This window comes from Gastrolobium bilobum, unplaced genomic scaffold, assembly GCF_033153095.1.
Source record: "Gastrolobium bilobum isolate Gb01-03AN ecotype WA unplaced genomic scaffold, APGP_CSIRO_Gbil_v1 utg5396, whole genome shotgun sequence".
Classification (NCBI taxonomy): Eukaryota; Viridiplantae; Streptophyta; class Magnoliopsida; order Fabales; family Fabaceae; genus Gastrolobium; species Gastrolobium bilobum.
The window spans coordinates 59,873-204,051 of NW_026897307.1; the positions used below are offsets into that span (position 1 = coordinate 59,873).

The 144,179-nt window shown below is 33.7% G+C and overlaps 10 protein-coding genes and 1 pseudogene across 12 annotated transcripts; 4 read left to right on the forward strand and 7 right to left on the reverse strand.

Annotated features, from left to right (window-relative positions):
• Window positions 1–376: 376 nt before the first annotated feature.
• LOC133305846 (uncharacterized) lies at window positions 377–2,251 on the reverse strand. The gene is made up of 2 exons (XM_061506088.1): window positions 2,011–2,251; window positions 377–655 (listed from the first exon to the last, which is right to left on the reverse strand). The coding sequence occupies exons 1-2, from the start codon at window positions 2,176–2,178 to the stop codon at window positions 608–610; spliced, it is 216 nt and encodes a 71-aa protein (XP_061362072.1). The 5' UTR covers window positions 2,179–2,251; the 3' UTR covers window positions 377–607.
• A 2,613-nt stretch (window positions 2,252–4,864) lies between these two features.
• LOC133305842 (methyl-CpG-binding domain-containing protein 2) lies at window positions 4,865–8,951 on the forward strand. 2 transcript variants are annotated; one of them, XM_061506086.1, is made up of 5 exons: window positions 4,865–5,023; window positions 6,997–7,608; window positions 7,783–7,836; window positions 7,996–8,153; window positions 8,485–8,951. In XM_061506086.1, exons 2-5 carry the CDS (start codon window positions 7,022–7,024, stop codon window positions 8,640–8,642), a joined length of 957 nt encoding a protein of 318 aa, XP_061362070.1. In that variant the 5' UTR covers window positions 4,865–5,023; window positions 6,997–7,021; the 3' UTR covers window positions 8,643–8,951. The 2 variants fall into 2 exon arrangements, with proteins under 2 accessions (XP_061362070.1, XP_061362069.1); XM_061506085.1 differs by lacking the exon at window positions 4,865–5,023 and adding an exon at window positions 6,221–6,536.
• Window positions 8,952–40,256: 31,305 nt separating this feature from the next.
• On the forward strand, window positions 40,257–47,312 carry LOC133305828 (auxin response factor 19-like). The gene is made up of 14 exons (XM_061506069.1): window positions 40,257–40,575; window positions 40,723–40,832; window positions 40,943–41,041; window positions 41,162–41,218; window positions 41,346–41,501; window positions 41,573–41,657; window positions 41,781–41,871; window positions 42,046–42,210; window positions 42,379–42,501; window positions 42,802–42,877; window positions 43,494–43,629; window positions 43,850–45,708; window positions 45,836–46,026; window positions 46,605–47,312. The coding sequence occupies exons 1-14, from the start codon at window positions 40,518–40,520 to the stop codon at window positions 46,738–46,740; spliced, it is 3,342 nt and encodes a 1,113-aa protein (XP_061362053.1). The 5' UTR covers window positions 40,257–40,517; the 3' UTR covers window positions 46,741–47,312.
• Window positions 47,313–49,301: 1,989 nt separating this feature from the next.
• Window positions 49,302–53,255, reverse strand: LOC133305844 (U-box domain-containing protein 52-like; annotated as a pseudogene).
• Window positions 53,256–56,775: 3,520 nt separating this feature from the next.
• On the reverse strand, window positions 56,776–60,130 carry LOC133305832 (pollen receptor-like kinase 2). The gene is made up of 3 exons (XM_061506073.1): window positions 59,461–60,130; window positions 58,295–58,897; window positions 56,776–57,383 (listed from the first exon to the last, which is right to left on the reverse strand). The coding sequence occupies exons 1-3, from the start codon at window positions 60,128–60,130 to the stop codon at window positions 56,776–56,778; spliced, it is 1,881 nt and encodes a 626-aa protein (XP_061362057.1).
• Window positions 60,131–61,225: 1,095 nt separating this feature from the next.
• LOC133305845 (protein APEM9) lies at window positions 61,226–66,172 on the reverse strand. The gene is made up of 7 exons (XM_061506087.1): window positions 66,090–66,172; window positions 65,897–65,993; window positions 65,608–65,754; window positions 65,447–65,524; window positions 64,837–65,119; window positions 63,116–63,471; window positions 61,226–61,720 (listed from the first exon to the last, which is right to left on the reverse strand). The coding sequence occupies exons 2-7, from the start codon at window positions 65,953–65,955 to the stop codon at window positions 61,591–61,593; spliced, it is 1,053 nt and encodes a 350-aa protein (XP_061362071.1). The 5' UTR covers window positions 65,956–65,993; window positions 66,090–66,172; the 3' UTR covers window positions 61,226–61,590.
• Window positions 66,173–78,091: 11,919 nt separating this feature from the next.
• LOC133305841 (uncharacterized) lies at window positions 78,092–87,498 on the forward strand. Of its 2 annotated transcripts, XM_061506083.1 has the most exons (18): window positions 78,092–78,290; window positions 78,477–78,504; window positions 78,592–78,692; window positions 78,768–78,971; window positions 79,053–79,296; window positions 79,952–80,127; window positions 80,773–80,855; window positions 81,913–81,985; window positions 82,608–82,673; window positions 83,332–83,374; window positions 84,021–84,160; window positions 84,417–84,629; window positions 84,708–84,792; window positions 84,957–85,251; window positions 85,973–86,231; window positions 86,377–86,599; window positions 86,730–86,944; window positions 87,065–87,498. In XM_061506083.1, the coding sequence occupies exons 1-18, from the start codon at window positions 78,165–78,167 to the stop codon at window positions 87,212–87,214; spliced, it is 2,724 nt and encodes a 907-aa protein (XP_061362067.1). In that variant the 5' UTR covers window positions 78,092–78,164; the 3' UTR covers window positions 87,215–87,498. The 2 variants fall into 2 exon arrangements, with proteins under 2 accessions (XP_061362067.1, XP_061362068.1); XM_061506084.1 differs by lacking the exons at window positions 78,092–78,290; window positions 78,477–78,504; window positions 78,592–78,692 and having other exon boundaries at window positions 78,775–78,899; window positions 78,997–79,296.
• Window positions 87,499–87,682: 184 nt separating this feature from the next.
• Window positions 87,683–102,928, reverse strand: LOC133305833 (cycloartenol synthase 2-like). The gene is made up of 17 exons (XM_061506074.1): window positions 102,728–102,928; window positions 102,127–102,312; window positions 100,229–100,318; window positions 96,915–97,109; window positions 96,422–96,506; window positions 93,329–93,495; window positions 92,472–92,777; window positions 91,555–91,677; window positions 91,349–91,471; window positions 90,346–90,444; window positions 90,120–90,176; window positions 90,000–90,046; window positions 89,770–89,913; window positions 88,764–88,941; window positions 88,545–88,625; window positions 88,344–88,427; window positions 87,683–87,820 (listed from the first exon to the last, which is right to left on the reverse strand). Exons 1-17 carry the CDS (start codon window positions 102,926–102,928, stop codon window positions 87,683–87,685), a joined length of 2,304 nt encoding a protein of 767 aa, XP_061362058.1.
• A 10,656-nt stretch (window positions 102,929–113,584) lies between these two features.
• LOC133305834 (uncharacterized) lies at window positions 113,585–114,605 on the reverse strand. The gene is made up of 2 exons (XM_061506075.1): window positions 114,261–114,605; window positions 113,585–114,190 (listed from the first exon to the last, which is right to left on the reverse strand). The coding sequence occupies exons 1-2, from the start codon at window positions 114,603–114,605 to the stop codon at window positions 113,585–113,587; spliced, it is 951 nt and encodes a 316-aa protein (XP_061362059.1).
• A 249-nt stretch (window positions 114,606–114,854) lies between these two features.
• Window positions 114,855–116,256, reverse strand: LOC133305836 (protein ANTAGONIST OF LIKE HETEROCHROMATIN PROTEIN 1-like). The gene is made up of 3 exons (XM_061506076.1): window positions 115,726–116,256; window positions 115,396–115,621; window positions 114,855–115,306 (listed from the first exon to the last, which is right to left on the reverse strand). The coding sequence occupies exons 1-3, from the start codon at window positions 116,254–116,256 to the stop codon at window positions 114,855–114,857; spliced, it is 1,209 nt and encodes a 402-aa protein (XP_061362060.1).
• An 8,254-nt stretch (window positions 116,257–124,510) lies between these two features.
• On the forward strand, window positions 124,511–138,500 carry LOC133305829 (cycloartenol synthase). Its single transcript, XM_061506070.1, has 19 exons — window positions 124,511–124,598; window positions 124,693–124,893; window positions 125,615–125,800; window positions 126,011–126,100; window positions 126,174–126,368; window positions 126,450–126,534; window positions 132,477–132,643; window positions 133,450–133,638; window positions 133,970–134,083; window positions 134,320–134,442; window positions 134,520–134,642; window positions 134,712–134,810; window positions 135,376–135,432; window positions 136,177–136,223; window positions 136,337–136,480; window positions 136,678–136,855; window positions 137,636–137,716; window positions 137,933–138,016; window positions 138,148–138,500. The coding sequence occupies exons 2-19, from the start codon at window positions 124,696–124,698 to the stop codon at window positions 138,259–138,261; spliced, it is 2,274 nt and encodes a 757-aa protein (XP_061362054.1). The 5' UTR covers window positions 124,511–124,598; window positions 124,693–124,695; the 3' UTR covers window positions 138,262–138,500.
• Window positions 138,501–144,179: the final 5,679 nt, after the last annotated feature.

The following is a 144,179-nucleotide window of genomic DNA, read 5'->3' on the forward strand; positions in this document are numbered from 1 at the left end:
CATTCTTCAGTAAGAAGTTGAACGAAGCCAAGAGGAAATATTCTACTTATAACAAGGAATTTTATGCAATAGTTCGAAGCTTGAAGCTTTGGTGACACTCTTCTGCACAATGAATTTGTTTTCCAACATACACAAATTAACAAGTCTAAGAAATTAGTCCCTTGAAAGACTCCAAGACTAACGAGTCGTTGGCTATAATAATAATGAAATGGCATTCAATCCGTGGCCCTCTTATATAGGCAAAAAAATAAGGAACACAGCACATTCTAGTCAGTTACACAATGTATATAGTTATCAATGTTATGTGATGCATTATTCATTTCATGGTTAATTAGAGGTATTTTCATGGTCAGGATATCTGATAATATTTTCTCATACTCATACTTTGTTTTTTTTGACAAATATTATTAATTTTGAACAACCGTACATGTTAACAACATAACAGGAACCTCAATGAAGAGTGAAGACATCCAAATACGGAGTGATTTGATAGGTCTACAGTATTTTACCAAACAACCCCTTGAGAGTTAATAAAGAACATGTTGTAGCCTCATATTAAGGTCTAAGTTTTATAACCCCCAATTATTACAAATCATCTTCCATACTCTCACATGAACTTCCTGTACGGTCGACCATTATCTTCATCTTGCATATGCTGTGACCATAAAAAAGAAATGAAATGGTTAAGTGCAAAGAAAAGCATTCATATGTTGACGGAAGAAAGTGGGAAAATAAAAGTTTATGAGAAAGATACCACGTCGTCTATGCCCTAAAATTAAAAATATATTACGACTGAAAGATGGCACATAATCAAACTGAGACCAAAGTAATTTAGGAACAGACAAAGCAGACCAAGCATGAAGCCATTCAGGAAGGTCAAATTTGGAACAGTTCAGTAACATTTGGTATGATAAATAATGTGTGAGGACACAAAATTTGAATTTAGCATTTAGCACTACTGATAGCAAGGTTTGTAAACTACTTATCAGCCATCCATGATCCATGATCCATGATCCATCTCAAACTCTAACATCACAATTTAGATATTGCAACAGATAATTCAAATAAGCATATAAAATTACTATCCGCATCTACAAACATGCATGCTCACTATTTTATAGATAGGAATACAAATATTAACTTTTTAAAAAATTGGAAATCTAACTTTAATGAAAGTCATATTATCATAGAAAAAAGGAAGAAAATTAATCCAAACCAATGCATTCACAATCCTCATCCAAGCACTCCATCACAGGTAGGAGCTCGTACATTATATAGAAGCCCAATCCTCATAATGCAACGTCATGGTGCAAATTCAAGGTCGAGATTTGTAAATCCCACTCATCCTATACCTAAAGCTATAATTAAAGCCCTACATTCTCAAGACCAGGTGAGTAGATCAATTACTATTTGCAAATAGCTAGAATCAAATAATTACCTCAACTTTACAAAAATGCATCCAAAATTTTGCCAGTAAGAAAGAATAATCTAAGGATGCAGAGTTCACCAACATTGAGTAATGACATAAAAGGGAAACATGTCAGGTCAACAACAGTATTCGATTGCACAAATACTTGCATGAGGGTATCTTCAAGTAGTAACAGAACAACAGGTTATAAGTTATAAGCAAGGGGAAAGCTGAAAATTGTTTTCTCAATCTCTCACTTTCTATCTATATAGACAAATTATTCACATTCTAATGCAAGATTTACATCCAAAGGAAGCATTGGTTTTGAAATCGTTTGTTAACGGAATTGTCTGATTAAGATTATCTATCAACACAATTGGAAGTTGAAAGTTTTGCTGTGTGAAATTCGAAGAAAATAATCATGAGGCGTTGGGGAAAGGGGAATGGGTGGGATATACAAATACCCTAAAAATGAAAATAGGGGTATTTGGGAGGAATGAAATAGCAATAGCAATTAGCAATTAGCAATTAGCAATTAGCAATAGCAATAGCATGATGGAATTGGATGTAAAAGAGAAAAGGAAAACAAAAGAAAAACTTACGAATTCTCTGACGATGCCTTTGTAGATGATGATGGGAACAGCGATACCGAAGAAGCCAACAATGGCGAGGTTGCGGCGAGTCCATCGGAAATTCAACTCAAGATTCTCTCTGGCAGTACCCCAATCCTCTATGAACTTGTTCTTGTTTGCTTCCATTCCTCCCCCCATCTTCGATTCGATTCAATCTTTCTCCGCCTGCTTTGCTGTGTGTTCTTCTGCTCTCACACTCTCACACACACTCACTTTTTCTTCTATTCCCATTTCCCACCCCACTTAGTTCTATAAATGGGCCTAGCCCACTCCATCTCCTCACCCAATCATCCAAGTTGGGCCATAACACTCTTTCTTTCCCTTTCCTTTTTCTTTTTTTCATTTTTTCTTCCTATTTCTACCTTTTCCTTCTCTTCTCTTCTCTTCTCACACACTTGCATATTCGTAGTACTTTTTTTTTTTTCATCCTAATTTTACGGAAGAAAGAAAATATAAAAAACTAATAAATATTTATTAAAACACATAATTATTTCAATTAAAATAATGGAAAAAGGTTATACTCACAATCTATTTTCGTTTACAACTTCTTACAACTATATCTTAACCGTTGATTTTCGTCAATCTACGGTTAAGATTTTCGCAAATTAAAATTATTATTAATTATTAATTCACAATAAATGACAACCGTTGATTGACGGAAATCAACGGTTAAGATATGATTGTAAGAGTTTGTAAACTATTTAGATTGTAAATATAACCCTCCCTGTTATCAAAAAAATATATATATATATATAACCCCTCCCTAAAATAATATAAAATTGTCCTATAAAATAATAAATGTGTTTTCCCATGAGATTTTATCCCACCCAAGTAAAAATATACTATTAATCAAATTTTTAAAGTCACACATCTAATTGGTTCTTAAATTCATAATTAGTTTAAGGATTTAATATTTCTCATATTTTAGAAAATAAATTTATCTCTTATACACACATAAAAGTATATGAAACTCATAAAAAAAATTTCTCTTCTCTTTATATGGGTCTAGCATATTTTTATATGTCTATAAGAGATTAGGGGTGTTCATCAACCGATCCAAACCGATTCAAACCGTGGTGACCGAACCAAAAAACCGATAATCGAATAAATCAAAAACTGAAACCGAAAAAAAATCGTAAATTTTAATTGGATTGGATCGGTTTTCGGATTAATTGATAAAAATCGATCTAATATATTAATTCTCCTCTACCTACTTGGGCATTTTCCCAATCATAATCCAAAATTTTCTAAACCTAAGACCCATTAACCTATCAACTAGACCCAAGAAAAAACCTAGTCACATCTCATCAACAAAATTTTATCTATGTAGAGCTTCATATCTCATTGCTTAAAAAAAATTATATTATCGTTTACTGATGTTTTTGTATTTCAAACAAAAAATTACAAAGTTAATATATACAAAAGATATTATTTGCACAATAATTATGAAACAAATTTTAAGATTTTTAAAAAATTGAAAACTAATCCAATGCAAACCGAAAAAAATTGGATTGGATCAGATCGAATTTGAAAAAAATCTAAACCGAATGAATGATTATATGATCAAACCAAAAAAATTGGATCGAATAATTTTTGCTTGCAAAACTGATCCAATTCAGATTATGAATACCTCTATAAGAGATGAATTTATATACTAAGAAACATTAAACCTTAGTTTAAATACACTACGACACTTGGCCTTTAACACAAACAATCATCATTCTATCTTCGGAGGTTAGCAACAGCTACCTATGTTTTTAGGGCATGCAGCCCCGCAAATAAAAAACCAAGAATGTGTCCAGCTTTACGCCTACATTGGGACCCACTTTTATTTGTATCCGGTAAGTGCGGAACTATTTTTTTCAGTTGTGCAGTGTTTTTGCATGATTTTAATTAAAGATCAAATTAATTTGATTATTTAATTAATTTGATTATTTAATTAATTTAGTTATGTATCTAATTAATTTAACTATTATTTCCTATCACATGACTTGATGGTGAAACTATTAAAAAACAAAAAGTTGTGAGGATGTGTCTTTCCACTTACTTAAAGAGTTAAACAGATAGAGGACAAAATATTTTTTTCTATCCAACCATTGAGTTATTTAAATACAATGTTTATTGTTATCAAAAAAAAAAAAAAAAAAAATACAATGTTTATGGTTTACCAAAAAAAAATACAATGTTTATGATTATAATTAATGGAGAAAAATATTCTCTATTTGTAACAATAACTGTATGTATTTCTTAAGTTGTGCATATAAAAATTATTTTAACATGTTAAATAATTTTATGGACAAAATTTTTATATAATTTTTACTTTTTCATATAATTTATTTATAATTTAGAATTATATATTAATTATATTTAGATAAAAAAAAATTAAAAAATAAACTTTATGTATGTAAATCGATCATTAATACTTAAAGCTACTTTACATATAACTTAATAATTAATAGTTAGTATTATTAATAGTGTTATTAAATATGTGTCAAAGAAATTTATTTATTTTTGGAAAGAATTTCTTAAGATAATTTTATGTATATTTATATAGATATGGATATTGTTAAAGGGTTTTATAAGAGTTATGTCGTAGGAAAAGTGATTGTGTAATGTTATAGAGATTCGTTTTGCGTGCCTTAATTTTTTGTTTATTTTTTTGTTTTAAAAAATATGAGCCCCACAAAATATTGTGAGTTTAAAAAAGTTTGTTGTGTTAGGTTAAAGGATAAAACGAAAACCAATTGTTAAATGTATATTGTTAACTGTATCGATAAAATAAAACGGAGCAACTTACCAAAAACAAAAAACAAAAAACAAAGAAAAGAGGAATTACAGGCTCATTGGTTCGCAAATGTTTGTTCATTCTCTTTGTTGCTGAGGAGATCAAATCAAACTGTGTCTTGTCTCTGCCACACAACCTACACGTGTTCGCTTTTACTCTTCACAGGATCCTCCATTCACAAGTTGGTCGTATCCATTTGTATGTTTTTCCTTAATGATAATGATAATTTTTCTGTGGATCTCGTTTTGCGTTTTGTGTTTTTCGGTTCATACATTTGTTTTCTGGAACAATGCTTGGGAGACAGAGTTTAAATGACTCAGATTTAAAAAATTAATAATAACAAATATTTATTTAAATTTTACTTTCTAGGTTTAACCTATGTTTTGAAATGAGGCTCTGCAATTTCATTTGCGTCTGATTTACCTCGTGATATATAACTCTTTACATTTGTTATAATCTTTGTGGTACTTGTTGTATAGAAATAGAATTCACCATTATCCCAATACTTATTTGTTATTTACTTTCAAACTGATATTACCTTTAGTATAATCTGCCTCTTTCCCCTTCATTTGATGATCTATAAATACTTTTCCTTTTTTGAAATGCCATGGTTTGATGTATATTTGTACTTCCCCTTCTATGATTTTTTTCAACCGCTAACAAAGTTTATTGCGTAAGGGACTGGCCTTATACTGTCTGTAATTTAATTGGAAGTAGTAGACAACTTTTCCACTTGTTTTTGCATACGAATACTAATTAGGTGTGTGTCTAAATCCTTGAGACTTGAGATTTATTTCTTTGGAAGAGTCTTTAAACTGTGCTAAAACTGTTCCTTCATGAAAGGTCATGGGTTCGAATCCAGGAAACAATCTTTTTATAATTATGCAAGGGTAAGGTTGTGTACAAGGATTTCCTCCACCCCACACTCGCTAATCAGGTTTAACTAGGAGCGATTTTTTTTTTTTTTAAGTCTTTAAACCATTTAAGGCCTGTTTTATTTTTAAAGTAATACAAACTTGGACTCTCAGCTTGGAAAAATTATAGACCAATCATGAGCCGTGCTCTTTTGGTATACCCTACCTGGTACCTGTGCTAAATCATTGTCCTTAGTCCTTACCCATCAGCATTCCAAGTTCACATATTTGTATTTTGTTGCCATGGCCATACAGCCAAGACAAACGTATGGTTGAGCTTTGTTTGGTTGAAACTAGGTCATTAAGTTGTTGCTATGCGTTAAAGGGAATGTCGCAATGACATCAAATATCTGACATCTGTCCATGACTGTGAGTTTTGAAAACAGTTAGTGGCCTTTTAGAATTAAAGGGTAAAACTTGAACCAAACCAGAAGTTAGTTATTTTCTTATGTCCTTTATCAATGTTATTCCTGAGCAGTGGGCTTTATGATGTTCATTTTTAATTTAGTTACATGCTTGGTCCCTTTGCGCTTTGAGCTGGGTATGAAAAAAGGACAAACTCTAATGCTCAAAGGCTCTCAGATTTTGTGAGGGTAGGGGGGATAAGGGTTGGTTGTACACGGTCTTACCCGTACAACATTACAAAGAAGTTTTTTCCTATACTTGAGCATGTGACTATTTTGTCAAAAAAAAAAACTGTCTTACCACTGCTCCAAGGCTTGCTTAGCTGGATATGAATCAAATAAGGGGGAAAAAAAAAAGTGAATCCGGATCCTTCTCTCCTGGGTTTTAAGATTGTACGGATTTCTGCCCTCTTTCTCTTCAAATTAAACCGGCATACTGAAAGGATTAAAATAGATATTCCAAAACAGTATTTGAATTTTGTTTAGTTTTTCTTTGTCACATGGAATCCTGTTTGAAATCAGGACTAGCTTTTAGATTGTTTTAAAGTTTGCCACCTTGTTTGCAATGGTCAAAATGGGCCAACTAAGCTATGTTTTAAACTATTCATCCTCCTTCTATTAGAGTCACGAATGTTGTACATATGTATGAACGTACACGAGAATTGCATAGCACTTAAGGGGATTAATATAGTAGTCTCAAGAAACATGACCGTTAGAATACCCTTCCTGTATTGAATTTATTCAAGAATAGTCTTTTGCCTGATTAAGAAGTTCATAAGGCTTCTCCTATAGCAACATTAAGATTTGAATTTTTTTTTTTTAAATTCCTTGAATAGTTTTTTAAATATATCAGGTGCTAGACTTCTAGAAGAAATCAGATGGATCGTGGTAAAGCTTCCCTTACCCCTGAGAATGAAATCAAGGACCTAACAGGTTCGAGTTTTCCCAGCTACAAACATAACAGTCTTCTGGATCCCGTAGAAGTTTCTTCTTCATCTTCATCTTCATCTTCAGATGATGAAAATGACCTGTCTAATGATGGCGTATCTAATCAATTAGTCCTTTATGACCCTTTGGCAAATGCAAACAACACAATCGAACTTGTCCCTGATCCTCTTCAGTGTGAACCTCTATTGCTTCCGAGAAGCAGACTTGCTAGTTCATCTCCTAGAGTTTTACCATCAGTTGGTGCTTTCACTGTTCAATGTGCATCCTGCTTTAAATGGAGGTTGATTCCAACAAAGGAAAAATATGAAGAAATACGTGAACATATCCTTGAACAGCCTTTTGTTTGTCAAAAAGCTCTTGAGTGGCGACCTGATGTATCTTGTGATGATCCAGAGGATATTTCTCAGGATGACAGCAAGATTTGGGCTATTGATAAGCCAAGCATTGCACAGCCTCCGGCTGGATGGCAGCGACTGCTACGGATCAGAGGTGAAGGAAGCACAAAGTTTGCAGATATGTATGCATGCGTTATTGATCATTCTTTTTTATGTTATTGGAATAGAAACACCCTTGTGCATGACACAATACTGCTCCCCATGCATTAATGATTTTTTTGTGCTATGAAGTTTACTCATGCAAATTCTAAAGTCAATCTTCAATTCATCTTTATTCTGACTTTTTAATATCTTAGATACTATGTAGCACCATCAGGCAAGGTACTGCGCTCAATGGTAGAGATCCAGAAGTATGTTCCTGCTGCTTCCGCTATACTATCTTTGCAATGTGACCTTCAAAGTTACCTTGCCTTTTTCTGATTTATTGTCACTACTACTGTTATTAATAATAATAAACATTGGCCTTCGATATTTCATATAATTTGCTCTTGGTGCCTCTTTGTTTTTAGGTTCTTGATGGATCATCCAGAGTATATGACTGATGAGGTAACTCTTTCACGGTTCTCATTTCAAATACCAAAGCCACTGCAAAAAAACTATGTGAGGAAGCGCCCTGCTAGACTTACAACTTCATATGAAGGCAGTGGACCTGTTGAATTCGAGCAAGGTACATATAATTTATAACAAATTATACATAGGGAATCAAATGCAAGGTTCTAAACTTGATGCTCCAGAATTGTTATGGATAAAAATTTTAGGATGGTAAAGTATAATTTATCCTTCAAAATAGTCACGTAGAGCTAGGTGTATAAATTTGTCCAATACTTTCCATATACTTTTTACCCTTACACACACTTTCTTGTTTCTATTTTATGTGAAAGACATTAACTTCTCAAATGGTTTAGAAAGCAGCAAAAAAATATCGGTCAATCTAGCACCCTCTTTTTGAATAAACATCTGAGTACTAAGGATTTTAGTGCATTGTTATAATTATGCAGTGAGTCCTCTAGCATGGGCTGGTCCAGAAGACTGTGCTAATTCACAAGGAAGACCAGAGCTTCCTGCTCCATACATGGGATCCCATGTTTTTGACCCTATCAATCATCCTGCAAAGAAGCAAGCAACTCAGAGCTCCTTCCAAAAAGATGATCAGTAGTATGAAGATTATCCTGATTAAATCTCTAAATATCCTTTTGGTTAGTCACCTCCTATATTTGTGTTGCTTTTGGGTAGATCATTGCATCTTCCTGTGTTGCATTGCAAATAGAGAAAGATTATCCTTTTGGATAAGAGAAGCAAAGTGTTGAAAATGAACTGCTACAGAAGATGAAAGATATAGCTTTTGGTAGGGCAATTATTTTGAGGTGTAATATGAGAATGCCAAATCATGCTGCGAAAGCAATGTAAAGAAGGTATTGTGATATTAGTTTCGATTGAAAAGTAATCGATTTTTATGTTGTATTTTTGGCCCAGTTGTCCTAGTTATTCAAGTCTGCTAGAATTAGTTAAGTCAGAAGATCAATATATTGGTATTCCTAATAAAATTGTATGCTATATCAGTGGAATTTTCTGCGTTTAAACTATGAAAATAAGCTTTCTAACCCAATAGGGGGCCTGCCCTGAGAGCACATCTATATGCCCTAATTCACAGTTAAAAGTAATATTCTAATCTGAAAAATATGGTGTGATTCAGGAAGAGGGTTATTCGTTTATAAGTAGACGGTGTTTGTATATAACTCAGTTAAAAGTGATAATCTAATTCGAAAAATATGGTGATTCAGCGAGAGGGTTATTTGTTAATAAGTAAAGCTTTCTGTACATATTTTTCACCCACAACAAGGAGCTGTATCCTAGAAATCATGCCATTCACGATTCCTAGTGGTGTTTGGTTTGTTTGTGTTGTTGTAAATAGTGTCATAGAAAGTCTTACGTTGTGTATATGTCTTTGTATTTCTTATTTGGTTTAATATATAAATGAAATCTCCTTCGTGTAGTTGACATAAGGATTACAATGAATACCTCTTGTATCTTGATAATTAACATGGTATCAGAGCTTAAGAGTTCGATCATCATCGCCCTCCACTTTTTGGTGGAATTAATTAAAAAAGCACAAAAAAGGTAAACCAAAAATTAGGTCTGTGTAATATCCACACTTCAAGCTCAAAGGGCTCTTGTGTGAGGGGGTGTGTCAGAGATTAATATAAATCAGTAAAAAAACCCTTACCCAACACCTTAAGGTTTTTGGTTGAAGTGGTTCTTTACATTTTTTGGAAATATTTCATCGGTTTATCGCTTCCCGACTAGTTCGATTCGGGAAAGATTGAGAATTAAGGCTTTAAACCCTCTTGGTATGGGGAGGATCATGGTGTTTGGTTTTTAAATTGTGGTGTTATGCCAATTTAAGATAGTAAACCTTATTTTGGTGTCATGACACTGGTACAGCTTAATTGGGTCACTCTTGGACAAAAATAAGCCTTATAAGGGCCACAAGGCCCAAAACATGTTGCTCTGTGTTTTGGTAGAGTAGTTCGTTTACATTTACTAGCCACGGATGGCAGATGCATAGATGAGCAAAATTACTTGTAGATTAGATAGTAAACCTTATTTTGGGATCCCTTTCTGGATCAGTTAATGGGAACTTGGAAGAGTCAAGTGTTCAATTTCTTCAAGGAGTTTCCCAGCCTGTCTTTGTGGTTGTGCCATTGTGGGATCCAAATACAATGAACTCTTTGTGGTTGTGGGATCCAAATACAACAATTCCATTGTCCTAATCATACATACCATGTGCCCTCTATTTAATGCCCTTTGGCTTATCTCCTCCCATAGGATTAGGATATGCCATTTGCATATTGTAGGGAGGAGCTTTTAATAAAGAAATTAATTTGGTAGATACCAAATAATCATTTAAAGTATTTTTTTTTCACGTGAATTTAAAATAGTTGTTTAATTTTAAATAAATTGAATAATTATTTTAAGTAATTATCTTATCCTAATTGATATTGTTATTCTTATTATTTTAGTATATAGAAGTTCATATTCTAGATATTGTCAATCTCTTGAAGCGCACTTGTTTTTACTTTTTATCCTCTATCATATCATATTATCCTTGCTACTTTGCTAGTGCATTTTGATTGACAGGCTTAATATCATATTCATATTATCTTCTCCTCTTCAATTCCTGTGCTATTGATTAAGTAACAAACACGCAAATGCCGACTTCCGAATATCCCTTTGCATTGCAATGGCATAGGATTCTCATTCTCTTTTCGTAAAAGTAACTATAACATTATAGGGAGTGGATCCTCTCGTGTAATTAACGTAACCATGTCATGTGAGGCAATCATAATTATATATGAGTGAGTTAATGGTAATAAGGGAGGAGAGGAAAAAAAATAAAAGGATAGGAAGTTATACAATCATCACCGTTGATTTAATTATTAATGATTAAGATTCTCCCACATGACATGATCATGTTAAATTACACATGAGAGGATTCATTTCCAACCTTATATCCTTCAAAGTTTTCAAGAATGTTAATTTTAATAGTCTAGATGGTAAACGTAATCTATAAAGTGTAATTGTATTTTACAGAAAGAGGATAAACAAACTAAAGTGTTTTTTAATTAGAATATCCTTCCGTATTCTAACTCTTGTTTAAATCACATGTTTGAGTTTTCAAGAAACAGTAAATAAAATAAGGGTACGGTGTTTGTCATTCTAAATGATATAAGTTATATCATTTTAAAAGAGAGATAGACACAAGAAATAAAAATCATGGGAGAGAAAGTGAGTGGTTTTTTGTAATTTAGTTTTAAATAAAAAAAAATATTTTTTTGTGTTTATCTCTCTCTTAAAATGACATAACTTTACGTTATTTAAAATGACAAACATTTTTCTTATAAAATAGATGTTTGAAATATTTTCTATTATACATAATACAAAATATCATTCCAGATTAAATCGAGATAATATGTTTTTTTTAATATATTAGTTTCGTCAAATATTATTTTGTTCAATTTCACGTTGAAAAACTATAATTTAGAAAATTATATTCAAAAAGTTAGTTTAAGAACATTAGACACTTAATAATATTCAAAGATGTATTCAAATATATATATATATATATATATATATATATATATATATATATATATATATTCAAAGATTGCACGATGATGAGAGGTTTGAATAATTTTTTTTTTTTATAAATTATTTAAACTCTCACCGCTTTTTGTAAAATTCTCGACCTTTTCTTATCTGTAGCACTCATCCTTTATTTAAAATAAAAAAATTAAAAAAACGATGAAAACGATGAAAACGGTACATCATAGTCATAGATCAGTCTAAAAGTGAGAAAAAGAAAATGATGAAAACGATTAAACCTATCTAACAAATGTGGTCGAATGGATGATAGAGGAAAGTCCACGGCGAATGAAACTTGGGCGTTTCAAATTGTGGTGAGTTTGCAAGATTTCAATAATTTATACGAGAAAAATTATATTTATAAATTATATTATATATTAGAGATAGTATATTCTAACACATAATATATTATCTCTAGCTAGTACATAGTATAATTTGTTAGAATTTATAAAAAAAATATTTATAAATATAACTCTTCTCATTGACACATTTCTCAAATTGGGATCAATTTCATATTTATGCAAATTTCTTTTCTTATTTAGATTATGGAAATAACATTTCTGCTTTTAAAACAGAGAAATTGTAAAGAGAGAACAAAGATTAATGAGAGAAAAATGGGATGGTGCCCACTTCATTTTTGTCTCTAGAGAAATTATCTCATTAAAAGCAGAGATATTCTTCCCTTATATTATAGGGATATCGATAAACCTAGCTTGCTCTGGAAGGTAATTAGCATCATGAAATAAAAAAGAATATATTCACTTATTATATTTATTGTTTTGGTAAGCAAAAAGAGGTGCAACACCAGGACTCTTCCCAAAATGTCACTCATTCTAGTACTACTCTCGTCCTAACACGCTCACTTATTATATTAAATAATAAATATGATAGCTTATATAATCATTTTCGTAATTAAATTTATTAACTAAAATATTAAAATCATATTGATTGTGTAAGAAATTGTACACAAGAATTATGTCAGAATTACACGGAATAAATATTTTTCTCTGTTATGTTTTAAATGCAATTTTTTATGTTTTTGTTAAAAAATATTGGTTGAAAAAGTACTCTTTTATAATATTTTATGAGCAAAATAATTAGATTATAATTTTTTACACATGGGATTTGGTGTGTTAAAAAATAAGTTCAAGATATATTTTTATATACAACTATATCTTTATCTGAAAGTAAAAAATCATAAACTTTAATGGTAATAAGAGAATAGAGAAAAAAATATTAAAATAAGAAGTTATAAAATTATTACTGTTAATTTGTTCATTAACGATTAAAATCTCTCCACAAGACATGATCATATTAAAAAATAAAGAAATGATCCATTTTCTTACTTCATTCTTTTTTATTCTCGCACCAAACTCTTTATTGGTCTCAATTGTTGGTAAAAATGAGAACACAAAAGTTTGAACTTTAATCAAATTCCTCCTTACTAATTTAGTAACTTCTCTTGGCTATAATATCTAATGCAATGCGCTTTCAATTCGAAATTTGAAAATTTATAAGCATAAGTTAATAAAAAAACATTACGTGCACTTAAAAATATAAAACAATTATTATAACGAAATAAGAAAATTTAAAAATATATTTATACATTTTTGTAATGAAAAATTAAGAAGATAATTTAAGCTACTTTATTTCAAGTTCAAAATATTGTACCGAAATTGCTACCAATGAGAATCGAATTTTAGCCTTTTTAAAACTATATGTACTAGCTCAACTAATAAACATTGGAGTGTGTGGAGTATATATATATATATATATATATGAGGTAGGATCCTTTGACACCGGTGTCAAATTTTAATTTTGACACCTCATCTAAGAGCTGTTAGATCAAAAAATATCAACGACTCTGATTTGCAAGCATGTGACACCATTGATCTTTTTTTATCTAACGGCTCTCATATGATATGTCAAAATTGAAATTTGACACCGATGTCAAAAGATCCTACCTCTATATATATATGCAAAATTATTTCTGCAGCCATGCATGGCTGCACATATAATAAGCCAGAATATGGTTTCTAATTCTAAAATACGATTATGTATCTGGCAATTTTTTTAAAAAAAAAAAACAATAGACCCACTTTTTATATCAGCTGCAGATAGCAGCTCTTTAAGGCAGCTAGAAGTGTCCTTATATATATGGGAAAATTTCAAAAAACCCCTTACAAGTTTCTTCAAAATCACTTAACTGTTAGTATATGAATGTCCTAGAGACAATCTTTTGATTAGATTAGGACATATGTGTACCTTTTATATTGTCGCAAATAAATCATAAGCATTCTTTATCCTGTTTCATATTTTGTCTCGATATCATTGTCAATATATTATATGAGTAACTAGATAAACCCTTTGGAATAGAATATGTATCTCTTGAGTATCTGTGATGAGATTATGATCATGAGGATTCAAGGATACCAGATGTCTATTCCTAAATTTTATGTTCCTAGTCTAGAGACACTGAGAATGGGGATCAGTGATCTCGGGTAAGACTAGCATGACTTATCTACTTGTATTCAGATACAAGGTAAAGACCTTATGAACTAAAGATATAGAGATATCTTAGCTAAAGTCGTGGGTGGACCTATAAGGGTATAGCTCGCACTGAACAGACCCACAAAGAGACTCTATGAGGAAATCTCACAAATAGTATCATTAGAGCAGCCTCTTATTATTTAGGTATGTCTTTCCTTAGACCAGAAGTTTTCACCTAAACTGTGTTCTAGAAAGCATGTTTTGATTGTATACCTCGTTTGTCTGAAACATGAAGATACATAGGTATATCTTTGGGCATGTCCTGAAAGAACACAAACCTAGGGTGATAAGCTGAAGGAATTCGTCAAATCTCTGTGAGGGATTAGGTTATCTGTAAACCGGAGAAATCGGGATGACATTTACGGGACTCGGAAATCTATGCATAGTAAAAGAGATCATGATATGATCTGCCTTTAGAGTCAGTAAATTAAAGATTCCCTATTTCGAATTAAAACTTACCCTAAACTGCAAGGGTTGATACATCTCCTCACCCTAGGTTTAATGAGAAGGTAACCGAGACGAAAGGAAATACATACGGTAACCAAATTCATTTAATAGGACGATCATGTCATTAACATAACTAGCTCTGGGGCAACAAAGCATTGCTAGTGCTCTATGTTGTCATTAAATGGGTTGTGGTCTTGTTGGGCCCAAGCCCATTTATGTCAGTGGCTATGTTGGGCCCAATGGGTCACACACTGATACCTTATTGTCTTGACATTATAACATTAAAGGTTTTGGGCCTAATAATAGTTTTTAGCCCAAGAAGAAGTTTGGAAGCCTACCTAAGAAAGAAGGAGGCGCATGGATGGTGATAATAGGCTTGGATAGTCCAAGACATTATTAATTAGGGATAGGATATTGTGACACCCAAGTTATGTTACACCCATGTGACACCCAGTCAATTTCACCGTTAGATCGCTTATGTTGATCCAACGGTTGTATTTATTTCCATCTTTGTATGGTCATGATTTCCCAAATTTAATATTTTATATTTATTTCTACATTTGTATGGTTATGATTTCCCATATTTAATGCTTTCACTTTAAATTTGGGAAATCATGACCATACAAAGATGGAAATAAATATAACCGTTGGATCAACATAAGCGATCTAACGGTGAGATTGACTGGGTGTCACATGGGTGTAACATAACTTGGGTGTCACAATATCCTATCCCTATTAATTAATTTAAATAGTTAAATTAATTATCTAATATTTAATTTCATAATTTAAATTTTGAATTTAAATATTTGAATTTAAATATTTGAATTTGAATTGACTATAGTAGTTTTGTTTCATAACAAAAGGAGAAGATAAGAGTTAGATTTGAATTTGAATTCAATTAGCATCTTATCATAATCATGTCCTTGATTTTAGGAGAGGATTTTATAGCTGAATGGGGCGCTGAAATAGGCAACCATATGATGGTTGTTAGACCAATAAATTGACTTGGTTGTCAGCCTTATTTCGCTCTAAAATTACCCTTAATAGAAAAAAGAAAAACATAATTTCAACATAGTTTTAGACGAACTCACTGAATGTTTTCTTTAAGGTAGCCTTGTTAGAATTAGTAATTATTAAAATTGTTTCCTGCAAATCTCATTGCTATTAAACACTGCACTCACAATTGTTGGTGTCGTTGTTCAAATAAAATGATTAAAGAAGCATCATCTCAGCAGGTTTAGATCTTCCCTTTTCTGTTATAAGCTTTTCTGCTATTATATGACCAACAAATTTGACTTTATAAATTTATTCAAAGCCGCATTTTATTTTGCTTGCACAGCAACTGAAAAACTTTACGTTATGTGCTTCATATATGCCTTGTTTTTCTCTTAATCATATGATATTACCAAGCAAACATGCAGAAGGTGCTATTTCGTTGTTTTCTGTGTCGTTGAGAGTAGAGGGAGAATTCAATCGTTGATTTACATTCATGTCTTGCTTATGTGAGTTTGTCTAAAACTGTGTTGGTGAGAAAATTATGTTTTTCTTTTTTTTATTAAGGGTAATTTTGGCCCCTTTTAACAAATTTAACTCTGTTAACAAAATTTTGGATGAAAAATCAAATCGGAGGGGTAAGTGATAAAGAAAAAAAAAATTGAAAACAAAAGAAATTTTAAGTAAAGGGGTAAATGATTAAAAATTTCAGAGAGGGGGTTAAGTGATTTTGAGGAAACTTGGAAGAGGGGTTTTTGAAGTTTTTCCTATATATATATATAGAGGAAGGATATTGTGACAACCAAGTTGTGTTACTACGAAGTGACTACCAATCAATCTCACCGTTATATCGATTATGTTGATCCAACGATTATATTTATTTACATCTTTGTATGGTCATGATTCCCTATATTTAAAGTGAAAGCATTAAATATGGGAAATCATAACCATACAAAGGTGAAAATAAATATAAAAGTATTAAATTTGGGGAATCATGACCATACAAAGATGGAAATAAATATAACCGTTGGATCAATATACTCGATCTAACGGTAAGATTGATTGGTATTCACTTGGTAGTAACACAACTTGGTTGTCACAATATCCTTCCCCATATATATATAGAGAAATTATACTCTTATGTTACATGAGATTCATTTCTCATGTTACACTCACATAAAAAGATGTATCTTTCTTTTTCTTCTTTTTTTAAAATTAGTGAGCCCCACTTTATTTATCTCACAACATAAGATAGTTTCTCTCATACTACATAAGAGAAGTAAAACCCATATATATGGGTTATATTTTTATCATTTTACATGAGAAAAATAATTTTCTTATACACATAAAAGAAAGGTGAGTCTCACTACTCTTTTTTTTCTCTCATCTTACTTGTGGTTTCCACTTGTAATTTTATTTTTATAATATAAGGTAACTATTTTCTTACAATATAATAAAAGTATTTTCATATATATATATATATATATATATATATATATATATAAAGGGGTTTATATTCATCATGCAACATGATACAATCACTTTTCCTACACACAACATTTTGTGGGTCTCGCATTTTTTGAAGCAAAAAAGAAAAAGAAAAAACTAAGGCACGAAAAGTGAATCTCTATAACATGACCCAATCATTTTTTCTACAACATAACTTTTATTAAACCATATATATATATATATATATATATATATATATATATATAGATATATATAGGGTTTATCATCTATCATTTAACATGACCACAAAAAGTTTCCTATACACACAACATTTTGTGGGGCTCACAGCAAAAAAAAATAAAAAAAAATTTGGCACGCAAAACGAACCTCTATAACATAACACAATCACTTTTCTTACAACATAACTCTTATAAAATTTATATATATATATATATATATATATATATATATATATATATATGGGGAAAACTAATATTATGTAACAAGATATAAAATAATTTACCTACTCACACATTGGTTTCCACACCAGCATTTTTTATTTTTTGTTTTTATTATATGTATGGGACCCACATGATTTTTATTTGAGTAGAAAAAATGCTTTAAATTATGTTACGTGATGGTAGGTTTACCCTATATATATAGGTTGAAAGCATTGTTTACTCTACTAATTCTATAGTAAATAAAGTAACCCCACGTGTATAGGGCCCAAAACCATAAAACACGACAAGGTGAGAGTCAAACTCTATTAAATAAAATATTCAGGCGTAACTGCATGCGTTCTCAGCGACAGTTAATATCAAATAAATGTTGTCCTATATATTTTCATCATGTTCCTATTTCCCATAGGGATTAGGGAATATATGACGCATTGTGTATTGTTGTGTATTGAATGTCAAGGGAAGACATTTGTCATGATTAAATAACTTTAATGCATTCTTTTCTCCAAATGCGGTATTTACCAACCCCCACCACACAAAAAAAAAGTGATATATTTCTGTAAATTAAAATATATAGAGTAATAAAATATTTCTTTAGTTTTACTTGGCTTGGCCAATACGAACCTCGTAAGTAAGCAAACTTCCCTTTGTCTGTCTCTAAATCTTCTTTTTGAATTGAGATCCTCTAAATTTCCTTGTCTGTCTTATCCTCTGATTTAATTTAATGAAGTTTCAATTTTCATTTTAGAAAGAACAAGGTATCTGAATACTTATTCTCTGCTATTATTTTATAAATTTTGAGCTTCATAAAAAATGAATCAATGTCGATCCATAAAAAATAAAATATGTCAAGAGTGATTTATATATATTTTGAATGTGTTATATTTTGTTGAGCTAAATGTCACGACTATTGGTGTTGGTGCAGGCTTATAATTTATTTATAAGGAGAAGTTAAATATGTTTATATCTGTACATGTCAAGCTGCTTCTTCATTCATCCGTAATGGTAAAAACTATACTTATATGTACCCAAAAAAAAAAAAAAAAACTCGACTTATTCAAAGCCACAATTTAATTTGAAAATTGTAGATGAAGACTTAGTCTTTCAAAAAGATGATTAAATATAATGATGATTTGACAAGGATCTTATATTCATATATAACATCTATGAAGCATCGACACTTCAAAATTCCTGACGTGTCGTGTCCGACACTTTCGGACATTCACCGACACTCCGACACTTCCCGACACTCCAATACTCATTGCAAATTGCAAAGACTCAAAAAATATTCAAAGGTTACGTTACGTTGCATTTTGAGTTTCAACTATTAGATTCGTTAGATTATGATTATTATTTTATTGAGTTTAATATAAATATTTGGGATATCTTATGTTTCTTTACAAAATTGATGGGTATTATAAGTTTAGCTTTATTTTTTTTGTTAAATTATTGAATATTAAATATATTATACACTACGTAAATTAAAAATATTATATACGTGTCGAAATTTAACATTTTTTAAAATTAACGTGTCGAAATGTCATATCGTGTCGTATCTCGTGTCCCATATCAGTGTTGGTGCGACATAGTATAACATCTCTAAAGGTCCCTCTTATTAACTTTTGAATGAATGTAATTAGAAGGGACAAGGAAAGTCTCGAATTGCAGCAACATGAGTTCATACTCCTTTAAATCTTTGTCATATTCATATTAAATTAAATAAAAAAAAATAGCAGCTGATTATACATAGGGAGAGTAATACATTAATATTCAAAAGAGCAAACGTCATCTGCATTTTGGACACGGGAAATCAGGAAACAAATATATATATATATATATATATATATATATATATATATATATATATATATAAATAATATTCCGCAGATAGAACTATTTATTTGCATTGAGATTTTAACTGTTGACATGCAGTGACGGATCCATTGATTTAATTAAGCATATATATAACTTTATTCCACCTAAACCATGTTTCCATCGAGGCATAGCCATGAATGAAGCAATGAGCAATGTCTAGGATTTGCTGACTACCAAAACTCTAAATTATTTTGTGATGGGGTGTCATTGTTATTGTAAGTATATAAGCCTGATGAGTTTACTTAACCTTAAATTATAACTATACTAATCGGTTAAGGTTAAGTCACAATATTATCTAATACTAAAATAAATAGCTTATCTTTGACTAAAAAAAAAAAGTTAATTAACCCAAGTACATATAAGTCAACTTCAATACTTTTTAACCGCAATTACATATATAAATGTTAGGAAAATATTTTCTCATGTCACTTTTTAGTATATTTTGCTATTTTATTTTGTTATCTTCTGTTAAGATTGCTTTCTGTTAGGATAGTGCTTAGTGGTGCCTATTCTATTCGGTTATTTTATTTTTGCACATGTGGTGCTGGTTTGTTAGTGTTAGCTGTCACACATGCCATTCTGTTACGGCATTTTTCTCCTTGTATAAATTCAGCATTGTACACCTGATCTTTTTCTGATTTTGATTGAATGAATATTCAGTTTTGTAAAGTGATCTTGTTCTGCTAATATGGTATCAGATGTATACCTTTAGCCCTCGCCTCCTACCATGGCTCGTGGCACCAATACTAACCGTTCCACCACTGCTGACTCTTCTGGTTCTTCAGCAACCATGGACGATAGCTCCAGCCCTTATTTTCTGCAGAGCGGTGATCATCCCGGTCTTATTTTAGTCTCCCATACACTTTCTGGATCCAACTTCAACTCTTGGCGTCGGGCTATGCTTCTTGCTTTGACTGCCAAGAATAAACTTTGTTTTGTTGATGGATCTGTTCTTCGACCACCGACTTCAGATCTTCTTTTTGCGTCTTGGCTTCGCTGTAATTCCATGGTCATCTCATGGATCTTGAATTCTGTTTCGAAGGAGATCGCAGATAGTCTTCTTTATTTTTCCAATGCATACGAAGTGTGGAATGATTTGCAAACTCGTTTTTCTGAGGCTAATGGACCGCGGATTTTCCAGCTAAAGCAACAAATCTCGTCTCTATGTCAGGGTTCTTTGGATGTCAATGGCTACTACACCAAGCTTAAGTCTCTGTGGGATGAACTTCACGACTATCTTCCTCTTCCTTCCTGTACATGTGGTGCTCTCCGCACGATCCAAACACAGCGCGAACAGGATCATGTTTTGCAATTCTTGATTGGACTCAATGATTCGTTTTCATCAGCCCGTGCTCAACTTTTGTTGGTGGAACCTCTTCCCTCGCTTGCTAAGGTTTTTTCTCTGATTCTTCAAGAAGAGAGACAACGACAAATTTCTGTTTCTCTCCCTGCTTCTGCTGTTCCAGAAACGCCTTCCTTTCATTCCCTTACCTCTAATTCTTCCTTCCCATCCATGGCTGCCACCACCCAACGCCGTTCACGCCCTGTTTGTACCTATTGTAATATTCCGGGTCATACCCGTGACAAGTGTTTTAAAATCCACGGATACCCACCCGGTTATAAACCCAAACCCATCAGGCCCAATTTTTCCCAAAATACACCTCAGGCCCACTCCTTCCATTCCGTGACTCACCCTCAATCTCCATCTCATTTCCCTAAACCTAATTCCACCGCCGATTCTCCTCTAGCCTTTACCCCCACACAATACAATCAATTGTTGACGCTCATTCAACAGAGTTCTGCGCCGGCGTCCACTTCTTCAGCTCCGTCCGTTACCACGACTACTCCTTCTGTTGCTAGTCTCAGTGGTATGTCTCCTCGTTCTCTTCCAAGTTCTTGCTGGGTTCTTGATACAGGTGCTACGCACCATGTTTGTATTTCCTCTGATCTTCTTGTTGCTTCCGTTCCTTCTAATTCTATGGTTGTTTTTCCTAATGGTTCTTCTGATTTTGTTTCCACTGTTGGTTCGGTGTCTATTTCCGATTCTTTTCTCTTGTTAAATGTTCTATGTGTTCCATCTTTTATGTTTAATCTTCTCTCTGTTAGTGCCTTAACCCGTGACTCTCCTCTTCTTGCTAATTTTTGTTCTTCCCATTGTCTTATTCAGGACCGTGCTTCAGCAACGACGATTGGGATTGCTAGAAGACACGGGGATCTTTATGTGCTTGATAGTCACAACCTTTTTCCCCCTGTAAACATTCCCCCACCCCTTTGTTTTTCTTTTAAGGTTCGTGATCCAGTTCTCTGGCATTCACGTTTAGGGCACTTATCTATTTCAGTTTTAAATTCAATGAAAAATACTTTGGGATTTACTGATAATTTGCAAGTTTCGCATCATTGTTCTATTTGTCCTCTTGCCAAACAGAAACGCCTTCCATTTATTTTAAACCCCAAATTATCTGATTCTCCCTTTGACCTTATACACTGTGATATTTGGGGTCCTTTTCACACCCCTTCTGTAGAGGGATCTCGTTACTTTTTGACCATAGTGGATGACTCAACTAGGTTCACATGGGTTTACTTTTTACGTGCTAAATCTGACTTTTCTGTTGTCTTTCCTTCATTTTACACCTTAATTCGGACTCAATACAATTTTTCCATTAAATCAGTTCGTTGTGATAATGCTCCTGAGTTCAATTTATCTCATTTTTTTGTTTCTAATGGAATTCAAGTTTTCCATTCTTGTGTTGACAGACCCCAGCAGAACTCTGTTGTTGAGCGAAAACATCAGCACTTGCTCAATGTGGCCCGAGCATTACATTTTCAGTCTCATATTCCCTTGGCTTACTGGCAGGATTGTGTTTCAACTGCTGTATATTTGATAAACAGAACCCCTTCCCCTCTTTTATCTTCTAAGTCTCCTTTTGAACTGCTTTGTCACAAACCACCTGCCTATGCTCATTTGCGCATTTTTGGTTGCCTCTGTTACAGCTCCACACTACCTAAAAACCGACATAAATTTTCCCCAAGAGCTCTTCCCGCTGTTTTTCTTGGTTACCCTTCTGGTTATAAAGGGTACAAGCTTCTTGACCTGCAGAGTAACCGTACCTTCATTTCACGAGATGTTGTTTTTTATGAGGACAATTTCCCCTTTTCCTTTCACAACTCATCATCCACATCACAACCTGACCTTTATTTTTTACCTTCACAACCTCCTGATACTGCTAATCCTTCTTCAGAGCGTCCAAAACGTGCCTCTAACCCACCCTCTCACCTTAAAGACTACATCTGTTCCTCTTCAACTATTCACCCCCTTACAAATTCATTATCTTACCATAAAGTGTCTTCTTCTCATTTGGGCTTCATCAATTCCATTTCATCTCATTATGAACCTTCCACTTTTACAGAAGCTTCACAATTACCTGAATGGCAGAACGCAATGGCTGCAGAAATATCTGCTCTTGAGATAAACAGAACTTGGTCAATTGTTTCTCTTCCTCCTGGCAAGAATGCGGTTGGATGTCGTTGGGTTTATAAAGTTAAATATCATTCAGATGGTTCTCTTGAGCGTTACAAAGCTCGCTTGGTCGCTAAAGGATTCAATCAACAGGAGGGTGTTGATTTTCTAGATACTTTCTCTCCAGTGGCCAAACTAACCACTGTCAGAACTCTTCTTGCCCTTGCTGCTATCAACCATTGGACTCTTGTACAGCTGGATGTTAATAATGCATTCCTTCATGGGGAATTACATGAGGAAGTATATATGCATCTCCCTCCAGGATATTCAATTCAGTCTGCCTCTCTTCCTCCCAATGCAGTATGTCGTCTACACAAGTCCCTTTATGGCCTTCGACAAGCTTCAAGACAGTGGTTTGCAAAATTTTCTGATACTTTGTTTCAGCTTGGTTTCATACAATCTGCTTCAGATAATTCTCTTTTTATTCGTTCTAGTACTGCCTGCCTTGTTGTTATATTGGTTTATGTTGATGACATAATAGTTGCTTCTAACAATCCTCATGAAGTGCAGCTTATCTCTTATCAATTACACAACAAATTCAAGTTGAAAAATCTTGGCTGTTTGAAATATTTTCTTGGCCTTGAAGTTGCCAGAAGCTCCAAAGGCATTTCGGTTTGTCAGCATCACTATGCTCTTGAGATACTCAAAGATTCTGGTCAACTGGGTTGTAAAACTCGCACTTCCCCCATGGATGTTGGACTTCGTTTAACCTCCACAGATGGTGATCTTATTTCTGATCCAACCATGTATCGACGCCTCATTGGACGGCTCCTTTATCTCACCATTACGCGGCCGGATCTTTGTTATGCTGTTACTCATCTCAGTCAATTCATGACTTCTCCAAGAATTCCTCACCTTCAGGCTGCTTACAGGCTTCTTGGATATGTTAAACATACCATAGGTCAAGGTCTTTTCTTTCCCACTACATCTTCTATTCAATTAAATGCCTTTTGTGATTCTGATTGGGCCACATGCCCTGAAACCCGCCGATCAATTTCTGGATACTGTGTTTTTCTTGGTGACTCACTTATATCATGGAAGTCAAAAAAGCAACAAACGGTTTCCCGTTCTTCAACCGAGGCAGAATATCGGTCAATGGCTAATGTCACTTGTGAATTACTTTGGTTATTTTCTCTTCTCAAAGATTTTAAAGTTTTGCATCCAAGTCCTGCACACCTCTTCTGTGATAACCAATCTGCCCTTCATTTAGCAGCAAATCCTGTGTTCCATGAACGCACAAAACACATTGAGATAGATTGTCATCTCATTCGTGAGCATATTCTCAAAGGGCATGTGAAGACTTTCCCTGTTCCTTCATCCAAACAGCTTGCTGATATCTTCACTAAGCCACTACTGCCTTCAAAGTTCTCTGTTCTGGTCTCCAAGATGGGTTTTTTAAATATTTACTCTCCATCTTGAGGGGGGCTTTTAGTATATTTTGCTATTTTATTTTGTTATCTTCTGTTAAGATTGCTTTCTGTTAGGATAGTGCTTAGTGGTGCCTATTCTATTCGGTTATTTTATTTTTGCACATGTGGTGCTGGTTTGTTAGTGTTAGCTGTCACACATGCCATTCTGTTACGGCATTTTTCTCCTTGTATAAATTCAGCATTGTACACCTGATCTTTTTCTGATTTTGATTGAATGAATATTCAGTTTTGTAAAGTGATCTTGTTCTGCTAATATCACTTATACATCAATTTATGTACTTTATTTTTAATTTTATTTTTTTAACAGTGAGATCCACCTACTATTTGTGTTTATAGAAAAATTTCTCCTCTCATCTAAAAGGAAAAAAATAAATCCCATAAATGTATTAGATAGTAAATTGACTCAATGGTAAAATCAACATTAACAAAAGGTTTTATAAGAGAGTAATTTCTCTAGTAGGTCATCCCAAACCTCATTGAGACAAGTGTATACACGTGTATTTCTCAAATTTCTAATATATGCACTCCACATTACTAAAAAAAATAGGGAAGGTTATATTTATAAATTTTTTATTTACAAATTCTTATAAATTACACTATGTCTTATCAGTAAGACACTCTTAAGTGAAGTCTTACTGATCAGATATAATATAATTTATAAGTTTGTAAAAAAAAAATTTATCAATATAACTTTTCTAAAAAAAATATAATCACACCACGAATGACGTGTATACACCTAATTAGATGGAATTTTCTGGATAAAACAAGAAAGAAACAAGTGGAAATAAGAATAAAAAAAAATTGTAGCTCAGTTGACAACTGAATAGAGTAAAGAGAGAATCTTGATTCAATTTTCATTAAATACATATTTGGAGATTGACAAAAAAATGTAATTGTAACTAAGTCCTGACTTAAAATTAATTTCATAATCCGTTAAAAAAATTAAAGATTATAGAAATATAAGATGACAATTTATCTTAAAAAAATAATTATGGTTGATATAAAAAAAAATACAAAACGATAACACTTACGATCCAGCGTTAATTCACATGTAATCTCTTTCCAAATTCCAATATGATAGGATAGGAGACTACGAGTATACCATCAGACCAAGCTAGAACTGATCTTGTGTATATATGAAAATAAGGCACAGCGTATATATGAATCTGATTCCTGCTTTGAAAACCGCTGAATGATGTGAAGGAAATGGGATCAAATGTCTCCGTCTCAGGTGTTGTAGAGTTCCACTTTACTGTCATTCTCATTGTTATTTACTTTGAGTAAATACTCTTTTGGTTGTTTTTTTATATGTTTTAAATTTTTTTTTTGATCTTCAGCAAATTTTACGATACCCGTTTTAGTCCCTAGCAAATAAAAAGGCTATTCGTAATCGTGGTCATTCACAAATTCAAAAAAATCCATATTAGTCCCTCAAAATGACTAAAATGGATCCACTTTGAATTTCTTATAGACCACGAATAGCCCTTTTATTTGCTAGAAACTAAAGCGGGTATCGTAAAATTTGCTGAAGACCAAAAAATGTATTTACTCTTTATGTAAACACTGGAATTTTTTTTAAATATTATAAATTAAATAAGAATATATAAAAAAATAAATTTTGGAACATATTTATGAAATATAACAACTCGACACGTTCAAAATGGAGCACAACCAATCGTATCTAAGGGTGCGTTTGGTTTACAGATTCTTGGAGAAAGATGGGGAAATAAAAGCAAGGCATCTAACTTGCTCAAGTTTGGTTGGACTATTTTTCTTACTATGCCAGCTAAATCAGTTGTGTAGATAACCAAAAAGCATAGACTTCCAACACCATTTAGCCCGAGAAAGTTACCCCATGGCCGAGTGGTATTCTGGAAAAGCAGCCTGATTTGGTCACTGTTCAGACTAACAAAAGACCAGCCCACCCTCATTGTTTACAAAAGGGTACGATGCCCACATTGTTTAATTTAATAAAAGAAGGTTATTTTCCACTGAGTTCCCCATCTATATTTTATCATTAGCCAAACGTAGACTTTACAAAAGTTACCTAATTTTTCTACTAAAATATTTTTCAACCAAACAACTATTTTTACATTTTCCCACCAAACTCATTTTCCACCCATTTCCCCACTAATCACATTTGCCTATGATTCATAAAAATTTCTCCCCAACCAAACGCTCTCTAAGAGGGTGTGATGGAGGCTGGGTCGCTTCCATTTTGGGCACGACTCACCCGATAATGATATGTGACACAAAAAATTTATCAGTTTTACCATAAAATTTTTGAAGCCATAACATTTGATTGAGTGTCTGAATCAGGTGATTTTTTTATTTCACGTAACTTTTTGAGATAATATGGTCAATAAAAATTTCCGAAAAATAATTCCTTGTCCGTCGTTTGGCATATTTCCAAAAAATATATAATTTAATATTTTGCGATAGTGTACAAAATTTGGAAAACATGCCAAATGGTTAAGAAAGTATTTTTGGACAAAAATTTTGATCAATTCCCTTCGCATATTTGTCAGCGTGTAGATATCAAAAAATCATGTGAAAATAAAAAAAATTAATTTGAATACTCGAGTCAAAAATTATGGTCTTTGAAAGTCTTACAATAAAACTATTAGAAATTTTGTGTCATGTGTCATCACTAAGTGAGTCGCGCTCAAAATAGGGTGTGACCCAGGCCCCTATCACTCCCTCTTTTATGCACAACCGGTTGCGCACCATTTTAAGCACGATTGGTTGCTATACATTTATAAATAAATTCTAAAATATTACCATTTTCGTATTGTAATATTTATAGTGTGTTGTACTGTATTTAGGCTTTGAATTATATTATGTTAAAATTCCAATAAAAATACTATAAATATTGGAATATATCTTCATTTATAGTTAATCTTTCTATATTGAATATTAATATGCGCGTTTCCGCTCCAACCTTTTCACTTTTCTTTTCCTTCCGATTGGGAAGTTCAGACTTCAGAAGAAGATATAGGTTTTTTTTTTTTTTTTTTTTTTTTTTTTTTTTTATAATAGAAGATACAGGCTTTTATTGTTATTAATGGATGGGCAGGTAATAACATATCAGGGAATTTAATTTTTTATTTGTATAATTTAATATTATAATTTAATATTAAATTATAGTAAATAAATATTTAAATATTTTTAAATTATACTATTTTGATTTTAAATATATAAAATCAAATGGGTTTGCTTATGTGTGTAATCTTTGTATCCTTACAATCCTTTTATCATCGTTAGATTAATAAATTAACCGTCTCAAATATAATAATTTAAAAAAAAAAACATATCTCTAGATTTTGCTTCTCTTTCATTTTTCTCAACAAATTACACTTCTTGTTTTTCTTTCTTCCAGCCATTGATTAAGGAAATAAGGATGAAAATGGATTATCATATGTGTTAGTCAACAAGATTATGTAATACGCGAGTATCTTAATTATTTATGGACAAATCAATGGTGATAAAAAATAAAAAATAAAAAATAAAAATAGAAAGTGACGATTATTTTCATCACCATTAATTTATCCATGAATCATTAGAAGGATATGTTATACTTACTATCATTTTTACTTACTATCAATTTTATTATTGTTGGATCAAAATCAAATTAACGATTCTCGTTTGATGTTATTTTGTAACTATTTGAATCACCATTAACTCAGTGATCCGATTAATCAAAATCCTACAACTAATGAATAGTGAGAAAAAATAAATAAAAAATAACTTTTTATCTTACAATGAAAAAATCACATGAGATGTAGAGCACCAAAGTTTTTCCCTATTAGAAAAACCAATATTTTTCCTAAATATTAATTATTAAAAACTTTTTATTATAATAATACCAAGTCACCTGTTTCATGGATCCGCGTGGCCATATTTGAATGGTTAGATGAATGGCGTGGTGCGCAGTGCCGTACCGTGGGGAAAGTGCTACTCCGTTAAACGAGGCACAATTTCGGCAACTTTACGGTGCACGCTCACCGGCCCCTCTTTCTATTCCTTCCCACATCTTAATTATAATAAAATAATTCATTATTTACCAAAAATATATATTTTATATTTTATATTTTTCTTTTGAAACTTAATATTATTGTCTTAGTAAATAATATCACCACATCTGAATCTCAGGCACACATACCTATACACGTTAAATCAAATCTGTTTCATTCGAAAACATGTTTATTTTAAGAAAAAAAATGTGTATCATTTTAAAAGATTTAAAGTTGTGTTATTTTAAGTAAAAAAAGAGATAGATAAAGAGAGACAGAATAGACCAAAAAAAATAAATGTGTGAATCTCACATTTTTGTGAGAGTAAAATGACGTAGATTATGTCATTTAAGAAGACAAACAATTTTTTCTTTTAAGATTTATGAAAATGTAAAAGAGTGGAGCCCATAAAATACGTAATTTTTCCCGATTATAACTCATAACACATATTTGGGAGTAGGTTCTTTTAGTAAAATAATTTTTTTAAAAAAAAATATTAAATTTTCTTTTGATTCACTTAAAATCAAACTCAACTTATAAATGTTTCTTTCTCAGAAGTGTTTAAAAAATTTCCTAAAAAAAATAGACAATGGGAGATGCTACATTAGCGTTTTACAGGCCACATCACACGCCAAAAATTCTTATGTACAAGAAGAAAACAAAAATTCTCAAAGTGAATATATATTTTCTAACTTGTGTGAATTCGATCATGATTCATGATGAGACCTACATGGCTACATATATACATATATATACTAGGGAAAACATTTTTTCGTGGAGAAAATTTTTCTCATATTAGTAAATCATAATATAAATGGGACCTACAAAATAGTAAAAAAAAAAATTTAAAATAAGACTCACTTATGCTATGAGTCACTATATATACTGAGAGCCACCCACGTACATGAACGGTTGATATTTGACATGGAGGAAGAAAATTATTCCTCTCGGGGTATGGAAAAATACTTGGAATTGAGACGACATGCAGACAAATGAAACTTGATGGTCAAACTTGGGACCTACAACTAACCTCTCCAGGGAACACGGCCCTTGGAAATGGGGTCCTTTTTTCTTTCCTTGATGTAAGATAACTGAATCAACACCATTTCAATCAACGATGCACATCTAACCAAATTAATTAGCATTTCGGACAAAAAACAATTGTATTATCAGATAGCATTATTGTTGCCGCAACAATATATGTTAAAAAAGGAGTTATAAAAAAAGAAAATATAGGCATGTTTGATTGTGATTTTTTTGTTCTTAAAATTATTTTGAAGAATAGTTAAGAAAATTGTTACTTTTTTTTTTATAATAAAAATAAAAATTAAAACAGAAAACAAAAATAACTCAGACATATCTTCTAAATTTGATTCTAAAAATAAAAAAATAGTTACAGTTTTAAAAACTTTTTTTATAAAAAAGACCTTACAAACTAATATTTCTTCTTCTTCTAAAAACTAAAAAAATTATTTTTAAAAGGAAAAAATGTATGTTATTTTAAAGGACGTAAAGTTGTGTTTAGGGATGTTAACGGGTCTAGTCGAGCTGAGCTTTGGTCTTAAAAGGCTAAGCCCGTATTTAGATGTCTCAGTCTGACCAAGCTTGTTACCTGTTATGGATATAATTATCGGCTTGTAACCTAACTTATTTACAAAAAATAAAAGCCTGATTTAGCCTGTTAGGAGTGTTAGCCTATTTTAAAAAAATAAGACAACAAAAATTTATCTCAACAGAACATACAATCAACAACATTACTAATTTCATAAATATTCATAAATTCAATGTATATCAAAACAACATAATATAGAATTAAATCATTCAAAAAGTATTTTTAACCAATAAAATGGGTGAAAGGAATTGAAGAGAAAGACAGAGAAAACTATTACAAGAAGTATAAAAAATATAAAATATGTTTACCAAAAAAAAAATATATAAAATATAAATAAAAATTAATATACTAGGCCAGCCTGAAAGGCTCTAAGGCCGAGCTTTTAAATTTGAATCTGATGCCTTTTTACTAAATGAGTTTTTATACAAGTTCAAGCTTGGTTCCAACAACCAATTTTAGATATGTAAGTTCAGGCCTTCACGAACCGAGCCAAAGGCCCCTGGTTCATTTATCACCCCTAGTTGTGTCATTTTAAGTGAGAGAAATAGATAAATCATGGGAAGAGAGAGTGGACAAAAAAAATAAAGGTGTAGGTCTTATTTCTTTATGAGAGTTAAATGACACAAATTGTGTCATTAAAAGGACAAACATTTTTTTCCTTTTTTAAAACAATAATCAAACATAGCAATAATCCCCTTAAAATGTTTGAAATGAAGGCTAATAATGATTATAAATAAGATTTGAATAATTACTTAATATAGTTACTTAATAAGATTGGAAGTAAATAAGTTATTTAATTAGTATCAGTATATAAATTGTCTAATCTTTGCTTATAAATATTACTAACTTTTTTTTTGTATTTCCTCGTCCGTCTAAAATTGTCTAGGAACTTCGGCTCTGTTTGATTTTTGTTTTAGAAAACAGTTTTTTAGTTTTCAGAACAAAAAAATTTAAAAACTCGTTGGTATTATCTATTTTGTAAAAAATGTTTTGAAAACTATAACTGTTTTTTTTTTTTAAATCAAATTTAGAGAACATGTCTGAGTTGTTTTTGTTTTTTGTTTTGGTTTTTAACTTTCAAAAAGAAAAAAATATAGAAAACAACTGTTTCCATAACTATTTTACAAAACAGTTTTAAAAACAAAAAAATCAAAACACAATCAAACAGACCTTTCGTTTTCGTAGTACACAAAATTATTTAAAGAAATTTAATTAGCTAAGTTGGAAAATAAATCATTTGCACTTTCAAAAAAAAAAAAAAACAGTTCATTTTATACTTTAGTATCTTTATTTTAATTTTATTTATTTAACTAGATGAGGTAAGGAAGAACTTTCTAGATTATTGATAAAATAAAGGATTATATTTGTCTCTAGGTACACAAATTCTCTCTCCTGCCCGCACAATACAAGGTATAGGGCTCAGTGAACCCCCGCACCTTTTTTTTTTTTGGTAAAGAACCCCCGCACCTTTTAATATGTGGACAGAGACTAAAAAAAAAAGCATTTACTTAGACAAATGATTAATTGATTGTCAAATCAGATAAAACAAAGCATATGATTTCTACCAAAAAAAGGGAAAAAAAATTAAAAATGTTATTTGATTATTTATTAAGCGGCACATGCTTGAAAAAAATATCATTTCTTAAATTATAAACTGAATAATAAAATTCATAAATTAAATAATTAAGATATGCAACTTTAGTATATCATTTTTAGTTTTCAATTATAACAATTTATAAATATATTACATAAAAATGAATTTATTAATTTATTAATTTCATGTTGTTGAAGACATCTTGTCTTATGTCAGAGAAATAAGTATGTGGGTCCCTTTATTTTTATTTTTTTTATAAAAAATATATCCCACATATTTATACACAAAATAATATGTCTCCAACAACATGAAAAAATATTTTTTCTATAATAAAATCTGAAAAAGAAAAATACAATAAACCCTTTTTTTGTTAAAATACAATACGCCCTTTTATACAGGTAAATTAAAGTAAACCCCTCCTCATTTCCTCAATGATGTAATTAGTAATTACTATTAGTAATTACTTTGTATGCCTTTTTTTGTGTACGATCCTTAAATTTATTTCATCGCTGTTATTTTGATATTAATTCCTCGTCGATGATGACATTTTGTTTGCCAATATCACATCATTTGACATCTTTAACTGAAATTTAATGATATTCTGATAGCACAAAAAATAGTTTTAGAAGCAAATTACGCGGTTGGGACAGGATTTGAGGGAAGAAAGCATTATGTTTCTATGTCGTTTTTTGTCCGTTGCTGTTACGAAATTTAGGTCATTTCTTTCAACGCTACTTCTTAGTTCTTACGCACATACCTCTTTCCCTTAAGAAGAGTAATTACTTCCAAAAGTTTTTAAGAAGTTATAAATTGGAAAAAAAGGTAATATAATTGATTTTACATATTTTATCTACCCTTTTATGATTAATTGTTCAGAATATGCTCCTCCGATTGAACATGAAATGCAGTAAAAAAAAAAAAAAAATCATGTACGGGAGTCACCGAAAATTGATAAATGATAATCCTTTAACCAACAACAGAAAAAACCAAAGGGAAAACATGACTTTAAGTTACTACTAATAATAAGGATGACTTGTAAAAAAGTCATGAATTTAAACTTGAATTCAGAGTAAATGGAACTAATTAAGCATCAACCAATCATGTGCCTAAAGAAAAGGCAATGCAGTAGATGACCAATCAAATTGAGCGTCTAATTTAGCGTTCACTCTGGTTGATTATCTGAACCAATATTGTAAAACTCGAGTTTCTACGTAGAAACGGAAAAGGGTGGTAGAAACGTAAAACGTAGAAACGACACAAAATGTAAAGTTTTTATCACCTAAGGTCAAGATACAAAATTATATATATGCAAGTAAAAAAAATATCACATAATGAACATGTGTGTTGAGTCATTTATATATCTAAAAAGAAAAATTATTTTTCATAACCAAGTATCAAAATTATAAACAGTGATAATTAACAAGTAATGGATAATCAATCTGCTCTAACTGCTTTATACACTGTGGAGATTTTGGATCATCGCTCATCAGGATATAATTCCACTTCTTTCAATGCACACAATGATCCAAAAACACAATACGATTCTTATAGCATAACTTATAATAAAATTGCAGCTTTATAAAAAACATATATCCAAACAAAAAGATATTAAGATACTGTAAATATGATTTGGGGAAAATGAAAATTAGGTTTTTTTAATTTTTTTTGTAAATATTTTTTTATTAAACTTTTAATTTTAAGTAAAAACGGTAAAAACGTTAAAAACGTAAGTTTTCACCATTTTTATGTTTTTACGCGGCGTTTCTACTAAATTTTATGAAGGACCGTTTTTACTTGAGTTTTAACATGGACCACTCTAGTAAAAACGTAAAAACATTTTTACGTTTTTATACTAGTTTTTGACAATAATGATCTGAACTCTATTTCTAGTGTTTTTTCTTATGCATTTCCTATTTTCGGCACTTTTTTTTTTTTCAACCTCAATAGTTCATTAACAAAATTTCCATGATCTCTCATCTAGCCAAAAAAAAAAAAATTCAATTATCTTTCTTTGAAAAAAAGAAAGAAAGAAAAGAAAACACGAAGGGCATATAAAATAGGGAGATATACGGACCTATAGAGGTTTGACCATATTTCCGTGTGCAAGAGTGCAAGACACGAAATGCATACAAAATGAAGCAAAATTTATGCGCACGGGACCCACTCACTGATTTTGTCCACCGCAACATATATATTTACTTAAAAGAAATAATTAAGGGTTTGCATAACAATAATATTTTTTCTCTTGCCCTTATTATGAAAATAATTTTTTATTTATTTATGTGTTTAGAAATAATTTAAAAAAATATTTAATAACATAATTTTATTTTTATTGAAAGAAAATATGTATTGAATTTGATAATACATTTTACCATCTATACACTTAATAAATACTGTGACAACAAAATAAAAAAGCAAAAAAAAATATTTCTCATTTCTGTAAATTTATGTTCTTAAGCGCAATCAGTTTATTCTGTGGAATACAAAAAAGTTTATTAACTAATATTTTTAACATTTTTGTTTCTGAGACTAAAAAATATTTTCAAGAACTTTATCATGCACATTCTTAATTTTGTTTAATTTCTATTATTACTTACTTATTCCCAGTCTATTTTTTTTCGTTTAGAATTATATTCTATGAATTAAAAACATTAGTGAATAAAGTCAGTTATAATTAAAAATAATTGAATTCAACTTAATTTTTATAAAAATAGTATTATCAAATTATTAATTTTTTATTACTATTTTCTTTCTTAATTTTTTATTCTGAATTACTCACAAATCCAAGTTTTTTTAAATCACAAAAATACTATTGAAAAAATGAACAATTTTAGGAATACTGGTCAAAAGTATTTGATATTTAGATTTGCTTATGGAGCTAGACTTTTGAAGGTTGGTTTGGTAGATGGATAAATTTTAAATTCCCAGAAAACTCATATTGGAATCTTAGTTATCTATGTTTGGTACAAGAATTTTTAAATTTTTCTAAAAAAAATAAGATTATTGGAAATTAAAATTGTGAATAAGAATAGCATGAAATAATACTACCACGTGGGTGGTATTCTTGGATTCTAAACTAGTTGAAATTTTTTTTATATATTTATAGGACATAAATAACTCTGCTTTAATATTTTCATGACTAAAATATTCTCTCTTGTTAAAGCCCTAGCCGTGATATTTTGTTTCACAAAATCATGGGTACGTTCCTCTTTTTCATTTCACGACACCTTTAGGTTCTTCTTTGCTTCATGTTGCTTCGCTCCAGTGACCTCAACACCACAATCGTCCGGTTTTGACATTGAATTGACAACCACGATCTCTACTTCACGCCGCTTCCCTTTCATGTTTGCGTTTTGAGAAAGAAATTAGTTTGAGAACAGTAGTCAATTTTATTTGGAAAATTTGGGTTTGATCTCCAACGCCATGTTCTGACCATTTTATAACATATTAGAATTTTTTTTCAAAAATTCATCAAATGTTTGTTTTGTAAAATAAACTCATATTTTTAGGAATCATTTACAATCAATCAAATATAGAATCTCTAAAATTTAAGCCAACGTTCATAAAAATATTATTTTTGTAACATTTACGAGAAAAGGGCATATGAAATGAGAAATGTACTTTTCCAGCATATGATCTCATGAACAATCAAATTTATCCTCTACCTAAGATCGAGTTGAGCACCCATATTTGTCTGGTTGCTCATGATGCTTTGCTCACTAATCAAACAAGCACAGAAACAGTCCCTGACTTTCTTCGTGATTGTCTCTAACCTTTGGATAAGCGTACTTAGTCACACGAATATATATATATATATATATGGGCAGGATATTCTTACACCGGTGTAAGAGTTAGAAATCTTACACTTAATCTTGACCATTGATCCACTTGTATTCAATGGCTCACATTACTAAAAAAAATTAGCCGTTAAATATAAATAGAATCAACGGATAAGATTGAGAGTGTAACTTACACTGGTGTAAAATGATCCTGACCCTATATATATATATATATATATATATATATATATATATATATATATATATACGGGTTTGGTGTTTGTCATTTTAAATGACATAAGTTATGTCATTTTAGGAGAGAGATATACACAGAAAAACGAAAATCATGGGAGAGAAAGTGAGAGGTTTTTTTTAATTTAAAATTTAAATTTTCTGTGTCTGTATCTCTCTTAAAATGTCATAACTTTCTGTCATTTAAAATGACAAACATTTTTTCATATATATATATATATATATATATATGTTCGAATGAGTTCTTCGCTGCAAGTTGTGTTGAATTGTTGGGGCCTTTTGACCTTGGTAGTGTTGTTTTTGTAATGTATGACCGGAATAATTTGTGGGTCAAAAATTTTGCCAATATAATGCATAACAACGCGATTGGAGAACTGACGTTTAAGGACGTGATAGAAAGCATACCGCGTCCTGTACAATTTTTTTGGCACGATCATCAGAGCTCCTAAGACGTGATACCTTACCTACCACGTCCAGTACAAGCCTGTCAGTGCTTTTAAGACATGATACCTTACCTTCCGCGTCCTGTGCAAAATCATATGTATAAGTTTAGGGTTTACCGTATTTCTGAAGAATCAAGATTTATAAGTTTTTATCTGATTCACGACAAAAAGAGAGGTTAACATTTATTACTTTTTCTTTTGTTTATTATTCTCTTTCAAAAAATATTTGTCTTTCTAAAGTATAAAATATGTGTTATTTTAAGTAAAATAGTAGTATTTTATTTAATATTTAAATTTAAAAACTCTATCAATAAACTTTCACTCTCACACACCATGGTTTTTTATTGTGTAATTATTTCTCTCACTATATATAAAATATAATAATTTTAGTTAAAATAACCCAATATTATATATATTTTTTAAAATAAATATTTTTTCCATTCTGTTCAGCCTTCAAGATATTTATAGGTAAGTATTGGATAGTTAACAATTTTATATTTATTTTGACGTATTAAAATGAAACTTAATTTGTAAAAAGTAATTAAATTTTTCAAAAGATAATATATATTTCTTAATTTATTTTTTGAATTTATTGTTAATTAATTATGCATATATTGTTTACAATTTAAATTTTCTTAATTTATATTTTTTAAAAATTTTCTTAAATTAATTATGCATATTCCATTATAATTTTAAAATTTTCAAAAAATATTTTAATTTATATTTTACCTAAATTATATAAGCGTCTATTTTTATTTAATTATAAAATAGGCAAATAACACCCCTTTAATCATATTCTGTTTTTGGTACAATTAGACTACAAGAAATATAAATATTCAAAAGTAATATTAATTCGATATACAGGATGCAAGACTTTTCTTCTTATTATTCTATATGGGATTTGTTTTCTCTTTTGACATGAGATAAACTCATTTTTCTACACTTACATATTGAGTGGTGGGATCTATTGATATTTTTTTTTTCTTCTATTCTCTCTCCTCTTTCCCATATATGTAACTGTAGGTAAATAAGTTTTTTTGGATATTTATTTGGATCATGTTAAATGAGATAAACAATTCTCGTTGTATATATCTTAAAAGCGAAGAAGGAACGATTCAATGTATCATGTTTTGCACAGGACGCGACAGGTAAGGTATCATGTCTTAAGAGCACTGACAGGCCTGTACTGGACGTGGTAGGTAAGGTATCACGTCCGTGTCAAAAAAATTGTACAGGACGCGGTATGCTTTTTATCACGTCCTTAAACGTCAGTTCTCCAACCGCGTTGTTATGCATTATATTGGCAAAACTTTTGACCCACAAATTATTCCGGTCATGCATTACAAAAACAACACTACCTTGAAAAGGCCAATTGTTGGACATGTAACTTTCCAGGAGGATGGATAGAAACTTTGGGTTGTTTGTAGAAATCCAATCTTTTTGACGCTGCGGTAGTCGTATTTTAGCAATGCATGAATTTCTTTATATTTTTGGGATAGAATCTACAAAAGGTGACTTGGTTATGCAAATAGTATATTTGGTTAAGAATATCCTAATTCAATTCTTTTTATCTTATTTATGTATTAATTAATTATATATTAATATTTAGATAAATAATAAATATATTTGAAATTAGCTAAAAAATAAAATTGACTTTTATTGAGAATATAGTTATTGAACATAATAATATAATTTAGTAATAACATAAAATCGGTTATATCTGTTAATAATTTAAATTTTAATATAAATAATAGAACTATATCACAAATAAATAGGAAATGATATTTTTTCAGATGTAATTTTTTTTATTTATAAAAAAGCTAGACACAGTCACACAGACTACTCACTACAGTTATTACTAAACAAAAACAATAGAAGATGAATGACTTAAAGGGTAACATTGAATTGCTCTTAAAATTGGGCATGGTTACAACTTACAAGTATTATTTTTTTCAACAACACAACAGCATATAATGAATATATTTATAAAAACAAAATGCGATAATTTCTAATTAACAAATGAATAAGGTTTTGTAAGCAAAATAATTATATGACTTGTATAGTTCATTTTTTTAAATTGTCAATTATTTATGACCTATAAAATAATATTTGAGTGATACTTAAGTTATTTTTAAAGATTCGTATCTGAAATATTATTTACTCTACATAAATAATTAATATTCTTAAAGTATAAAGTGGTTTATCAACTACGATAAGCACAAAGATGGGCTTCTTCGGAGAGATAGTAGTCTTCTTTAAAACACACATTTATTGAAATAACATAATCAATGAATAAACAAATAAATAAATGAACTGGCTGTTTCGCGGCCATGTGCGGGCAAGCTCATTTGTCATCAACCCAATAATAGAAAGCCACATGAAATTCCCTTCCTTTTCTCGTTGCAATGACCAATTCATCCTTTTCATGATTTCTTTATGTGAGTACGTAGCAACGGCAATTATGAATTCTTCCTAAAAGAGCAATTAAGCTAATAGTAATAAATAAATTCCATTTTACTCTTTTCCATCTAGCCATAATGTCAGTTACTGTAGAAAACATAACTTAGCAACAGAGGGGCAAAATTGATAGATAATTGGGTCATTTAAACATGCTGATAGAGGATTTGATCTTTGATCGTGTGTATAATTTATTTTTTTGTTAAGAGACTATACCCATAATTGCGTGATTTCTCTGTCTCGAAGTAATTAATCCTTGATTTTCCGCTACAAATATCATTAGAACAATTTAAAAAAAAAAAAACATAACTTTTATAATGACAAGTTTCTTTGTTAAATATATAATATAATATATGTATGCATAGGATCCTTGCAATCTTGTCATAATGATTTACAAAAGAGGGGGTTTCGTATTCGCAATAAATGACTAAAACTATTTCATAGAAATTCTTTTTTACTGTTTTAAATCCTTGTGATTTTAATGACACAATTCACCATGAAGTATCGATCAAGAATGAATCTGACTAATCTAATTTAAAATAGTATCTTTTCACCCTTCTTACGAATTGAGTTTTTAACTTACTATTTTTTGGACGGATGAAATCATAAGATTTAATTGAGTCGTCATCACACCAATAACTCTCAGAGATATAACATGAGATATTTATTTATATTACACTTATGTATGATCAGCGAATTATATAATTTATCGGTGGTTAGTAAATAGTTTAAATAGACATGATTTTAGTTTATTGAAGCTTGTGATTAGTTATCATTACTGTCAATTTTTTAGGTAAACATGAAGAATTCATATTTGATTTACAGAGTTATGAAAAACGAGTTAATAATAAGAATGAATAATAATTGCATGTAGGATGCTTGTGGAAGGAAAATGGTGGATAGAAATTAGAAGTGGTAAAATAGTCGGCCCGCCCCGCCTCGTCCCATCCCTTCATCAACCAGCCAAAAAATGAGTCAGCCCGTCTCACTCCGCTTTTGAAAGTGGGCTGAAAAACTCAGTCTGCTCCGCTCCGTTTGCCGGGTTGTGCCGTCAGTCCAAGCCTATTTTACACTGACCTGTCTCGTCCCGCCATCAACCCGCCAAAAAATGAGCCCGTCCTGCCCTGTTCCACTTTTGAGATGGGTTGAAAAACTCAGTCCGCCCCACCCCGTTTGACGGGTTGACCCGCCGAGCCGAGCCTATTTTGCGTCTCTAATAGAAATTGTCAGTTAACAATAGTTGGAATCTTGTAAAATGCGTTGATGAAATGTCAATGATATAATTATGATGAGTAGTGGAGAATAGTGGTAATAATAATAGAAAAAAATGATTTTGATTGGTTTAGAGTGGGAAGTAGAAGGAGTGAGGAGTTAATTAAGTAAAGGTCATGAAAAGGGGAATAATGGATTGGTGAGTGGTTAGTAATAGTAATAAAAATAGAAGAAAAAAACATAACCACACCAGAAAGAAAGAAAAGAAGTAAGAGTAATGATAGTTTAGTTGGTGTTAGTAAATTGAACATGTAGACATTAGTGCATGTGTTCATTCTTTCTAGTATAATTTTTGAAAAAAATTTAAAGTGTTAATATAAAATCTGTCCCGAATCAAACTAATCGTAACTTTATAAAAGAAAAAGAAAAAAAGTAAGAGTGAAGAACCGTCCATGACTCCGGAGGTCAACTCAACAGAAAAAGGTGTTGGGCTATTCCATTCCTTTCTATTAGTCAGCCATCCACATCCCTCGTCGATCTGAAAGAGAGAGAGAGAGAAAGATGTGTGTCTGGGCATGGCATTGATATTGTTTTTGATTTGGTATTTGGTCTCTCTCTCTCTCTCTCACACAATCCAACAATACTCTTCTTCTCTTCCCTTTTTCCCTCATTCAATTGATTTTCCAACCAGCCAGAGCTGTTTCATTTGCATGTTGCAGCTCTCTCTCTCTCTCTCTCTCTTGATGGATTGAATTGTTTCATAGATAGATAGATAGACATAAGACACTCATTCATCAAGGATCTGCAATGAAGACGCAACCTCAGCCTGACGGTGTCTCCGCTGCTCCACCCAATCCCTCCCAAGGTAACCTCATCTCTCTCTCTCTCTCTGTTCATATGCAGAGTTAATAATAATAATAATAATAAACAAGTGTTGGTTGATGGCTTTCTCTTTAATTTTCTTCATCCCTTTGCAATTGAATTAGTAATAAATAAGTTGGTTTGTTTGCAGAGAAGAAGAGCATAAACCAGGAGCTATGGCAAGCTTGTGCGGGGCCACTGGTGAACCTTCCCCACGCTGGGACTCACGTTATCTACTTCCCTCAAGGCCACAGCGAACAGGTCAACTCTTTTTCTCTATTCTTCTTCATATTTCATTTCATTCATTTCTTCCCTAAATATCCCAATCATAATATATATATATATATATTTCTCATTTCTTCGTCTTTCAGGTTGCGGCTTCTTTGAAGAAAGACGTCGACGCCCAAGTTCCCAACTATCCCAATCTTCCCTCAAAGTTACTCTGTCTCCTTCACAATGTCACCTTGCATGTATGACAACTTTCCTTCTTTAACAAACTAACATTTAGGGTTTTCCTTTTTTTTTTTTTTTTGATAACATCCTTTTTTTTTTTTTTTTTTTTTTAATTTCTCCTTTTCCTCTTTCGCCAGGCTGATCCTGAAACCGATGAAGTATATGCTCAGATGACACTTCAACCGGTGCCTTCTGTAAGCATCATTCACAATCACTCATATGATATGCCTAAACATCAAATTTGTACAATATTCAATATACTTGTTATTCCTAGTTCTTACAAATACAGTAAACATAAACCTGGTTATTATCTCTCTGCAGTTTGACAAGGATGCTTTATTAAGGTCAGATCTTGCTCTCAAGTCAAGCAAGACCCAACCTGACTTTTTCTGTAAACAACTCACGGCAAGTGATACGAGTACTCATGGAGGTTTCTCTGTACCTCGCCGAGCAGCGGAGAAGATTTTCCCCCTTCTTGTAGGTGTATTCCCTATTTCAATTAATCAACTCAAACTTCAGAGCTTGATATATTCCATGTTTCCATATAGGATTATTCTATGCAACCTCCTGCTCAAGAACTTGTGGCCAGAGATTTGCATGATACTGTTTGGACATTCCGTCATATATACCGCGGTATGTTTTATGTAGTGGCTATATTTAAGTTGAAACAACTGTACAATCAGAAACTTATCCCGTAATTTGTTAATCCCCTTTTTTTTGAAAATATTTTGCCTATTTGTGATACCCTTTAACTAGGACAACCAAAACGTCACTTGCTTACAACTGGATGGAGTCTATTTGTCAGTGGAAAGAGGCTTTTTGCCGGAGACTCTGTTTTATTTATAAGGTTAGGGTAATTAATTGATACCTTCTGTATTGTTAGTGTTTGAGTGCAAGGTTTCAAAATTGTCTTAAAATAGGTTGAAGCACCGTAATCATATTTTCACGCTTAGGCTCAACTCATTTAAGTAAATGACTTACTTTTTGTTTATATTTCCTGAATTTGAATGTTTCTGGGCAGAGATGAAAAGCAGCAGCTTCTTTTGGGTATCAGACGAGCTAACAGGCAACCTACCAATATATCATCCTCAGTACTATCAAGTGATAGTATGCACATTGGAATTCTTGCTGCAGCAGCCCATGCTGCGGCAAACAACAGTCCCTTCACCATCTTTTATAATCCTAGGTCCAGTATCTTTCATTTCCTTTGTTCTTACAGTACTAATTACTTTAATTTCCAGTTTTCTTTCTTGTCTGTTCAGTCAGATTCTAAAGGCATAGACTATTCACTTTGTCAAATGAACCCATGTTCTCAATCATAATGTTTCAAACTTAATATTTCTTTTGTTTGCAGGGCTAGTCCCTCAGAATTTGTTATCCCATTAGCAAAGTACTACAAGGCTGTTTACAACCACCAAATATCACCTGGCATGCGTTTCCGAATGATGTTCGAAACTGAAGACTCGGGAACAAGAAGGTGCCTCACTTTAAGCCCATGTATCAGAAGTATATTTTGTAAAAAATTGTCAATGATTAAGTTGAAAATAGTGCCTTCATGAAATGAACATGGGTGGTTGAATATCATAATTGGAAGATGTAATTGGTTTGGTTTGTAATTTAGTTGCTTTGGGAATCATTGTTGATTTATCAATCCAATTCATTTTGAACTAACATTTTATACAGCATTCCTGGGATAGATGTTGGCTGGGAATAGATATTATACTTGCAAATGGTTTAGATAATAAATATTAAATTAATCATTTCAAATGCGTTGCAGGTATATGGGTACTATTACAGGTATCAGTGATCTTGATCCTGTGAGATGGAAAAACTCTCAATGGCGTAATTTGCAGGTACCTTTTCTATCATCCTTTAACATTTCAACAACGTAATTTTTTTCCGTTCATATCAGTAGTTGAACCCAGGAGATTTATATTTTAAGAATATCAACTTCAACAACACTTTTTTTATCCCAAACTAGTTGGGGTTGGTGGAGAGCATGCTGTAAAGAACCTTGAGATACACCACCCAAAAGCTAGCTCAAAGGGTGGGAGTGCCCAAGGCCTTATAAAGGCCACATTAGTTGCCCACACAATTAATGTGGGCTATATATCTCAACACGCCCCCTCACGCAAGAGCCCTTTGGGCTAGAAGCGTGGAATTGCACAGGTCCAATTTTTGGTTTACCTTTTTGTGCTTTTTATTTTAATTCCACTTGAAAGTGGGGGGGGGCCGTGAGGATCGAACTTGTGACCTTATAGTCACTCAAGCTCTGATACCATGTAAAGAACCTTGAGATACACCATCCAAAAGCTAGCTCAAAGGGTGGGAGTGTCCAAGGCCTTATAAAGGCCATATTAGTTGCCTACACAATCAATGTGGGACTATATATCTCAACACATGCCTTTTTTTTTTCAATTTTTTTTTATCTTCATAGGCAGTGGTTAAATTTTACATATCATTGGTCAGGTTGGTTGGGATGAATCAACTGCTGGCGAAAAGCGTAGCAGGGTCTCAATCTGGGAAATTGAACCTGTGACTGCTCCTTTTTTCATCTGTCCTCCGTTCTTTAGATCCAAGAGGCCAAGACAACCGGGAATGCCTGGTAAATAATTATACTATATACGTTTTAGATGCAAAAATGAAATATATTGGTTTTTCGAAGTAACCTCTTCTAGGTTGGTTCTTTCTTAAGCTTCTCACTTGTTTGTTGATGTTGACAAACCTTTCATTTTATCGATGTTCTTAATGGAGGAAAATTTGAATTCGGTATGATGATTGGAAATTTGTAGTTTATTTTGCTTATTTTGTGTTAACTTTCGCAGATGATGATCCATCTGATTTTGATAACCTCTTCAAGCGGACAATGCCTTGGCTTGGTGATGATATGTGCATGAAGGATCCCCAAGGTCTCCCTGGCCTGAGCTTAGTTCAATGGATGAGCATGCAGCAAAATCCTGCTCTCGCTAGCTCATTGCAGCCAAATTATGTGCCTTCCATATCAGGATCTGTTCTGCAAAATCTTCCTGGTGCAGATATTTCCCGTCAGCTTGGGTTTTCTGCTCCACAAATTTCTCAGTCAAACAATTTAGCCTTCAATGCTCAGAGGCTACTTCAGACTTCCCAACAAGTTGATCACCTTCAGAAGCTACCATCCGCTTCTAGCACATTGGGGACAGTCCTGCAGCCGCAGCAACAGTTGGGTGATATCACTCAACAACCTAGGCAGAACTTGGCAAATCAAACACTTCAACACAGTCAAGTTCAGGCCCAACTCTTGCATCCTCAGAATCTTGTACAAACCAACTGTATTCTTCAACAGCAGCAACCATCCATTCAAAACCATCAACACCATAGAAGCCTCTCTCAAAACCCACCACAGCAGCAGCAGCAACAGACAATTATGGGTCAGAATCAGCAACAAAGTTTGATCCAATCCTCTATGCCTGATCATGTTCAACAATTACAGATGTCTGATAATCAGATTCAGTTTCATTTGTTACAGAAGCTTCAACAACAAAAACAAACGCTCTTAGCACAGCAATCTGTACAGCAGCAGCCTACTCAACTTACTCAAATTCAGGATCAGCAGAGGCAGCTTTTAGATAAACCACAGAACTTGTCTAGAGCATTAACGCCTGGTCAAGTGCTGGAAATTCCTTCTATACTTCAAAATTCACTCCCTGAGGCTAGTTCTATCTCACATCAGATGACAAAGGTTAATGCCCCGAACAATATTCAATTCTCTCATCTGCCTCAGCAGCCAAAGCTTCAACAGCAGCAACCTGGCTTGCTGTCTGAAATGTCTGGCCACATGGGACTTCCCCCTACCCCAACAACCAACCAGCTCTCTGCTGCTGGCGGTGGTATACTGACCAGAGCAGCTGGTGTCGGGCAATCTGTAATTACTGATGATGTTCCATCTTGTAACACTTCACCTTCTACAAATAACTCTGCCAATGCACTTCCACCACCGATAAATTCTGGACTCCATAGAAGCACATCAGTAGTGGATGACATGGCTCAGTCTGCTGCCACAATCTTGAGTTCAAGTGGCTTAGAAACCATGTCATCAAATGCAACCTTGTTGAAAGATTTACAGCCAAAGGCTGAAGTTAAGCCTTCTCTGAACATTTCCAAAAATCAGAATCATGGAAATTTTGGTCCTCAGACGTACTTGACTGGTGGTGCTGCCCAGACAGATTATTTGGATACATCATCTTCTACAACATCAGTTTGCCTATCTCAGAGTGACGCTCATATGCATCAGAATAACAACCCATTATCTTACAATCCACAGTCGATGTTGTTTAGAGACAATAGTCAAGATGGGGAAGTTCAGGCAGATGCTAGAGGCAATATTCCATATGGCAATAACATTGATAGCCAAATGGGAATGCCACTGAATCCAGATTCCATTTTAACCAAAGGCACATTGGGGCTGGGGAAGGATTTATCTAATAATTTCTCTTCAGGAGCCATGCTTGGTAACTATGAAAATAACAGAGATGCTCAGCAGGAACTTTCATCTTCAATGGTTTCACAGACATTTGGAGTCCCTGATATGACCTTTAATTCAATTGATTCCACAATAGACGATAGTAGCTTCTTGAATAGGGGTCCATGGGCTCCACCACCAGCACCGCCACCAGCACAGTTTCAGCGAATGAGGACATACACCAAGGTTTATTGTTGATGTTATTGATATTATAATAGTAAATCTGTCTTGATGGTACATGTGTTCCTTTTCATGTGTTCTTGCATGTATAAAAAATTATATTATTCTAAATTAGCTTTTTGCATCCTTTTAGGTATATAAACGGGGAGCAGTGGGAAGATCCATAGACATAACACGGTATTCAGGTTATGAAGAGCTTAAACAGGATCTAGCTCGTAGGTTTGGCATAGAGGGACAGCTGGAGGATCGGCAGAGGATAGGTTGGAAACTTGTCTATGTAGATCATGAGAATGATGTTCTATTAGTGGGAGATGACCCTTGGGAGTAAGTCCTACTGTGTTCTTTTCTCACTGGCTTTGTCTTTTTGCATGTGCGTATTCCCAGCTGGATATCCAGCTGGCAAGACAAATAATGTTTGGAAGTTCAATAATCATTTTGTCAACCGTGGTAGCCTACCGACCAGAACTTTTTTTCAACAGTTGATGCATTCCCCCTCTCCTTAGGACAAGGATATGACAAATTAAGTCTCATTCTTTTAGTTTGTAGGCTTGAAGTGTCCCATCCCATCTATCTGCATCCGCAACTAACCATGAGCCACTTAGATAAGTCAGGGGGATATGAATAGCTAACAATTTAACTTTCCTACTTCTCTAGTTGTATTTTTAAGGCATCAATATCATGAAATTTAAGGGGAAAGGAAAATTATTCATACCATTTGCACGATGGAAAATATCAAGACCCCAAAGAACTGGACTAATGTGCATCTTTTTTGTATTAGGAGCAATTCCTGAATGCCAACAATCTATAATGGCTGCAAATATGTTTAAATTTAGAGAAATTCCCAAAACCCTGAATTTTTCCAATTTGTTGATCTGATATTTTAATTGTTATGGGCATTTCAGGGAGTTTGTTAACTGTGTTCGCTGTATTAAAATACTTTCTCCTCAAGAAGTGCAACAGATGAGCTTGGCTGGAGATTTTGGCAATGGTGGCCTTCCAAATCAAGCCTATAGCAGCTCTGACGGTGGGAACACTTAGATGGAGTCCAGTAATATGCTAACTATTCTTCCACATTGGTTACTTAGGTTGTTTCAAGGAGACATACATTATTGTCTCAAAGGTGGTTATTATGCCATTGGGAACGTTGTTGTCCTGCATCGGGACTTAAAAGTGATCTTTTGCAGTTGTAAGGAGAAATTTTGGAGCTGCTTTGTACATGCAAATTTGAAGATCCAAACAACCGTGGAGAAGCTAACTGCTGCTATTGCAACAAGTTCAATCAAGGTGTTAAACTGGTATTGAATCGAATGTTTGGAGCCCCTCGACAAAGTTAATTTGTGTTTGAAGCCATAGATGTTGTAATATTGATCAAGATTGTTCTCGGCATGGTTAGAAATATTTAATTCACTGTATTGTAGAAAGAAAGGTTTAATATTATTTGATAGTTTTGAATGTAAAAAGTTCTAGTTTGTTTTTCCATTCAGAGGAATTGTTGACATTTGAATAGAATGATGGCTTGTTGCTTGGGCCTTTGTAAACACTAGGCAGCTAGATTTTGCGGAAGATTTCACGATCTTCCACGGTATCCAAGTGGGTTGCGAAACAGAGAAACTTCAAATGTTGTGTAAGGTCAAGTAGATATTAACTTGAAGCGTGAAGTAAAAAAATAAAAATAAAAATTGGTCGAGCATTGTTTTACTGTAGAAGTAGCTCAATTAATTAAAATCGGTTACGTTTTTTTTAACTTCATAAAAAATAAGGAGGGAGCTATTTATCTGGGTTTGTGCTCTTGGTTCATTTTTATTTCTATCTTTTTGGTAAATGCCTTTGGTTGATCGTAAAATCAATATAATGTTTTTCTTCTTCGAATCTCATTCCTATTCTGTAATTGTTGAAGAATGAACATAACCATTTCTCTTAACTTATTTTATGACAATTCAATTCAATATAAAAGCAGTGAATAATCTGATTTTATTTTGATTCAAATTTCAAATGAAATGGGAACTGATTTGAATTGTTATGAATGTATGATATGTGTCTCTCCCACAATGCAGGGCTTGTTCGTGGGGAGGAGTTAAATAAGGTGAAGTTTCCCAGTCTCTGTAGCAGGCAACATAATAAACATAATCATGAACTGACACAGAAACAGATACAGACAAAGACATATGGTGGTGGTGTGGTGGGGCTCTCCGTGCAACCTGGTCGCAGACACAGGCGAAATTGCTGTTGGTGTTATTGGAACCACTCATGTGTGGCTGTCTACTCCACCATAGACAAGGAAGCTGTTTGCATTGGTGAAGAGCCTAGTAGTCATTCCTTTGTTATCTTAATTGACAAATCAACTGACAATTGTCAAATCAACTGTCAGAGATGCTCTTACTACAGGTGTTTTGTTAGACGTAGGTGTATAGAAAGCTTCAAATCCAAGTCTGAAGTCAATTTAGCTTCCATGCCATCAATTGAATGACCAGAATTATTGTAACAGAGCAGGAAGAAGCTATCAAGCTGTCAAATGAGATTTGTTTCCCTGTGATGATCAAGGTAGATTGCCTTATTCTTCTCTATTAACATCCTAGTGCTTTCTTGTGTCTATTTTGAAGACAATTCCAGTTTTTCAGGATGAAACACTCCACTCATGCTTACATTATATATGCATGCACGCATGCATATATAAATGTGTACACTTAAGTATACATGAGAGTAAATGAATCTTATTTGATACTAATTTATATGATGATCAATCTAAAGTTCTTTTGGAAATGGAGTATTTAGAGTTCAATTTCAAGTAAAGCTGCTGAAAAAAAGTGGAAAGGAAGAATTTCATCTGCTGAGTTGTGTAATCTAAAGTTCTTGTTGTTAGACACTCATGGGCTGAGATAATTAGTAATGGGCCTGAGATAATTAATTAGTTAGTTAGTAGGGAGTTATTCTAGAATATTCTCAAATAATAGAATATGAGGGAAGTGTGGGAGCGTGAAGGAGCATAAAATCAAGCAAATGGTAAATGGGGTTTTGGGAAAGGATCTCTAGGAATCTCTTGAGGCCTAGGTCTTTTGGCTTTGAGGGTGAGTAGAGACCTTTGGAGTTTATCTTTCTGCATTGTTATTTCCAATATTTCTATATTGTAATTGAGTACTGTGAGTCTTATTTCTGAGTTAGGTAGTAGTATCAACTATCAAGTAGTAATGTGTTGCTGTTAATTGTAAAGGGGAAACCCATTTCTCAGTTTATATTAATCGAATATACTGTCATTTTTAGTTACTTTTTGCTATTAATTGTTTGGGGTTCCATCAGACACCTTATGAGAACCCACAACCACAATCACAAATGGTGTGGTCAGTAAATGAGATTACGCTAGTTCAAGGTTCAAGCTCAGAAGGGAAGGGGAAGAAATATCTACTTGTGTAAGTAAAAGTCTAATGGTAGAAAATAAGATCTTCGTAGAGAATAAAGTACAAGCGTTCTTTGATTTGTCAAAACATATGGTTATCCATCTGCATGTCGTGAAACTATTGTGGAACAAGGTTTGTGCCTGCCTGCCTGGTATTCACTCTCGGACCACTTTGAACACAGTTTATCCATCTCAGGCTTAAGGATTGAAAAAAAGCATTTGACTATAAACCTGAATTTGTTTCATAAAATTATATCATTGGAAAGGTAAAAGAATTATGTGCACAATTTACATTCTCCCCAGTGATGATGTGCTTGAGCGGCTTTCATATCCGGAGATGCCTGATAGTGTCTGGGATTCACTCCTAATATCCTACAAGAAAACCTAACATTCATTTTGATGTGATAAAAGAATCATTGTGGTAAATTTCTGAATAAAAAAAGAAACAAAGTGTGATCAAGGAATGATGACTCACTTGACCAGTGGAAGAGGTGCTGCTTCTAGAATTGAATCCTGTAGTGCTAGAGGTGAATCCTGTAGTACTAGAAGTGAATCCTGTAGTACCTCCAAACATCATCATCATAGGCATGTTTTCTTCAGCAAATGCTCGTAGTTTATTAAGCTCAGGTAACACAACTTTTCCAAGATCAGGTCTATCTTTTCTCCTCATTTCAGCACATTTGAGTGCAAGTTTGGCAAAATGTAAGGTCTGTTCAATTGGCCAGTCCTCAACGGAAGGGTCAAGCATATCAACAAAAGTCCCCTTCTCAATGGATCTTGCAACATGATGTGTCAAACCCATTGGTGGTTTTGCCGTTACAATTTGCAGAAGCATGATCCCTAGTGAGTAAATATCAGATTTGATTCCAAGCATGCCGGTTTGCTGGTACTCAGGATCAATGTAACAGAAAGTTCCAGCAGTTGATGTCATGCGATACTGAGTCACAGTGTCTGCAACTGAAGGAGGGACAAGCCTGGCCAACCCTACGTCACTGATCTTGCTCACATAGTTACGGTCAAGCAAAACATTGCCGGGTTTCAAGTCACGGTGAACCAATGGCTCTGGTTTTGTCTGGTGAAGGAAAAGGAGACCTGTGGCTATCTCAGCAGCAATTTGGAATCTTAGTTGCCATGGAAGAGCTCTTGACTTACCTCTCCTGAAGAGACAGTCATCCAAGCTTCCATTGGCCATGTACTCATAAACTAAGCAACCATACTCAGGGCATGCTCCAAGGAGGAGAACCATGTTTGGATGCCTTATGCAACTTAACACTTCAACCTCCTGCTGAAACTGCTCCCTTCCTTGTACTGCATCTGGCTTCAATACTTTTATTGCAACTTGTGTGTGATCTAATTCACATCTGTATACAGGGCCATAACCTCCTTCACCTATCTTAAGAGAGTCCGATAAGCCTTTTGTTGCCTCTTCAATTTCCTCAATTGTGTATCTTCTGTACCTATTTGCTCCAAAACTATCTTCTGTCTTCTTCCTTGTATTGCTTTCTGTTTGGCCTCTCATCTCTGCATTCATTCTTTTTTGTGCTTCTAACACTGCAATTCTTTGAGATGCTTCTGCCGCCTTCAAGGCAACTCTGCTCTTTTCTTTCTCCTTCTCTACGAGTGTCATCGCTGCTTCTTCAGCTATTTTTCCCTCTTCCATTCTCTTTTCTTCTTCCAATTTCCAACGTTGAAGTTCCATTGCCTGTTGTAGGATATATGGTGTCAAATTATATGATGTGTTTTGTCCAATATTGAACAACTTTGATTATGGCATGACAGTACTTAATATATTTGAAATCTGTAAACTACGTACCTTCTGCTTTGCTGTAAGAGCTTCCTTGCAAGCTGTACTGTACATGTCCATTGTCTGCTTGAGTTCTAGCTTCAGTCTCCTCATCTCGGCTTCCATTTCATCCTATAATTTATGTTTGTAGTTATTATATGGTAGATTGTTTCAGCACGCATGTTGATTACATATATGTAACATGTTAACATATCTTAGACATGAATTGTCCTTACCGTGCTGTCGGAGGATACCCTGGATGATAATATGCCACTGGCTTGGGAGCTGCTGAATGAGTAATCATGATCCTTAGGAGAGCTCATGTCAATGGACTTAGATCCTGAGAAGGATGAAGCAATGCTTATGGATTCAAAATCTGTGCCACCTGATGAAAACCTTGGAGGGACCATTCCAGTATCCAGATCATCATACAATGAAGGGAACATTCGATCAATACTTGGCCTTCCATTGCTCACGAATGATATATCACAATCAGCTGGAATTGAAGACTCATATTTTTGCATTGATCTACCAGGTCTTGTGAACGGTGATCTGTCCATATTATAGTATAGAATATCAGTTTAGTCCCTCTCCCACATTATGCAATATATATATACACACACACTACATTGAATTAATGTTTTAACTTACATGATGTCAAGATCATCCTGCACCTGGGATGTTCCATATGCTGGTTTCTCTGGTGCTAATGGTGCTGCAGCTGTAATTGATATATATACAAACAAATTAAGTGTACTATAGTTGAATGTTCAATACTTGGCCTTCCATTGCTCACGAATGATTTATCACATTTGATATATATACATACAAATAAAGTGTACTATATGATCATAATAGATCACTGAGCAATGAGAATGATGAGAGGGAGCAAAATATTAATTAAAGAGACTGAAATGTACATACATCGTGCACGTGGAGGGTAGTTTCGTGTGGGTGGATGATCCATTGATCTATCAGGATTTCGGACTGGCTGAGACTGCAATTGTTTATGGGAAGGAGCACTTTTATTAGAAGGAAGTGGAGCAGAAGCACTCTTCACACTTGAGATTTTTCCTTTTGAGATTATATAAACAGTGCAGAATGGCGGTGCCCCCTTTGTCACAGAGCTTGGAACATCCGTTGCTCTAAATCTTCTGTCATAAAAATTTCATCAAGACAGGTTTCTATTATGATCTAAACTGGAGTCTTACATCTACATCATTTAATTACTTCATCATATTCTTACATTATATTAAGGTAAAAGTATTTCTGCTTTTGCAGCAGAAAGTTTTTGTCAGCCACAGATACATTTTTACCAGGATCCGTCGGCAGATCTAGATAAATGTATCTGTGGCAGATAAATCTTTTTGCTACAGCTGCAGAAAAATGGAACCCATATATTAAAATATCTTATGCGTTTGGAGTAATATTATTAAACTATATATATGTTGTGCATAATAAAGTTGAACAAAAAACACTTTTTATTACCTAACAAGGCCACCCCTTGCTGGTGCCCCAAGCACCATAAGCTCGATGGAATACGTGGAAATGCTCTCTACTATTGCCTTGGATATATCCGTGTCCTCCAGCAACACTTCCTTGCATTGTATCTATACATCAAATAAAGACAACACTAATTCGTTAACATAATAAGTGCATATATTTATTGTTGAATTAATGATGAAAATGAATGTGTTGGAACTAACACTTTTTCTATTGCAGAATACACGAAATGACTCAAATAGTTCCTTGGATTCGTTGTCAGGGACCACTTCTTCCTTCACATCGGGGGCTACAAGTAGTCATCGTGAGGAATTAATGTGTGTCATATAAAACAAACATGTTATGTCATGTTATGTTATTGTTGAGATATATAAAACCATTAATGTATCATCACCCATCAGCTTAAGCTTTTGGGTTGAATTGGTTCTTTACATGGTATCAGAGTCTCGTGTTCCGAGTTCGATCCTCACCGCCCCCCACTTTCTTTCAAGTGGAATTTCTTTGTTCGCACAGATAGGTGGACCTGTGCATTGTCCACCCTTCAAGCTCAGTGGGCTCTCGTGTAAGGGGGCGTGCTAAGATATATAAAACCATTAATGTAGCATCACCCATCAGCTCAAGCTTTTGGGTTGAATTGGTTCTTTACAGTTATGTTTTATAAAACATCAAATAGATAGATAGATAGATAGAAATGAAACCTGGTGTGGAATTGGAAGATGCTCTTTGTCTAACATGGATAAGATAGAGACTTTGGTCTTTAGGAAGAAGATTGTCCACTGCCCATTTTGCAGCATGTTGGCTTGTCTTGTTATTCTCAATTGCCACAGCCACAACACGTCCTGCACCTAGTTTCTTCTCTGAATTGGACCTCGACATCTTTAATATTTCTTGATCGATCGAGTGGCTTGAATTTCCTATACACACTTTTACAAAACCTCTGCCTGTTTCTATAAAAGAATTAATGTTTGAGAAATTAACATGTTTGAGTGTTGCATTTTAAGCAGTTTGTTGGAACTATGAAACGTCAGTAAGTGCTGTTGAAGAGGGACAATTCTTAATTAGCTTGCACTTTGTTGTTAGGTTCCATAATTAGTTATCATTCACGCGTTCAATATCTTGTACATGTATGTACATGTTCCGGCTCGGCGTTAATCTAGAAATCTTAACACACCGCCAACCCTTCCCTTTGCCCCTTTTTGGAATATACAGTTCGTTATCTTCTATCATTAATTTGACCAAAAAAACCTAACCACTTTTGCTCGTTATAGTTAGTAGTTAATTACAGTTATATACTACGGGGACATGAAATGGCAAAGGTTAAAAGAGACAATGCTTATCTTTCACCATCCTTATTTTTATGAACCATTTAGAATTTAGAATAGGGGTTAACGGCATTAATTAATGAATATCTTATATTAAGGAATATAAATAGTTTAAAAGACTATAAATATTCTTTAATTAGAACACAAACAATGGGTTTTGATGTGTAATATTTGTTTTCAAGGTTTTGATAGTTATCTATTTGGAAAAAATATTTGTCATTTTAAATGACACAAACTTATATCATTTTTAATGAAATTACGTCGTTTTGGTGTGTTTTAACATTCTTTCTCCTCCATTTTCTTTTTATTTCTAATTTTATAAATTAGAAAAATGACAAAACACACCAAAATGACGTAGTTTCATTAAAAATGACACAAAGTTATGTCATTTAAAATGATAAACACTTGTTATAAAAAAAATAAAATGATAAACACTAAACCATCTATTTTTGCCCTAAAAGATTTATATTATTGTTTTAAGGTATATTATTAAGGGTTCGCTTTTTCTGCAGTTACTGCAGATAAGTTATCTGTATTAAGCCAATACGACGTCGTTTTGGAGCGAAAATCATGGTGTTTTTGTAATTTTAATTTATTTCAGGGTTATAATAGTTTTTATATTTATAATTCTTTAAGATTTCAATACCAAAACGGCGTCGTTTTGGAAATAAATGCAGATAACTTATCTGCATTAACTGCAGAAACATTTTTTCCTATTATTAATATGCGTTTGCACTATACGTGGGTTAAATATATATTTTTTTTTTTAATACAGTGGGTTAAATATTTGTCTCAACGTGTGTTTATCTCATTTACCACCAACTAAAGATTGCCATCTTAAACTTCATAAATGTATATATATTTTCTACTTTAGTATTATAATGTATTATGTTTAAGGGTTCGCTTTTCCTACAGTCAATGTAGATAAAATTATCTATATTGAGCCCAAAACGACGTCGTTTTCAGGCGAAAATTAATATATTTTTATAATTATAATTTATTTCAGGGTTATAATAATCTTTTTTATTATAAATTTTTAATTTTTAATCTAAAATGACGTCGTTTTGGGAGCGAATGTAGATAACTTATCTACATTCACTATATAAACATTAAATCCTATGTTTAAAGCATAAAAAGTGCTCTGTTTGAAGTTTTTTAATTAGTAATTAATTTCCTTTTTATTTTTGGTTTTCCTCACGTTTTCAAATAAAGCTATTTTAAGGGCAGAGAAATTAATAAGAACAGAGATTTCGTTAACAACCTTCTATTTTGAGAGTGAAATGCATTTCTAAAGGCTGCCTGCGTGACTGCGTGGTTCATGTCGATCCTACGTTTAACTTTATTTTCGTTTCTGTTTTTAATATAAGGTTGAAGATCTTGCGCTACCGCAATACCGTTCCCTTGCATTAATATCAAATTACATACGTACACTATTAAAATCTTGATTTATCACTAAATTTTACGTTTTTACGATTTTTTTTTCATGAAAACGATTTTACTAATATTCTAAACGCTTTTACGTTTTTATGATTTTTTTGCATTACACTTTTATGTTTTACGATTTTTTAATCGTCTTCTAATTTTATTTAAGATCTTGATTTTAACAACATTGACCACTCGTATCAAGAAGGGTTAATTGCGTTTGGTTTTAAGCAAAAAGTCATGCTTTTAACAAAAGAAATTTAACAATGCTACTAAAGAATTAGTTTGATAGTATTTCAAAAATTAATTTTTACAATTATACTTATAGATAAAGACGAAAATTATGTTAACTAGTTTTGCTCATCTAAAGATAATTAATGTCTTGATTTATGAATAAGTATTGATTATAGATCTTCATGTCTCCTAACTTGAAAATTTTGTCCAACAATATATTTTTTATCATCAAATTGACTTAGCAGACTCTATAATAAAAATAATGGTCTTCGTTTACCGAAAAAATAATAATAATGGTCTTCACCGTATCACAGGTCATAGTACGATATATAGAGCATGGGGGGTTTAATTATCGGTTTTAATTTATTATTAATCTATCATATGAATTATTAAAGGTAAATGAGGTCAACAACCGAGATTGAATAATGTGAAACAATTAAAGATAAAAATTTAATTTGTTTGGTTACTTTTATTTTTTAACTATAACCATATATTAAAAAGTGACAAAATATTCACATTCACTAATTAATTATATTAATTATTTCTTCATTTTTAGCATTTAGTCCAAATTAATTAATAATCTCATTTTTCTTTTTCCTTTTTTAATAACTCACATTCACTAGTGTTAGGGTTCAATTTTCTCTCTCTTACAAGCAATGTTTACTTTAAACACTGTTACCATTATTAATTTGAGATTTTTTTTTCAATGAATCATTAGTCGATCGAGTATATAATGACATTAATCATACTGAACCAACCTACTGTACATATGATATTGACAATGCACTCCTTAAGTAATAAAAGACTTGTTAAAATTTAACAAAACTATTTTCCTTCCTAACTGTACATGTTCTTTTTCAAAATTCAAAGGGTAATATTCAACCAAGCTAGCTAGCTACCTTCAAATTGGAAGTTAGTGAAATTTTTAAATAGTAAATACTATTTTTTGTCCCCAGCAAATTTCACGATACCCGTTTTAGTCCCTAGCAAATAGAAAGGCTCATCGTGGTCCCTAAAAAATTCAAAATGGACCCATTTTAGTCCTTTTGAGGACTAATATGGGTTTTTTTAAAATTTGTGAGGGACCACGATTTCAACTAAATGGTTCCATTTGGAATTTTTTAGGGACCACGATGGACTTTTTTATTTACTAGGAATTAAAGCGGGCATCGTAAAATTCACTGAGGACCAAAAAAAGTATTTACTCATTTTTAAATATAGCTAACAAGTGTGTGTAAGAGAGATAGAGATAGCGATTGCAATGCAAATCCCAAGATATATTTGATATAACAAAAATGGAGTTATCCAACCTAAACTCCATGATCTCTATAATTGGACCTTATATATAGGGAGAAGCTAGCTGAAAAATAATTAAGCCCTTAATTTGAATTGAAGACTTTATAATAAGAATAGCTTAATTAAGAAGAATAGAAATCCTCTTGATCATTATGATCCCTTTCCTTAACCTCTAGAATATTTTCTACAGCTTCTTTCAAATCCCATCTCTTGTCTATATCAAGTTCACAAGAAGCCAATGCAATCTTCAAAAGCTTGACCATCTCCCCCTCATTGTTTTTGGTTACCTCCATGTCTTTATCAAACACCTCAGAAGTCCACTCTTCAGGGACAACAGAGTCCACCCAATTTGCCATACTCAACTCACTTCCTTTACCTTGTTGTAGAAAGTTAGTTGGTAACTTGCCTGTAAGAATCTCCAAAATGAGTATCCCAAGACTCCAAACATCTGTCTTCTTTGTTATACGGCCATGTTGCAAATACTCTGGGGACTTGTAGCTCACCATGATTTCAGGTGCAAGATCCTGATTTATAACTGGTACCAACCCATAATCTGTGAGTATCGGTTCCAAAGACTCATTCAGAAGAACGTTGGAGGATTTAAGATGTCCATGTGGTGCTATTATGCTTGGCAACTCCTTGTACAGATATTCAACACCTTTTGCTATTCCTTTCACAATCTTCAACCTCGTTGGCCAATCAAGGCTTGGTTGCCCCACAGCATGGTATCCTGAACCAACAAATTATATATAAGCATCTACACACACTCACACACACATGATATATTTTCACTACATGTAACTTTCTACATATATAGAATTTGACATCTCAATTAGATCCATATATATCTAGGTCATCTTTTGTCCATTACATAAATGATGAGCTCACAAGACACAACTTAAGTATCTAAGAGGTATTCATACTACCATTTTTTTCTATTATCAATTCATTACCATTCTAATCACCGCTAGATCAAATTTTTCAGTAATTTTCCTCTCTTTCCACTTACTTTTTGCTGAAAAGTTTTATCCAACGATGATTAGAATGATAGTGGATTAATAGTAGAAAAAAGTGGTACTATAAATATCCTACCTCAATAATTAAATTATTGTTCTGTATTTTAATGTAATAATTTTCCTAAAAACAATATGCACGCTAATAAACAATCATCTCATCTAAAAGTTCAAGCTATTAAGTAAGAATTACTTTATGGCTTTGTATTGTAAAGAATCAATTCAACCCAAAAGCTTAAGCTACATTAATGATTTTATATATCTCAACACGCCCCCTCACACGAGGCTCACTTACCTGTACGAACAAAGAAATTCCACTTGAAAGAAAGTGGGGGACGGCGAGGATCGAACCCGGGACACGAGGCTCTGATACCATGTAAATAACCAATTCAACCTAAAAGCTTAAGCTGTTGGGTGAAGTTACATTAATGATTTTATATATCTCAACAAGAACATATATATTATTTCTCTAATGCAACCCTTCCCGTTTCTGACACCATGTTAAACATCCACTTCAACTAAAAACTCAAGCTTATAACTAATATCTACATTAATGATTTTATGTTAGACTTTCTCTAACACACGTATTGATAATAATAAATAAATATATGCATATATATATTCGTACCATGTAGGCGAACAGCCAAGCTGCCATTCTGAACATAGTCGGTGACCAAGAGCTTCTCTTCCTTTCTGTAGTAGTAAGCAACGAGAGGAAGCAGATTAGGATGATTCAACCTTCCTAACCTTCTCATGTGTTCCTGAAACTCTTCCCTCCCTACATTGTTCATTTGTTTGAATCTCTTCACCACCATGGTTGGGCCATTTAACAAACCAGCCTTGTAGGAAGAACTGTAACAACCACTACCCAATATCTCAGCAGAGGCTCTCAGCAGTTCTTGCAAATCAAACTGATCTCTGTCATCCCTCACGAAGGACAACTTCATGCTGTTGTTAGAACCTTGGGACCTTGAAGACCTTGTAGACCTATGGCTCCCTTCATCTGATGATTCCATTGCTCCTACTTTCTTTTCAAGGCTAGATGGTGAGTTTTCCCTAGTCACTGTTGGTGCTTGTTTTCTTCTTCGACGGAGGACTAATAATATCAATGCTCCAATTATCACAATCAATGCCACACTAACAAGAACCGCAACCACAACAACACTGACTGTTGATTTCTTCTTATTAGAGGAGCATGCACCTAACGGGGCTCCACATAGCTTTTCATTACCTGCTCATGCATGCATTTGGGTTATACATTAACTAGTTTTTATTCTCATTTGACTTTGCCAATATATATATATATAGTCCCTCCAATTTTCTACGGATAGTACATAATTATTTTTTTTATATTCCTATATAATTATGTATTACCTATAGTAGATAGTTATTTTTTTGTTGCAGGAATTCCTACAATATGATTCTTATATTTCCCATATATATATATATATATATGACTTTAATAGCTCTCATGTCGCTGCAGATGAGAAAATATGCAGCAATATTTATTTTCATCAGGATACTTCCGTATTGTAATGTGTTTTTTTTGTTTTTTTATTCCAGGATACGGCTCCGTATCCTAGTGTTAAAAGTTTGCTGCAACTTTTCTCATCTGCAGCGACAGCAGAAACGAAGAACCCTATATATATATATATATATATATATATATATATATATATATATATGTATATGTATGTATCAATCCAAGTATGCAACTATAATATGTAGTATTAATCAAAGAACAAGTCAACTATAGATATTAAAGAATTGATATTAATAAGATGTGTTAATTACCTGAAAAAGATGAAGCGAGCATCTTGCTAAGGCTGGCTGGTATTTCTCCCTCTAATTGATTATTAGCTACGGTAAATGATTTCAACATTTGCTGAAAATTGGGAATGGTGCCACTGAATTTGTTGCCGTCCAACCTCAAGTCTATAAGCCTAGGCAAGGATGCTAAAGAAGTTGGAATAGCACCTGTAAAGTGATTATTTGACAAATGAATTTTCTTCAACCATTGCATACCCTCAAAAGCTTGAGCAGGAACCTCCCCTGAAAACTTGTTATTTGAAAGGTAAATGGTCTTCAAACCAACTAGCTTGTGTAGCTCTGGCCATGTGCTATCAAAATCATTGTTAATGAAGCTTATGGTTCTGAGATATGGTAACTCCTTGAGGGAGTCAACATCAATGACTCCCTTGAGGCCCATATTCTCAAGCCTCAAACCCCATGTATGTCCTTTATAGCACAGAATGCCATACCAATTGGCAGCATCACCTGAACATGGAGGGATTGATGATGCATTCCATGATGATAATGCATTGTTGTTTTGGAGGGACTCCTTAAATTTGAGGAGGGATTCTGTGTCTGAAGCACCATTAGCATAAGAGGGAATAACATATAATAATAATAATAATAAGAGGATGAATATGAATGGGCACCAAGTGATATTATTGAGTGCCATTAGTGAAAAAGGGTAGGCACACACGCACAAGGGAAGGGTGTGGCGTGCGCTCCCTTGAGAAAGTGCCTGCTTTTTGCTATGAAGATGCTACTTTGAAGGGTGGAGAAACTTTAGATGGCATTGGCATTGGCATTGAAAGGAGAAGCGAGAGAGAAGAGAGAGAAAGAAAGAGAGCTAAGAATAGGATACAGAGAGAGTGAGGTTGACGAAGTCCTTTTATTTATTTCTAGTTTGCATGAGAATGTTTATAATATATGTGTGTGTGTCTTCATTGTCAGAAATACACGGCCAGCCTTTGAAAATACCACACACACTACAGCTACTTTCTCCTTCTCATTGCTTATAAATTTACGAAAATAATAATAATTTCGTTATTGATTTTTTTCTTTCATTATATGAAAATTGCAATTAATTAAAAATATAATTATGCTCTCATAATAACGCTGAGAAAAATCTTCTGAAAAACAATAAAAAAATAATATTACGAAATAAAATTACATTATATTTTTAACGTTATATATTATGAAATAATAATACTGCTTTAATGTTGCATTAAAACAAAATTACTTAACTAAAAAAATTTGTAGCTGCCTTTTTTTTTTATCTTAAAACTTTCTCATACATATTAAGGTAAGAGAAAGATTGATGCGGAATACTAATTTGCTGTTTCTGCCAAATGAAAAAGTCAGCTGCCATTCGACTTTAATTGTTTCAATCTTCCAATCCTTGAAAAGCACTAATCTAACTTGCATTTAAAGTCAGAAGCTAAAAATATGTTAGGCCAATGTTTTTCTATATATTTTCTAGTTACATCGTTGGAACCAGATAGCACAGTGCTAGCGTGGCGTGTTCCCATGCAGCCCTCGTATATGTCCAGATAAAATAAAAGAGTCATGATTTTTGAATCCGCAAAACAATAGCCATTTTCTTTTGGGGCGTTGTACTAGTTTACCCAACTTACAATAAACATCATAACTTGATTTACTTCATGTATTGGCATACAGTTTTGAGTAACATATAAGATAAGTAGCTCTAACTTAAACCATCCTAAAATCCAAAGTTCAAAATACTCCTACTACTTTTCAGAGTCTTGGCACAGAAAACATATCAAAGTGATGGCTTTTCTATGCAGAGCAAAATACCCTGTTGTAATTACAACTTGCGATCATGACAATAATTGCATTCTGCAGTGGATATGTGATCTCTTTTTCACGAGTTTATTTTAAGACAGTACATTAATCTCAGATATTCCTAGTACAGAGAATATAATACATGAATTGATGTGCCCCTTTCCCATGAATTTAAAACATCTAAATGTTAAGGCGTTATTGATCAGCATAAGGAAGTGCAACTTCAAACAATACAATGTTGCCTTTCTGGAACTATAAGGCTAGTCAGGAAGGTATACTGAGGATTACTTACGACAAACTCGTGAAGGTCATGCTTGATCATCAATTCCATCACTGACCTTGACGAACTGCAGCAGAGAGTGGTTGAACAGCTGCCAGAGGATTTACTTGATACGAAAATGCAAGACGCCACAAATCGACCAAAGCCCTCTTCATGGCGATTGCTTGTCTTCTTACAATCCTAAACCATGAACAGTAGTCATTCAGAACTACATAACCCTCTGAAGCAAGTAGAGTAAATTCCGCGGAACTTGATTTTAGTCTTACAAATCCATTCAACAAAATTGGGTTACAGTAAAGATAGCACAGTAGGAAATTCATTAACTTATTATACAGTATAACAGACCCACTTGGTGACTCAACCCCAAGCTTACTCAAAAATCCATATGAATAAATAAAATCTGCTCGCTTCTTCACCATGAGACACAGCAGAAAGTGATACAGATTTTGATCATGACGACAACAGATTTCTTAAGAACTTCAATACAATTTATGGGAAAATCTCATACTCAGTGGGTAAAATAAGAAATTACAACAGTTATTAAAATAACAATCAAAATCAAAGTTGAATATATGTTCAAAAATAAAATAAATCACATGAATAGCCAACCTAGAATTGCAATAAGGAGCCTTGAACTCAATGAAATGAAAACCTTTTACATCAAAGCCAGTGCCAAATAGGTCAACCCAATTGGAATGGCATGACTCTTGAAAAAAGGTTTACATATCCTACAAATTTTGTATCTCAGGGTCTGCATGACAACATTCCCATAAACGTTTTTTTTATTTGTTTTTAGTCCGGGGAACAAAAATGTTTAGAAATAGCATTTGATAAATCTGTTTTTTTTTTGTTCTAGAGAAGGAACCGGTTGATCGGAAACACAAATTAACAGAATTAAGATTTTTTTCTTGTTCCTTGAGACAATATTTTTTAAATAAAGACATCTTAAAATATGTTATCAGCATTAATTACACACACTCTCTCTCTAGGTATAAAAATAAGTTGATATTTTTTTTTGCCTGGAAACTCTTCCTAAGCCCAGAAAAAAAAAAGGAAAATTATTTTTTTCAAAAGCAATGTTAAAAAACATAATAGTTGTCATGCAAACCCTTATGACACTAGGAATCATAAGTGTGCGTCACAATAACAACTGATAACCTGCCCATACAGAATCTGGAGGTCCATCAGTCCTAGGTATATTCTAAAACACACCACTTCAAGTTAAACTCCACGATAATATTCCCTCATTCTACATACAAATTACGCATCAGTTTATCAAGTTATTAGTATAAATTAAGTAAGGATAGCTTCAATAAAAGATAGTCCACTAGCCCTTGACACCTGTTAAAATTAAATATATTCATAGCTTTTCATAAAGCCCACCAACCCCCACCCAAAAAAGAACAACAACAACCAAAAACGGTTGGAAAAAAGATCAATTTAAACTGAACCAACTTTTGATATGCAACGGTGATCATGTACTTTAAGGTGAGAGGATATGGACATGGAATACTTGACGCATTATGGAAATATTCTAGTATATATTACTAGGGAGACATGAATCTAAGTGAGTACCTTTTAAAAGTATGTTGCTTCTTTCTGTACACATAATAGATGAACAAGATCAAACAACCAAGCATAATCTTCCCACTAGATATGACAAACTTGGCAGTGCCAAACTTCAAATTGATAGAACGGAAGCACCAGAAACATGTTTCTATTCGTTCAGACAGTTTTGGAACAGCTTCTTTGGATCTATACTTTTGATTGTCCCTATGTTTTCCTTTCAAGGCTTTAGCTGATCCTTCACACGCATTTAATTCTTTCAAAGAATAAGCTTCATTGTTATTGGTAGGTGACTGCGGAAAGGTAGTTTGAGACAAAATGGTATTTTTAAGAGAATGCATAGACTGTAACCTCCTCAGAATTCCCTACAAATTCAGTGGCATACAAAAAATTAATTAACGAATGGGAAAATCACAACTAAGAACAAACAGGCCAATATTTACAAAAAGAGGCATTTTCTTATTCAGTTACAGACCAGATAGTGAGCTGATTATGATGTAGAGACTAGAGAGTGAGTTATTATGTTGCGGAAAATGGTCATCATACTTTCAATGATTAATCTGCCAGGTACCAAGTTATACAGGTGAAATAACCACTCTACACAACAAAATAATCACACTACAGCTTTTTTCCTTTTATTTTTTAAGTTCACTTTTGTATAGGCCATATGTTTCCTTAGCTGTTAGAAACTCGAAATAAATTCCTCCTTTTATGCATAGTAATTAAACCTACATATTTACCATTATGATAAATTATATTTAACACAAATAATAAGCAATTTATCATAAAATGTGTACAATCCAAGAAATGACAGCTAACTTCAAAATAGTGTCATCTTAGACTAATAAACCAACATACGGATAAAAACTTACAGCTGGTTCCCTTTGAGCAAGATGGATAATTAAATTACAGAGAATGCAGTCTACCATTTTATTTTACTGAAAACAGTAGTTAAAAGAAAAAGATAAACATGCATGAATATAAAAGAGATATTGCTTACAGAAGATGACCATGCACAACTTTCACTAAGTAAAAGACTATATAGAAAAAAAGAATTATAGGGTCAGAATCCATGAGCTTACCCAGAGTAACTCCATTATCATGCTTTAAGTTTTAAACTTTACATGCCCAAAAAAATTTCTTTTAATAATCAACTCAATGAAATTTACTTTCATGATCACATCCATTAAAGAATAACAACAAATAACAAAGAGAAAATTAAAACAAAAAACTTAATACCAGTTGTTGAACCACTCCCCATCAAACCCTGACTAGCGAGGGTGGGTGAGGGCAATCCTTATACGCAGTCTTACCTTTGCTTATTTGCAAAGATGTTGTTTCCCGGATTCGAACCAGTAACCTTTCAGTCACAAAGGAACAGTTTTATCACTGCTTCAGGCTCAGTCTCTTAATACCAATTGTTGAAATTGGTATAAAATCACATGTATGAAGGGATCATTTTCAAGGATGTGCATAATGACAATTGACAACTTAATGCTCAGTTGCCACTCAACCACGTCATCCAGTTCAGTTAAATGAGTCATACACAGAAAACCCAGTTGATGCACTGTTCAAACAGTGCATGTCAGCTAGCAAATTGTGCATTTTCAATCAGCCAAAACCGCACTGTAACTCTGTTTCCCATTAGCAGTTCAAATGCCAAATTGCAAAAGCTTTAATCTAGATTCATATAATTACGTAAAATCTTAATCTGTAGAGAACACCCTTACCTGTCGGTTTTCCTCAGGCAATGAAGCATTCTCAACCCAGGAAATTGCAAGATCTACATCTTTTAGAACTGTAGCAAGAAGTGTAACGGCATAGACCTCAACAACTTCCAAATACATATCAATTCCAAGAACAAAGTGCCTTTCATGTCTACTTTCATGCTCTACATTTGCTTCTGCAATGACAGCACTATATTGTGCATCCCCAAGAGTCCATCCGTTCAGAAACTCCTCAAGAAATTCTTGAACGCCAAAAACAGAACCTTCTGCTATTTGAAAACAGGCTCTGAACCAAAAGAGAAGCATGAACATAACTCTCCTCATCTATTGTCACTTTCCAAAACCATGTTTGCAGACACAATTATATGGATAATATTAAAACAGCATGACCCTTGTCAGACTCTATAGCAAAGCCCAGACTCATACAGGCAAGCACAAAATGTAGAACCCTGAATAAACTATCTAAGGTAAGTATCAAGATTCATTCAAGAATAGGATCACACATGACATAATGGTCTTCAAACTTTGTTAAATTGTTATTAATTGGAAGATCTTAAAGAAATCAAGATTAACAGATGCAATAAGAGTGAAGCTAAGCATAGCAATAGCATACCCAGTAAGAAGAACTCTGGAGGGAATAGCTTTTACTGAAATGAAATGAGGTCTGAGTTGATTAAGAATTTCTGGTGTCCTGCAGAAGACCACCCACAAATTCATGATTATTATTATAATTCAATTTTTAAATTTTAATTTTTAAGAAAAAAAGAAAGATACCTGCCAAGTTCCTTGAATGCCTGAACGAGCACCATAGCAGTTGATTCCAACATATCTTGAGTAGCATCATTATAATCATAACGCAAGCACTTCAAAATAGAGGAAGCTAATGATGCTGCTTCTTCGTACATGGAGCAAACAAGGTAGCTGCAATGCCCAACAAAACATCATAAGCAATAACAATAACAATAGCAATAGGTACCCTAATAAAAAAAACAAGTCAGAGAGAGATGATTGTGCTTTTTGAAATTAGAGATCATAAGTATCAAATTCCAATAACAAACATCACCTCTCTGAAACCTCAATTTGTTTCCATAAATCAGCGTCCGAGTCCCTCATAATTTCCATCGTCTCCGTTCACAGCTTCACAGATAACAACTACACGTCTGAACCAAAAAAAAAAAGAACACGAAAATCAACACCTATAACAATTAATAAATACAAATTCAATATTTTCACAAAAAAAATACATCTTTCATTACCATATTAACAATCTCATTCATATAATCAAGTTCAAATTTGTTACTTCCTGTTTTGGTAAGAAGTACTAAAATATACCTCTCTCTCTGAAGTTCGGAAAGTACTAAAATATGAAAATATCCTTAATAAATAAAATTTGTATTAATTTTTGAGAGAACAATTGAACATATATTTGTAACTTTTACATAATAATTAGATTTTATATATTTATATTCAACTTCGCAGAGTACGTCCAAAGATGGCCCAAAAAATTTGTTTGAAACAGAATTTGAACCCCTGAATCTCTTACCCAAGCAAATTCTAGGGAGCTCAGTGCCAACTGAGCTACCCTTTGGGGTTTATAATAATTAAATTTAAATAACTTGATAATTATATAAATCAAATATAAATCCAATTTATTTTTATTATTTTATAAATCAAATAAAATAGATAAAATAGGTTTTATTATTAATAAAAATATAATATAAAATCATAAATAAATAACAATTTCAATTATAAAGTATTACTTGTGAAGAAGTATGAATCAAAGACGAAAGAAACTTCGTCGAAAATGAGAATTACAAATTACATTGACTAAAGTAATATATTTATATCAGTAGTTTATAACAGAGTTAACTAACTAACTAATAAAGAACTTAACAGAATTAACTAATTCCCAATACCCCCCCCCCCTCTCAAGTTGGGAGGGTTATATCAACCAATCCCAACTTGGAAATATTCTTTTGAAAAGGTGTTGGATGCAGGGATTTGGTGAGGACATCAGCAAGTTGGTGTTGAGAAGTAACACAAAGTAGTTTCAAAGGACCAGTATTGATCTTTTCTCTTGTTATATGACAATCAATGTCAATGTGCTTGCTACGTTCATGAAAACTTGGATTCTGAGCAAGATAAATTGCAGATTAACTATCACAATACACTAGAACAGGTTGAGTAAAAGGAATGCCAAGATCTTGAAACAAATAAGCAAGCCATTGAATCTCACATGTTAAGTTTGCGAGTGCACGGTATTCAGCTTCAGATGAAGAACGGGAAACCGTATTTTGTTTCTTGGAACGTTAACAAATTAATGATGATCCAAAAAAAACACACATTCTAGTGATAGACTTCCAAGTATCCGGGCAACAAGCCCAATCGCTATCAGCAAATCCAGATAAAGAAAGAGAATTCACTGCAGGAAAGAGAAGACCTTTACTAGGAGAAGCCTTGAGGTATCGAAGAACATGACAAGCTGCCGTATAATGAACTTATGTAGGAGAAGCCATGAATTGGCTCAATTGCTGGACTGAATGTGTAATATCTGGTCTTGTGGTGAGATATAATAATTTGCCCACTAATCGGCGGTAAGCAACAGGATCAGAATAAGGTATACCTTGGTCACGACTTAACTTGTGAGAAGGAGTTAATGGTGTGGAAATTGGTTTAGCTGCAAGTACACCAGAATCAGCTATCAATTCAAGAGCATATTTGTGTTGATTGAGAATGAGGCCATGTTTGGATCTAGCAACTTCCAAGCCAAGAAAATATCTGAGTTTACCCAAATCTTTGATACGAAATTGATTATGTAAAGAAACTTAACATGATTTATTTCTGTCATGTCATTCCCAGTAAGAACAAGATCATCAACATACACCAAGAGAGCAGTAAACGAAGTAGCAATCTTCTTGGTAAAAAGAGAGTAATTAGCTATGGATTGGGAATAACCAAGTTGACATAGTGTTGAAGTCAATTTGGCATTCCATTGTCGGCTTGTTTTTTTCAAACCATAAAGAAAATTTCTAGTTTGCAAACCATATTAGCTGAAGAACAGTTGAGACCGGGAGGTAATTGCATGTAGAACTCTTCAAGGAGATCTCCATGAAAAAAGGCATTATCAACACCAAGTTGTTCTAAATGCCAATTTTGAGCAATAACAATGGCAAGAAGTGTCCAAACAATGGTCATTTTTGCTACTGGAGAAAAAGTTTGAAAATAATCAATCCCTTCACATTGAGCATAACCTTTAGCAACCAATCGACCTTTATAACGATCCACTAAACCATCAGGTTTCCTTTTGATTTTGTATACCCATTTACAGCCTATTTGTTGTTTGTTTGGTGGAAGTTCAATCAATTTCCATGTATTGTTTTGTTTTAAAGCTTGAAGTTCAGTTGCCATAGCATCTTGCCAGCATGGAATGGAAACAGCTTCTTTGTAATTCTTTGGTTCAGTTATGGTCAAAAGGTTAGCACAAAAAATAGCATAGGTGTGGGAGCATTTTTTATAAGAAAGGAAATCTGATAGAGGATATAGGTTTACAGAGGACATACCTGATGATGAATTGGAGTCAAGTAAACTGGATAATCCACAATGAAATCCTGCTAAGTATTGAGGGGCAGATCTGATTCGAGTTGATCTACGAATTGGAGGAGAATTTGAGACAGTAGATGGGTTAACTGTTGAAACAAGGTTGGTATTTAAGGAATGTTTCATTGGAATTGTTTCATTAGCATGAGAAATGAAATCTTCATGATTGAGATCTGAAGTTGCTGAAGGAAGAATGAATGGAGTGGAATATTGCTCTGAAGTTTTATGGACAAAGGGAAAATTGTCTTCAGAGAATATTAGATTTCTAGAGACAATGATTTCATTTGTGTTTAAATCAAGAGCAAGGTATCCTTTGGTACCTTCTTTATAACCAAGGAAGACACATTTCTTGGCATGGGAATCAAATTTTGTACGTTGTTGAGTAAGAGTAGAAACAAAACAAAGAGAACCAAATACTTTTAAATGTATGAAGACAGGAGGAACACCATATAAACATTCATATGGAGTTTTATTATTTAAGGATGGTGTGGTTAATCTGTTGATAATATGAACAGCAAGGGTGACACAATAACACCAATATGATTTAGGAATATGACTTTGGAATAAAAGGGCTCGGACAACATTTAATATGTGTTGGTGTTTACGTTCTACTACACCATTTTGTTGAGGACATTCAACACAAGAAGTTTGATGTTGAATTCCTTTTGTTTTAAGAAAATCAGTCATGGCAAATTCAATACCATTGTTTGTTCTAAATATTTGGATAGTCTTATGAAATTGTGTTTGAACTGGCAGTAAAATTGTATATGTGTTTTCTTGTTTCTTCATTGGTATGATCCATGTGAAACGGGAATGATCATCAACTAATATAAGAAAATAACGATGACCATGTATGGATTAAATAGCATATGAACACCATATATCAGCATGTATAATATTGAAGGGGCTGGAAGATTCAATTACACTAGATAAAAAGGATAATTTCTTTTGTTTGGAAATATGACATATATCACAAGGATCAAGATTATCTGTACATGAAATAAAAGGAAAAAGTACTGACATATTGTGTAAAACAGATTTTGAACAATGGCCAAGTCGAAGATGCCATAGCTTGGATGACTCAAAAACAGTATGATTACAACTATGCTCAACAGAATTTTCACTTGGATTGAGGGTGAAAAGGCCATGATTCTGTTTAGCTGAACCAATAATCTTCAAGGTATTGTTCTGCAAAATGGAACATTTAAGTGAGTGAAAAAGTACATGACAATACATGAGTTAGTTTGGCAATGGATATAAGATTCACATGAAAACTGGCAACAAATAATACATTGTATAGTGTGAAAGAATGGGATAATTGGATATTTCCTGTTTGAGTGGAAACAACTTGATTGCCATATGTAATTTGATAGAGATAGGTTTGATGTTTCGAAGAGATGAAAATAAGGAACTTTGGTGACAGATGTGATCAGTGGCACAAATGTCAAGGATCCATTGGAAAGAAAGATTACCTGGAGTTAAAGAACTAGTATTAACCTGAACCAAATTGGAGCTATGTGAACTTTCTTGCTTCGAATCCTTTAATAAACCAATCAGATTATGATACTGTTCTTTAGTGAGATGAAGTTGATCATTGTTGTCTACTGCAATATTTGCTTCTTCTTGTACAAGATTAAAAGGATCAAAATCATCATGAGAAGCCATATTGACCTTTCTTGGAAATCTGGTCTTATAACTAGGTGGGTAACCATGTTTTTCAAAACTGGTTTCAATTGTGTGATTGGATTTTCCACAATGTGTATATAACTTTCCAACATTTGATCTACCTCGCCCATAGTTGGAACAACCTCTGCCTCTTTGTGAGATATTCCCAGATTGAAGCTTTGGTCAATGCTATACATATGTCCAGTATTAGCACGAGGGAAATTTTGTTCAGGAGCATTCAAAAAAATTTAACATCAGAATTGATATTAGCGGATAACTGCCTTTCTTGTTGAACAATCAAAGAAGAGGCTCGATTCACATTGGGTAGTGGATCCATAAGCATCATCTGCGATCGAACATTAGATAATTGCTCATTTAAACCTCTCAAGAATCGGATTACATGATCTTTTTCTCGATTGGTATGAGCCTGCATTTGCATTAAATTTCCACAAGCACATGTTGGATTACAGTTGCATTTAGATAGTGGTTGCATACCATCTAATTCATCCAATATTGCTTTAAGTCTTGTAAAGTATTGAGAAACTGTGCATTCACCTTGACACATGGGAAATGGGTCTTCTTGAAGATCAGCAATGCGAAATGCATATGATTGAGAAAATCTTTCTTAAAGATCTTTCCACACTTCGAACGCTTGATCAACACATACAATTGATTGGACGATTGAATCTATAATGGAATGGTGAAGCCAATAAAGTACCATGGTATTACATCTATCCCATGCAGAGGAAATATGATCTGTTTCCCATGGAACAACAATTGATCCATCGATAAAACCCAACTTGTTCTTCGATTTTAATAACATTTTCATTGCTCTGCTCCAGGAATGATAGTTCTTTCCATCAAATACTGGTGATACAAGAACCAGTGATAGATTTTCATTGGGATGTAAGTAATGTGAATTTGATGAATTTGTCAAATATTCTGGTAATTGACGTGAGCTCTGGTTTGTTGAAACCATGTTGATAATCTTAAAAAGAAATCTTGGAAAAAGAAATGAAAGAAGAGGATTAAGAAGAAAGGATCAGCTATGGAATACCAGAACTCAAGAAGAGCTGCAATACCATTTTACTTGCGAAGAAGCATGAATCAAAGAGGAAAGAAACTTCATTAAAAATGAATATACTATTGAAAATGAAAATTACAGATTACATTGACTACTGATATATATTTATATCAGTAGTTTATAACAAAGTTAACTAACTAACTAATAAAGAAACTTAACAGAATTAACTAATTCCCAATATAAAGTACTAATTTTACACGCGTTGATATTCTACAAAATAATATATATTTATGTTTTTCATATTGTAAGCAAAATTATCTTCTAAAATATAACATCCCTAACCCAAGTATTTAGGAAATTACATGTGATTAAATAATTAATGATGCATTATTGGGTTGAATTAAGTAAAAGACTTAAAGAAAAAGGATTAAGGCCCATCTTGGGTTAAAAAATGCAGTCAGTAAAAATTAAGGGGTAAAAATGTGTGTAGGCAAAAGTACTCAAAATATAAAAGTAAAAGTAAAAATATTTCTAGAAAAATATTCCAGATCTTTGGGTAAAGTTTAGAAGTGAACGAAGTTAACTAGATAGATAAACTTTTATCCAGCTAAATGACCTTCTTAAGTAAGTGGCAAAACATGAAAAAAAAACCCCTCATTTTTCCTTCTTCTTCGTAGAGCAAACCTGAGAAGGAGGAGAAAAGAACAAACTTTGAAGCCCCAAACCTTAACTCCCTTGATTCTCCACCAAATCCATCCGTTCCAAAGCCAAAAATGTAGAGAATCCTTCCCTCATTGCAAATTCAAGCTTGGTTTTGAGTGAGAAATAATGTGGAGTGAGATATCTTCTTCCCAAGAATTCGACCCACTTAGTGATTTGAGGAGTTTGATGGAATTTTCTTCCATGAGAGCTCAGGATAACACGATTCCTTGGTTGTGTGATGCTTTGGGGTAAGTTTTCACTCCTCAAACCTTATTTCCATGGTGATTGCATGAGGTTGAAGATGATGAATAGTGATTTTGTGAGTTTGAGTTAGATTGATGGTAAATTCCATTGTAAAAGTTGTTAGTAATAATAATTAAACAGTGGAAATGAACTTAGATAGTCGTTTGGTTATTGTTCAATATTTTGAAGAAATCTATGCTTGAAATTAAGGATTTTCTTGCATTGAAAACCATGGTTTGGTTGGATGATTGATTTGTCCATGTGATTGCTAGGATTGAGGCAAGTGGACCATCCTTAAGTGACCAACCATTGGAGGGAGCCATGGAGCTTGAGTAGCTCATTTGGATTGGTAAGTTCGTGCCTTAATTGTGGTGTGAATTTGATTGTATGATTTTTGAATATGTTGTAGGTATGTTAAATTGATGGGTTTCACACTCTTGAATATGGTGTATTGGTGATTGGAAGGAATTGCCAAGTGGACATACCAAGAAACATTGGTGTGGATAAATGAGCTAGAAGAAAGCTTGCAAAGGAGGGGAAGCATCAAGAGGCAAACTTTTGGTTCTTGAAGGTTAATCCCTCTTGTTGTTCCACCATTGATTTTATGGAAGTAATGGTTAATGAATGGATGATTGAGTGGTAATGTTAGTATTGTGGTATGTTTGTATTCATATAGTATTGTTGTGTCATTGGAGAAAGGGCCAATGGACAAGCACTAGGGGCTAGGTTGTATGTGATGGGACGAAAATTCGTGCTCATCTAAGCCCATTTTGATGGCAAAATACCATCTGTTCCCTCACCTGATGAGCAACTTTAGCACTAAAAGCACATGTTTTATATCTTTATCACAAAAAACACAGTGGGGAACGGAAGGTGACGTAATCTTTGGAAAATATATAAAAAGGGGAACGGATTTGGAACATTAAATACACCTGCTTCACTCACTCAATCTTTCTGACCACTTTTCAGGAAACGTTGAAAAGAAATTTCCAATTAAGCACAAATGGGCAACACTCAACCAAGGAGAAAGGTGCACAACAGGGAATAAACGGTTCCTATTGGCCGAAAAGGAAAGCAAGGCATGAGGGAAGTGAGAAGGAAAGACAAATCTCAACAAAAACTGTCTCATCCAGCCACGTGCGCCCCTCAAAACACTGTTCGCACCGCCCCTTTCATGCAGTCAAGAAACCGACTCCAAAGAATTTACAAGCTTGCCACTCACTCTTCTACCTATAAATAGGACGTTCTAGCACGAAGACATCCATCGAATTCCTAAGGGATTAAATTCCTTAAGAAGAGATCACTTAGTTTATTTTTGTAGTTTTTATTTGTATATTTTTAACTTTAGTTAAGTGACAACACTTTTTCTTCTTTCTGTATCACCCACTTGAGATTCCTCACGAGCAACAACCATCTTCTCCACTTTTCATTTTATTGTAATCAATTTGTTTTCATTTAAATACAAGTGTTATTTCTCTCCTTTCCACTCGTTATCTCTGAACTGAATCTCGGGTCTATGAGACTTCAGTTTAGAATAATTATGTTTAAACTAGTAGCCATGGGCTAAACTATCTGTGGAATGGAAAAACTGCAAAGTTCTTAAAAAGTTCTTTTCGAAACTCTTGTATTACAGCTTTTGTGTTTCTCTGGTTAAGTGTGCTATATTCATTGTGTATCTTTGGAAATCGAACACATACTGAGAAAGGATATTCCATAAGGAAGGGATTTCAGACAGCTTAACCAGAGGGGGAAGACAGTACTGTGGAAACAGTATTGCTGGTTGCCTTAGGAATAAGGGACCACTTCATTCATTTTAAGGTTCTGCACTAAGTACCTGTTGGAGTCAAGGGAGCCATAGGAATATGGAAACTTGTGAGCCATCTAGTCCATAAGCTGAGGAATCAGACGTTGGCAGAAAGGAAACTGGAACAAATACATAAGTGTTGAGTCTTGAGTAGAGAAACTAACCATTTAAGAATGGAGTAGTTGATCTGTTCCTTATGTTATTATTGTTTTTAAACCATCTACCCTGTTGTCTCTTGATTATTGTTATTACTTTTTGTATATATTTTTTCTTTATTTAATCTTGTATCTATAAAACTCTTATGAATATTGCTGATCCTTCCCTAAACAAGAAGGATAACATATATAACAAAGCGATGAACTGTTTGTTGTCTGATTGAACCTACTGTCCTTGAGAAACGTTGTCAAGACAGTAGAGAACGTTTGACCAAACAGGTCAATTACTAACTTTTTTTTTCATTTTCATTCTCTATAAAACAGTATAAGACATTAATTAGAGTTCTACCCTCGTGGGAACTATAATCTGGACATAATACTCCCATTCATTACTTGATGTGTGCACTTGCGCACTTGGGTTAAACTAAGAGAACAACTATATTCTTTCTTAGTGAACTGAGGAACGTTTTCATCATAATACACTTTTCACCCAACTCTCTTTTGAACCCAACAGTATGCTTAGTGGAAAGGACTAAGATGCAACTGAAGCGTGTGTGATGATTTGATTGTTTAATTCTTTGGCCATTTGAATGCACGAGTATGTTGTAATTAAATCATTATTGTCATTGCCTCTAGATATATGATGTAGTTAATGTCATGTGGACACTAACCCTTCATGCAGGAAGTGAACTCTGGGGTTGGAGAAATTCTCCAAGAACCCTGGGTTTATTGAGTTTTATCTCACCCCGTTTGGGGAATGCTATTTCAGGTACTTGCATGGATGATGCGGGACGAGGCAAGGGACCTGAGTAGATGACATATGATAGCGTGTCATTTTGGGATTGTATATCATCTAGGATTGTTAGATGTATGTAGAGGTGGCAAAGCGGGCTGGCCCGCCCCGCCTTTGAAGGTGGGCTAGAAATCTCAGCCCACCCCGCCCCGTTTGGGCGGGAGGGACGGGCTGCCCGCCAAGCCCATAACATTTTACACTAAAAAAAAAAATCAACCCGGGCGGGCTTGGCGGGCAGTGGGTTTGAAAAACTTAGCCGGCCCCGCCCCGTTTGGCGGGCGGGGCGGGCCGGCCTGGCGGGCTGAGCCCATTTTGCCAGCTCTAGATGTATATGTCAGTTACATCATCATATGTTTGTGTATTTTGAGGTCATATGAGGTAATATGATATTATGTTGTTGTAATTTATAGATTGGTGCAAGGATTATTTAAGAGATTAAAGATAAATGATGGGATGTAAGCGCCATAATATGTTTTGGATATTATTTTGCCATTCCTAGCCTATTAGGTGTGAAGAGGATGTTGAAAGAGGGAGGAATTTCCTCAAGAAGTTATATGAAAATAGGGGAGCACGTGTGTTGCCCAGCTGGAGAGCGGTTTAGCGCTGATAAGAGCGCTAAAGCGCGCTGTGTTCGTGAAATGGAGGAAAAACCTTTGCCCTTGGGCGCTAAAGACCTGGAGAAGGCAAAATTCTCTGCCTCTGGGCGTTTTAACGCCCAGTTGAGCGCTAAAACGCGCTACCCGAAATTAGCAAAAACACAGTTTAGTAAAACTTGCATAACTCAAGCTACGGAGCTCTGATTTGAGTGCAGCTTGAACCCACTCGAAACTAACAAAAAGATCTATAATATAGTAGGAGATGAGAATTATAGAGGAAGTATAGAATTTATATAATAACAAAAGAGATGGAGACACTTAACAACGTGTGGTCTAATAAAATAAGAATACGATGTTAAGCTTAGTTTCATTTATTCTGCAATGTCATATGGTTATGGTCACGCAATTGGTTATTTTAAATTTGGCTTTGTTCAAAAAGAAAATTTATCTAGATTTCTAATTGAACCAATGTGATTGTAACTGCGCTTAATATCATAAAGCAATGTTAACAAACCGGTTCTAGAACGGGGTGTTACATACAACATGAGATACACTAATGCCTATATTTATAACATTTTTCACGATTAAATTATTTTAAATATAAATTTTACAAGTTTTACTATCTTAACTACCACATGACAATATATTCTCACATCATTTTGCCTCTACACTCTTTTATATGTATTATATTCGATCTGATTGGTCTAGGACAGGATGGGCCAAACCACACACAATTGAAGGTTGAAGGTTATGGGCCTTGTATCTGTAACAAGTTAGTGTGTTATTATGGTGGAATGAGCTTCTCCTTGGTTTGTTTATGTTGTGACTCTGGTGCAATGGAAGTGATTGGGGAGGGTACCTGCAAAGACACTCTGGCGTTCAAGTTAGAATTAATGCGAGGTATATATAGTTTAACTGAGAGATATGTACTTGGGATTGTTCCCTCTGTATTTATAGTGTGCATTGTGCCGTCCTTTGTAGACAACATCTCTTCTTATTAGTGATCTAGGGTGGCTACCCTTCTGTTATAGTTGTTACCCTTCGTAGAGCGGTGGCAAGCTGGAGTTGCCTCATCTACACTGGTTCTTATGCGCGGTGGACCTTATGGAATCTCTATGTCTTTTCTTAGTCTTTAAGTTTTGCCTTGCGGCTTAGTATGATAGTATGCACAATAAGTCTGTTATGCACAATAAGAGTAGTCCGCGCAATGTGGACATTGCGTCCACCGCCTTAGGTCCCCTCATGAGCCTCTAACTATTGGGCCTATACGTTATCCGAATCAATATTATTAAATCAATTTTTTGGGGACAATATATTATAAAAATATAAAAAAGAAAAAAGTTCAAAAAACCCCTTTGATTTATTCTTTCTTATCACTTATTTCCTCTGTAATTTTTTCATCCAAGTCTATATTTGACACTATTAAAACTTGAGCTAATTTTTCTAGTGTACTCTCAATTTGCCTCTAAATTGCATTGTCATAAAAAAATTAACTAAATTATGCACTTTCACTCGTTCAACTCCAAAGTTTCAAGGCATTTTTCGATTCCTTCTTTTTACATGAAAATTTTAAAAACTTAGTTGATAAATATCTTAGTTTTGCTAATCACTTCATAGAGATTTTGAATTTAATTCTTAATCTTAAAGGGAATCCTCTTTCAATATAATATTTCATTTACAGAGTATTTGTAAATTAAAACACAATATTTGGATGATGATGCAATAGATAGTGTATTGAATTAAAAGTTGTTCAAGAGCGAACATCAATGTCTGGCAGGATAGTTAGTATTTGTATCTACAAAGTTTATGATAAGAATGACAAGCAATGAAAAGTCTTGCACTTTAGGCCAACATCCAATAGTATGAACATGAGATGTGTGTGTGTGAGAGTCACTTGCTTAGTAAATAGGATGTGCTCTGCCACAAGTGTGAATGTTGTAGTCATGGTAGCCAGCCTTGTGAATACTACGATAAGTTATAAGATGATAAGAGGATCTCAGATCATCCACTTGTTAGCTATGAGAGGTCATATATAGATGAAGTGCACTAGGAGATTGTGCACATAGTGAGGAGTTAAGAGAAAATGGGAGAGTGAAGTGTTTTATGTAGTAGGGATACGAAGTGGTCTGACGGTGCATAACAAAAATAATGACTCAAAAATTGAAGATACAAATATTAGAATAAATGTGAGATAGACTCTACATATATTATTTTGATTATGTTTTCATATTTTTTTAAAGTATTATAAAAAATATTTTAAGATTAGTTTGCTATTTTTTAGGAAGGTTATACACTTATACTTATCATCAATTAAATTTATTATTTTTTATCACCAAATTTTAACAGTTATTTTTTGTCAATATGGCAGTTATAATTTATTGATAATTAATAATTAATTAATAAATATTATCTAGTAAATTTTAACCATCATATTAACGAAAATCAACAATTAAAATTTGATGATACAAAAAATAATCAACTTAATTAATGCCTTCACTTTTTTTTTTTTTTTTTAATCTTTCATGACTTATTTGCTTATAAAATAAGTCAACAATTCCTACAAAAATAAAATAAAATAAGTCAACGATTAACACAGGAAGGGAAAATAAAGTTATGTTTTGGTGTTCAATAAAATAGCTGAGTTAAAACCCTAACGCCTAAAACCCTGAGTGTGGAGAGGCATAGGGTTTGGTTGGAGAGAGAGAAAAAGAGAGTGTAAATAATCGGTGAGAGAATAGAAGCAGAGAAGAGGATGGGGATTTTTGAACCTTACAGAGCAATCGGATGCATCACAAGCAGCGTACCCTTCTCTGTTCAGAGACTTGGCACTGAAACTTTCCTCACTGTTAGTGTTGGAAAGGCTTTTCAGATTTTTAACGTAATTTCTGAACCAAACCACACGCTCAGCTCAGCTCAGCTCACACACCTTCTTTTCTGTTTCCTTTCATTTCAATTTTTTTTTAAATCTTTGAATATATGATACACTATTGTTATTATTATTATTTTTTGTATTGACCTAACTTTCAATCAACTTCGCCGTTGATTTGGAATTTGCTCTTTGCAGTGTGCAAAGCTCAATTTGGTTCTCGTTGGTAAGACTGTTTTTTCCTTGTTCGTTTTTTATTTATTTTTATTTTTCAATTTTTGGTTTCTATTAAAATTTGCACTTTTACATGAAGGTCCTCAACTGCCAAAGAAAATCGGCGCTCTTGCTTCCTATCGCGAATACACTTTTGCTGCCTATGGGAATAACATTGCAGTGTTCAAGCGTGCACATCAGGTACTCAACATAGTGTTGTGGGTGTTTTGTTCTTTTGGAGCATTTCAGGAATTTTATCATTTGTTACTTTTTTAGGTTGCAACTTGGAGCAGCCATGATGCTAAGGTTAAATTGCTACTGTTGTTTGGAGAACATATCGTCAGTGTTGATGCTCATGGCAACATGTTCTTGTGGGCATTTAAGGAAATTGATCAGAACCTTGTCCAGGTTGGCCACATTATGCTTGATGAGAAATTTAGCCCCAGCTGTTTAATGCATCCGGATACTTACCTAAATAAGGTAAACATGTCTTTCTCCATTGTAGAAATTGTATTGGTCAGACGTAAGACCGCCCCTTATGATTGAGAAGCATGCAAACAGGTTCTTATTGCGAGCGAGCAAGGTCCTATGCAGCTTTGGAACATTAGCGCAAAGAAAAAAATATTTGAGTTTAAGGGATGGAATTCACCTATCTCCTGTTGTGTTTCGTCCCCTGCTCTAGATGTTGTTGCTGTTGGCTGTGCAGATGGAAGGATTCATGTACACAACATTCGATATGATGAAGAGTTGGTTGCATTTACACATTCTACGCGAGGTTCTGTGACTGCCTTATCTTTTAGCACTGGTAAGAGCACAAATCCTTTTAGTCTAAATTCATTAACGCATTGCACTTGCTGCAATGCTGTTATTGTAGATATCATATTACTATGCGAGCAATTTGTTTTGTTTTTGTCTGTTCTTAAGCAACATTAAACTTAATCTTTTCTAGTCATTTCTTTTATTTTTGGAAATGAAAAAGATTAATAATTTTTTAAGATTTTCATTGATTTATAATGAAGTAGTTAAATAAATGTTCTTACTCCTTGCTAACTTTCTGCAAAATTGAATGAGTTACACTACCTATTTAATTTTAACTGTCAATGCATGTGTTTTGAAGCCTCTGAGTCTAATGAACTGTGTTTCTGTTGTGCTATTTGAAGAATTGACAATTTTATGAATGTTCTCAAAATTCTTTTGATCCCCCTTATCATGCACAGCCTATGGATCCAAAAGGTGATTGCTGTATGAATCAACTGAATTCTTTCCTCATGGAATATATTTCTTTAATGAGTCTCCTTGTGTTAACTTTTCACTGCGTAGGAAACTGATCTGTTGACTTCTTCCAATAAGAATATATTGTATTATATCACAAAATTAAGTTTAATTGCCTCTCTTTTTCGGGATTTTTAACGTAGTGGTTTGTGCTTATTTTTATTGGTTTATTTATTTTTCCTGTTTAGATGGGCAACCACTTCTAGCTTCTGGAGGTTCATCTGGTGTCATTAGTATATGGAATCTGGAAAAGAAAAGGCTCCAGTCAGTTGTAAGAGAGGCTCATGATAGTGTGATCACATCACTACATTTTTTTGCTAATGAGCCAGTGCTAATGAGTTCATCAGCAGATAACTCTATTAAAGTAAGATTTTTTTTGAAGAAGACATACACACATGCTGCCTGCATATATAGATTTTTTATTGAATTTCTTGACAGACCTTATATCTAGGGGGAATATTAATTTCTGAGTGTATTTATGGATTGTTTTCTGTTTGCTTAAAAGAAGAAGAAGAAATGAAGTTATTTGTTCTTTGACGATGCTTGAATAGATTATAAAACTTAAAAGGTTTCTACGAATTTGCTTGAGTGAAAATGCACTCAGCACGCTGCTATTTTATATACACGAAGGGATTAATTACAATTTGTATTTACAAGAACAATGAATATCAAGAGACTCACTTCCTAGGACATGAATAATGTGCTGCATTGATTAAAATAACCATTTCCAACAAGTACTGTTATCTATACTCCCCCTCAATTTGGACTATATCTAGTCCTTTGTGCTTTACTGGTTGTAGTCACCATTGAAGCTCATGCTCATCTTTTTCCATTTTGATGGATTATCCATTTAATGGAGTAATATGTTGCTTCTGATCAACTTTTTTGATCTATAAAAATAAGTAACTTATCTTAGTTAATAAAATTTTTCAATTTTTATTTAGTCTGATTTTAATTGGTGTGAATTAGTCTTTCAAATTTTTTCTGACCTGGCTTTTTTTTTTCTCAGATGTGGATTTTCGACACAAGTGATGGTGACCCTCGCCTTTTGCGCTTTCGAAGTGGGCATAGTGCTCCTCCCCTTTGCATAAGGTAATAATTATTTTCCAGATGTTAATTTATTTAGGAATTATTTTTAATTATCAAATTTGTTGTGTATGTATCAATGTCTGTTAATACTAATTAATAATTATTATAGAAACAACTTTTTCAACTTCATCATCTGCTGCTCCTTAATTTCCATTTATCAACCTTTCGGTGGACGAAAGCTAGTGCTTTCTGTACTTTGGTGCATTTGGTCAGAAAGTAATGATTGAACTTTTGATTTTTTAGGGAAGTATCTATGATGCCGAAAGCGTATAGAAAAGTGGCTAAACAAAAAGTTAGGATTTCACAAAATAGTAAGCCTCTGGTTCTCAATTATAATTATCAAAATAACAAAATTCAACTCCTAGAAAAAGGGTCATAAGCACCCTTTTATGGACTTAATTACAAATTGATTCAAAATTCAAAAATCTAAAATCCTAAAAATAAGCAAACTTCCTACAATAAATATAACAGTAATTAGCTTCTAAAAATAAATAAATAATTACAATTAAATCATTCAAAATACATCCCAAATCTTATATCTCAAATCACGCCAAATGTGTTGCTTTCCTTTTGGTTGACTCTGAGCTTCTTGAGTCAATGGTTGAGCCATGTGCAATGGACCAACTGTAAGTGCATCAATCTATGTATCCTTGGTCATGCTTTCGAGCAAGGTTGTTTTCTTGGCATCTCTATGATGTTCAGCATAGGATTCTTCTGTAGAGTCCCCTTTGTTGATTTTTCACCAGAATATAGAGCTATTTTGTAGCTCTGTCAGGTTTTTGCAGTATTCCTTTTTATTGGTTGGCTTTCTTGTTAGTTTGGTGGAGGAGGATTCATTACCCTCCCTCCTTCCCCTCCCCCTCCCCCTCCCCCTCCCCTCTTTGGTAATCGTTTATCCAGAATGATGTTAAATTATTTGGATTAAATTAGCTATTTAGCATGTTTTATTTTTTATTTTTTGGGTCGTGTCATCTTATTATGTAATGGTTTGTTAATCTTGCACTTTCAATTTGACATGTACCTTCACTTAAGTCACACCTGCAAATGATATATATCGCAGGTTTTATGCCAATGGAAGACATATTCTTTCTGCAGGTCAGGATCGTGCCTTTCGCCTTTTCTCTGTAGTTCAGGTTGGTTATAATTCATTTATAGGATACGAGTTTCTTTAATATAGGCAAATTTTGTTTTGTTCTAGTTATGAAAATTATTGCCCCCCTCCCCTCCCCTTCAACCCCCCTTCCCAAATAAAAATAATCTCTACTCATTTGGATAAAATCAACTTCTTAACTTATTTTTTTTAGTTTAACTAATAGTCTGTCGGGAAAAATAATATACGCACCATTCCCAATATGGGCACACTAATTTCTTTGACTAATAAGATCATATTGGAAACTTACTCCATAAGAGCACTTGTCTGGAGTCCATTGCTGCCTCTATATCTACAGTCAAGGCAACCCCAAGCTAGTCCATTACTAATGCCTATAAAATAATAGTCATCTCTCTCTTGTATGTTTGTCTAGTTCTTTGTATCCAATAAGCCAATGACAATGTGCATTCAGATATATAAACTTTTATTTTTTTTAATTCTCCAGCCTTTTCTCCCTCCAAGCCGGTTGACATGCATATTTATTTTTCCCCTCTTTTATATTTTCTCTACTTTATGGCCTAATCTGTTGTGCATGTTCACTGTATACAATCATTTTCTACTAAATTGCTTTCCCCACATTAATGTATTTATTGAAATTTTAATAGGATCAGCAAAGTAGGGAGCTTTCTCAACGCCATGTTTCCAAACGTGCTAAGAAACTGAGAGTGAAGGTATGACCGTTGCTTTCATTCTGATTTTTTTGTTGCTTAACTGAATTTGGAAGGTATGTGCACGTATGTGTGCGTGTGTGTAATTAATTTAAGATATAATAAGGAAATCGTTTATAAAATATCAGTTAAGAAATTTTAAATCATTTTAAGATACAAGAAGATATTATGAGATATTTTCATATATTCCATTAATTTGAGTGCTTTATTTCATGGTACATGTTGGCCATGTTCAATCTTGGATGTTGGCAAAAGGGAGTTTGTAATTAATTTGTTCATTCTTTGACGCCCTATCATAGATCGTCGATAGGTTTTTAATAGTTACCCAATCAATCAGCCATGTCGCCGAGTGATACTGTCATACTGCCTACCTTGTGCTTAAGGTAGATGTTAACATGTAGGGAAAGGATTAAGAAGGGTATGGTACTCTGATTCTTTTTTCTTGTTAGTGAACAATTCATATTTTATTGAATATATCTGGAGGTGGTGATTTTCCCACTGTAACCTGACAATATTCATTCGATTATGATGCATTTAGTTATATTTATACTGTCTGTAATTACTAAATATTACTTCTTGTTTGACTAAACTCTAAAAGCAGTTTTACATGCTTAAATTCAAATTAGCTTCTTATATCTCATGTTGTGTATGTTTTGTACAGGAGGAAGAAATAAAATTGAAGCCTGTGATTGCATTTGATTGTGGTAAGTTCATCCTTTGGCATTCATTCATATTTGTGTTGGAGATCAAACTTAGACATGTAACTTCATCTAACGACTTGAAGTTTATACTTTGAACTAGTTGTTTCTTTGACAAATTTATTAAAAGCATGGCTGATAAATGACGAGTATATAGGCTTACTAACAAAGGAATGATGAATGATAATATTTTTGTGACCTTCTGGCTAGTTTGATTAAGATTTGTTAATTGGCCACAAAATTTTGGAATTAAAGCTGCTTGTTGTTTTCTTCTTTCTTTTTGGTAAAAGAATAAAATCATTAAGACAGCAGAAAATTACTCTGAATTTGGAGGATAAGGGATCCTCCATAACGAAAAAGATAGAAATGAACCAACAAAAAGAGAGAGAAAACATCAATAGAGCATTGCTGCCCAACCTCTGCATATATGTCCCCTTAAAAAAGGACCACGTGCTTTAACACCAAATAGAATCACATATTATTAACCCAAATCAGCTGTTGAGCCAGAGAAACCTCGTTAAATACTCATGATTACACAAACACATGTATGTAATTTTTTTATAATTGCACTTCTAGCATTCTATTCTTAAACAATTTAAAATATAGTGTACTTTCAGAAGTATCACATGTTCTTTTCTTGTGTAAACTTCAGCTGAAATTAGAGAACGTGATTGGTGCAATGTGGTTACTTGTCATATGGATACTGCCCAGGCATATGTGTGGAGACTTCAAAATTTTGTTCTTGGTGAGCATATATTGAATCCATGCCCTGAAAACCCAACACCTGTTAAGGTTAGGAATTCAACTTCATTCACTGCTTTTAAAGAAGATATATGTGTAATTGTTCTGCTTATTTTAGTATCTTACTTTATTCTAAAAGTTTTGTTGCTTCAAGTTCCTTTTTATAATGAAAAAAATATTGAACGTGTGGCATAATAATGATACAAACATGTGGCATATCTCTCTTAGGATGTCATTATTTATAATTATAAATATTTTGAACGACAATGGTGGATTCTAGTTGACTACTGCTTTCATATGGTAACAGGCTTGTGCCATCAGTGCTTGTGGCAATTTTGCCTTTTTAGGGACAGCAGGTGGTTGGGTTGAAAGGTTTAACCTTCAATCTGGAATTCACAGGGGTGCTTACATTGACTTGTCAGAATCAAGAGGTTGTGCTCATGATAGTGAAGTGGTTGGAGTTGCCTGTGACTCTACAAATACTCTCATGATAAGTGCAGGATATCAAGGAGATATAAAGGTTCATATTTCTTGTTTGAAGGCACTCTGTAATTGTAGGGAAATCATAATGACTTTGGTTTAATATGTTTTATTGCAGATTTGGGATTTCAAAGAACGATGTCTTACATCCAGAATGGAGATTGGTTGTTCTGTTGTTAAAATTGTTTACCATCGTTATAGTGGTAAATTGAATTTTTATTACTTTTCATGTTCATCTATCCACATGTTTGTGTATTCCTAATTCCTTTGTTTTGTAAAATGCATGAAGAGAAAAGAAGAAATTCCTACCCTATATAATTCTTACTTTTGGGTCATGAAGAAATTGAAGAGTTTTAATGATTTTTAGGTCTCCTGGCTACAGTAGCGGATGATTTAACAATCAGATTGTTTGATGTCGTGGCTCTTAGACTTGTTCGTAAATTTGAAGGTCACACAGATCGTATAACAGATTTGTGCTTCAGTGAGGATGGGAAGTGGCTTCTGTCATCTAGTATGGATGGAAGTCTTAGAATCTGGGATGTGATCTTAGCAAGACAGATTGATGCCATACAAGTTGATGTGCCTATCACAGCATTATCCCTGTCTCCAAACATGGATATACTAGCAACAACCCATGTTGATCAAAATGGGGTATACCTGTGGTGAGTTTCCAAATTTATTTTTCTTGGTTCGTAGAACATAATTTTGTAGAAAATATTTTCCATTTTTCCTAGTGTTTGCTGCATCTGATTTATATCGTTTTATAGTCTTTAGTGTGTAAATAATCCTATCATGAACCAACTATCCCCAAAGCTTAAGCAGTTAGGTGGAAGCACATGAATAATTTTATATCTAATACGTTCCCTTACACGAGCCATTTGAACTTGAAATGTGAACCTTGTCTTGAAATTTAACCTTTTTTATTAGAAGAATGGGATTGGCAAGATGAGGAAACTGATTTTCTCTTGTAGGAGTGAACTTTAGACCACTCACTCATAAAGACTTTGATAGCATTTCATGAACCAACTATTCCTAAAGCTTAAACTGTCAGGTAAAAGCACATGAATGACTTTATATCTAACGAATCCTATAAGATGGGGAAACTGATTTTCTCTTGTAGGTGGTCATTTTGTAGATTTAAGTCAGCGGAGATGCCTCATTATCTGAGGCAACATTCTCCATATAAAACATTTTCACTATCATGTTATTTCTTTGGAACAAAGGCTGGTTTTGTTAAATTGCTGAAAGGTATAAACAATCCTGAATGGGAAAAATTGTTACTTGTGATTAAAATGATACTAATGGAACAATGGTTCTATTAATTGCGAATGAAGTTTAGAATGCTAACAAGGAACCATTTTTAATAGTGAGAAATTTTATCAGGGTAAACCAATCAATGTTCTCTAGTACTTCAAATGTCGATTCATATGCAAGTGGAAAAGAGGTTGTGGGCGTCAAGTTGCCATCTATCTCTTCCACAGAACATTCTCAAGTTGAGCATGCTGAAGAGGTGGTAAATGCCTCTCAACCCAAAGTTGCTCCAGATTTTCCAACTCAAGATAAACAAATACCAGATCTAGTCATGCTTTCTTTGCTGCCTAAGAGCCAGTGGCAAAGCTTGATCAATTTAGACATCATAAAGGTCTTGACTTCTCAGCAGCATTCCTTCTATGCTATGAACTTCTGTGTGAAACCTTATTTCGTTCATTTTAATTTCTGTTTTCTGTTATGCCCATAAATGACATCTAGTTTATCCTGCTTGTTGAATTACAAACTGTAATTTCCAGGTTCGCAATAAACCTATTGAGCCTCCAAAAAAACCTGAAAAGGCTCCATTCTTCTTGCCTTCAGTTCCATCCCTCTCGGGGGAAATATTGTTTGAACCTGGTAAGTTATCAGTAAAGGAGAAGGATGGAACAGGTGAAGAAAAACAAATGAACAAGACAAGACTAGATATGCAACCATCCCGTTTTCTGTATCTTCTTGAATCATCAAAAGAGACAGACAGTTGTAAGAACCCAACTATTTTATTCTATTTTGCACCTTGTAGGTTGATCCTAGTCAATTGATTAGAGTTCGTTCATTCTTTGAAAATTTATTTTACAAGCACGTCTCTAAAATTTAACGTTCCAAATTGTAGATGCAGCATTCACTGATTATATCAAGGGATTATCTCCATCAGCTCTGGACATGGAACTTCGAATGTTTCAAATCATAGATGACGATGATCAGCAAGAAGCTGAGAAGAGACCTGAGTTGTTATCAATTGAACAGTTTCTAGATTATTTTATTCATGAGCTCTCCTGCAGAAATAATTTTGAGTTTCTACAAGCTGTCATCAGGCTATTTTTGAAGGTTAGGGACTTCCCTTGGCCAGTTTGGCTGTTTATGGAGTAGTTCAAATGCATTTGATTTTTTTTTTTTTTTTTTTTTTCTGGTTGTATGTTTACAATATTTCTTTTTTCATCTTGCTAGATACATGGTGAGACAATTCGGCAGCAGTCACACTTACAAGAAAAGGCAAGGAAGCTTCTAGATATTCAGTGCATGGTATGGCAGAGGGTAGATAAATTGTTTCAAAGTATGAGGTGTGTGGTTGCCTTTCTTAGTAATTCCCAAATTTAGGTGTGACGAGCCCTTAACTCGCAAAATGTCAATCCTTGAGCGATGATAGCCTAGGCAAAAAATCAAAACCAAACATTGATTCAGTGACGTTCAAGTATTTGTTCTAGACTCCATTTCCTTGGATCGATAGGGTAATCAGGGCAGCCAATTGGTTAAAAGTTGATTAGGTTTACTATTATTATTTTTGTGGGTATACCGAGGATTTCTTGTAACGTGATAAAAATAGTTTGATGTACTCATCTTCATACAAGCGCAATTTTTGTAAGGCACATTTTATATCAGTCTAATCGCAATTCATTTTCAATCAGCTTTATTCAATAGTAGTTTTCCTGCTTTTATGCAGATTTTTTTGCTTCCTCTCCTTTACAGTTATGTAGCTGAAAGGGTAGACATTGTTTAATTGTAAGAGGGATGCAAATGACATAGAAAAGCAGAAAATAAAACTCTTGGGGTCTTATTTTTACATGATTATGGAGTTGCTCTTGACCTTTTGTCAGGACAAAGCAATACGCGACTTCGATATTCTCCAAGTGCCCATATGGGAAAGATGTTTCTGTATGCAGAGTAACTGATAGCACAATTCTTGTTGAAGACTCCTATGATTTCCTGCAATATAAGATCATATTCGGTATTTGTTAAATACGAGCACATCTCAGTAGAGGTTTTGCTATTCAACCAACATTGGAGAAAGCAAGCCCATGTATACAAATTCATGGTCGGCAGTTTTTCAGAGTTACAGAACTGTTAAAATTTTATTTCTCAAGCCTTTACTTTTTCCCCGTGCACGACCATGAACATCGTAGCAATGTTTATAAAAATTAATAGTATTTAATAATAATTATTTAATAGGTTAAAGTCATTAATAATCAATAATTTGTGTCATTATTAAAATGAAAGTTTAACAAATCTTACACCACTTTTATCTAATGACGAGTGTAAGATAAATTTTTGAAACCCTCTCTCACGTAACATAAGTTTAGTGTGGAGTGAAAAAGTGAGTAATGATTTTTATATAAAGCTATACTCACTGAAATTTTCACCCATAATTTTAGGTGATAGTAAAGTGAACTTTTTTTCTTCTGTTTTTCAATGTATATACTGCATATGAGTGGTGGTTGTTACTCGTTACCTGTTGGGGAAACTCCCCGTTTTCTATTTGTGAATTGATCAACACCTTGGCCGCACGATGCAATGGGGTTGGATCTCTTTGGGCCTATATACAATAAAATAAGCAATGTCCTTTTAGCTGGTCAAGGTCTTATCTCAGCATTATAAATCCAAATAAACTGGTTCTAGACATTGAACATAATTTAACATTGCCTTGTTGTACCTGGCCTGCTTCAATAAGTGCCAACATAGCCCACGAAGTGTTCACTGTATGTGATTTGTGTCCTTCCAGATTTGTGTATACCTATTTGTACAATCGCTTACCATTAATTACTGAAAAGCTACTCTGAAAGGGATCAAACTAAGCTCAAAATTAACATTGCGAAATTAAGGGGCAAATTAGCTATAGATGCTTTATAAAGCACTATAAACTTCATGTTACCTTGTTTTGACTTGACATATAGCTCTCTCCCCAGCCACCAGAAAGCTGCTGTTTGGAAAGCAAAAATTCACATGCTCTTCTAATGCTGTGGCTATCTTGGTAGCTCTTACCTGCAGCTATGAGCCCCTTTATTCCAAACCATGTTCCGTAGGTATAGCAGATTCCCCATGATCCATACCTAGTTAATTAATTGCAAATCTTTATATATTTTGCCTTTACATTATAAAAAATGGTTTACTCAATAGAATTTCGTCAATGCCAACACTAATAGAAGTCTCAAGAGAAATTTGCAGGAGGTAAAAATATATACAGAGAAAAATTATACTTACAACTTATTTTTGTTTACAATCTTTTACAATCATATTTTAACCGTTGATTTCCGTCAATCAACGGTTATCATTTATTGCGAATTAATAATTAATTAATGGATTTAATTTGCGAAAATAATAACTGTTGATTGTCAGAAATCAACGGTTAAGATACGATTGTAAAATATTGTAAACAAAAATAAATTGTAATTATAACGTTGCTCTTTCTCGTTTATATATGTATAGTTATTTTTAATGCTTTAGTTAGACAAACTGAGTTTAATTGTTAACTAGGCACTTTTATATCATCATTTGGCAATTAAAAATAGGGAAAAGTAAATCTTATGTTGTAGGAGAATTCTAATCTCATGTCATAGATATATTAAATACGTGACCCACCTATTTAAAAAAAACAAAAAACAAAAAAATGAGTGACACACCTTTTCATGGTGTGTGTAGGAAGGGTTTGTTTTCTCACGCAACATGAGAAAAACAAACCCCTTAAAAATATTGATCCTTTGATGTTATCCAACACAATTAAATTAATGAACCTCTCGTTTGGTTAATGTTTGAAATTTGTATGTCAGGATTGCCTAAATCTTAATCCTTCTATAATTGAAACCCTTTTCTGAATTAGTTCGCTTGCATGACATGACATGTAATAAAAGAAGTGAGTTTCTGGACAAAATGAAGCAAACCATGAGCCATCAGCTAACTGTATGCTTTCGATAAAGTTTGATGCCTTAGCAATACAAGTTTCTATTTCCATCCTCCTGTGTTCTGGAAACCATTGTTTGAATAAGACAAGACTTTGAATCGCTGCTGATGTGCATTCTACGTACCTACAATAAATTATGGACTCATTTATCATAGATACAAATGACAATAATCTCAGCATATAAATCACAAGAAAATATGTCAGACATACTGATAATCAATGATGATATCTCCAAATGTTTCAGCTGGATTTATATTCTGTGACAGAAACCAATGGTGTTAACAAATTGAATCTACCTTCGTCATTTTAGAGAAAGTAATTAAGCTTTACCTCCAGCCATGCATATGATCTTGTGAGCTCATAGGATGCAAATCCACCACTTCTATTCTGTAATAATATGGAAGAGCAATTTGATTAAGCCACAATGACATGATGTTCAAGTTCTAAATTTGGATAAAACCATTCTTCTTATTCCCCAGTACTCAATGAAATCACTAAAATGTAAAAAAGAATGTTTAACACTATATATGTTCTGTTCGGTATGATTAGTAGGTACCTGCAGGGATAAAATGTAATTAACAGCATCATATAACTGTTCCGGTTCCACTGCTTTCCCAACAACCTCAAATGGCAAGTTTGATAACAAAATGGCTGCCTGAAAAGAACATGAACAGGTTTAACAGCATGATTTTTTTAAATTTTTTTTTATAAACCACAGATATCTTTCAAGGGAGACAATCCTGTTTTGAACGGGTTCAGGATTAAGACTTTAAACCTGTTTCGGATCCACACCTCAGGCCCACCAGTTGGGTCCAATCTCTTAAGCCCACATCTAGAACCTTCTAGAGGACACCCATGGCAAGTCATAGAGGCTCACCACTAAGGCATTCCCCTTCTTGCACAGCTGCCCCTGTACACTGACAGGAGCAGCATGTCTTGTTGAAGGACAAGACATGGCTTGGAGACAGCAGAGGGAGGACTAACGGTCTCTCCCAAAAAAGGACTCTCCTCTTTAAATACCCCCCTCACACATGGAGGGGGGATCTTCTTCTCCACCTTCGACCATGCTGTTACTCTACCCCTGGGTAGAACCATCTTGCCACACACACCCCCCTTGATGCACACCATGGGAAGCTTCATTAGTGTTTTGGTCTCTACCATTGCCACTATGGATACCCTCTATATCAACATACTTCACCCTCCATGGGACACATCTTATGTACACCAACAGTACAAAATCCCTCCCAAAAGTGGTATTAGAGAAGATCAAATGCATGCTCTCACCCCAGGACCTTACCTGCTCAGCTCCCATGCGCTAACTGAGTTACTATCGTTTGGTACAATATGATTTGTTTCATATAACTTTGATGATTTAAGAACCTATTAGCTTAGCTTTGAATATGATTTGAATGTTTAACTTAATTTGGTTTCAGCATATAATTCATCATCATTATCTATAGAGTCTTATGCTTTAAATGAAAAAATTTCACCAGCCAAATAACTTCATTTCTTTATTTTCTATTTTTCTTCATATTGATAAATCCATTCATGACTGTCACCTTCAAGCCTTCTGCAGTGCAATCTGACACAGGCCAACTGTTGTCTGGATTTGAGAAAGGCCAACCACCTTTAGAAATGTGGCGATACCAGTAACTATGGTTACCAGAGCTGTTCCTTGTAACCTGCATAGCCAAACACCATTTATTTATCATCATCAATATCTGTCACTCAGTTTATCTTAGTTTCTTCAGTCAATATACAATACCTGTGAGCATTTTATGAAATTATTTGCTTTATTAAGCATTGAACCGTATTCATCATCAATATTGGTAGCCAAGATTGCTTGAACAGATAAAGCAACATCCCAAAATTGAGAACCATTATATCCCTGACATGGAACAACCGTTTTCATTATTTGCAGGCCAATATTTAATCACTAATCTAAATTGAAGCTAATACACATGCATTTGTCAACTTTTGTAGACACAGATAATTTACACCAAGAGGTATAGTGCTGTAAGTAGGGGTGTAAATAGACTAGGCTAGGCTTATGTAAAAAGCATTGGATCTGACCTGGTTTGTTAGTCTTCTCAAATTATAATTTTGGTCTGACCTATATTTAAAAAATAAAAGCCTTGGCTTAGGTCTGTTAGCCTGTTTAAGCCTATTAAACATTCAATAATTAAAAAAAGGGTTTTATAAAAGTTATGTTATAGGAAAAGTGATTGTGTTATGTTATAGAGATTCGTTTTGCGTGCCTTAGTTTTTTTTTTTTTTGCTTCCAAAATGCGGGCCCCTCAAAATGTTGTGTGTGTGTAAGAAAAGTGATTGTATCATGTTACATGATGAATATAAACCCCTTAAAACAATAACTAAAAGAATATTACTTTATTATTCAAAATTATTAAAATAATAATGTTATTTATTTTATTAAAATAAATAATATGATATAAGCCGGCCTGTTGGTTTAAAGGCCCGATGTATACAAAAAAATCTAGGGCCTATTTTCTAATAAGTTTTTTTAAAAATCTAAGCCTGATCTATTTTATTATTTGTAATAGGTCAAGTCTTGCTTAAGATAGGCCATGCCATAAATCCCTGTAAGTCGGTCTAACCCATTTACACCCGTGTAAGAAAAAATGTGTTAGTAACATAATGGCAAAGAAATAATTGATGTAGAACCTGCATTTTCATTCCATCCTCAGCCACCCAGAGATAGTCTTTGATTCTTGAAATGTGACACTTATATGCGTCAGAATTGGGGTCCTCCAACCAACAACAAACCATGTTTAATACCTTATTAACGGGACCAATGCAGATGTAGTTTGTGTCTTCGTCGTGGTAGTGTATATGGTCCATTACATGATAGAGTGCTTTCTGCCTTAACTTGGAGCAAGGCCAGTGCATGAGAAGAGGTTCCCCTACATTGTGAAGAAAACCCCATAAAATATCTTGGATCATTACGCGTGGATCATGATACAAATCTTCCTGCAATAATTAGTTTACAATATATTGTAATTAGCATGTATAATTCCTTTATAATAAGAGTAATAATTTATAAACTTTATAATTTTGAGTAAACTATACTTCTTAATTTTACATATATTTTATAGTGTTATGTCATTTAAAATGACAAACACTTTTCCCATTTTATGTTTGCTACGAATAACAATCTATTTTGTCAAAAAAATTACACAAGATTATTTTGTATTATTACAAAGGAAATGCTTTTCTCCTTTCACATGGGACAAGATTTTATTTCTACACATACATCGACTTTCGTGCCAAGCTTTTGTTTTTACTTTTTTTTTTATAAATTACTCGTCCCACTTTTTTTTTGTCTCAGGAGACAATTCTTCTCTTCTGTGGAGAAAAGTATTCCCCTATTACAAAATGCTTCAACAAAGTCCAAATGTTCTCAAACCTTACTATTTTGCCAACATTAATTCGAAAGTACGTAGAACTATAGAAGCCTTTTTTTTGTTTTTTCCAATAAATTATGGGTTGCCAGTGTAGTTAAACACACACAGAGAGAATACCTTGGCACATAGATTTTTAGCCTGGTCCCAGTCGAGTAGATGATAGGGAAGAGTATACAGCTCTCTTCTAAGGGATAAAACAATGGCGTTGATAACACCCACGAATCTTCTACCATATAAGTATGACATTGGTAGATAAACCAACCGAGTGTGACACCACATCCTTCCTGCAAACACAGTGATGTCATTCATATATATAGTACTTGAAAAAGGGTATTCTAATATACTATAGAATTGTAAATAATCTGTACAAATGGTTCTTTATTTATAGAGAATATTTGACCTAATTTTGACCTAATGGGTTTGGCCCAATACAACAAATAAATGACTAAATTATTATTATTTTACAACACTCCCCCTCAAGCTGAGGAATAGATATTTATCATTCCCAGCTTGCTAGTAAGTTCTTGAAATCTGTCTGAAGGAAGCCCCTTTGTTAATAGATCAGCTAATTGACGCCCAGTGAGAATGTATGGAGTGGTAATCAACCCGCTATCAAGTTTCTCTTTGATGAAATGGCGATCAACCTCAATATGTTTAGTCCGATCATGTTGAACTGGATTATGAGCTATACAAATAGCGGACTTATTATCACATAACAGCTTCATAGGTCCCTCACATTTTATTTTGAGATCATCAAGTACAATTTTCAGCCACAGTAACTCACAAATGCCTTGAGCCATAGCTCGAAATTCAGCTTCTGCACTTGATCTGGCAACCACATCTTGTTTCTTACTTCTCCATGTCATCAAGTTACCGCAAAGAAACATGCAATAACCAGTGGTAGAACGACGGTCAGTCACAGATCCAGCATAATCAGCATCTGTGTAGACTTCTAAAGATAGATTGCCATCACGTCGGAATAACAATCCTTTACCAGGAGTACCTTTAAGATACTGAAGAATTCTCTCTACTGCCTGCATGTGTTTTTCTTTTGGATCGTGCATAAACTGACTGACAACACTAACAGCATAAGCTAGGTCTGGTCTAGTATGGGCCAAATATATCAATTTCCCAACTAGCCGTTGATATTGTCCTTTATCAACTGGAGGACTCTCTTCTTCATAGCCCATCTTGTGATTCTGCTCAATAAGAGTATTAGAGGGTTTACTCCCGAGCTTTCCTGCTTCTTTGAGAAGATCAAGAACATATTTCCTCTGGCTGATAAAAATTCCTTTGCTTGAATGAGCTACTTCTATCCCTAGGAAATATCTCAGTTTCCTAAGGTCTTTGATTTCAAACTCAGAGGCAAGCCGTGTTTGCAGAATCTGTCTCTCCACAAAATCATCACCTGTGATAATAATATCATCAACATATACAAGGAGCACAGTAAGCTTCCCATTTTGGGAGTGCTTGAAGAAAAGAGTGTGATCTCCTTGACTCTGTCTGTATCCTAAGGTCATCCTAACCTTAGTAAATCTTCCAAACCAAGCACGAGGTGTCTGCTTCAATCCATACAAGGCCTTTTTTAATCTACAAACTTTATTTTTCCCCTTCACAGAATCAAAACCAGCGGGATTTCCATGTAGACTTCTTCTTCTAACTCACCATTGAGGAAAGCATTTTTCACATCAAATTGATTTATATCTCAATTGTAATGGGCAGCAAGGGATAACAAGATTCTCACTGTTATCATCTTTGCAACTGGAGCAAAGGTTTCTTTATAATCAATGACATAGGTTTGAGTGTAACCTTTGGCCACTAATCGAGCCTTATATCTCTCAAGAGTGCCATCAGAATTATATTTCAGGGCATAAACCCATCTGCACCCTACTGCTTTTTTTCCGTTGGGTCTATCAATAACCTCCCATGTTTTATTTTTCTCCAAAGCATTCATCTCCTCTTGCATGGCTTGAGCCCAATTCCTATCTTTCAAGGCTTCATGTACTGATTTTGGGATTGCAATAGAATCTAGTGCTGAAACAAAGCTTTTGTTCTGCACAGAAAGATTAGCAGAGGAAACAAAGTGGGAGATAGGGTATTGAGTACAAGAGGGACATGAGGAACAAGTTTTCTTGTGACAAGATCTTTTTCCTTTTCTAAGAGCAATAGGTAAGTCATCAGAAGTAGAAGCAATGAGTAAGTCACTAGAGATATCAGAAGAAATAGACAAATCATGAGAGGAAATAATATTAGAATCAGAAACAGGAGATTCAGGAGACTCAGAAGAAATATGAGATTCAGGACTTACCAGTGGTTCAGACGATTGAGGTTGCTGGTGAGACATTATGGGTTGTATCTCAGGTGTATTTGAAGGTTCTGACACACCAGGAGCAGACACACTAGGAAGAGAGAAGATTGATCCAGACTCAAAGAAGGAAGGGGACGAGTCTTCTGAAGAACTGTTCTCCCCCTGACGATGAGGACCCAGGAAATAAGATTCACAACAATGGTCCCCTTGGTCCAAAAGGTCCCCGGAAAAATTTTCCGATGGCGGCAAGAGGCAAAGAAATTAGGGTTTTGTTTAAAAAAGAAGATAATATGTGCGGAAGCAAAGCCCTCAGATAGAGAGCTCTGATACCAACTTGAAAAATGGTATTCTAATATATTATAGAATTGTAAATAATCTGTACAAAAGGTTCTCTATTTATAGAGAATACTTGACCTAATTTTGACCTAATGGGCTTGGCCCAATACAACAAATAAATGACTAAATAATAACTAAATAATTATTATTTACAACAATAGTTCTTTATATTATTTTTACACAATTCTTTAAATAATTAAAATAAAAAATACACTTCTTAATATATGTATGCGTGTATTATTATTTGAAAAATTAAAAATGAAATCATTAAATTATGTATTTTTTTGAGTTATTTCAATCGATTCATAGCTTCGTGACTAATTCGATTCGGAGTGAGTCTCGTGATTAAGGCTTTAAACCTTTCTTAAAGACAGTATTGGAGAGGATCATACACACATACTCTCACCCTACCTGCTCATTTGGTAATTGATCATTTGATCTTTTAAACAATATATTAACCAAAGGTGTGATTAGTATGAAAGTAAAGAGAAAAGTTTTTCGCCATTAAAATTTATATAATGTGCATACTTATATTTTAAGAGATTAACCATAAAATTAATGAGAACCTGGGTGCAAAGGAACAAAGTATGGAAGCAACCATATCTCGGGGGGGATTGGTTTGATGCCGCTCCATTCGTAAACGCCAAGCACCTATATTCCAATAATCCATTTTCATTATATATTTATCTACGAACCTAGCTACCATTTGATTAAATTATTATTCAAAAACCATTACTACATTAAATTAAGGGAAAAAAGACTATCATTTAAAAGGACACAAGTTGTGTCCTTTTAGATGATTTACACAAAGTATGACCGGTCATATTTTGTATAAATATGAAAAGTTATTTTTTTTCTCTCTCTCTCCATTCACATCGCTGTTAATGACGTGTAAAGTGATTTTTTTTTTTTTTCAGAATTATATAGAGTATGACCATTCATACTTTGTGAGAGTCACTAAAAGAACACAATTTGTATTCTTTTGAATGACACACATTAAACTCTTAAATTAAACACGAGTGTCCAAGTTACTTAAGATATACCCACAGACACACTTACTGAAAGCCAGAGTTTGCCCCAGGAAGGAATCGAAGTAACACCGTCACGATCAAGAATCCATCTTCTTGCTTTCTGCATGGCTCCATCTCCACCATCGATGTCTTCTCCAAGCAATCTCAAGGTGACATAGCTGAGAGCTGTACAAAACATTGTGCTGGGTCCTTCTATATGCAATCCCCACCCTCCATCTTTGTTCTGATAACAAATGACATTATTCATAAAAAGAAGAAGAAGAGCTAGCTAGCATGAGTTCATGACTAACAAATTTAACACTGATTTGTCCCGGTCAATTAAGCTATGCACGCAACTCCGATCCTAGTCAATTAGTTACAAATGACCGATTAAAAAGGTGCCCCTAATATAACCGTATTTGATTTAGAACATTTTGGAAGTGACTAATAATATAATAATATCATTTGTAAAGTATATATAGATATGAAAAAAATATGTTTCATTTTAAAGAATATAAATTTAGGTTCTTTTAATAGAGAGATAGATATAAAGAGATGTGGGTTTTATTGAAAATAATAAAGACAAAAAAATAAAATTGTGGGTCTCACTTCTTTATATCTATCATTCTCTTAAAAAAGACCTGAATTCATTGTTATTAAAACCGGACTAGCCCGGCTGGTTGGCCCGAAAAACTGGTCCGGTTGTGACATTGAACAGCTTAAGTATTCGACCCGGTATTGACCGGGTGACCTGGTGATAAACCGCGGTTCAACTGGTACCGATTTTCTCGTTAAATCGGGTTTTTAAAATTAGCTACAAAATATTTTTCGCAGCAGGAGGGATTTGAACCAGTGGCGGACCCAGAAATTTTATTGAGGGGGCGAAAAATAAAAATGCTTTTTCATAAATAAAAGTACTTCAAATACAATACAGACCTAATATGCAAAAAATTGGAAGAAATATATTACAGATATTAAGATCACTTCAGTTGACTCTTACTCTACGTATTTTCATATTGTTAAACTCATCTATAATTGAATCCGTGCTAATACTGATTTTTCACTTCAGTATTTCCTTCAGAAATTAATACTGCTTTTTCAAATTGATTTTTGAGTTTAAATCACAAATCAAATCTTTATTTATTTATTTATATTAAATCACAAACCCAGAACTGAGAGGCTTCTGGGTTTAACCGTTCTTATAATACCATTCTTGCAAATTTAAATTGTGTTTGTGAGAAATAAAATATGTCAGATGAAATGTCATTGCGTAGATCTCGAAAAATTATGTGAAATAAAAAAAAATTACCTGATTTGAATAACCAAGTCAAAAGTTATGGCCTTCAGAAGTTTTACGATTAAATTGTTAATTTTCTTTTTGGAAAAAAATGTGACACGTGTCAACATCTGATGAGTGACGCCTAAATTAGGCGTGATTGCCTCTTGAGTGACGCCCAATTCAGGCATGATTGGTGACGCCCAAATTGGGCGTGATATTATGCAATAAATATGTAATTATTTTCAAAACTGTCATAAACTTGTAATTTTTTATTTAAAAAATAATATATCAATTTTTTGCCATTTTTTCACATCAATAGTGGAATAGGAATAAAAATAAAAAAGGTTGAGTGTTATGCGATATGGAGAGGAATTTTATATTATAAGATTTTTAAAACAAATAATTTAATAATATTACTCAAATTTTATATTATATTTATATAAAAATTTAAATTTTGGGGGGGGCGGTGGCCCACCCTAGCCCCCTAGGTCCGCCTAGAGCTACCAAAACGGGCCAGCCCGACTCATTTAGCCCTAGTCCAAGTGGGTTAGGCCAAAAAGCCCACAATGATATAGATCTACACGGCCCAAAGCCCTATGGGTTAGGGCCAGCCCGCGGGCCTTCTAAAAAAATAATATGTATTTTTTAAAGAAAATAGTTATAATAAAATGGTGCATAGAAATTATTAGAAAAAATAAAAATAAATAATTTTTAGAAAATTGTCACTTTTTAAAAAAATTATTGCATAGAAATATTTTCGTAAAAAGGTTTGACAGAAAACGTTTCTGTAAAAAAATTGACGAAAAAAAAAATTCGTCAAAATTCTTTACCGAATCTAAATTCCGTAAAAGTTTTTAACGAAAAAATTTCCGTCGAAATTTTGGACGAAAAAAGTTTTTGTAGAAATTCTTGACGAAAAAATTTTCGTCAAAATTTTTGACGAAAAAAGTTTTTGTTGAAATTTTTGACGACAAAAACTTTTGTCGAATTTTTTGACGAAAAATTTTCCGTCAAAATTTTTGACAAAAAAATTTCCGTCGAAATTTTTGATGAAAAAAGTTTTTGTCGAATTTTTTGAAGAAAAAAATTTTCGTCAAAATTTTTGACGAAACACATTTCCGTCAAAAAATTTTGACGATAATTATTTTTGACAAAATTTTCGATAAAAAATATTTCTATCAAAATTTTAAACGAAACACATTTTCGTTAAAAATTTTCCACGAAAATTATTTCTGTAAAAAAGTTTGACGAAAATATTTCTGTAAAAAATTTCAACGAAAAAAATATTTTGTCAAAAATATTTACGAAATCTAAACTTCGTCGAAAGTTTCAAAAATTTTGAAAAAAAATATTTCCGTTGTAATTTTCGTTGGGTCACATTTTCATCGAAGATTTTGGACAGAAAATATTCCGTCAAGATTTTTGAAGGAATTCTTTTTTCCGTCAAAACTTTTGATGAAATTTTTTTCGTTGTAAATTGGGTTGAATATTGTAGCCCGCGGGCCAGCCCCAACCAAACCCTATAATGAGAGGGCTTTAAAAGGATGGGCTTAAAATGACCCCATTACATAGAGGGCTAAAATTTTATAGGGCTTGAGCCCTTTTTGAGAGCTCGTCCGCCTATGATTTAAACCCGACACATTGGAGTGAGAAGTGTCACTTCATACCACTAGACTACCATCACTAGTTGAATAAAATGCACAATTTAATATATTTATTATATAACTATTAAGTTAAGAAAATTATTTCAAAAATTGTATGCAATGGGGTTCAAATCCCTTGCATTGAAGATATACAACATAACAAATACCACTAAACTACATCATGTTATTGTTTAGATGACACTATTTAAAATATGTAGTATATAATTAAGTATATATATATATATATATATATATATATATATATATATATATATATATATATATATATATATCCGGTTTAACCCGTGATCCACCGATTGAACCATTGATCTAGTGACTTAGTACCTCGACTAGATCAATGACCATGAGTCCGATTCTAATAACATTGCCTGAATTTGTATTCTTTAAAAGAAGACAGACTCTCCCCCGTATGATATATACCTGGTGGTTGATGAGATAGCGTCGCATCTCGCTTTGATGTTCAGGCGGTAAGACAACATTAAGGGCCCCCGTCACCGATAACCCAATCACCTAAACACAATTAAACGAAGGCATTTGTGAGGCTTCCATAATTTGCTTGACACATAATTTGGTCTCATAAGTAATTAATGATTGATTCATTTTTATTTTTTTTAAATGTTCCAATTACTTATCGCTTCGCGACTAGCCGATTCAAGACGGGTTCCAGGATTAAAACTTTAAATTCTTTCCAAAGACAATACTAGAGATGATCAAACACATGCTTTCATTCTTACGTCAACTGAATTACTACCATTTGTATGATTGATTGATTGATTTATGTTAACATGCATTTAATACTTCTTAGCATGATGACATCTTAATTATTTTATAATTAATCTGTATTCTATCAAGTGGCAATAATTGATTAAAAAAAAAGAGAGTATATAATATATAATAAATTCATAATATTCTAATTTTTTTAAATTGTAATATTATATAAATTTTAATTCATAAAGTTATTTAATTATAAAATTGTATTATTTTTTACATATTATTTAAATTATATTAAAAATAGTACTTTTTGTTTTTTTAACTTCGACCAAAAGTAAAAGGGTTTTATAATTCTCATTCAACATGAGAATTAAAATTTTCCTACACACCCTTCGATTTCCGTGCTGACATGGGTCTTACATATAATTTTTTCTAACACATGGATTCCACATGCTTTTTATCTCCACAACATGAGAATTGAATTCTCATTCAACATGAGAAAATCAAACCCCAAAATAAAATACAACAAATGAAGTTCGGGTTCGATTGTTGCAAAGGGGGTTACGAGGGAAGCAGCAGAGGGGACCATTAATTAATTGAAAACGATATATATAAGTATTTTGTTTCTATTTTTTAAATAGAAAAGTATTGGCATTGCTCGCCAGTTTCTGTCGTAACAAAGAAGTTAATTTAATAATTTGTAACGTTGAGGGGTATCTATTAAATTATAAGATTTGTTTGAGATTTGTTTAGATTAAAAACTAGTTAAATAAATTATCTTTAGGTGTTATGGTAAAAGGTGTTACTTGAATCAATTGTTTCTATATTAGATTTGGATTGCCCATTTGAATAATTTTGTTTTTGTTAAAAAATATAATAAAGTAAATTCACTTGAAGTTGAAATATATATATTAATATTTTAAATATATATTTAAAACTTTTGGATTAAATTAAAATTTTAAATCTCAACGTATCCATTTTCAAAAATTTGAAATAAAATAAAAGATAAAAGAGCAGAAAAATAAAAATAAAAATTTAATTCATATATTGAATTAAAATAGCTAGGATATCATGATTTAATTTTATATCTACGTTCTCTTTTAAAAAACATTTTTAAAAAAAGTAAAATATGAGTTATTTTAAATTAATTGTATATTTTTTTATAATTTAAAACATTTTTTAATTTATATTTTTAAAAGTTTATTTAAATTAAAATAATCGTTCAGTGCCAAAGATACTCGTTAGTGTAATGTATAATAATTATTTTTAAGTTATACTCCATTGATGTTAATATAACCACCAGTTAGTAATGAATCAAAAACTATTATATTAAAACAAAATTGTATTTTTCCTACGTACCAATTTTATCTTATTTTTCATTATCAACCACGTGATGTTTGAAAATTGATCCAATCATATAAAGTTATTAAATTTATGAAAGTTGACAAATACTTCATTAATCGTGCGTGTGCCCAAAAGAAACAGTGAGCGAAAATTATTCCTTTTTTTTTCTTTTTAAATAGGAAAGAGAAAAAAGGTTTTAATTTGTTATAAGTGATCGATCACTTGTAAGGTATCAAACCGGGAAGAAAGATATTTGTAGTTACCAAACCAGGTAGAGCAAACATAGGACCGCCATAATCACCGGGCCAGAAACCATCATCAGCCTGCAGGGTTGAGTAAGATCTCAACGCTCTTTTCAGTGTGTTTCTTACCATTTCCTCATTTATATCTTCCTCCCTTTCAACTTTCACCTTCCCTCCTTTCATCTCTAAGCCTTTTTCCTTCTCAAACTACAAACGGAGGGAAAAATAATCAGCCCAACAATAACCCTCATACAATAACCTTAATATATATACAAGGTAGGTTATATATTTTCAAATCAAAATCATACCAACTATTCTCATTCGATGTTATTTTATAATTGTTAATTTAATTTTGATTTAAAAAAATAATAATTATAAATAATTCTAAGGAAAAAGAAATTATAAGTATTTGTAAATATAAATCTCCCACTATAGTATATATAAAAGCCGTGACATATGTGAACAACATTAAAAAAAAGAAGAAGGAAAAAACAAAACCTTCTAATGAGTTTCTTGATTGTATGGAGTTAAGATAAACAAATTAACAAGCAAATAATTTAAAGTGAAGAGAATCATATACATATATGTGTATCAAATTAAACAACTGTATGCATGCATGCACCTGGAGTCTCATTAAGAGATCAGAACTATGCTTGAATTTGAAGCGGTTCTTGTTAAATTCTTTTCGAACTTGTTCCACTTGAGCTCGCTCTTCCTCAGTTCCAAGATGTGGATCGAACTCCCAGAACTGCCTTCCAATATGGTTATTAACGCTACTAACCCACTCGTCCTCTTTGCTCTCTGAAAGCTTCAGCTTCCACATCTTCTCTCGGATGGGGATGATGAGGACGTGTTAATAGACAAAGAATGTTTTGAAAGAAAGAGTATATTCTAAACCACAGAAATTTTGATGAGCTTAGTGTTTGTGACATGAAGTGGCAATTGGGCCTTTTTATAGACACATTTTGTAGGAAACTTTGAGATCTAGCTCCCGCGCGCATGCTTGTATAACTTTGCTAAAGTATCCTCCCAACCTTTTTATTCTTTCCTACTAAGGAGAAATATTAAATATACAAAACCATTTAATCTGAACCCTTCATTTATTAATTTAAATTTTATCAGAATTATTCATTAACTTATAATATCATAATTTTTGTGATTAAGGGGTTAAAAATATAATTTTTTTTGGAACTATTCCAATCGGTTCATCGTTTTGCGACTAGTCCGATTTAAGGCCGCTGGTCCCGAGATTAAGGCTTTAAATATCTCCCAAAGACAGTACTGAAGATGATCGAACACATGCTTTCACCCCACCTTCTCATTTCCCTGACGCCAACTGAGCTGTCATTAATTATTTGATAAACTCAAATCAGTGATCGACTCGGTCGAGGTATTGGGTCAATGAGTCACAAGTTCAATCACACGAATTAAATATATATAATAAAATACAATAAATATAAAATTAGAAATATTTTAGCTAATAATTAGAGTTAAGTGCTATAAGTTATAATCTACATGGTTTAGGTTCAAATCTCATTAGTGATATTTTTAAAGTATTTTGTCAAAAATTTCACAAAATCTATTTTTAAAAAAAAAAACGGTGTCGATTTAATACCGATTGAACTCGGTTCATGACCGGTTTACTAATTTCATACCAGGTCAAATACATAATCAGTCCAATACCTAAACCAAACCTCCCCAACTGATCGAAGAATCAGGCCTACTGATCGAACCAGCTGTGTCGGGTCAATTTTTATAACACTGACACCATCAATATCTTTTCTGTTGCATTTAGCTTCAGGAAAGTGCCAATGAAAGAGTAAATTAAAACTCCAAATTACTTGCTCTACCAAACAACAAAATCGATTCCCCAAATTGATATCCCTATCCAAACCAAACGTCATGAAATTTTTAATATCCAACCCAGGAACAAATTTTGGGTGCAACGGTTCCTACCCAAAAAAATATAAAAATTTAGATTTAAATAAAAATATAAATTAAAAGCTGAATTCAAAATATTTCCACTTACAAAAAAAAAGTATCCATTTGCATACTCCCACTGTACCTAAGAAATTTTCCAACGCAGATACCAAATAGATATAATGTTACATTAGTCGCAGTCTCGTAGAGGATGGGACCATCAAAGGGCTCCACATACATGTTAACTATGGTCAGAGGTCATTTACTTTTCCTAATCCTCCAAAGAAAATATGGTTCTGATTTGGTTGTATAGTAAATTGCTTTGTATGAGTTATTTTTAAATGTTTTTTATTTGCTGAAAACCCGTGTTTTTGTTTTGTACTTGAACTGCCGGCTTATAGTAAAACAATAACAAAACACATGGAAGAGAAATTATACTCTTATGTTACATAAGACTCTTCTTTCATTTTACACTCACATAAAAAGATGTGTCTCACTTTTTTTTTCTTTTCTTTTTTTTTTTTAAATTGGTGAGCTCCACTTAATTTATCTCACAACATGAGAAAACTTTTCTCATATAACATGAGAGAAGTAAAACTCAAGATAATATAAGGTTAAATTTGAAACGTACTAAATAACTTTTTTATTAAATAAAAAATTCTTAGGTATAGATATAATATTTTTAAAATAAACAAGAGTAAGGCAACCCGTTTTTCTAATAAAAAAAGACAACCCGCTTTAAATGAAACAAAATGTAAAATGTAATAGTATAATACAGCTAGTACTATATGTACATCCTTTTTAATTGTTAATGGTCCCATATTTCGTAAAGCCCTCGCTAAATGTATTTTGTCATAATCAAAATGGAAAATAGTTATATCATGTTGTAAGAATTTGGTTGTGTCATACTATAGATAGAACTAATGTGGACTCCACCATTTTCTTTTCTTTTCTTTTTATTTTAAAAGTGATGGGGTCCACATTAATTGTGTCTATAGCATGACACAACTAATTTTCTATAACATGATACAATTATTTTCCAAATAAAATATACCTTTGGTTTAGTGGTTTCAAGTTTAAGTTTTGGGTATGCAATTATGGAAGGGTTATGTTTGTAATTTTTTTTGTTTATAATTCTTACAATATCAGCTATGTTTTATGAAAAATACAAATATTTGAGAATATACTCCCTGAAATATATAGTTGAGCTTGTAAGAGAAAAATTGTAAACGTAACATATTTCATGTAATTATATTAAAATTTAGTAGGAAAGATTTTGTTCTCCTTATAATTTTATCTGACTCAAATCTAGATTAATCAAACCCATGTCGGCCACCAGATACGGAATTGTTTTTTTTATATATATGTGGGAGAATATTAGTCTCATGTTATATAGGAGTAATTTTCTCATGCTATAGAGAGAATTCAAATGGAACCTACCATTAAAAAGCAAAAAAGAAAAAAAAGGTATGCGATTTTCAAAGTGAAAAAAAATGAGATAATTATCTCATGTAAAATAAGAATAGTATTTCTCTATTATCTTTAGAAGTTGCAATAATTAAAACTAAGTAATGAGGCAGCCTAAGCGACCTTATTATGGGTGTATTCTCATGTTGGCCTAATTATATTAGGGAAATTATTCGAGATGGGACCATTAATAATTTAAAAGGATGTATACTAGCATGTTTTCAATTTTGTTTTATTTAAAACTAGTTACCGTACTCTTGTTTATTTTAAATTTTATATCTATTCGTACCTGTGATTTTTTTGTTTCATAAAAAGTACGTGTTTTAAATTAGTTTATATTATTTTTCTTGGAGATAATACTTACAATAATTAAAACTAAGTAACGAGTCAGCCTAAATGTTTGTGAGTATTAAGGTTGTATTCCCACATTAGTTTAATATATTAGAGAAATTATTTGTTTTCTCTTTATTTGGCCACTTGTTTGGCTTTTAGTTTGATTTCTTGTTTGCTGCAAGAGTGCGCGCAAATATACGCGTCAACAAATAATTCATGGCATTTTTTGGATCCCAATATCGTTCCACAGGGATCACGACGTTTTTGAATCAAATGAAAAATTGTAATTGCTAATAATAAAAGTAAGCTAATCAATAAAAAAAACTTAAAAAAAATAAAATCAATTTCCTAAAGATTAACCAAACTGAGTAAAACACTGCATGTGTGTAAAAATTTTCTGGATTTAACTTTTGGTTAAAAAGTGTATAATTTGAATAAAAAAAAAAAGTTGAAATCAAATAATTGTCTATTTGTTTATCTGATTTAAGGTCTTGTTTTCATTTTTCTTTTGCATAAAATCTAAAATGATGATTGAAAATGCTTTAAAGGAAACATAATTGTAGAACATAAATACGTTGGTGAAAGTATTTAAAATAAGTGGTTGAGCCGCGTTCCTTTCCAAAAACACTAAGTGCCTCTTTGTATCATTTCTTTGTTAAGTTAGAACCTACTTAAAAGCATAAGTTAGACCAAATAGTTTTTGGAAAAAGCTCTTATAATAAAAAGCTCTTTTTTTATAATAAAGGAAAATGTTGAAAATTAAAAGCTCTTAGGAGGAGCTTTTTTTTAAGCTCTTATCTATTTTTTTTTAAATTGTGTGTTTTTAAAAAAAATAAAGAGTAATAAAGATAAAGAGAGATAATTTTCTTAAAATATGTAATTTTTAAGTTAAAATTTTTATATAATTTTCAAATAATTTTTAGCTTTTTTTTAAGCTCCAGCTTATAAGTAGAGCTTAAAAATACAAACTAGGCTAACGGTCTCTAAATAAATGAAGATGTTACCAATTTGCTTATCAATTTTCTTTGGTTAACAGACACAACAATTAATCTTTAATCTCTTAAAAATTAGTTTCTCCAAATTCATCCACGGACATATGTCTATGTCCATGGGGATAAAGAGCTTTGAAGATCAAGTCCTTGGTTACATGATGGGCTTCTTCAAGTCTAAAGTAAGACAGACCCCTTGAAAAATTACTTATTCAAGCTCATGTGCACTAAACAAGGTCCAGAATAAGTTGTTTCTCAACAACTTGTTCCTACACAAACCCCTGACATTCCAGCCGAAAATGCAGAAAGCTTCACAAATAGAATACAACTTAGAACAACCAAATTTTAAACATTAAAAGTGGAGATAACATCCATTCACATAGTGTTGAGGTTCAGGTATGACCTCGACCCAACCTTGAAGAGTCTTTAGCTCATATCCGTATATGAGCTCTCAAAAACAGCAAATGAGTTTAAGAAAAATTACAAATTAAAGCTGGAATTAAACTAAGCAGAAGCTCTATCTCAAGACAAGCTCTGCAAAAATATACACAATTATAGAATTCTAAGGATTGAAAAACAACAAACAAGAAGTCCAGGAAAAAAAAAATAAAAATTGTCCAGAAAAAAGGAAAGAGACATCTGATATGTCATTTGCTCCTCTTATATCACTCCTTTGTGCATGAGTCGTGTGAGCTCATCTACAGCGTCCACGTGTGCATCTGTTTCACAAATCGCGTGACCCAGCCTTGCACCTACACTACCACGATTCGCATTTGTTTCACTGGGCCCTGATCTCTTCTCTTCGAACTTGTTTGGGTTTTAATTCATTTACACACTTGGGCCTTCGAAACTGAAACCATAAAACAGAGTTCATTAATCAATCTTATGGAACTGCGTTAGAAAAATACTTTAAAAAAGGTTAGCTTAATAATTCAATTAAAACAAAGGAAAAAATAAATCTTATGTTGTAGGAGAATTTTACTCTCATGTCATAGATACATCAAGTGTGGGATTCACCTATTTAACAAAAACAAAAAACAAAAAAAATGAGTGGCACACTTTTTTATGGTGAGTGTAGAAAGAGTTTATTTTCTCATACAACATGAGAAAAACAAACCCCTAAAACTAATTACCCAAAAACTTTAATGTTATTTACTTATATTTCCTTTTAAGTAAATAACATTGAGGCCGGTTATTTTATTTATCACTTTAATCTTTTTATGTTTATTATCTTTTTCACCGTTATAGTGGATTCAAATCAACGATTCCAAGCATCATAAAATTAAACAAAATTAAATAGTTACCCAGGAAGATCTCATATTTCTATCTCTCTTAGGTCATTCATGTCACCTTTCTTTTCTATTCCAAACAAAACTAAACTAAACTAAAAAAAGTAAAAATCATCATATCCCTAACGTCACACCTACATTTTCTTTCTTCATTGCTCTTTTCTTTTATGAATGATCTAAGTTTATACCCATCCGTCCTAATAAAAATTGATAATTTAAAAATTTTACAATCATGTCACCCTTAAGAATGAGCATAGCTCATCGTTTATAGAAGAGAGAAAAAGAAGAAGAGCCAGAATGTAGGTGTGGGGTCAACAATATAATTTATTTTTTAGTTTTGTAGGGAAATTAATTTCCTGGGCTCTCTCTCTCTCCTCTTTCTCTGTAGAGATGCATTGGTCCCGGAGCACTACATATTTGCTCCTATAGAATATAGATAAAATAGGTGACATCAATGACTTAAGAGAGATTGAGACGTGAGATCCAATATCACTATTTATATTTATTTAATTTTATAATATTTGCAGCCATTGACTTGAATCCAATCTAACAGTGAAAAAAGTAGTAAGGATAGGAAATTTAAAATAATAGACAATAAAATCGGCACTAATAAATATTTTGTAAAATATATTACCAAATATATGATAAAACGACCTTTATAATACGCTATAGTATGTTAAAAAATACTATAGTATTAAAATTTTATCATAATTTATATTATCATATCTTACTTTACAATACATATTATATAAATTAGCCATCGTGAGACAATTTAAGGACTTGTTGGGACTCTCGAACCAAATTTTGGTTCATATTGAAATGGTAAAACAACTAATTTGAAATTTTGATTGTTTCATTTATGCAATCATTTACATTTAATATTAAAATTCATTTTTAAAACATATTTATTTATTTAATATATTATTCACATGGGGTTATTTATATATTGTAATTTATATTTATTGTACTTCTCTAGTGTCTCGTAATACAATTTCAATCATATCAAAGATATCTTAATTTTTTATATACTAAAGACATATATTTTTCAGAGAATATTACTTGAATCAATTGAAAAAGTTACTCTGGGTCTTTTTACGGCTATTAATTATTAGTGACGAATCATCTGAGTGCTCCATTGGTGAATGTTGGTGTTGCATCTACAGGGACTTTGACACTTAAATAAGTGAGTGATTGAGAAAAAATATTCAACATGGAAAAGACGTGTACCTGAGGGATGTATCCTTATATTTATAGGTGGATGTAAGATTATGAGATGCTTATGATCAGAAAAAAAAATCCTAGCTAAAATTAGGGAGTTAGTGATTATCCTGACATAATGCAATCATGCATATGATCATTGGTAGTTATGATGCTCTTTTAGTCATATCTTGGGCCCAAGATATTGGCCAAGAACAGTTGTCCCTTAACTTGGTGCTTTGCATTGTTGGAATGTCAAGTTAGAAGAATGCTTGATTCTAATTGGTGTGGTCTGTAATGATTGTATGATGTTCATCCTTCTCGCCAAAGTGTGTTTAAGTGTTGAGTTGTAGGTGTAATTATGTATCAAATGATTAGGTATAAGTTTGACATTTTTTTCAGACTTGATACCAGAGGTTCGAAACCCCAACTCAACACTCCTTGGCTCTCCCAAGTTTCTATCTCGGGATTTGTTGACTTGGTCCTTAGGGGTGTGTTTGGTACAGGAGAAATTTTTTGTGTGCCGGGAATCACAATTACTGAGAATTCAGTAGGAATTGAGTTTACCTGGAATGTTATAAAAAAGTTGTTTGGTTTGCCAAAATTTTACCGGAAATATTGAGTAAGGATTACTGATTCTATATTTGGTTTAGAATGGAATATTACTGGGAATACGATGTTATATTACAAAAATAACCCCTACATATTTTTAGTTTCAAAATTGATACACGTAATGTTACATCCAAACCCGTTGAAAGAAGAATAGTGAAAATAGGGTTTCTTCAACATCTGTCCCAACATCCCATGTGCTAAATCTGGTCTCACAACAAGGAATACAAGCAGGATTCAGCTGATTTGTTGTGACTATCGTCAACCGTGGGTGTCTTTCGGATGAGACGGAACTGAGACGAGAGGGAAGTAGAGAGTGCAAAGGCGAACACTGTTATAAGTTCATCCACAACCAACGTCGAAGACATTTCATCTAGAAGTGGTTCAGGTCTTTGTCTTGGTTTTTGTTTTTAACTCTTATTTTTATTTCAATACTCTCTCCTTTCTGTGCAATGTATATCTCTCATGTGTTGGTCCCCTGTACATTGGTGTGGAAATGTTGAGATGGGGCTCCCTTGAATTTTTTTTTTTTTTGTCTGGTGTTGCAAAGTTGTGCTTGCTTCAATTGATTGATTCATTGGTCAATGGATAGTTTATTGCAGAAAAAGAAGGTTGTCGTGAGTAATTTTTGTAGGCTGGTTTATGACCTGGCCATTGTGTACCATTTTATTTTGGTAGTTTCCATTCTGCTTTTCATCGTTGTGTGTTTAGGGGGAAAACATGCACTGTTGTTTGGTTGTTTGAAAGGGCTTTGAATACAGATGTAGTGGAATGTTATGGAGTGTCATGTGTGTATAAAATGTATCGATTTATTTCTTTGTTGTAGGGGGCTATTTAATCGTTTGTAACCATCACGAATAAGAACATAGGTGTCATGGGTGGAGATCGCTCTACCGTAAGTGGGTGTCAAAGTGTGTTTTCTGTGCATTCTTCCTCTTCATGTGAATCAAATGTCAAAATGTGTGACTGTGGAATGAGGGCTGTGCTACGGAAGTCTCGTACAACAAAAAATCCAGGAAGGAAGTTCTATAGATGCGCAAACTTCAAACAAAGTGACAAATGCAATTTCTTTGAGTGGGTTGATGATCCCATCTGCTCTAGCTGTTTAAAGAAGGATAATTTGATTAAAGCACTGGTGGTTTGGGTTATTGTACTCGTAATTGTATGTGGTATTTTATTGTACAAGATGTAATAGTGTAGCGGCACGTTGTAATGAAATGGTTTAGGGTTTTTTGTGCATAACCAAGTTGTACTTGTATGTAGGGTTGTAATTTATGTTGAACCTTAGTAAGTTAAAATACGTATGTTGAAATATTATGTAATATATGCTCTTTGAGAATACCAACTTCCTGTCATCTTTTTGTTTCTGCATAGTGATTATTGATCAATGCATGATTGGTATGTGGTTATTAAGTGCTACTCTTGAGTTTAACTTGTATCTAGTTCATACAGAATTAATTATATTATAAAGTGTTACTCTTGTGTTTAACTTGTAATTGATGTGGCTGGAATAGGTTGATCATTATTTTCTGCCTAATGAATTTTTTTCAGGCTCATTTGGAAACTGATAAGGTATATATTATAGCACTAACTTAACGTTTTTCCTTTTCTTTCAAATTTGTGGTATATAAAGAACGGCCTATCCTTGAATCCAATGGTTGCAGTGCCATAGTTGAAACTTTCATGAGATTATAACTGTAATATGTGAATTTCTTGTGTTCACATCTTTCATTCTACAACCACTATTTGCTTAATTTTTTACAGGAGAGATGGCATCCATGGCAATGCCAAAAGTACCACTATAATAAGTTAATGTTTGTAGAAACTAATTACCATGGCTTTTAGAATGTTTCATGATTGCAACGTTGGCTTGGTGCCCTTATACACAATACAGAACCTCTGTGTGTGTGTGTGTGGTTATTTTTTATCTTTTAATATGGTCATGTTGTTCTTTTCTGTCATCTTTTTCCATTACTTGAGTAGCGAGTTGTATTGTATGACCTTTAATCTTTGAAGCCTGAATTTAAAAGCCGGTTGGAATAATTGAATGGCTCTCATGTAAAAGCTCCATTGCCTGAAGAAAATGGCTTCAATAAAGCCTTGCAGATTCATGACAATTCATCTTTGGAATGGGCAACTATCAATAAACTATTATAATTCCAGCATGGCGGTGCAGTAGGCTTGTAAAAGATTAGCCAATGAGTTTCTGCACTTTATTGGTCTCACATGGCAGCTATCGTGAGTGTGTCTTTATGAAACTTTGTGAACTCAATATTGGTTCAGGTTCATACTGGGGACACATATACATTTGTAATAATGGGAGTTTCAAATATTTAAACTTGCTTGTTATATATTTTTTATTTTAACCCTTTTAGTTATATAATATATTAAATATCCTAGCTCTGTTTAAGGGTTACTGCTAGTCAATTTATTGAAAACTGATACGTAGAGAATTTTCATGAACTTGGTAAATGAGGGTATGGTTGATTTATAATAATACACCTGCCTAAAGGTATGAACCCCACTTAATAATCATTAGGTTGGGTTCACTCAGCTAATTGTCTATAGCTTTACCATGGCTCACACTCAAAAGACATGTGCAGAGACATCTCACTCATTAAATTAGTAAATAAGTTCAATTTCGGATTCATCTAAAGCAATCGTCACAAGCAGATTAAATTAGCAAATAAGGTATTCGTTACATACTGTCTAATTATTTAAACCAATAACTTTCATAAATAGCTCAAATCGGCTTATTATGGATCTATCAGGATTTAAAACCCTTACATGTACACGATTTGTGTGAACATTTACAGATTTAGTTGGTAACTAAATAGGAGCTTTAAAAGCTATTCTTGCTGGAAGCATCATTAGGAAGCCTCAGTTGTACTCAAATATCAAACATTCCAATTGTGCCAGATTATATATATTGTTTACTGAGTTCAACTTACACGATACAAAATATGTGATTGATAAAATATCATCTCCTGGCAGTAGTCTATTAACAATACAAGGCACTTAACATTTGTAAGTTATCCTTATGAATACATATTGTTTATCCATTCATGACAAGAACATTTCCATCACCATCACTTCAAAAGATGAGAGTCCTACTGTCACTGTTGCCATTAAGAATTGACAAACTCCTGCTGAGTGACAAATTTGATTCTTGGATGGAAATCTGCTTACCCACAAGAAGTGTAAACTGTCAATATTTCTAAAACGCAAATAAATTACATTAAAAAACCTTAATTATATGTAAAATAGTATGTTCACAATCAGCACAACAGTAAAGTATACCTGTACAAGTTCATGTCATCCATCTTCCACCATGCCCTTTAATCTCCTTGAAGGTGAAGTTCAACATGTGAACTGATTCCCAAATACCATATGTTCACTACAATGCTGCTCATTACTCGTTCAGACGTCCATGACAGTAACACAAAATAGAGTGCAGCAAGTGAACATGATAGGTCCAAAAGTGTAGAAAATTCACTCCAATTAGTGTAAGACATGTACCAGGCAAAAAACATACCATATTAGATCATAGGAAATTACTAATTAAAAGCTTCATTAGAAGGATAAGCACCCTGACACGAAAAAGCAATGCCATGTTACCAAAACATCCAGTGTTAAGTAAGGGTGCAACCAAAAAATGCAGCCATACAGCTGCTGTCAATTTTCCAAAAGTTGAGCTACCAGACACTGTCTCGCCGCTACAGTGCCTTGCATAAAAGTATCAATTAAATAGTTGTCTTTTCCCATAATCGTAGCAAGTTTAACCTGTTGCTGCATAGACAATCCTTCAATCTTTGACAATTCTTCAATAACTGACATCTTCCTAGTGCTTCCCTCTGATTCATGTTTAAAACAGTTCACCAGTTCCTTGATATTGTCATTGGTGTTTCTATAGTCTTGTGTAAGCTCTTTCATTGCATCGGCCACAACTACAACTAGGGCATCTTCACTCCTGGCTCTTTTCTTTCCCCTCTTAGGGACAGAATTAGAAACAAGAGAATTCTGCACACCCTCTTGGGTAATAGTGTCAGGCATTTCTGGTTCATACATAGGGTTTTGTGTCGGATCCTGCATATACTCAAAGAAATCATCATTTATGCTCTCTGTATCAGGTAACACAGGAGCCTCTCTTTCCATTTCGTCAATTGCATCTTCAGGCCCTTCAGCATTCACTCTTGTGGCTACGTCTTTGCCAAATATTGGCCCGAGTTGTTCATAATATGGAAATGGCTTATTGTAAAGCCCTTTTGCATTCGTGTGAGTCTACAAAACAAAAGTGTAGTAAATAAGTAAGGGAAAAAAAAATCAACATAGGTAAAAATATATCATGCACCTTCACCCAATCATTGTAGATGCCCTTTTCCACAACAATCATCTTGTCCTTATCGTTCCAGCCGAACCCAGACCCACCATTCAGACTTGTCATTTCACATATAGCACTGTAGTGTCTTTTCCAAAGTTTAATTCTGGATGTTATATGTGGGATGGCTTTTAATGTACACCCGGGAAGCTTCTGTTGTAACTGTTTCTCTAGGTGAACAGCAAATCCTGCCTTAAAGCCATTATCTCCTTTCCAAGATGGACCTATGTCAAGAAGACACTCCATAAGTGCCTTGTCTTCTTCAGCGGTCCAAGTATGGTGACTTCTTTTTGTCGACTGTTGACTTGATTCAACCATCTATTTGTTGAATCAAAATAATATAGAGAAAGTGTAGAAAAAAAAACATGAAACAATAAGAACCCAGATTGAAATCGAACTAAGATAGCAAAGTTAGAGCATTCAGTCAACCACAACAGCATAATTAACACAGTAGGTAGCATTACATGAAAACAGAAAATAAAGGACCTATGTCAGTTATGAGTACAACAAACGATGACAATATAAATAATTAACTACGAATAACAACGATAGATATAATGCCAATCGTCATGCACGTCTCCTCCAAGTGTTAAACATCTCCTGCGCCAAATTATCTCTCCAATTAGTCCAAGCAGTAGATGACTCTACATGAGTAATGAGCATGTTATCTCCAACATCAGGATGTGTCTCTTGCATATCCTCTGCATGGTCATCCATAGGGTCACTTGCCATTTCTCGCCTAATATGGTTGTGAAGCAAGCAACATGCAGTTATTATTCTGCACTGTGTTTTGACCGGATAAAATGACTTTGACCTTATTATCGCACATCGCCCCTTCAACATCCCAAAACATCGCTCTATGGCATTCCTGGCGGAAGAGTGTTTCATGTTAAAGAATTCTTGTGGTGTTGTTGGATGTGCTCCCTGCCTCCACTCGCTTAGATGATACCTTTGCCCTCGATAAGGTGCAAGGAATCCTTCCCCATTCATGTAACCAGCATCACACAGATAATAAAATCCTACGAATAAATTTTTTTTTATCAACATATAATTCAAAATCTTGTGTAACCAATGTGTCAATCATGAACTCGTGATAAAATTGACCAACCTTTTGGCACCCATAATCCATTCGTTCGAGATATAGCATCTCTGAGGACTCTCGAATCTGCAGCCGATCCCTCCCATCCAGGCAATACATATATAAACTGACAATCTTGAGAACAAACACCTAACACATTTGTTGCTATTTCACCCTTCCTAGTCCGATATCTAGGCTTATCACCTTGTAAGGGGTTGATCTTGATGTGTGTCCCATCCAGAGCTCCCAAACAATTCTGTATTAATAAAAATAATAAACAAACTAATCAATACACACACGAAATGTGAAAGTATGGCATTTCATGATGATGAAGATAACATGACGTAAATTATTGTATACCTTAAACCATTTCCACTTCTCATCAGTTGAATTTTCGGGGACTGGCTCAGGTCGTTTGAGTAAAACTTTATGACAACGTAAAACAGCCAGCAAGACATTTGTGAACTGTCTGCTTATGGTTTCGCCAGACCTCATGAATTGTCTTTTAATAACTCTATTCTTAACATCATGCGCCAAGATGTGAAGAAATATTGCAACCAGCTCTTCTACCCCCATGTGTCGGGTGGCTTCAAGCCTCCCAACAGTTTTCAGCATCTCACACAACTTAAAAAAACAAGTTCTGTCCATCCTTGTATTCTCAATACAAGCCCTGTCACTCATATAAACTATTCTATGGAAATTGATTTCCCTAGACGACGCCCTACCATAACAATCCCAAGTTAATCTATTCCTGTTACTTCTCCGTCTTGCAATATTCGCCAATAACAAAGCACACATACTAATTAATATTGCAGTCAATCGATTCAAAGACTCCAAATACGTTATGACTACAACAACGACACGCTTCTTCATTCCGTTGTTCATTGCCATAATCTATCACGAAGATGACAAAAGGAATAATCAAAACTATACGACAATACAGTAGGCAACAACGATGGAAAACGATGACAATATAATGGACATATACACAAGTCATTCTGACAAGCATAGGTTAGTCACTTGATCAGCTATTTTTGAATAATACTTGAGTAAGAAGCACTTCAATTAACAACCATCGACTTATCATGGTATGTCCCAATTTAACGGTATCAAAGTTATATACCTGCCCTGATATAATATTTACCTCAACAATATTGACAACACATCAAATACCAAACTGATTTGACGTAGAATGTACTAGTTTAAAAAACAAAAAAAGTCAACATACATCCACAAATCCATATTAAAACATACTACTTAAAATCATAGTTTAGTTTGGTACACAAAATGCTTATTTTTCAAAATCTGTTATTGATAGAGATCCACAACAAATACAATATAAGGACTAATCCAATTCATTATTTGTTGGATAAGGACTTCACCTATTCATTATTTGTTGGTCAAGATATGGAGTCTATGTGATTTATTTTAGACTAATCCAATTGGGGTTTATAAATATACTTATCATTGACACACATGTCACCAAGTTATGATGCACAAATGCATACTGAGTTTTCAAGTCCCTAATAATCATAACTTGCAACCAGTTCAAATTAAAATACAAAAATAAATCAGTTATGTTGATGTTTTAGGCTATCTACAGAGAATTCAAAATATATCAAAGTTAAAAAATGTAATTCCTCTATATTTATAGTTATTACTTGTTTGGATTTTGATTCCAAAACTATCAAAATCTGCATCCAGCATCCAGGTCCCTACACTTTCTAATTGTTAGGGTTCTAGTTCCTTCCAACATATGGGGTATGGTGACCTGAATGTCATTCACACATCCAACTTTTTACATGGCTTTTTTATTTTGTCATATCAAATGTCCACCAATTGAATCCCCCAAGAAGGGTATCTCTCCCAATTGATGTGCATAGTTGAAGACTGTATTCTTTGGAGTGAGCAAGCCATACAAGCCATTCCTCCAAGATGAATAGCTACAATATTTGGAAGCCAATCAATTACTAAAATTTTATGCCTCCCCTTTTGGCCGAACGAGCATCTGGGGGAAGAGATTTTAGAGGTGCCCAAATTATTAAGTATTTGTGATTCTGCATGTTTTTCAACATATTTTTCAAACAATAATCATTAATAAGTATTATATCTTTTAGTCCAAAAAAAAAAACACTTCCCATCACTTCTTTCATAGATTTTTATTCTGACTGTGCATAAAAATTTTACTGTATTAAAATAATAGAGTTAAAAAGAGAGAGATTGGTACGGTGAACAACACATGAATGTGCAGAACAAATGAATGCAAAAAAAAAATGATTATTGTATCAATGGCATTTCACTAACTTGATCATTGAAAGACAAAAAAAATTAAATTCAAGACAGCTAGTAAAAGATAACAAATGAATGTGCAGAACAACACAACCACAAAATATTGGTAGTGAATGACACAAATCAATTTAAATACCTACTGCAAACTTGAAGCTTACCTACAAGCCTTCAAACGAGCGCAACCACGAAGACTAGATTTTGGAGATACCAAACTTAGGTTTCCATGGGTGCTGAAAAAAAAAACAAAAAGGAAATACAGGAGTCAGCTCGCCAGCGAAGACACCGGGAATATTGCCTAAACCACACAACCCATTCGCATCCATGAACGAAACAAGAATAAACGAGGTGAAGAACACACGAAGAAGCTTACCGACTATTGACGAAAGCAGCGCAAGAGGAAATGAGTAACAATGACACCAGATCTAGATTTGATGTGTGTTGGGGGTAATTTAGTCTAAAAAATAGTAGTTCTCATTTCCCTTCGCGTTGCAATCGTCAATTACCACACATTTTTTGGTAATCAGCACAGTAACTTTTGTTTGTAAATGAGATTACCGGTAAAACTAGGATATCTAGGAATTGGCTTTTGGATCCTTGTACCAAACATGGTAATTACCATTACCACACAAGGTTTACTGGTAATCTCCCCAAAATCCTTGTACCAAACAGGTCCTAGTAGTCCTTTCTTTAAAGGAATCAAAAGTTGTGACTTTTATTCGTTGGCTGGGTTATATCCTGATTGATATGATCACTAGTAATCTTGGGTTGTTTAAGCCTATATCAAGTATATTTTAGCTATGGTTCCAGTTAATCAAATTAACATTCGTTGATAGTTTTCACGACCCAAATTTGAGCATGACCGACACACAAGTTATGATAATCCAAGTAGCCTTAGCCTTAGCCTGGCAAGCCTATCTTTCCAAAATCATGTTAAACAAAGGAAATTCAAAACGATTCATATTTCAATTTTTTTGAAATTTGGGCAAAGTTTCCCATATATTTCTAACATTCCCAAACAAATCGAATACCTCATATGCAATGTTTATATTACCAATTAGTAATAACAACAACAAAATATAACCCACACTTTAGAGACTTAAAACCCAAAATGAGTTCTCTAATACACTTTCCATAATTGCAAAATGTTCATAGTTCCAAAAAGATACTCATATCCCGAGGAGGACTACCAAAACAAGCTATGAGATGATCCACAACTCCTAGCAGCCTGCAACTCAGTTGCCTAGTGATTTGGATAATAAAATAAGAGAGGGGTGAGTCACATAGATTTGGTGAGCAGTGACGGAACTACCTTGGTGTCTATTGGTACCTTGGCGCCTAGTGGTACCTTGGCACCATTTATCTTTCAACAACTGTTATTTATTATATATAATTATAATTAGGGGTGAAAATGGGCTGGACTGGGTCAAGCTTTGCTTCGAAAAACTCAAGCCTATGTCAAAAAAAAAATTAATTTGGCCTGGCCCTAGTACGAGTCTAACTGTTAGCTTGGCTTGACCCGTTTATAAAAAAACAAATGGCTGCCTTGCCCCGTTAGCCTGTTAATTTTTAACTTCCAAGCAGAACCATGAATCAACTTCACAAATTACTCAAATTTTGTTACTAAAACAAAATTCACAATTTCAACATCCAAACAAAACCATGAATTATAAAAAAAACTCATCACAATCTGCATTTAAGTCAATTTCAAAAGCAAAATGCTAAAACTAAATAATATATATTTCATCATGTCCAACAAACAAATCTATACTATGTAAATTAAAATAACTACATGAATCCAACAAACACATCATGATTCTTGTAGTAGCCAAAAACTTCTGTTCATCTTCTCTCCCCTACAAATACAACTCCAAGATTACATAAGTTGGCAAATAATTTGTAAATGTAAAAAACAAAAAACAAGAATAAAGAATAGAAACAAAAAAATAAGATTAAGAAACAAAAAATCTTTTAATAGATTGATTCAGGCAATCTCATATGCTGAGATGTTGGTTCCTCCTACATAAAAAATAAAATCAAATTTCTATTAAAATTTAATCGAATATAATTAAATTATAAAATAATTTCAATTGATTAAATTTATACCTTTTATTTTTTCTTCAAGTCATACATATTACGTAACCGATATCCGCCGTATATTAAAGCTTGGATAGTATCTTCAGCCAAGTTAGAACGATAGGCATCAATAACTCTTCCTCCAGCACTAAATATTGATTTCGATGGTACTGTAGAGATTGGTACAGATTTTATTTCACTCTCAAAGACAGTATTGGTGAGGAAACGAACTTAAGTCCTTCCACCACCTACTTAGCTCACATGCACCAACTGAACTATCACTATTTGGTACTAGTATAAATAATATTATTTTATTTAAAATAAATAATATGATATAGGCCGACCTGTAGGCTTATAGGCTTGGCATGTAAAAAAAATTTTATCACCTACTTTCTAAATAAGCTTCTTTAAAAGCCTGGACTTGTTTCTATTTGACTATTGTAATAGGCCAAGCCCAGCTGATATAGGCTAGCCATAGACTGGCCCGACCCACTTTCACCCCTAATTATAATAAGTAATTATATTTGGCACTCTCTTAAATTTAAAATATTAGTTCCAAACTTATATATATATATATATATATATATATATATATATATATATATATATAAAGGTCCACATCGCAGCAAGAGATAAAGAATCAAGGAAAATAAAGTAAAAAGACAAAACATTATATAATTTTTAAGGGTTTGTTTTTTCTAAAGTTACTTTAGATAACTTTATCTAATGTTTATCGAAACGACGTCGTTTTGGGGCAGAAATCATGGTATTTTTATAATTTTAATTTATTTCACGGTTATAATAGTCTTTGTCATTCTAATTTTTTAATTTTTTAACTCCAAAAAGACGTTGTTTCGATAAACATTAGATAAAGTTATCTAAAATAACATTAGATACATTTTTACCAATTTTTAAAGGGAAAAATGTTTATCCTTTTAAATGACACAACTTATATCCTTTCACTCTCACTCTCACAAAGAGGTGGAACCCACAACTTTATTTTTTTTGTCAACTCTCTCTCCTCCTTTATCTATCTCTTTCTCTCTCTTAAAATGTCACGATCCTTTAAAATGACACACATTTTACCCATTTTTAAAACACAAGAAACAAAAATACAAAACCTGTTGTGTGTTGCTGTTACGCAAGGAGACAGAGTCATAGATAGGAGTGAAATTCGGTTGGAAGAGGGCCTAATTGCGCTCAATGATCAGACCGGTTTTTTGGTTCTCATTGAAAAGGGAAAAAATTTAAGTCTCGAATCGACGGTTCAACATCAACGGCGTTCCCTTCCCTTGCTCCAAGTGCTTCACAAGCTGGCCATTTGTTAATGCTTGATGATTTGACACTGTTTGTATGCCTCCTGTTTGATTAAATATCTAACTAATAAATTATCTCGCGCTCTCGTGGATTGATAGGTAAGATTGAGAATATGGCCCTTTTATTTATTTTCATGATTTGAAATACTTGTGGGACTGCATATAAGGTGTTTGATAAAAAGTTTGAGCTATTAATTTTAAACACAATTTTCCTCCTTAAACATTAGTATGTTTGATAAAAAAAGGGTCTTCCTATTGGTAAAAGGTATCCTTAACAGCAGCAAATCTCATATGAGCACAGCATAAAGAATGTAAACAAGCTAGAAGCAGACATACGAAACAATAAAAACAAAACTGAGATAAGTCATTATCTTCCTTTTTCACAATGGCTAGTACTAATTCAACTTATAAATAATGAGATATGATAGTATGAGGTATTATGATTTTATGATAATGATAAAAATCCTTTACTGGAGAAAAAATTATCGGTTATTCAGTCTTGTACATGTTTGTTAGATAATGTTATATATACATTCATCTTGGTCCATTTGTAATTATGTATTGTATAATCATTTGTTTTTTCTTAAATTTGAAAATTGATTAGGTTGAAAAGGTATGGGCAAGGATAAACTGAAAAGTATAGATGTGTTTTTCAAAAAGAAAGTAGTCTCTGAAAGGGAATCAAGTGATGCTCCTGTGAACATAATTTTTAAAAGTGATGCACCTTCTCATGAGCAACCTCCTTCCAAGTCTCGTAAAATTGAACATGTTAATGACATTATTATAGTAAAAAATAAAAAATTTGAATGTGATCTAGGCAAACATAAGCCAATTTGGGAATATTCAACTAATGAAGTCGATGAGATACGGAGATCTTATTTAATAGCTGGGTTATATCAACCTCAATAATCCTATCCATTTTCAAAGGAAAAACATCCTCGACATTTTCAAGCTTCTTAGTTCAAAGAATTTTCTTAGTGGCTTCAGTATTCACCTTATGTAGATGCTGCATTTTGTTTACCATGCTATATTTTCACTATAAAGGCCGGTAGGCGAATGGTTGAGATACATTCACAATCAAAAAATTTAATAGTTGGCATAGAGTTCACAGTTGAAAGTATTGTGCTTTTTCTAAGTCGCATGAGATATGATCCTTGTTAATACATATTGATGCACTCATCTCATGTGTAGACTTAATGAATTAGTCTTGCCATATTGATAAAGTTATTCATGTTCAAAGCTCCCAACAAATTGAACAAAATAAGTTGCGTGTTAAGACCTCAATTGATGTTGCTCGTTGGCTTACTTTTTAAGGATGTGCTCTTAGAGGGCATGATGAGACTATTAATTCAAGAAATAATGATAATTTTATTGAAATGATCAAACTTTTGGCATCTTACAATAATGAGACTATTTAATACTTTATATTTATTTTCACCTTTATATATTTATGATTTATCATATTTAATGCTTTCACATTAAATATGGAGAATCGTAACCATACAAAAACGGAAATAAATATAACCGTTAGATCAACATAATCAATCTAACGATGAAATTAATTGATAATAACTTTAATTGATTGTTACAATATCTCACCCCTAGTTAGTATCATATAATTTTAAATGTGGGTCCAAAATGATAATTGTGCTCCCTAACTCTTAAATTTTATGGGGTGGTTTTTTTTAAGAAACAATTAATGTCATTTTCCACTTTTGTCGCATTTTGCCTTCGTTGTTCACCAAAATCTCTCCATCTCTTTGCTTCCTCTACTTTCCTTATTTTACTTTGGTTCTTCGTCGATTGCGCATTTAGGGTGTTTATAGTGGTATTCAACCTCTTCCATATTGAACGACTTTACTCTTTATTGAAAAGTACCTCCATTAACAAAAGAGGTATCTCTTATTTTTATAGGGGTATGCACAATTCAGTTTGATTTGTTCTATATCGAATCGAACTGATTTAAAAAGTGGTTCAGTTCTTGAATCAATTTGGAAAAACATGATGCAATTCAGTTTGAGTCGCGGTTTGATTAAATTCATTAAATTTTTTCACTCCCATAAGAGTGGGTATGGTTTGGTTGTTTTTAATCCAAAACAAACTGAATTGGTAAAGCCAAATTTGCTTCCTTTTTTTTTTGTGATTTGGATCAATTCACATTCGAGTTCAATTTATTAAAATTTTTCCACCTCCTAATTTTTGAACCTTTATCTTTCTATTATGGCAAAATAAAAAAAGTGACGGGGAAGAGATCATCAAGCAAAACTTATCAAGCATTTAATATTGATTAATGAGTGATATTTAATAGAAGTGGGGTAGGGATGTTCTCTTCCATGTGTGTGTAGACTCTACACGAAGATGTGCCCAAAATTTGTATCCATGAGCAATGTCTTTCAATATATATAATATTATTGTTTCCCCCCGCTTTGACCACGAGTCATGATTTAATATATAATATATAATATATAATATCAATTCATGTCCTCTTTACATATGCATTAAGCTAAGATTGTAATATTTCCATCTAACAATTTTTTATTCTTACGTGAGAATCCACGGAACTTCACTTCTTTTTATAATAATTCTACTTATGTTTGTAAGAATGAAGTTACACGTATTTAGAGTATGTCAGTCACGAGTGAGAGATATTACACCTTTTCTCCCTCTTTCTTTCTCTCTCTCAATATATTTAAAAATCAAAAAACATAATACAAGGATAATGGCAATAAAAATAAGGGTGCATGTCTTGTTATAGCATATTCTATAATTCATATTCCTCAAAAATATATAATTAAAAAATTGTTATAGGAATGAATAATAAATCCCTGTAATATAATTCTTATATTTTCTTAAAAATAAAAATTGAAAAGCTTAACTCGAGGGACAGTGATTCAAATGTCACGCTTTGCCAAAAAAATTATCAGAATGTCACGCGAACAGTAAAATTTTCCAAACTGCCACGTGGCATAATTCGCTACACAGTGTAGTGAATTATGCATACAAGTAATTCACTACATAGTGTAGCGAAATATGTCACGTCAGAATGCACAGAACCAAAAAGTACCATGTGTCAGAATTGTTGTAATTCGCTAGGGTAGCAAATTTCAACAATTTTGACACTTGGCACTTTTTGATTCTGACGTGGCATATTTCGCTACACTGTGTAGCAAATTATGCCGCGTGGCAGTTTGAAAAATTTTACTGTTCGCGTGGCATTCTGATAATTTTTTTGTCAAAACGTGGCAAAATGGTCACCGTCTCTAACCCGGGAGTGGATCGGGTTTTAAAAAAAAGAAAGAAAAGAACCCAAAGCCACGCTGCCACGCAGACTCGTTGTGTGTATATGGCCCAGTCGTCTAGTAGTTTGGTAAGTTTTTGCAAGCTCCGTCCCTTTATGGTAGTTGTTATAAATTAAATGCAGAGACAGATTGATTGTTTCCATTTGCATTCTAAAATCCAGATGCCGTTCCTCCTATCTTGTTGTACTTGAAGAATTCAATCCCATTTCTCTACTCTTTGCAATTCACATTGCATATCAAACAAACAAACAAACAGGTTGGCTACTCTCTGCTCCTACTCATTCTAAATACTCATTTTCATTTGTTTCATTTCTCAATTGCAATTGTTTTTTTTTTTTTTTTTTTGTTAGAAAATGTGGAAGCTCAAGATTGCCGAGGGAGGTAGTCCGTGGCTTCGGACATTGAACAATCATATTGGAAGACAGGTTTGGGAGTTCGATCCTAAGCTTGGATCGCCACAAGATCTCTTGGAGATTGAAACAGCTCGCGAGAATTTCCACAAGAATCGCTTCACCGAGAAACACAGCTCCGATCTACTTATGCGCATTCAGGTCTGTGTTGTGTTCTCTCCCTCTCTCTCGTTCTCTCGCTCGCTGTTATTGCCGTATTTTATTCTGGTTAATTAGAATTCTCAGTTATTTGATTAGATGCATGATTGACATGATGGCAGTGAAAAGAATAAAATATTTTGTAAACCACCATATGATAGGCTGGATACAGTGCATAATATTCAGACTCAGATATGATATAAATCAACTTACTTTTTTTTAGCTATTTCATACTAGTTGATGTGTCTAGTGCTTTAGAGTGTGTGTGTGTGTTAATAATTATAATAATTTAAACTGCCTCTATACCTTTTTTCCCCTTGAATACCCCCTAGATTGGCATAAGTTGTACTCTTTTGCTCATGAAAATCTACCTGCATCTTTTGCAGAAATTTCAGGCATAGATAATTTCTGGTTTTAGTTGCAGCTTCATCCCCTGTTTATTAGTTACCCTTGAAAGAGGTTTATTGATTTTGTAGAAGATTGAAGTTATTACCATGTGCGTGTTCAGACTTATTCTATCTTCAAATGAGGAAAACAGTTCAGAAATGATTTTTAACCTTTAAATGAGTTTATTCTAGTAAAATCATTTTATTGTTATGTTATGCTAAGGGGTGTTATTTGATATTTAGTACTTTACACTCTGGTGTGGAAGTCATATTCTAAGTTTCTTATATCATAAATTTGACCATTTAAGTTCAATAATCTTTCATATAAAACAATGTAGTTTGCAAAAGAGAACCCAATAGATGAAGTCTTACCCAAAGTCAGAGTCAAAGATGTTGAGGATGTGACTGAAGAGACTGTGACAAGAACATTAAGAAGGGCCGTAAGTTTCCACTCAACTCTCCAAAGTCATGATGGACACTGGCCAGGAGATTATGGAGGTCCCATGTTTCTGTTGCCTGGCTTGGTAAGTTATGATTTGAACACTTCATCTTATTTGTGAAACTTGTTCTATGCTATATTAACAATTTATGGGAAATGCTTAGCTTTGACATAACTGCAACCATTGCTTTCTAGAGTTGGGTGTTTTCATTTTGTTTGGTATTTATATTTTCGTATTTACTCCCGACTGATAACCATGAGAGGTCTATACTATTTGGGATATACAATTAAACAGGTAATTACACTGTCTATCACTGGGGCACTGAATGCAGTCTTAACAGAAGAACATAGAAAGGAAATGTGCCGTTATCTCTATAATCATCAGGTTAGAACTTCACACCATCCTTCCCCCTAATCTATGGGCTTCAGTTCTCTTAATCAGTTAATTGTAACTGCAGAACACGGATGGTGGGTGGGGTTTGCATATTGAAGGTCCAAGCACCATGTTTGGCTCTGTCTTGAATTATGTTTCTCTGAGATTGCTTGGTGAGGGACCTAATGATGGACAAGGGCAAATGGAGAAGGGGCGTGACTGGATTCTAGGGCATGGTGGTGCTACTTTCATGACATCGTGGGGGAAGATGTGGCTTTCAGTTAAGATCGTAGCCTTATTTTGATGATTTTAATAGATATGGCATTGTGATATATTTATTTCTAATTTTATTGTGGATCAGGTACTTGGAGTGTATGAATGGTCGGGAAATAATCCCCTCCCCCCTGAGATATGGCTCCTTCCATACATGCTTCCAGTTCATCCAGGTTCTTGCTCTTTATTCTGTTTGAATATGTATTAACTTGTTCAGAGAAAAGACATAAAGTTAGGGAAAATTACAGAAAAAAGGAATCTTTGGTAAAATCATTTCCAGTTTACAAATAACTCGCCACTTAACGGGTTAACAATGTTAAATGAGTTGTTTCTTAGAATAGAAATATTTTTGTCGAGAACACTTGAATATAACACTTGAATATGAAATAATAATGTTGTGTATTGATCTAATTCAGAGAGTTACAATATATAGAGACCCTAATGGGCTTAAGTGAAAGGCCCAGACCTAATACAATCAAAATATTCACAGATAGGAAGTAATCCAATCATATCTAATCATATCTAATATATTCTAACACTCCCCCTCAAGCTGGTGCGTATATATTGTGAGCACTAAGCTTGTTACAAATGTATTCAACCCGAGGACCTCTAAGAGCTTTAGTGAAGACATCCGCTAGTTGATCAGAAGAGTTGACGAAAGCTGTCTTGATTTCTCCTGACTGAATCTTTTCTCGAATGAAGTGACAATCAATCTCTATATGTTTGGTCCTCTCATGAAATACAGGATTAGAGGATATATGTAGCGCAACTTGATTATCACAGATGAGTGTCATGGGTTGTTTCTGTTCACAAAGATGAAGCTCCTGAATCAACTGCTTTAACCAGATTAACTCACAGGTAGTATTTGCCATTGCACGATACTCAACTTCTGCACTATATCGAGCAACAACAGGTTGTTTCTTGCTCTTCCACGAAATTAACTTTCCTCCAAAGAAGACACAATAACCGGAAGTAGAGCGCCTGTCCGAGGGTGATCCTGCCCAATCAGCATCTGAATAACCACAAATTTCTGTATTTCCCTGATCTGAATACAACAAACCTTTTCCTGGTGCTCATTTGATGTATCGGAGGATCCTCAAAGCAGCATCCCAATGTGAATCACAAGGGGATTCAAGGAACTGACTAGCCGTACTAACAGCGAAAGAAATATTTGGCCTAGTCACAGTAAGATAATTGAGCTTCCCAATTAGCCTCCAATAGCGTCCAGGATCAGATAACGGCTCCCCCTGTTCGGGCAATAACTTGACATTAGGATCCATGGGTGTATCAACTGGTTTACTCCCCAACATACCAGTTTCTTCTAGGATATCCAAGGCATACTTCCTTTGACAGATAGAAATGCCCTGTCTAGATTGCGCCACCTCAATTCCCAAGAAGTAACACAGCTTCCCAAGGTCCTTTGTTTGAAATGCACTGAATAAATGCTGTTTTAACTGACGAATTCCGTCTTGATCACTTCCGGTGAGAATGATGTCGTCAACATAGACTAACAAATAGATGCACTTGTCAGGAGATGTAATCCTATAAAATACAGAATGGTCAACTTTACTGCGGATTAAGCCAAACGCCTGAATAGCAGAACTGACTGAACCATGCTCGAGGAGACTGCTTGAGACCATATAAGGATTTTCGAAGACGACACACCTTTCCATACTCCCCCTGAGCAACAAAACCAGGTGGTTGCTCCATGTAAACTGCTTCTTGTAAATCACCATGAAGAAAGGCATTTTTGATGTCAAGTTGAAGGAGTGGCCAGTGACAAACAGCAGCAAGGGCAAGAAATAGGCGGACTGACGCCATCTTAGCGATCGGAGAGAATTTATCGCCATAATCAAGGCCGAATATTTGAGTAAAACCCTTTGCAACTAGGCGTGCCTTGAGGCGATCAATATGGCCATCAGGTCCAACTTTTACAGTAAACACCCAGCGACAACCAACTATAGACTTCTCTGGAGGAGCAGAAATAAGGTCCCAAGTGCCATTGGAATGAAGTGCAGTCATCTCATCAAGCATCGCTTGGCGCCACCCTGGATGGGAAAGTGCTTCACCTGTGGTCTTAGGAATAGAAATAGAAAAAGACTAGAAACAAAGGTGAAATGAGGTGAAGAAAGACCGTCATAGCTCAAAAAGGTATAAAGAGGATAAGGGTTACGAGTAGTACATGTACCTTTTCTTTGAGCAATAGGAAGAGCCTCTGGTGAAGGATCCGGAGGGGAAGAATCAATTGCAGGGGGCAATGAGTCAGCAGGGGTCGAGTCGACAGGAGGCACAGTTTTACGACGCTGATAAGTGAGAAGTGGACGGTCCTCAGGTACTGAAGCAACAGGTTGCTCATCTGGAATAGAAGCACCTGCAGCTAGCAAAGACAAGTCCAGAAAAGGGACAGGAAGAACATGATCAACCTGTGACAACTGAGATGAGATAGAATTAAAGGGTTGTTGATCAAGAAAAGTGACATTAGCGGAAACTAAGTAACGCTTAAGATCGAGAGAATAACAACGATAACCTTTTGAAGACGAGAATAACCAAGAAAAATACATTTAAAAGCTTTGGATGTTAACTTGTCCTTACCAGGGGTGATATCATGAACAAAACAGGTACAACCAAAGACATGTGGGGATAGAGAATAGAGAGGAACATCTGGAAGCAATAAGTTATAAGGAATGTCATTATCAAGCACAGATGAAGGCATACAGTTGATGAGAAAAGAAGAGGCAAGGACTGCATCGACCCAGAAGTGAAGAGGAACATGCATGTGAATAAGAAGAGTCCGTGCAGTCTCAATGAGATGTCTATTCTTACGTTCAGCTACTCCATTTTGTTGTGGAGTGTGAGGACAAGTAGTTTGGTGTAAAGTACCCTGTTTGGCTAAGAAATTAGAAAAGTCTACAGACACATATTCCTTAGCATTATCACTACGTAGAATACGAATAGAGGCACCAAATTGAGTATGAATTTCAGCAGAAATTTTTTGATAAATAGAAAACAACTCAGAATGGTTTTTCATTAAATAAATCCAAGTACAACGAGAGAAATCATCAATAAAGGTAACAAAATACTGAAAACCTAAAATTGACACACTACGACTAGGACCCCAAATATCTGAATGAATAATTGAAAAAGGAGCATCAGCTCGTTTATTGACTCGATTAGCAAAGGAGGAGCGTATGTGCTTTTCTTGCTGACATGACTGACAATCTAAAGTCTGAAGACCGGACAAAAGAGGAACCATCTTCTGTAATTTGGAAAGACTAGGATGCCCGAGGCGACTGTGGATGAGTTGTGGAGATTCTGTGAGAGAACAAGCAACGGAAGAACTCGGCACAACCAGGTAGAACAGACCCTGTGACTCACGGCCCACTCCAATCGTCTTCCCCGTACCCGGGTCCTGCACAGAAACAGAATGATTTGAGAAGGTGATAATAGAGTTAAACGGATATTAAATTGTAAGGGATGTTAGGAATGTAATAGACAGATGTCAAGGTCAATGAGGAGGTTGGACAAATTTGTCCAATTCCATGAACAGGAGTCTTAGTGCCATCAGCAAGGGTAAAAGAGGGTAAATTATCAGAATATGTAAAGGATGAAAAAAGTTCCTTATTACCACAGAGGTGATCAGTAGCACCTGAGTCAAATATCCAAGGGCCAAGTGATGTAGAATGAGAAACACAAGCAATGGGATTACTAGTTTCTGAAGCAGAAGCCTGAGACTGAGGAGAGACCTTCCTGAGAAGGATCTGGAATGCTGCATAGTCTTCGGAGGAGAGAGAGATTGTACCATTTGAAGCAGAATCCGATTGAGCTATATTAGCAGCATGAGAAGGTAGCAAGTGAGGGTACTTTGTGTAGCAACGTTCCTCATAAGGACCAAGTTGCTGACAGTAATGACAACAAGGTCGCTGACCACGTCCGACTGGGCCTCCTGGGCCACGTCCGACTGGGCCTCCTGGGCCACGTTTTCCCAGGCCTCTACCACGACCACGTCCACCTCCAATGTTCCCGGGAAAGTCAGTACGGGAAACTAGAGAAGTAGAATCAACAGCAGAAGACGATGCAGGAGCAGATTTCTTATTCAGATTCAGAAGACGCTGATACGTCATTAATAGATCAGGCTTCCCACTAGTCAAGATAGTATCCCGGACATTATCATATTCTTCGCGGAGGCCAGACAGTGTGGCAACCATAAAGAGGCGTTCCACCTGTTTCCGATATGCAGAAGCATCAGTAGGGTAAGGCAACAAATCCAAATATGCCTGCATCAAAGATCGACTCTTGCCAAAATATGTCTCCATCTGAATGTCGGATGATTTGCTCAGTTCCATAAACTGAGAGATGATGAAATAGAGCTGCTGAACATCATTAGTATAGAGGTTTTTTGCTTCCTCCCACACTTCAGTGCAAGTTTGAAATGAATAGAAGATGTCCAAGACAACTGGATCAATAGATTGCCAGAGGATACTCAGAAGCTGGTTATCAATCTTTTCCCAATCAGACTTTTCCTCCTTAGGGACATCAGTAGACTTAGTCGTGAGGTGGCTCCCATGTCCTTGTCCAAAGAACCAAACTCGAACAGAGGTGGCCCAGTTCTTGTAATTAACAGAACCCTTCAATTTTGAAGAGGTAATGGGCCCAACATTGGTAGAGATGATATTGGGAGAATTTTTGACAGGAGGAGGTGGAGAACTGACCTCCGAATGAAGAGGAGAATCTGCTGCCATAATATGAAATCAGAAAGATATAAACCGAGTAAATAGGAACGAACCTAATCACCGATCAAGAAGAGGTGCGCACAAAAAGTCAGACCCACAGAGAAACAACCACAGATCTAGAAAGAGGAGGAGAAGGCGAGCTTCTATGTCCAAGACCAGCCGGAAAAAGCCGTCGGAATAGTGCACACGCTCCGGCAGAAGGTGGCGCGTGAGGCCCACGTGCAGAGGAGATGGACGGCGCGTGAGAACTCCGATGGTGGCCGGACTGCCACAGAGCTGGTCGCCGGGAGGAGAGGATGCTGATCGCGTACGGTCCGGGCTGAAAACTTGCCGGAAAAGTTCTCCGGCGGCCTGAACAGTGGCGGACGGTGGTTCCGGTGACCGTCAGAGGTGCTGACGCGTCTGGAAATTGCTCAGAAGGGACTTACAGTCCTTGATGGCTTGCCGGAAGGACGCATGGCAACGAAAAGATGACTCCTAAGCAGTGGACTTAGGTTTTAAAGCGAAAACAAGGTTTCTAAGCGGAAGCGAGGGTCCCCAGAACAAAAGAGCTCTAGTACCAACTTGAATATGAAATAATAATGTTGTGTATTGATCTAATTCAGAGAGTTACAATATATAGAGACCCTAATGGGCTTAAGTGAAAGGCCCAGACCTAATACAATCAGAATATTCACAGATAGGAAGTAATCCAATCATATCTAATCATATCTAATATATTCTAACAAGAACTTTGATTTTGTAATTTTTCCGAAATATTTATTATGCTCAACAGAACCTTCCATCCTTTACTGTTGAGTGTTTCTTGTTAAGATTTCTACAAATGGAGAAGTGTTCTGTTCAATAAGAACAGCTTGTTTAGCTTTGTTCAAACAAAATTTTCCACCTAAGTTGAGAAAAATGATTATTTTATGGAACAATGATGGTGGTGGAATCCTGTCAAATTAATCAAGAAAATTGAGTTTGCTGGTGAAGAAATAAATATATTGAATTTGGGTTGAACAAGGTGGCATACTTAAGTTTGTACAAAAGATATTTAATATAAAATTTGTAGTGGAACTTTTGTTTTGTTGTTCAATTTGTCAGGGAACCTTTTGTCATCTAATGTACGATTTTATGTTGTGAGGAAACAAGAAAGCTATTGCTCACATAAGAATATTCATGATTAAGAACATAAACACTATACCCAGATTTTCGAAAGAAGGCATCATCTGTTCATGACTTCATGTGGTATATGCTGTTCTTAAGAAAGACCTGATATTCTTGAATTCTTATAAAATTATTTCGTTATTAAATTTGTTTCATTATTCATCTTAAACATTGTTTGGTGTTTCATTCTTTCTTTACTTAAAACAGAAAATAATTCATATTTTTATGTTTTACAGGAAGGATGTGGTGTCACTGCCGGATGGTCTATCTGCCAATGTCCTACTTATATGGCAAGAGGTTTGTTGGTACGATTACTCCAACAATATTATCTTTGAGAAAAGAGCTTTATACCATACCATATCATGAAGTAGACTGGAATCAGGCTCGCAATTTGTGTGCAAAGGTTAGTGAAGCTGCTAAACTGATCCTATGAAAACAATATATGAGAATTGTTACACTTGAATTTTATCATTTGTGAGGACCCCAATATAATATCCTGCTCCTGCTTATACTAATAATTGCATTAAAAATAGCAGCCAAACTTTGCCCCCTCTCTTTGGCTGCTTTATCTGGTGAAACTATATGTTAGTTTTCCTATTAAATTGATGCTGGAACTTGCCCGAGCATTGGGTACTAATGTTACGCCACCGCTATTGTCACCATCACAATGGCAATCATCATGCCACTATTACTACATTCTACTTCATTTGACACTGCACAAGCAAGTCATTACTAGGATTTCTATTTTATCATAATGCCAATCTTTATCCTTAGCACAAAGTTTGCTCCTTGTGTAACCACAACTATAGCCTGTCATATCTAGTGTCAGGGTCTAACTTTCCAAAAACTTAGGCTATTAAGTGAAAGCATATGATTGATGTTATATCTCTCACACGCCTCTTTATGCAAGAGCCCTTTAGGCTTGAAATTTGGACAATTCACTACTCTACCTTATACTGAAATTGACCTTTTTCTAGGGGAATGGGGGCGGAAATAATCAAATTCTTTACCACTTGGTTATAGGGGCTCATGTGATGGAGTAACTCTTCCAAAAGGCTAAGGTGTTACTGTTAGGTTAAGGCATGTAAATGGTTTTATATCTCTAACAAATAGAACATGGCATTTGGTTTCTCTAACAATGTCAATTATCAATTTATTTGTGCTGGAGTTAAGTAAGGTTACCAGAGGATTACCTTTGTTCTTGTGCAGGAAGACTTGTACTATCCTCATCCATTCCTGCAGGATATTCTCTGGGCAACTTTACACAAGGTCCTTGAGCCTATTTTGATGTGTTGGCCTGGCAAAAAGTTGAGAGACAAGGCTATTAGGACTGCAATCGAGCATATTCATTATGAAGATGAGAATACTCGTTATATTTGCATAGGTCCTGTAAATAAGGTAATTGTTGAGAAGGTGCAGGCCTCTACAGTGTCGCCCCTTCAATTGTTCACTGTTCTTTTACTTTCCACCCTTTGAGTAGCAGTGTGAGAATACTGACATACTGTTGATCTTCTTCTTAACTTACTTCATTGTTGACTAAAATAATTGGTAGTTTTCCTTTGCTCACCTTTTATTTACTTTGCCACAATTTATTTTCACTGTGTTAATTATATTTTTTATGGATGCCTGAGCTTCCCTTCCATGTTCCACGTATATGTTATTTTATGTTTCTAGCCAAACCAGAAAATGCTTAGCAATACTGACTGTTATTCTCTATGTTATTATTCAGGTGTTAAATATGCTTTGTTGTTGGGTGGAAGATCCAAATTCAGAGGCCTTCAAGTTGCATCTTCCAAGGATCCATGATTACCTATGGATTGCTGAAGATGGCATGAAAATGCAGGTCCACATATAAGTCAACTTATTTTCACCTTGCCAGAGTGATCAAATGATGTTTTTCATGCAATTGGACATATTTACATATGATTAGGATTGATATGGACATAATTGTTATCTCTCTATGATGTAATATGTGGAACCAATGTTACAGCAGATTGAACTTTCTTAAGGTTATATTCTAGAGTGTATTAAAAATAAATAAATGTTACAAATATTACATGTAACCAATTTTTGTTGCAGGGCTATAATGGAAGTCAACTATGGGATACTGCATTTGCTGTCCAAGCAATCATTTCAGCAAACCTCGTTGAAGAATATGGTCCAACTCTAAGAAAAGCTCATATGTACATTAAGAATTCACAGGTGATTTTTTACATTTAACATTATAAGTTGCCTGGGTTTGCCCTCTTGATCAGAATATCTTCTTTTTTTCTTGAAAGGTTCCGGAAGATTGTCCAGGTGATCTTGATAAGTGGTATCGTCACATTTCAAAAGGTGCTTGGCCTTTTTCAACTGCGGATCATGGATGGCCGATTTCTGACTGCACAGCTGAAGGACTGAAAGTAATTATTGATGAAAAAAATTACTTGCTTATTTGATTCTTCTATTTTGATTCTTATTTTCTTTTTCAGGCTGTACTATTACTATCCAAAATTGCACCAGATATTGTTGGTGAGCCATTGGATGCAAAGCGATTATATGATGCTGTAAATGTCATTCTCTCATTACAGGTAGCTAGATTCGTCATGATTCAAGCCAGATTATCTGAATAATTCTAGCAAATAAATCATGGTGATCATTTTATGCTATTACTTGTGATTATTGGTTCCTTCCTTACATATGATGTTAATATCAATAAGATGACTAAGTCACTCACTCATCCTTTAAGATCCTTCATGGAATCATCACATAGTATTTTATTGCAAATTGCATTTGATATCAACTGAGCTATTTATCTAGAAGATTAAATATCTCTACCATAGTATGTTTATTTCCAGTTCTCTCTCTCTCTCTCTCTCTCTCTATATATATATATATATATATTATATGTCATAATAAAAATATAATTCTAATTTTTAGTAGCAAAAGTAATTGACTTTAAGTCCAACTTCAGATGATATATTAATTTGATTCTTATGAATGCAAAATAAAGTTTATGTACGTTTTTTTTTTAATAGTCTGTGTTTGACTGTAAAGAGTGTAATCCATGAAGTGTTATTTATAAAGTCAATTCAACCTATTTTTAGAATCAATGGTATTATCCAAAAATGCATTTATTTTTTCTCATCATTGCAGAATGAAGATGGGGGCTTCGCAACATATGAGCTCACACGATCTTATAACTGGTTGGAGGTAGCCTTCTCTCAATATTCGGCCTATTCTCATTAGTTTTTAGTATATCATCTTTGAAATATGAAACACATGATGGCATGTGAGACATGTTTTATCTTCCCATTGGAGGAACTGAATCCATACTTCGTTTTTGTTTTAAGCTTTTAATTTAGAGGCTGCTACGTGTGCTCCCTTAATATGTTATAAAATGTCTTACTTACCTCATAAATAAATTTCAATTATAATTTATCTTCCTTTAATTGCACTAAAAGTTTTACTATAATCTCTGTGTACAATTCAATTAAAAAAGGTAATAACGGTGCACTAGACTCCAACTTGTGAGGGTAGGAGTGAGGTCTATTGTACACAACCTTACTCTTGTATTTTTACAAAGAGGTTGTTTCTCATACTTGAACAAGTGACCTTCCGGTTACAAGGAGCAACCTTATTGCTACGCACCCTCATTTGTGTAGAAACCAATTATCATGAAAATTGGAAATAACCAACCAGGCTACTTGAAAACCATAGAACACAGAACCACAGCTACTTTTTTCCGATTCATGTGTAAGGTTGTCAAGCACAAGTTTTTGGATCTTCTACATGTTGAATCGTTGTTTAGGAACAAACCTTTTCAGGTTTATTAGGACCAACGTTTCGGTTTCAGAACTAGGGCTCAATAGTTGATCCTGAGAATTTGAGAAGTTGTTTTTGAATTAATTTTAAGATACAGATACACAATATTGATAATGCTTTTTCTGTTATCAGATAATCAATCCTGCTGAAACTTTTGGCGACATCGTGATTGATTATCCGTAAGCTATCTAATGCTTGTCCAATATCAGATTTTGTATCCCTCTTCCATTCCATCGACCCCTCCATTTCAAATTTTTATCTTTTTAACTTATCCTTATTCTATGCTCTTTAGTTATGTGGAATGTACCTCAGCAGCAATTCAAGCCTTGACATCATTTAGGAAATTATACCCCGGGCATCGTCGAGAAGAAATAGAATGCTGTATTGAAAAAGCTGCTTCCTTTATTGAAAAAGTACAAGCTTCAGATGGTTCATGGTTTGTTCCTCTCTTTTGCGAAACTGCATTTTTCCATAAACTTTTCTATTGATTTTATATTTAATGTTCAAGATATTTTTGTTTATGTATTCATGCATCTCAAGTTTGATCTTTTCATTTTTCTGTCTGCTTCTATTTCTGCTTCAAATTGAACTTTCTTAGGTTAGTAGCCTCTAACCACTCAAACTGTTAAACAGGTATGGTTCTTGGGGGGTTTGCTTCACATATGGTGTTTGGTTTGGGGTAAAAGGTCTGACTGCTGCTGGAAAGAGTTTCAGTAATTGCTCAAGCATTCGTAAAGCTTGTGAATTTCTGCTGTCTAAGCAGCTCCCTTCAGGTGGCTGGGGAGAGAGTTATCTGTCATGTCAGAACAAGGTCAAGTTTGCTGTTACTAATGTCAATATCAATTTTTTTAATTCTGCTGAATCGATAATAAGCACCTGCTTGTCAGAGTCTTTTCTTACCTGTGCTTTTTTTTTTAAATACCTTGGAACATATATGTGCTCATGGCTTCACGTGCATGCATAAACATGATTACAATGATTAGAAGCATCGGGGTGTAAAAAGAGTGTGCAAAAGTGATATTGGATTTAAATCAAGAAACCACCATGTTTGGACAAGTAATAATAGCAAGAATACCAATCCCTTAAAGAGTCCATTGTTTAAACTTGCCTGGCTTGAGCACTCCCATAGGATGTCAATATCTGCCTAGTTGGCATGGTGCCATCAAATGAAAGGCTTGACATGAAGAAAGTTGCCAACGAGTGACATTTATACCTGTGTAGTTGGATATCTCTGACCTGTCCAAGCACACTATGAAATCAATAGCATCAGGGGATTCAGAATTTTACAATTTGTTTTACTCAATTTTTCTGCATGAGATATAAATTTCATATATTTATTCTAAGAGAGATGGAATCAAGTATGTTAAGAGACTTGTAAAGAAAATATCAAGGGAAAGCATAATTCAAGAAGATAGACAAAATTGGTTCAGGTGATTGCAGGAAATGTACTTTTGTATTTTTATTTTTCTTAATAGATATGTACTTTTGTATTTAGTTTTTAAATTAACCCTGAGTGAGTGTACTTATTACATTTGGCAATCTAAATGCTGAGATGTCTAGAGTCATCTTTCTAGCGTTGTCTCTTGTTCAGGTGTATTCAAATCTGGAAAGCAACAGGTCTCATGTAGTAAACACAGGGTGGGCTATGCTGGCTCTCATAGGTGCTGGACAGGTATAAAGCAAAGTTTTCTAATTTTGTAATGCTGCCAATATATTGATTAGTTTATTATTGCACAAAATCAATTTTTTATTTATTGTAAGACAGTTACTTTTTGCCAGTTTTATTCATTTGCACAAAACCCTTATTCTGCCGAAGAAAGGCAGAATAGAAAAAGTGATGTCCAGATTGGACTTCTTGTCATGTTCTCATTCCTTTTGTAATAATCAGGCTAAGAGAGATCCGACACCACTGCACCGTGCAGCTGTGTGCTTGATAAATTCTCAAATGGAGAACGGTGACTTTCCGCAAGAGGTATTGAAGACCACCATATAACTTGGTTTTTATTCCCTCTTTACATGTGTATAGTCCACGTCATGAAGTGTTTAGATCATCTAAATGCCAAAAATGAATCATTTAAATCATCTTATTTTCTATCAATTCAGGAAATAATGGGAGTCTTCAACAAGAATTGCATGATCACATACGCTGCATACAGGAACATATTCCCCATATGGGCTTTGGGAGAATACCAATATCATGTATTGCAGGCCCGTTAGTCTCGCTTCAGTTAGGGTGTCGTCTGAATAATTTCGACCTTATATCCTTTTCCATGGTTCTGTTCCTTCAAAAGTTTATGACTAATGAGTTTGGCAGTCAGGCAAACAGAAAGCAAGCTCATATGGAGAATGCCTATTAGTTTTTTCTATTATTGCTTCCCCTGCGGCAGAGGAACGAAATATGTATGGAGAAAATTTTTGTGCCATATGGCATTTTGGCTCAAAGGAGAACAATTATGTGTGTTTAGCCATTGATTCATTCATTTACAAATCAATGTCAAAAAAAGAAGTGTGTTCTTTTTAATTATAATTTAACAAAAAAAATAAGTTAAACTTATAATATCCATTAATTTTACAAAGAAACATAAGATATCACAAATATTTATATTAAACTCAATAAAATGGTAATCTTAATTCAATGAATCTAATAGTTGGAACTAAAAATGCAAACTTTGAACCTATTTTTGAGTCTCTGCAATACGTGTTAGAGTGTGAGGGAGTGTCGGACACGACATGTCAGGTTTTTTGAAGTGCTGGTGCATCATAGCCAGTCAAGTGCAGGACTCCCTACGTGGCGCTAAATCTTGTACCTAGGATGTGTGGACTGATATAAGAGTGTGGTGCACCTTTTTCATGTGAGACTTGTTGACGTGGTAGAAAGTAAGGATGTGCAAAATAACCCAAAAAATAGAACCGAATTGAACTGCACTTAAAATAAACGGTATTTAAAAACCAATTCATGAACCGAACCAATTTTTAAAGAATCATTCATGAACTGAACCGGTTTCAGTTTAAGAACCGAACTGTTTTCGAACTGAACCAAATTGATTTTTTTTTACTTTATTTTTTAAATTTTTAAATTTTCTTTTCTTTTCAGAATAGGGTCGACCCAAATCGATTCCAAACCGAACCGAACCGTTTCCAACCGATCCACTTCCAAACTGAACCATTTTTGAATCGAACCGTTTAAACTAATTCGGTTCAGTTTTTCAAAAAATGCGATTTGGTTCGACCCATGAACACCTCTACAGAAAGTCACATATTTGACATGTGCAAGACTGCTCTTATACTGGTTAAATGCGCATTTGACTGCATTAGCTGGGCAATTCTTTTGCCCCATTGCTGTTGTATGGTGCTTTTGCCCCTTTCTCTCTCTGCTTGTCTCTCATCACTATAAATCTATTTATGTATGGTTCAGATGTTTCTTATGGCTATCTTGTCAAGCAGTGTGCTTGGTATAAGTGAAAATGGAAAAGTAAAATATATGATGACTTCAAATTATGTTTAGATTAAGCCCCTGAACAAATCATGTCTCTATCTCTTAGTATAGCCTGTCATTAACACATTTAAATTTAATTGATTAATGCGATAAGAAAGTACCATAATTGTCAAGGCATCGACCAAATTGCCACGTTTTTTTTTAAAAAATTGCTTAAATGCCACATATCCAAACTCATTACGACTGGTAGCAAGTTTGGTTAGGCCACGTAGCACGTTCCCATTAGCATACCAAACTCACTATCAGTGATAACAAGTTTAGTGGTCAAAACAGTCAGCCTTTTCCTGCAAAAGTGTGCCACGAGGCATGAAATCTTAGGCTACGAAACTTGCTATCCATGTTAGCGAGTTTGGTACACTAATGAGAACATGCCATATGGCATAACCAAATTGGTTATTAGTTGTAGCGAGTTTGAACGCGTGGCAATTTAATAAAGGTATTATTCGCATGGCTTTTGAGAAATTTTTTTGGGAAAATGTTACATTTAGGTCATTATTCCACAATTGCCTATGTGAAATGAAAAAAGAAATAAAAGAAGAAATGGAAGAGTTGTATTTTTTTATGTTTGGATCACAAAAGAAGAAATAAGGTATAAAAAGCTTGTGAAAAGTAATATTTTGATATAACACTTGTCAACTTTTATTTAGTAACCTGAATTTAGAGAAATCTAACTCAGTGTTTTTTTAAAACCAAATTTGCTTTAGAGTGTCTCTTATCTATTTTATTCTTTCTTTCTCCCTCATGTTTTGTTTCTATCTCAATATTCAAAACTTAAATTTAGTTAGGTCCTTAGAACTAATTTAAGATAAATATTAATCAAATTAAGAATACATGAGAGCTAGTTAGAAAATAACATGAATTTATAACACTAGTCTATCTTAAATAATTCTGAACTAATTTTGCTTGTTTGATTTTTTGTTTAAAAAACTCTAAGTCACATTTTGAGTAGAGTTAATCTTTTCTAGTTTTTAATGGTTTCAATCAGAAAAATAGAATACGCCATTTGAAGGTTGTTAAATTACTTAATTACACGTAAGAATATAATGAAAAATTATATTTTTTAAAGGATATAAACTTATATTATTTTACCCTTTATAATTATATATTTCGAGAAATATATTAATTATATATTTCGAGAAATATATAATTATAATATTAATTTTTTTTCTCTTTCAAAACTTGTCGGTAGATATAAAAAGATTTTTTTTTCATATTATAACTATGTACTTTAAAAAGACACACGCTAAACTCTAAGGGGGTGTTTGGTTCCAAGCTTTTGGTCAGAATCCTATACAAACGAAATATAGTTTTCAGTTTCACAACGTTTGTTTCATCAGATTTTTACCAAATTCCCATCAATGTCATTTGCATGGGTTTTTAAACTTTTGATCAGAAAGAAAGCATTTCTTACTGTTGAGAAAGCGAATGTGAGGATGGTTTTTTTGAAAAACCCAGACAATGCACTGCTCACACAATTTTTTGACTCCAATTATACCCTCCTCGATGATAAGATATTTTCTTCTTTGCTTTGGTCAGAAGCTGGCATTGGTCACTGCACTTTAGAAGCGTGGGTTGAAGAGGACGACTGCACACGACCTTCCCAGAAGAAAACGCCCTTGCACGGTGGTTTAGATCAGAAGGTTTGCTTCCATCATTTTACTCATCTTCTCTCTTCCATCATTTCCCTTCCTCATCCGCAACACATCTTGACTTTATTTCCCTTCCATCATTAAGGTTTTTTCTTTCTTCTTGTCGTCTGATCTTTCTATTGGTATTGGCTCGTGGGTTCTGAATTTTTTTTTTTTTGATTTTTTTGTTCCAGATTTTGTGAGATTCATTCTTGTTGGGTTGAAAGTATGGTTTTTTGTGGCATAGTAATCCGATTTCATCAAATCATGTATATGTTTTTATTTTTTTGGATAGCATTTTTTCCATTTTTTTCACTTCTATTGCCTGATTTGTGTCAATAGAATGGTACCATTACATGATTCTCAATATAATCACTTTCTGATATATGAAAGATACCAGAACATGGTACCATTACATTATTCTTTCTCCCGAAAATGCCATCTTGAATTCTAGCTATTAACCAACTTGACTTCAGCAATGGCTTGTTGAATTATTACCCAGGGTGCTAGTTCCTTGATTTGTAGGTTTCACAAATTGTATGAGCTGAAAAAGATGGATTGAAACCACAACCATCCTCTATTGAAGTCAACACATTAGAGTAGAAATAGATGGATTAGTATTTTACTAATTTTGAATTTGGAAAACGTCACCTACCCCCAACAGTCAAAGTAAAAGTTAGCTCACTATAGAGCCAAATTAATTAGCAGTTGGTCAAACAGAGCAACATCCTCTACCTATTAGCTCACATTCTGTGTAGAGATTTAGCTTAACTTTCAATATTTATTTGGTAGAAGAATACATAATTATGACTTTTATAGCTAGTCAAAAAAACTAATAGCGTGCAATAATCTATGCCTTCAATTTACTTGGTAGTTTCTCTCTCACTCTATTTGTTATTTAATTTACATTTTAATGGGATTTTTTTTTTAGATATGACAATTAAAATTTTAATCCTTTCATTGCCATAAGTCTCGTTTGCAGACTTGTCAATCATGATCACTGCAAATAGGTATGTTGTATAACTTATCAATGATACAATTGTGTAGAAATAAATACACTATTTTGTATTTAATTGTTTTTTTATTATTGATATTAATATTTACAGTTAAGAGTGGTTTCAATATTACAATGTTAGAGACATTTATTATAAAATTTTAAAAGGGTCATCATTTGTCGGCTTGAGTTATTCGATGAAGTGGTTGTTTTATAAAACAGACTAAATTGGTAAAGTATATGATTGCTCATACACCTATACCACTGTATAAGTTTTGTTGTTACGGTAATGCAGTAAAGGCGTAAGATCATTTTTTTTTTTGGTTATTATAAAAAGATCATGTTACGCAATGTATAGTTCCTTATCTTCAATACTATGGGTAAGACATTTATTTTTTTGGTAATTACTTAACTGAATCTTTTTGTCCTTCACGTGATAGATAATGGACATCGACAATGGAATGGACTTTAGTGTGTTACTCGTACTCATTACTCATTTGGAGTCTTTGCATCAACTGACTAACATGTTTGTCAGTATATGTGCTGTTTTGTTACGCTGAAAACCGCAGAAATAGACGCAGGAGAGTCTCATTGGACCATCGTGAGAGGGCTAGAGTAAAGGAAGTAAACTTCCTTAGGATTGTTCACATAATTGACACGGCATGTATAGAGAATACAAGGATGGACCGGAGGTCTTTTCATAACTTGTGTGGGTTGCTTAAAACCGTTGGTCAACTTCAACCGACGCAGTATATGGGTGTAGAGGAGATGGTTGCAATATTTCTTCACATTTTGGCTCACGATGTCAAGAACAGGATAATTAAAAGACAATTCATGAGATCAGGAGAAACTATTAGTAGGCAGTTCTCTAATGTTTTGCTTGCAGTGTTACGTTGTCATAATGTTCTACTAAAATGACCTGAGCCAATCCCGGAAAACTCGACCGATGATAAGTGGAAGTGGTTCAAGGTAAGTTACTAGTCCAGGTACTGTTATAATTCATGAACCTAGCCTGTGTCGGTGTAACTAATAGTCTAAATTGAATTGTAGAATTGTTTGGGAGCACTTGATGGGACACACATAAAGATTAATCCCTTACAAGCGGATAAGGCCAGATACCGGACTAGAAAGAGTGAGATAGCAACTAATGTTTTAGTGGTTTGTTCTCAAGATGGTCAGTTTATTTTCGTCTTGCCTGGTTGGGAGGGATCAACTGCAGATTCTAGGGTTCTAAGAGATGTCATCAGTCGTCCAGACGGTTTGAAGGTTCTGAAAGGTATAACCTATGAGAGAGAGTAGTTGTTTATTTATTCTAGGTCAGTTTATTTACTTACTACATGACATATTTTGATATAAGTTTACTGTAACTTGTTTTGAAGGATACTATTACCTATGTGATGCTGGTTACATGAATGGCGAAGGTTTCCTTACGCCATATAGAGGACAACGATATCATCTCAATGAATGGAGGCACGGTGCCCAACCAAGGACATCCCAAGAATTTTTTAATATGAAACATTCGTTTGCGCAGAATGTCATTGAACGTTGCTTTGGCATGCTTAAGGGGCGTTGGGCAATTGTACGATCGAAGTCATTTTATCCCGTTAAAACGCAATGCAGGATTATAAGCGCATGTTGCTTGCTTCATAACCATATCAGGAGAGAGATGGCAGTGGACCCTTTGGAAGCTGAACAAGATGATATGCAACATGTTGAAGATAACATGGGAGGACCTGATTTGATTACTCATGTTGAGTCATCTAATGCATGGACACTGCGGAGGGATGAAATGGCACAAAACATGTTTAACACCTGGAGGAATCGTGTTTGAATTTCAACATAGATGAACCAATCTGTTTTCTATTTCTTTGGGACGTTTCCATTGTCATGTTATGCACACTTTAAGCTATTTGCGTTTATGTTGTAATAATGGATACTTTGACAAACTATAGTGGCCTTGTACTGTATTTATTGAATTTTCGTTTGTTTATGTTAAGGGTTGTTTATGCATTTCGAG

What these genes read in the sequence shown, in the direction of transcription:
- LOC133305846 (XM_061506088.1), bottom strand. Translation starts at nt 2,178, where the DNA reads ATGGGGGGAGGAATGGAAGCAAACAAGAACAAGTTCATAGAGGATTGG. An exon ending in AAGGCATCGTCAGAGAATTC is followed by an intron (nt 656 to 2,010) that starts GTAAGTTTTTCT and finishes TTATGGTCACAG; the next exon opens with CATATGCAAGATGAAGATAA.
- LOC133305842 (XM_061506086.1), top strand. Translation starts at nt 7,022, where the DNA reads ATGGATCGTGGTAAAGCTTCCCTTACCCCTGAGAATGAAATCAAGGAC. An exon ending in AGCACAAAGTTTGCAGATAT is followed by an intron (nt 7,609 to 7,782) that starts GTATGCATGCGT and finishes TTAATATCTTAG; the next exon opens with ATACTATGTAGCACCATCAG. An exon ending in ACCTGTTGAATTCGAGCAAG is followed by an intron (nt 8,154 to 8,484) that starts GTACATATAATT and finishes ATAATTATGCAG; the next exon opens with TGAGTCCTCTAGCATGGGCT.
- LOC133305828 (XM_061506069.1), top strand. Translation starts at nt 40,518, where the DNA reads ATGAAGACGCAACCTCAGCCTGACGGTGTCTCCGCTGCTCCACCCAAT. An exon ending in GAATGAGGACATACACCAAG is followed by an intron (nt 45,709 to 45,835) that starts GTTTATTGTTGA and finishes GCATCCTTTTAG; the next exon opens with GTATATAAACGGGGAGCAGT. An exon ending in GTGGGAGATGACCCTTGGGA is followed by an intron (nt 46,027 to 46,604) that starts GTAAGTCCTACT and finishes TGGGCATTTCAG; the next exon opens with GGAGTTTGTTAACTGTGTTC.
- LOC133305832 (XM_061506073.1), bottom strand. Translation starts at nt 60,130, where the DNA reads ATGGCACTCAATAATATCACTTGGTGCCCATTCATATTCATCCTCTTA. An exon ending in GCTCGCTTCATCTTTTTCAG is followed by an intron (nt 58,898 to 59,460) that starts GTAATTAACACA and finishes ATGCATGAGCAG; the next exon opens with GTAATGAAAAGCTATGTGGA. An exon ending in CTTGGCTGTTCGCCTACATG is followed by an intron (nt 57,384 to 58,294) that starts GTACGAATATAT and finishes TTGTTGGTTCAG; the next exon opens with GATACCATGCTGTGGGGCAA.
- LOC133305845 (XM_061506087.1), bottom strand. Translation starts at nt 65,955, where the DNA reads ATGGAAATTATGAGGGACTCGGACGCTGATTTATGGAAACAAATTGAG. An exon ending in GCATTCAAGGAACTTGGCAG is followed by an intron (nt 65,525 to 65,607) that starts GTATCTTTCTTT and finishes GGTCTTCTGCAG; the next exon opens with GACACCAGAAATTCTTAATC. An exon ending in TGCCTGAGGAAAACCGACAG is followed by an intron (nt 63,472 to 64,836) that starts GTAAGGGTGTTC and finishes CTGAATTTGTAG; the next exon opens with GGAATTCTGAGGAGGTTACA.
- LOC133305841 (XM_061506083.1), top strand. Translation starts at nt 78,165, where the DNA reads ATGGGGATTTTTGAACCTTACAGAGCAATCGGATGCATCACAAGCAGC. An exon ending in GCCTTTTCTCTGTAGTTCAG is followed by an intron (nt 81,986 to 82,607) that starts GTTGGTTATAAT and finishes AAATTTTAATAG; the next exon opens with GATCAGCAAAGTAGGGAGCT. An exon ending in CAAAATGGGGTATACCTGTG is followed by an intron (nt 85,252 to 85,972) that starts GTGAGTTTCCAA and finishes AAATTTTATCAG; the next exon opens with GGTAAACCAATCAATGTTCT.
- LOC133305833 (XM_061506074.1), bottom strand. Translation starts at nt 102,928, where the DNA reads ATGTGGAAGCTGAAGCTTTCAGAGAGCAAAGAGGACGAGTGGGTTAGT. An exon ending in ATTTCATAAAATGCTCACAG is followed by an intron (nt 91,472 to 91,554) that starts GTATTGTATATT and finishes TTGGCTATGCAG; the next exon opens with GTTACAAGGAACAGCTCTGG. An exon ending in ACGGGGAGTTTCCCCAACAG is followed by an intron (nt 87,821 to 88,343) that starts GTAACGAGTAAC and finishes CTTATATTGCAG; the next exon opens with GAAATCATAGGAGTCTTCAA.
- LOC133305834 (XM_061506075.1), bottom strand. Translation starts at nt 114,605, where the DNA reads ATGGTTGAATCAAGTCAACAGTCGACAAAAAGAAGTCACCATACTTGG. An exon ending in TCTACAATGATTGGGTGAAG is followed by an intron (nt 114,191 to 114,260) that starts GTGCATGATATA and finishes TTTGTTTTGTAG; the next exon opens with ACTCACACGAATGCAAAAGG.
- LOC133305836 (XM_061506076.1), bottom strand. Translation starts at nt 116,256, where the DNA reads ATGGCAATGAACAACGGAATGAAGAAGCGTGTCGTTGTTGTAGTCATA. An exon ending in AGAAGTGGAAATGGTTTAAG is followed by an intron (nt 115,622 to 115,725) that starts GTATACAATAAT and finishes TTATTAATACAG; the next exon opens with AATTGTTTGGGAGCTCTGGA. An exon ending in TGGATTATGGGTGCCAAAAG is followed by an intron (nt 115,307 to 115,395) that starts GTTGGTCAATTT and finishes ATTTATTCGTAG; the next exon opens with GATTTTATTATCTGTGTGAT.
- LOC133305829 (XM_061506070.1), top strand. Translation starts at nt 124,696, where the DNA reads ATGTGGAAGCTCAAGATTGCCGAGGGAGGTAGTCCGTGGCTTCGGACA. An exon ending in AAGATGGCATGAAAATGCAG is followed by an intron (nt 134,084 to 134,319) that starts GTCCACATATAA and finishes TTTTTGTTGCAG; the next exon opens with GGCTATAATGGAAGTCAACT. An exon ending in GACATCGTGATTGATTATCC is followed by an intron (nt 136,224 to 136,336) that starts GTAAGCTATCTA and finishes TATGCTCTTTAG; the next exon opens with TTATGTGGAATGTACCTCAG.